We start from the raw sequence: 144,179 nt of genomic DNA on the forward strand, positions 1-144,179 counted from the left end.
ATTTTTTTTTACGTATGTTAAAAGCCAAATTTAGAAGATGCACACAGTGTGTCAACATGTGCTATCTGCCATCATGGGAGATCAATGTACGCATTTTGTGGGTGCAACCCCTTCCTCAATAATAAAGTAGCTGAGAGGAAGGGGTTGCACCCACAAAACACGTCCATCGATCCCCCATGATGGCAGCTAGCACATGTTGACATTAGGCAATTTGTGTGCGTCTTCTAAATTTGGCTTTTACAGGGGTGACATCACCCCATCTGCTGAACGCAATATCAAACACAGTTTGTACATACTCATGTCTGATATTGGCTTCACTTTATAAAAGGTGAACTTTGTAAGTTCCAGAGTTGTGTATTGTTTTATGGGTTTAAACATGCCTGTTTTACCTTTAAAAGGCTATTTCTACTTAATGTGACCTTTAAAAATGTTATACAAAGAACATGTTGGTTTGTTCAAAAACCATTTTAGAAACGCACATGTGATTGTGCTTTGATTGATTGATAATCAACAACGTGTGGCTTCTTCTTTCAATGCTCAAAAGCATTTTTTGTAGTAAAGTTGTTGATTTCAGTGACAATGTGGGTTATTTAGTAAAGGCAAATCCATTTTGCACTACAAGTGCAGTTTCAGTACAGTCTCAAGTGCACTTGTAGTGCAAAGTGGATTTTCCTTTAATAAATAACACCCAACAGTGCTTTCTAATTTTACACAATCACGCCATTTTCATGGCTCCCCAAATTTCTGTCATGGTGTTGAAAATGATTAATATTTTTGTCAGTAATGCATTACATACATTAACAAAAAAAAGCAAGGTGTGTGTGTGTAGCAGACCCACAACATAATAATAATAGTTAGCCAAAGAAGAGATTTACCTCATGTGTCAACGAAATTTCATTTGCACTGTTGAAGAAAAAGACCAAAAAATTTGAACATTAATAAAACATAACTGAGGAGACAGCTAAAAGAAAGCCAAGCAGTAAATCAAAGCAAATATTTGTTCAGTTTCAAAGATATTTTTATTTTAAAAATGTCTCAGACATTGTCTGGCTTATCGATGGCCCCCCTACCCACAAAGTATTCCATGTATCTTTTACGGACCTCGCGGGCACTCTGGGGGGGCAAGCCAGGACGGCCAGTTTCAAGCCCCGTCAGGGTTGGTTCATTAATATGAATTCCGGCCTCAGGCCCAACTGAGGCAGCATAGTTCAAAGAATTTCTCCTTAAAAAGTTGTGGAGAACACAGCAACACAGGATGATGTGATTGAGTTTATATTCCACCATGTGTATCGGTGTAAGAAATAGGCGGAACCGGCTGGCCATTATTCCAAATGTAATCTCTACCACTCTTCTGGCTCTGGCCAGCCGGTAATTAAAAACCCTCTGGTTCATCTGCAACGAAGACGAATGGGAGTCCTTCCGCATTGTCTTCTGGAGGTGGCAAGCCCAAACTGCCATTCTGGAGACACCTGTAGAACTTGGTCTGGGCGATGACTCCACCATCTGACATCCGGCCATTCTTCCCCACGTCCACATACAGGAACTCGTAAGTAGCCGACACCACCGCCAACATTACAATACTATTGAACCCCTTGTAATTATAATAGTATGACCCCGAGTTGTGGGGTGGGATTATGTGGATGTGTTTCCCATCAATTGCCCCTCCGCAGTTAGGAAAGTCCCATCGCTGGGCAAAGTGGGAGGCCACAGTCTACCATTCCTGTGGGTTGGAAGGAAATTGTGGAGTCAAACAAGAATAAAAAAATTAGTCATTTTGCACATAAACATTGAAAGCAGGTTAGACACAAACATTCTTGCCCAACATCAGTACAACATTTATTTTAGGGAGTATGTAAAGACAAATGTATACGGTCCACCAATCAGATTCCTCACCCCCTCTGATGGCCCATTGTTAAAATTTTAGGGGGGGGAGATGTTTTGGACAGGTAACCCTCTCCACTTCATTGAGAGATGAATGCCTAAATAATGTGTATTACTTTGGCCAGCCCCTCCTTTCTTACACTATTGGCAGCCCACTGGACAGGTAAGAAGTGTCATAATACAAAAATATGAATACACACTGTCCAAATTGGAGCACAATTTTAACATTCTGCAATTACCTATCAAGATAATAATAGGATAGAAAAACTTTAAACAGTACCATTTGAAAGTATTCAGGCAGGCCGTTGCACTACATATTTTGGGGAATTCATACATAAATCTGACCAGAACAGAGGTAGGTATAGTGTGTATGGGTTTGGCAAAGTCAGCAGACTTCAAAGTCAGAGGATTGTTATGGGTTGACTTAGCGGTTGGGGGGAGGGAGGGTTCCAAATGAGTTTGGTACCCAAAAAAAAGCCTCTGGCACTATGCCAGAATTTAAGGACACAAATAACATTTGTACAAATTTTAGGGGGTGTTTAGGGTAAAGCACTACTATGGAGCTGACAAAATACATTGTTAAGTGACTAGGCGAGGTAGATGTATGATAGATATATGTCCAGGAGAGCATGCTGGGGAGGTAAGTTAAGGCAAATATGTATGAAGGACAAAAAAAAAGTTAAAACATTCCAGCATGCATGAGGACAAAGGGGACCTTTACAGCATATTACAATCATGGCAATTAGGGAATGAGGAAAGAAATACAATATATTATCAAACATTAAATACAATAAAATGTGATGTTAAAGGATAAAAATCTTACATTAATATAGTCCTTCTGCAGGACCTGGTTGATGGCAGAACAGGTCTCCGGGATAATGATCCCCAGAGCCTGGGGGAGATGCCTGTCGAGAACTTGAGGTCCTGCAGGCTTCTCCCCGTCGCCAAGTACAGCAACGTGGCGACTGGCCTCTGCTCCGGAGTGATGGCTTGCCCCATGCAGGTATGCTGCCTTCTGATATAAGGGGTCAGCAAAGCCAACAAATGGGGAAAACGGGGTCCATCATCCTGAGAAAGTTCCTGAAATCGTCAGGATTATTCTCACAGATCTCACGGAGCAAAGGCATGTGACAGAATTGGTCACGCTGGAGCAACCAATTCTTGGTCCATGAACTCCTCCCCACCCTGTTCACGGACTGGACTTGTGTCAAAGTAAGAACCCCAACACCAAGCCCCTGCGCAGCATAAACTCTACGATGAGTACGTACACGCCACATGGCTTTAAAACGGTCGGCTGGTCAGAACGAAGTAACAGAACGCACTGAAGAACAGCAAGGCCTGTGAAGAGCGAGCTGAAAATTAGCAACGAGCGGACAAGAACACAATGATAAATCAATGCGAACTCACTACATGCACTGAAGACCAGATACAAACCCACAAGCACAAACTGAACAGCAGAAAAACAAACTGAATATCAGGAGTCTAAAAAAGCGCGAATCGTCTCTCACCAAACTTTTACTAACACAAGATTAGCAAAAGGAGCCCAAAGGGTGGCGCACTTGGTATTGAACTGTCCTTTTATAACCACGTCGTATGTGTTGTACGTCACCGCATTCTTGATGTTAGGAAATTCCAGCAACTTTGTGCAACCGTGTGTATGCAAGACAAGTTTGAGCCAACATCCGTCGGAAAAAATACGATGGATTTTGTTGTCGGAATGTCCAATCAATGTCCGATCATGTGTACAGGGCATAAGACTCCACGACACAATCCAGTTGGTCTCCTACAACCCATACCCAATGGAAAGAGGCCCTGGACCCACCTGTCTATGGATTTCATTGTGGAGTTGCCCAACTCCCAAGGCAACACAGTTATCCTTATGGTGGTTGACCGGTTCTCAAAGATGTGTCATTGTATTCCACTTAAGAATTTGCCCACTTCTAAGGAACTGGCTTCCATTTTTGCTTGGGAGATCTTTCGCTTACATAGGCTACCCCAGGTGATTGTCTTGGACAGGGGTAGTCAATTTTGTGTCCCGGTTCTGGCGAGCCTTTTGTGCACAGCTGGGAATTCAGCTTGTCTTCTCCTCTGCATATCACCAGCAGTCTAATGGGGCCGTGGAATGAGCCAATCAGTCCTTGGAGCAATTCCTACGTTGCTATATTTCTGACCATCACAACAACTGGTCAGACCTATTACCATGGGCAGAGTTTGCTCACAACAGTGGCTTGAATTCTGCTTCCCGATTGTCTCCGTTTATGGCGAATTATGGTTTCCAACCTTCCATGTTGCCTGACTCGTTTGTTCTGCAGAGTATTCCTGCACTAGAGGAGCATCTCTGTGGTCTTTGCTCCACTTGAGCACAAGTCCAGGAGGCTTTGCGTCATGCTAATGATAGGTACAGACTCCATGCTGACCGTAGACGCCTGCCTGCACCTTCCTACCAGTTTGTGGACATGGTCTGGCTGTCATTTCCCAACCTCCGACTTCGTGTTCCCTTACTGAATTTCGCACCCTGTTTTTTTGGGCCTTTCCGTATCCTTCACAGTATTAACCTAGTGGCTTACGTGTTGGACCTTCCTCCTAGTATGCGCATCTCAAAGGTGTTTCATGTCTCCTTATTGAAACCGTTGGTCTGCAACCGCTTTACCACTCCGGTGCCACGTCCTCACCCTATACAGGTTAAGAACCATGAGGAGTATGAGGTACAATCCATTGTTGACTCCTGTAGGTTCCATGGGTGCATACAGTATCTGGTGCATTGGAAGGGGTACGGTCCAGAGGAACGCTCCTGGGTCTCATCCTCGGACGTACATGCTCCTGCCCTCCTCTGTGATTTCCATAGATGTATTCCCCTCAAGCCTGGTGGTCCTCCGAGGGGGAGGGGTCATTGAGGAGGGGGATACTGTCAGGGCTGGCTCAGTCCTTCCTTCTCTGAGCTGGCCAATCAGCTGTCGGCTAATTGCCAGCTCTCATCTCTCTCCACAGTTAACCAGCTGTTGTGGATCTGCTTGTCAGTCCCGCCTACTTAAAGATCTCCAGCTCACTTCATTCCTGCCTTCTCCTTGGTCACATCACAAGAAACCATCTTCTGCATTCCTGTTTAAAGACTGGCTTTGCTGACATCCCTTCTGGCTCCTTATCCTGCTTGCTGTTCCTGTACTTGGATCCCTGACCTCTGGCCTGGCTTATTACCCGATCTGATTCCTGAACTCTGGCCTGGCTGATTACCCGATCTGGTTACTGAACTCTGGCTTGGCTGATTACCCAATCCGGTTACTGGACTCTGGCTATGCTTTGACTATGCTTACTTATTTTTAATAATAAACAAGTGTGATTTTACTGTACTTCTGTCTCGGTCTGGTTCATGGTTTCTGACACAGGTCAAATGGCTGTAAGAAAGCCATTGCTAAGATGGCAAAATGAGAAAAAGAGGCTTGCCTAGGTTATGAAGCATTGCAAGTGAAATACTGAAGATTGGAAGAAGATCTCCTGGAATGATGAGTCAAAAATATGATATCTTCAGTTCATCATACAGTGTTTATGTAAGCTGTTTACTTGGTGTGTGACACCATCTGTCAAATATGGAGGAGAAACTGCCGGTCTGGCACTCTTTTGCTGGTCAAGTATTCATTCTACAGCAAGATAATGACCAAAAACATACCTCCAGACTGCATCAGAACTACCTTAGAAGGAAAGAACAAGATGGTAGGCTTCAAATTATGGAATGACAAGCATAGTCTGCAGACTTAAAACCCATCAAGCCAGTTTGAGATAAACTGGACAGAAGGGTGAAAGCAAAGCAGCATAAAAGTGCAACACATTTGTAGAAACTTCCGCAACAGTGTTGGGAAGAACTTTCCAAACAATATTTGATTTCCATTTTTTTTTTTACTTTCCATTGATATTAATAAAGCATAATTATTTACTTTGACGTTATTCAGAAATTGGTTTTAATCCATGTTTACCAACAAGTGTCAGAAGGTAAACCTTCACCACTTTGATTCTCCCTAAATCAGGAACGAATTAAGTTGTTTGAGATTTAGTATGATCTGCACTGGGGGTAAACCCAGGTGACATGTGGTGCGCCACAGAAGAGGTGTAAAGCGACCATCCCCACTTTTCCTTTATACGGTGCTTTGAATACAGTGCTTTGATCAGACTTGCGACTTTTTAAATGTAATACATCTTAAAATGTTCATAGAAATCCTAAAACGTTAATAAAAAGTTCATAAAAATCTAACAGCCCCTCCCCAGGATGTCCAATAGTTTCTGGCCAGGGGTGTCTCACTGAAAATGCCAGTAAATTAGTAGATGAATATCTGCACCTTCATGACAAATCATTGTTTTCGCACATAAAGGATGCTATTGATCTGTTGAAAACCATAGATAGAATGCAGATTCCCTAAAATGCTTGGTTGGTTGCCAATGATGTTACGACTAATTATAATTCTTTCCTTAATGATATGGGGATACAAGTAGTAACAGACCACCTATCAGAGAGTGACCAATCTGCTTGGAGTTACAATGCATTTGTAATACAGCTTCTTCGTTTTATACTAACAAGGAATATCTTGGTGTTCAAATGCTTCCACTACCTAGAGATGCAGGGGGAGGCAATGGGGACACATTGTGCCCCCTCTTATGCCAACTTATACTGAGGGATTAGGAGAGTGACCTCTTTTCTCATGATGATTTGAGTGACAGTTTTCCTGAAGAAACCGTGTAAGGCAAAACATGATGAAGGAAACATCTACTGGAAGCTGAAAAACATGTGGAAATAATCTGACTACAACAGATATTGTCTTTGACTTACTAAGGTTTTAATGATGTTTTCATCATATGCTCAATGCATTGTTACAGTTTAACATTGATTGTATTACACGGTACTATCAAATTCTCAAATTGTTTAGCTATTTGTAAAGGGCAGTGGCCAGTGTTCTATACCATTTTTTGATAATCCTTTGCATAAAAACCTTGAAAATTAGCTAAATTGATTTTAACCCTTTCACTGCCAGCGGAGGGTTTCACACACAATCCGGTGGCTGCAGCTACTGGGATTGTGTGTAAAACTGACAGGCAGACTCCTGCTTCCACAAACCCCTGGTACCGGCACCCCCCATGCCCCTGCCATATATTCCAGGCTCCACTTGCTCATCTGCAGGCCCGGGACCAACGTGGCAGGTGCCAGTGTTTGGAAGGGAGGGAGAAGAGCGGAAACATGGAAACTGGAGAAAACTCTGACAGGAGGAGGTCAAGCAAGTAGGAGCAGCAAGCAAGTCTCAGTTTCAACTGTAAAGAAAAGACTTCGAGCTCCAGGTTTGACAGGATGTCAGGGCTGGCTCAGCCCTTCCTTCTCTGAGCTGGCCGTTCAGCTATCGGCTAATTGCCAGCTCTCATCTCTCTCCACAGTTAACCAGCTGTTGTGGATCTGCTCATCAGTCCCGCCTACTTAAAGATCTCCAGCTCATGTCATTTCTGCCTTCGCCTTGGTCACATCACAAGAAACCATCTCCTGCATTCCTGTTTAAGGACTGGCTTTGCTGACATCCTTTCTGGCTCCTTACCCTGGTTGCTGTTCCTCTACTTGGATCCCTGACTTCTGGCCTGGCTGATTACCCAATCTGGTTACTGAACCCTGGCTTGGCTGATTACCCGATCTGGTTACTGACTTCTGGCTTGGCTGATTACCCGATCCGGTTACTGGACTCTGGCTATGCTTTGACTATGCTTACTCTATTTACCTTTTTATTTTTATTAATAAACAAGTGTGATTTTACTGTACTTCTGTCTCGGTCTGGTTCATGGTTTCTGACAAAGGTCAAATGGCCGTAAGAAAGCCATTGCTAAGATGGCAAAATGAGAAAAAAAGGCTTGCCTAGGCTATGAAGCATTGCAAGTGAAATACTGAAGTTTGGAAAAAGATCTCCTGGAACGATGAATCAAAAATATGAAATCTTCAGTTCATCATGCAGAGTTTATGTAAGCCGTTTATCAAATATGGAGGAGAAACTGGTGGTCTGGCGCTCTTTTGCTGGTCAGGGATTCATTTTACAGCAAGATCACCAAAAACATACCTCCAGGCTGCATCAGAACTACCTCAGAAGAAAAGAACAAGATGGTAGGCTTCAAATTATGGAATGACAAGCATAGTCTGCAGACTTAAAACCCATCAAGCCAGTTTGAGATGAACTGGACAGAAGGGTAAAAGCAAAGCAGCATACAAGTGCAACACATTTGTGGGAACTTCCGCAACAGTGTTGGGAAGAACTTTCCGAACAATATTTGATTTCCATTATAGAAAGAAAGACACAAGTCTGTCAGGCTGCTATATCTGCAAAAGGTGGCTACTTTGATAAGTCAATAATTTACAGGAGCTTACAATTTGTTAAAGAAAATAATTCCATGATTTCTTTTTTATGTAAAATTGTTTATTTGTTCTAGGCTTTATTTTCACAGTACATTGAAACATTAAACTGCAGAAATTTCAATGAAAACTGGAAAAATTGGGTTGTTCTAAACCTTTTGACCAGTAGTGTATATAAAAAATGTGCCAAACAAATATAAATAAAATATATGAATAAAAAAATATACAAAATATTACAAAAAATAAAAAGAGTCATCAGTTTAAAGTTTTCACTCAAAATAGTTTCCCCAAAATTTGGTATATTTCTTTATAGGGTCAGGAAGGATTATTTTTGACTCAATGAGACAACACTAGCTCTAGATTCCCAAGGGAATTCGTTTTACCTTGCTCTGGAAAAAAAATATAGTTTAAGAAAGGATTAACTTGATGGGTATGCACTAACCTAAATCACTAATGGAACAAGTTTGTTCAAGTTTATTTATGTTTTGAATTATGAAAACACTAATTTGGAATCTTGGACACTCCCTTATGAAAAAAAATCCAAAGCTGTCCTATAAAATGCGAGCAGTCAATATGGCTTCATTCTTTAGAGCACAGAGAGTATGATCTAAAAATACACTGCAAACATGTTTTTACCTCCCATAATCACACTTTCTTCTCTCTTTGGATTTGCACTTTCCTGTCGTTCCCACAAATACGTGGTGGCTCAAAAACCTGGAGACATTATGCTTGGAGGGATCTTTCCCATCCATGATGGAGTTAATAATTTATTAGAACGTCTTTATGTAGATGAATTCACCTGTACAGGGTAAGTGCTGAAGAAATTTTAAATGAAATGCAAGGAATTCAATTTCTCTTTTCTTTTTAACACAAAAAAATGTTTACTTACCCTTTTTTTACTTGCCATTGATATTAATAAAGCATAAAGTTAAAGTTAAGTTAATAAAGCATAAAGTTATTCAGAAATAGGTTTTAATCCATGTTTACCAACAGCTGTAGGGATTGTGACTTGCATACATCTTTGGGTGAGAATTGCTTGCAAATGATGTTAAATTTGAAAAAAAATTGACAGATTCAGATAGCTAAATGCCAATCCAAATTTTTCTTATATTTGGCATTTCAGGTTCAGGAAGGGAAGAGAAGGGTTGTTACTGCCTTATATTTGCTTCTGTTGTTGTTTAAGCACCCTTAAGCTGGCCATAGATAGGTCATTTGTTTTTTTTTGTTCGGCCAGAGGGCTGAATACAAAAAATTAACAGATTCCTCCAGCCACATGAATGAGGTGTGGGTGGAGAAACCCCCCCTACCAGGACATTGTATTCTAACACCTTAAAATATAAATATGCAGTGCTAATCCAATGTAACTAGATACAGTTCATATAAGAGATGATAAAAGAAAACAGATTAAAACCCCGCACCAGCTTCAATGTGAAGATAGAAACACACCACAGTGTTTCCAGCAAGTCTCCTTACCAGAGGAGTTTGACCCTCATATTATAGAGAGGTCAAAAAAGCATGTAACACAGAACTATATTCCTCCACAACTTCAAGTAGCAGGTGAATTGGCTCCCATCAGAATCTTTAGGGCTGTATATAAGGTTCCCAATATAATCAACTGGTATCACGATCATGTGCACACTCAGTGTAGCCCCCGATCACATGGCATGCAGCTATGTAATAAACATGCGGCTCTTAATGTTTCATCTGTTTTCTTTTATCATCTATTATAGGGACTGTATTTAATTACATTGGTTAGGGCTGCATATTGATATTTTCAAGTGTTATATTTGCAAACAGCGAATTAATGCTGGCTGCTGTTTGTTTGTTCTATTATCAAAAAATAGCGTAGATATTCTAATGCTGGCCATACACTGTTCGAATTTTGAAAGAATTTTCTTTCGAAAATCATATCAAAGAATTTTCGCACGAATTTCGCACCATTAGTGGGCTGCAGCAACGGCTGATTTTCGTGCGGCAATCAAATTTGAGGAATCGGACATGTTGGAAATTTTTAGAAAAACAAACGATTTTCTAATCAATGATGGGAGAATCGTGCAAGAAATGTAATAAGAAAAGAAAATTTACGGAGAGAAAAGAAGATTCCCAGCCACGAAAATTCTTCTCTGTTGCTTCTCTGTAGCAACATGAGGTGAAATTGAAGGCTTGGTCGGCCGAATTTCGAAAATCAATGGTGGCATCATCGGATCACAAAAAAAACGAACTTTCTGATTTTGAAAAGAAAATTAGTTTGAAATTCGACCATGTATGGCCTGCTTAAAGCGGAGTTCCACACAAAAATGGAACTTCCGCTTTTCGGAACCCTCCCCCCCTCCGGTGTCACGTTTGGCACCTTTCAGGGGGGAGGGGGGTGCAGATACCTGTCTAAGACAGGTATTTGCACCCACTTCCGGCATAGACTCCCATGGGAGTCTACGCCTCTTCCCGTCCCCACCGCGCTGTCTCCTGGGAACACACAGCTCCCAGGAGAGAGCGGGGACCACTTGGGACGCGCAGCGCGACTCGCGCATGCGCAGTAGGGAACCGGGAAGTGAAGCCGCAACGCTTCACTTCCTGATTCCCTCACCTAGGATGGCGGCGGCAGCTGCCGAGAACCGAGCGGGTTCTCAGTGTCCCCTGCCAACATCGCTGGGCCCTGGGACAGGTAAGTGGCCATGTATTAAAAGTCAGCAGCTGCAGTATTTGTAGCTGCTGGCTTTTAATATTTTTTTTTTTGGCGGTGTGGGTGAACCCCCGCTTTAAGTTCTTTTTTTTTTTTTTTATCAAATAACTCTTTTTATTGATTTTTACATACTCAAAAAAAGTACATTACAAACTCTAAATACAATCCAGATACAGATGCCAACAAATAAAAACATGGACTGTGCTTATATAGTATGTCTAAGCTGGAAAAAAAACTATTCTTTGGGATTTCATATTCTTCCATTATTTGAATAAAAGTTTTTACAGTATTCCCCTAAAATAATTGACTGTTTTTGCCACACGTCAAATCCTTCCAGTATTCCCAATTCCTCATAGTCTAAGTTTCCTCATATTGGGGTATGGGTTGTTATACCCCTTTATATTAGTGATATTTTTCATTTCTTGCCATACTCTATCAAATAATTTGCCCGTCATAAACCCTTTTACCCTTTGAAGATCCCCTGTCTCTAATAAGGAGACAAGTGAGTAATCCCTACATAACGGCAACAGCAAGCCCTGTATAGGGTCAGACTCCGATATTTCTGTCCAACCAGAAAATTGCTGTAATTGCGAGGCTAGAAACTAACTTTTTATATGCGGAATAGCGAGCTCTCCTGCATCTTTTGCTAGCATTAGAGAGGAAAATTTTATACAAGATAGTTTTTTCTACCAAATAAGTTCTTGAAAAAGAGATTCCATCCTCCAGAACCAATGTGATGTAATCCAAACAGGGGAATTATGACGGATATAGAGTGTGGAACTGTGGGGTCCAGATCATCTTAATAAGATTTGCTCTGAGAGCAAGGCTTGGACTTATTCTCTTAATAAAGACAATAAGACCCCTTTCACACTGGGGCGCTTTGCAGTCACTACAGCGCAAAAAATAGAGCCTGCAAAGCGCCCTGAAAGAGCCGCTCCTCACACTCCAGTGTGAAGGCCTAAGGGCTTTCACACTGGAGCAGTGCGCTGGCAGGACGGCAAAAAAAAGTCCTGCTTAGCAGCATCTGTGGAGTGGTGAAGGAGCGGTGTGTATACTGCTCCTTCACCACTCCTGCCCATTGAAATGAATGGGGCAGCGCGGCTATACCGCCGGCAAAGCGGTGGTTTTAACCCTTTCTCGACTGCTAGCAGGGGGTAAAACCATCCCGCTATCTGCCGAATACCACTGCTAAAACGACGGTAAAGCGGCACTAAAAATAGCACAGTTTTACCGCCGGCTCCAGCGCCCGCACCGCCCCAGTGTGAAAGGGGCCTAAAGCATCCCTTCAAGAATGGATGGAAAGGTGTAAAATTAATCTTGTACAGGTTAATGGTCAGAGGGAATATGGTGGCCCTCCTGCAGACTGATATTGATATCCCTCAAGAAATCTAGGAAGATAAATTAATTCCACTGGATCAGATTGCTGGAACATTGTTTGTCTTCTGATGACTTGTCTAGTTGACAGATTGTGTCTCTGCCATTGTGTGTCACCTAGGTGTGAATTTCCATTGTTAATTGAGTCACCTTTTGTTTCTATCTGTTGGCTAATTTGGCTAAATCTTGGAGATTCCTATGATGGGATTAGCCTTGTGTCAACTCTACCTTGTTATCTAACCATTGTGGGATGGTTATGTGTTTATGCTTATGATAATGTGTAATGTACTTTGTGTATCCAGGGCGGTAGACTGGTGCCAGACAGTCTGAGCTGTGTTGGGATTCCTGATTAATCAAAGCACTGAGTCACCTAGGCCTATGTAGGTGCCTAGTAGTTAATTAGATTGATGTTTATGTTGGCTGTTCTTAAGCTACGTTAATTATATTACCATTTACAGTTTGTATTGTTAGGGTAATGTGATCAGGCCCTATCTGAAATTGTGTGTTATATATTCCGAGTGAGTTTTCAATAAACAGTTCCAGTTTGCATCTAAGCTAGTGCCACCTAGTCTTGGGTGCAATATTCAGCTATAATACCTGGTTCCTGGGTCCAGACTGAAGGAAGCTATATCTTGAACGTCACAGCCACAAAATATGGAGCATCAACAATTCGGCTTGATTGCAATGTTAACATTGGTCTGACACATAGAAATATTCGATGAAGGAGTGACAGTGTCTTATACCAGCAAGAATATATTTTGTAATTGTGTTCTTGTTTTGTTACTTTCAAAGAGCCTTTATGTATAGTAGTGCATGTAGTTTCCCAAGCTTGTTCTAGCAAAGAAATTCCTAAGTTGGTTTTCTACTTGTCTACATAGTATAAGAGATTTTTCAGCTTTCAACTTTCCCCTTTTTTTAATTTCCTCCTCTATTCTTTTCTTTCTCCACCGCTTCTTGTGTGTTCATTCTCTTGGTCCATTCTCCTCTCTCTCTACTTCATCCTTTTCTTTTTACTCATTTTCCATTCCATAATTATTTTCTTGTTTTAATGGCAAACCTTTTCTTGTGGGGTGGGCACTTCTTCCCTTTGGCCAATTTATCAGATTCATTATATTTCAGGTAATTTGGTTAGTCAAGCAACAGCGATGGTTTGAGTGCTTTGTATTTATTGTTTGTAGAGCTATGTTGGAGAGTTGAATCTCTCAAGCTTAAGTACCCATATGATGTTTAGGCATCTGTTTTGATATATGTACACATTCCTCTCAGAAGGAAAAGGTACCGTATTCACACAAGTTGATTCCACTTTCTTGTGCAACCAATGGTCTTTGCCAAATAATTCTGCACCACAGTGTTAGGAGTGCATACAGGGTGCAATGAGTGTGCTTTGGCACACCCTAATCACTCTGTATGTGATTGCAAGATCTCCCTCTGACCTGCTCTGCCATAAAATAAGTACTTCCGCACTTCTCTTTCATTGTGCCGGTGGGCAGATGGGAAAAATATCCTTCCCATAAGAATTGTGGAAGCACTTCCCTTTGAGTGAGTGAGGAGAAGATGGCCCCCACCCGTCTCCATACCATTGCAGGGCAGGAGCAGCGTCAAAACGTTGCTCTCTTACGCCCATAGCTCTCAAAGCAACATTTTTTTTATTGCATTTTAGTGTAAATATGAGATCTGAGGTCTTTTTGACCACAGATTTCATATTTAAGAGGTCCTGTTATGCTTTTTTCTATTACAAGGGATGTTTACATTCCTTGTAAAAGGAATAAACGTGACACCTTTTTTTTTTTTTTTTTAAAGAACAGTGTAAAAATAAAAAAGTAAAAGGTAAAATAAATAAGAAAAAAAAATGTAAACGCGTCCCGCCCCGCCAAGCTCACGTGCAGAAGCGAACACATGCATGAGCAGCGCCCACATATGAAAACAGTGTTCAAACCACACATTTGAGGTATCGCCGTGATCGGTAGAGTGAGAGCAATAATTAGCCTTAGTGCAAAAAAAAAACAACTTTTTTTTTTTTTGCACAAAGTTGTCACTAAATGATATATTTCTCAAACATGCCATGGGCATATGTGAAATTACACCCCAAAATAAATTCTGCTTCTCCTGACGGGGATACCACATGTGTGAGACTTTTTGGGAGCCTAGCCGCGTACAGGACCCCGAAGACCAAGCATCGGCTTCAGGCTTTCTAAGGGCGTAAATTTTTGATTTCACTCCTCACTGCCTATCACAGTTTCAGAGGCCATGAAATGCCCAGATAGCAAAAAAAAACCCCAAATGACCCCATTTTGGAAAGTAGACACCCCAAGAGAGGCATGTTGTGTATTTTGCAGATCTCGCTTTGTGTCACAAAGTTTTAAAAATTGAAAAAAAAAAATTCCTTTCTTTCTTCATTTTCAGAAACAAATGAGAGCTGCAAAATACTCACAATGCCTCTTAGCAAATACCTTGGGGTGTCTACTTTCCAAAATGGGCTCATTTGTGGGGTTTTTGTGCTATCTTGACATTTCCGGGCCTCCGTAACTGAGATAGGTAGTGAGGAAGTAAAATCACCATTTTACGCCCTTAGAAAGCCTGAAGGCAGTGATTGGTTTTCGGGGTCCTGTACACGGCTAGGCTCCCAAAAAGTCTCACACATGTGGTATCCCCGTACTTAGGAGAAGCAGCAGACTATAGTTTGGGGTGTAATTCCACAAATGACTATGGCATGTTTGAGCAATATATCATGTAGTGACAACAACAAAAAAAAGTTTGTAATTTTCCCGAAACTTGCGGCAAAATATAAAATATTCCATGGACTCAACATGCCTATCAGCAAATAGCTTGGGGTGTCTACTTTCCAAAAAGGGGTAATTTGGGAGGTTTTAACTGTCCTGGCATTTTATGCACAACATTAGAAGCTTATGTCACACATCATCCACTCTTCTAATCACTTGAAGATAAAGCCCTTTCTGACACTTTTTGTTTACATGAAAAAATATTTTTTTTGCTAGAAAATTACTTTGAACCCCCAAAAATTTTATATTTTTTTAAAGCAAAGGCCCTACAGATTAAAATGGTGGTTATTGCAATTTTTTTTCGCACAGTATTTGCGCAGTGATTTTTCAAACGCTTTTTTTTGGAAAAAAACACTTTTTTTAATTTTAATGCACTAAAACACACCATATTGCCCAAATGTTTGATGAAATAAAAAAGATGATCTTATGCCGAGTACATGGATACCAAACACGACATGCTTTAAAATTGTGCACAAATGTGCAGCGGCGACAAACTACATACATTTTTTAAAAGCTTTTAAAATCCTTTACAGGTTACCACTTTAGATTTACAGAGGAGGTCTACTGCTAAAATTACTGCCCTTGATCTGACCTTTGTGGTGATACCTCACATGCATGGTGCAATTGCTGTTTACATATGACACCAGACCGACACTTGCATTCGCCTTTGCACTGGAGCACAGGGTGACGGGTGCTTTTTTTATTATTAATATTATTATTATTTGTTTTTGCTTTTTTCTTTTATGTTAATAGGTAGTGACAGGTACTCTTTTTAAAAAAATTGCGGTCTATTAGACCCTATATCTCTCCTCTGCCCTCAAAGCATCTGACCACACCAAGATTTCCCAATGGCGCTGTTTATATCCGGCAAAACCTAAGTCATGAAATGCTCGCAGCTTCCGGTTTCTTAGGCCATAGAGATGATTGGAGCTATTCTGGTCTCCGATCAGCTCTATGGTCAGCTTGCAGAACCACCTGATGCATTCTCGGGTTCCCTGTTGGTACAGGTGAGCCTGAGAAAACCATGGAAGATGGTGGAGGGGACGTTCTCTCCCACTGCTTGTAAAAGTCTAGAGGCTAATTAGCTTCTAGGATTGCTTTTACCGCTGGCTGAAAATAATGATACCAAGATGATACCTAAACCTGCAAGCATCATTCTGGTATAACCACTCAAAGTCCAGCAACATACTAGTACGTTGCTGGTCCTTGTTGGGCATATATTGTAATGTTCTTTTTTTCATGCAGCCTGTGGGCTGAACAAAAAAAAGACTGATCGGTGGGTATGCCCACCATTAGAATTCTGCCCCTCATCCACCTACTTCTAGTGATGGGCATACATGCACTTTTTTTTTTAACTGTGGTGGTGAAATCACCTCCTACAGCACTGGAGTCGCTGATTTATGTATAGTGAGAGCAAAGGCTGTTGTTGTCAAGATAAATAAAAACAAACATTTTTTAACACAATCTGTGCCTAAAAATATATATGCCAAAGCATGAGGGCAATCCACCCCTGCCCCCATGCTTCGGCATATATGCTCTTTTTTTAACTGTGGTGGTGAAATCACCTCCTACAGTACTGAAGTCATCTGCTAAGCAAATGATGGTTAACAATAAAGTAACATTACAGTATAACAGTAAGACATACCTGCAAAGCAAATACAATAAAACATAGTAAAAATAAAACATTCCAGTTCTAAAATACAGGAACAATAGAGAGAGAACAATAGATATAGAACAATAGAGATCGAACAATAGAGCAGACTATAGAGAGGGAACATAAGAGAGATAAAAATAGAGAGAGAAGAAAAATAAAACCACAACTATTTTTTACTTTTTTTAATTATTTATTTATTTATTTTTTGCACTTTTATATAAACTGTAAACTTCCAGATTAGGAATAGGGATGGGTGAACAGTTCGGCCCGAGCATAAGTTCGGGCCTAACTTTCGTTGTTCGGACGTTCGTTTACCAGCGAACAAACGGGTCATTCGACCGTTTGTTTGCCCCCCTGAACCGACTACAAGGCATTGCGGCACTGAACAGTGCATTGCAAGCTGTGATTGGCTGAAGCAGTGAAAGCTTCAGCCAATCAGGGCACAGAGCACTGTCAGAGTCATGATTGGACACTGTCATCATGACTTTAATGGCAGCCATTTTCAGTGTGATTTTGGCATGGAGAGAGATAGAACAGGGCTCTGTTCAGTGCTATTAGTTAGTGTGCAATACTGTGCTATTTTGCTTCAATTGTTAGTGGAGAATATTAGTTTAGTGTCAGTCTAGGGATAGTGTGAGTGTAGTGAGGAGGACCATCATTCAGCTTTTCATAGTGTGCAGCTAGAGTAGGGACAGCTCAGATAGTTTCAGTGTAGTGTAGTGAGACCGTGTCAGTAATCTTGACATTAGTATATAGCTAGAGTAGGGACAGTTCAGATAGCTTCAGTCTAGTGACGGTTGAACACCGTCTATTTGATTGCGTTACTGCTAGTTTAACGCCATATCGTATTGCGTGCGTTACTGCCAGTTTAACCCCATATAGTTTTGTGTGCGTTACTGCCAGTTTAATGCCATATAGTTTTGCGTGCGTTACTGCCAGTTTAATGCCATATAGTTTTGCATGTGTTACTGCCAGTTTAACGCCATATTGTATTGCGTGCGTTACTGCCAGTTTAACGCCATATAGTTTTGCGTGCGTTACTGCCAGTTTAACGCCATATAGTTCTGTGTACGTTACTGCCAGTTTAACGCCATATAGTTTTGCGTGCGTTACTGCCAGTTTAACGCCATATAGTTCTGTGTACGTTACTGCCAGTTTAACGCCATATAGTTTTGCGTGCGTTACTGCCAGTTTAACGCCATATCGTTTTGCTGCGTTACTGCCAGTTTAACGCTATATCGTTTTGCGTGAGTTACTGCCAGTTTAACGCCATATCGTTTTGCATGCGTTACTGCCAGTTTAATGCCATATAGTTCTGTGTGCGTTACTACAAGTTTAACGCCATATGGTTTTGTGCGTTACTGCCAGTTTAACGCCATTTACTTCTGTGTGCGTTAATGCCAGTTTAACGCCATATAGTTCTGTGCGTCACTGTACGTTTGGCGCATTATATTGCAGTATATTATATTGTATCAGTGGAGTGTGTCTGTGTAGTGTGAGCACTCAAGTTAAAGGGCACCAAACACCTCTTTACATTGATTAAAGTGCATCTACGGACAGATTTCAACTTCTCCTTTACATTTGCTTATAAGCACCGCCCCCTCCCTCCTAATAATGTCTGGGAGAACAACAAGGAGAGGCAGACGTTCCCTTGGCACTGTAAGGGGGCCAGCAACAAATGTGTCCACAGGAAAAGGTGGACGTGGTTGTCAGTCCTCAGGCAGGGCATCATTTCCTCTGTTTAGTGAGTTTGCCCATGCTATCCAGCCATAGCATGCAGTGGAGGTGGTGGACTGGCTTACTAAACCTTCCTCATCCTCCTCATCCTCTGTCACACAAGCCGAGACAAGTGTGTAGTCCCCTGCAGTTGCCAGACTGGATAAATCTGTCCTTCCTCCTCCTCCTCCTTACCCACTTCAGTCTGCCCCTGCGATACTGAGTCATTACCTTTCAGCAGCCTTCACTGACAGGGATGATGGTATAGCACAGGGTGTCCAAGGTCCTATCAGCTCATCTACCAGCAGCACATCACCAGCTGTAGACTGTAGCCAGCAAATTTCTCTGCCCCATCTTCTGCAGCGGAAAAAAAATACAGTCCCTGCCACAGCCAACCAAGCACAGCCAGTGCTCGGTTGGCTGAAATTCAGTGGGAATTCCACCTGCCCGTAAACCGCCTGATTTGTGACATGCCCACCAGGTGGAACTCAACTCTGGGAATGCTGCAGCAGCTATACATGCAGCAGAGGGCGGTCAACAAGTACTTGTGTCAGTACGGCACGATGAAAGGCTCAGGCCGCCTCGGCTTTTTTTCCCCACGCCAATGGCTGATAATTAAGGATGCATGCACTGTATTGTCACCATTTGAGGAGACCACAAGAATGGTGAGCAGTGACAGTGCATGCATCAGTGACACAATCCCTGTTGTGTTCCTGCTGGAGCAGACTCTGTGTGGCATTATGGACAGAGCACTGGAGGCAGAGCAGCAGGAGAAAGGGAAGGACTTCCTTTCCTCTCAAGGCCCACTTTATGCAGACACCATCTTTCCTATGTCACAGCACACACAGGAGGAGAGAGGGGGGAGGATGCAGAGGAGGATTCTGGCACTTTCATAGGCTTTGAAGAAGAGGAAGACATGCGTCAATCTGTAAGCGATGACTTTCCAACCCCAGGACCCTTGGGAGTAGTACGTGGCTGGGAGGAGGAAGTTCCAGATGCTGTCATCCTGAGTGACCCCGAGGAGTCTGCTTCTCAAGCCTCTGCACATTTGAGGCGTATGAGCAACCTCATGCTTCAAAGCCTGCGAAAGGACCCAAGAATACAGGGCATAAAGGAAAAGGATGATTACTGGTTGGCAACCCTCCTTGACCACCAACATAAGGGGAAGGTATCTGAACTAATCCCTTTCCCCACAGAGAGTGCAGAAGATAAAATCTCTTGAGGACACATTAAAGAGGATTTTATTGAACGTTTTTCCTGACTCTAGTAGGTTACAATGTGGTGGAAAATGTAGTTTTGAGTCTTCCGTTGGTCAAGAAAGGAGCGTTGGAGTAGGCATCCAACTAAATGAGGCTTTTTGGAATTTTTTTAGTCCTCGTCGCCCAGGGCTGTCAGCTTCCACATCCCATCGGCAGCGTCTGCATCACATGGTGGACGATTACCTCGGGGCCAAAACAGAGACGGAGATCTTTCCAGCTGACGAACCACTGGCTTACTGGGTCATGAGAATAGACCACTGGCCAGAACTTGCCCAGTATGCTATTGAGTTGTTAGGCTGCCCTGCATCCAGTGTGCTTTCAGAATGGGCATTCAGTGCTGCAGGAGGTTTCGTTACTGATCATAGAATGCATCTGTCCACATACTCTGTGGACTGTTTGACTTTTATAAAAATGAACCAGTCCTGGATTACCAGCTATGAAGCCCCTGATGCCGATGTCACTGATTATGTCTTTTTGAGATGTGGAATCTCTGCAGGACTTTGAGGCTGCCTAGCTTTGAGGGTGTTCAATCATTTCATCTGGAAGAATGTTTTTGGTATAGGTTTCATGGGCACAATTAACACCCAAAGACCAAATTTTCTGCACCTGTCTGACAGGTGCATATCATTGCAATTTTTTACAGCAAGGCAAATTCTTGCTTGCATCAAGAGTACCTCTATAGGGTTACGGTGGGAAGGCACCACTGACACCCAAAGACCAATTTTTCTGCACATATTTGACAGGTGCATATCATTGCAATTTTTTACAGCAAGGCAAATTCTTTCTTGCATCAAGAGTACCTCTATAGGGTTACGGTGGGAGGGCACCACTGACACCCAAAGACCAATTTTTCTGCACCTGTTTGACAGGTGCATATCATTGCAATTTTTTACAGCAAGGCAAATTCTTGCTTTCATCAAGAGTACCTCTATAGAGTTATGGTGGGAAGGCGCCACCGACACCCAAAGACCAATTTTTCTGCACCTGTCTGACAGGTGCATATCATTGCAATTTTTTACAGCAAGGCAAATTCTTGCTTTCATCAAGATTATTTCTATATGGTTACAGTTGGAAGGCTCCACTGACACCCAAAGACCAATTTTTCAGCACCTGTTTGACAGGTGCATACCATTGCAATTTTTTACAGCAAGGCAAATTCTTGCTTTCATCAAGATTATCTCTATAGGGTTACGGTGGAAAGGCGCCACCGACACCCAAAGACCAATTTTAACGCACCCGTTACTTCTATCCAAAGTCAAAGCGACACCAGAATGTATCCAAAAAATTTCTAATCTTGTTCCCAGTGCACTACATTGTGGCCTCATCATACACACTGGCTCTCCAGCAAATGTCATTTTTTTGGCTTTATAAATTCAATTATTTCTGCAGCAGATTTTAGACATGGTACAGATCTGCCACTTTACAGTTAGACTAAGGAGACCCCCCTGGCACTATATTGGAAGGAATTTTTCATTTTTAGGCTTTCACTTTAAAAATCAAAAAATCACTGCTCATTTAAAAATAACATTTTTCACAGACTTTTTTATTATTGATCCATGTCCCCCAGGGCAGGACCCAGATCCCTATAATCATTGTATACCTAATTACTTGTATTTAAGCCTTCAAAATGGGCACTTTTGATATTTGATGTTCGGGTCCTATTGACTTTAATGGGGTTTGTTATTCGGGTCCGAACGTTCACGGTGTGCGGACGTTCTGGTCCAAACCGAACAGGGGTCCATTCGGCCCATCCCTACTCACAAAATGTGATGGCCATCTCATCTTTCAAGACCCTGTGTTAGTGTGCCCTAGGACTGTGTAGTGCTGTACCCTATGCTAATACTCCACTAGTGTGTGGTAGCTTTCGAAACAGTCACCAATGCAGCCAGGTTGGTCAGGACAAAAAAAGCAGGTGTCATGCCTATATCCGCGCTTTCTACAGACACGACATCTTCTTTGGGGATTTCTTTGGGTAGGAGTGCCAGGGAGGACATGCGAAAAATGCCTCCCATGCAGCTGGCTCACTGCATTTGGATTGGAAAGTCAGGCCACAGCACCGTCTGGAAACAGAAAGGCTGTGATGATCTCTTTCTGGAATTTAAGGAAAGATCCAGTTCGTCCTGAAGCTTTGTATGGGACATAAGCATTCAGCAGAGCCAATTGGAATAAGTATACAGACACTTTTTTATACCAGCATCTGGCCTTATGGGCAATTAGGTATGGCGCCAACAACTGGTCATTGAGGTACACCCCTCCCATATTAAGGTTATATTCGTGGACACAGAGGGGTTTCTCCACAACACCAGTCACCGTAGGAATTTGGACCGTCATGTCTGCGTGAAGGGAGGACAGAATGAAAACATTCTTATTATCCCTCCACTTCACAGCGAGCAAATTACTACACTTCAAGTAGGCTCTCTCCCCAGCCTAAGACGGGAATCTACAAGCCTCTGGATTAAGCCCTGGCGATTAGATCGCATGGTGCCACATGCGCAAATTCCATGATCAAACAAGTGACTAAAAAGTGGCACGCTTGAGTAATAATTGTCCACATACAAGTGATACCCCTTTCCAAATAAGGGTAACACCAAGTCCCCCACAATCTTACCAGCGCTCCCTACGTAGTCTGGGCAGTTCTCCGGCTCTACGTAACTATCTCTTCCCTCGTAAACCATAAAACTATATGTATAGTCTGTTGCCCTGTCACAGAGCTTATACACCTTGACCCCATACCTGGCAAACTTGCTAGGAAGATACTGTTTGAATGACAAGCGGCCAGAAAACATAATCAGGGACACATCAACGCAGACAACTTGATTGGGAGTAAAGGCTGCAAACTGCTGGTTGAAGTGGTTTATGAGGGGCCAAATTTTGTAGAGCCGATCGTGTCCAGGGTCATCCCAAGGATGACAGAGTTCATTGTCATTGAAATGCATAAACCGCAAGATCTGCCCGTATCGTGTCCTGGTCATGGAGGCAGAGAACACGGCATATGGTGAATTGGGTCAGTGGACCAATATGACCGCAACTCGCTTTTTTTTAGTTATGCCCATGAGGAAGGATAGACCCAGGAAGGTCTTACATTCGGAGATCATAATAGATTTCCAATCTCTGGCAAGGGTCAAATAGGGAATAGCGGTGATAAATTGACCAGCATAAAAATTGCTTTGGTCCACAATAGATCTATAGAGATTTTCTGTGAAAAACAGCGAATAAAAACCAAGTGATGTAAAAATCAACTGTTTCCACCTGAATTCCAGGTTGGCCAGTGAATAGGGGACGTACGGGTGCTGCAGAAGTGGTGGGCTGCCAATTTGGATTGGCAAATGCAGCAGGAAGGGCACCGTGGGCTCGACGGGCCTGTATTTGTCTTCTTGGTGGCTTCGGGACACTAATTGTGCTAGCAGCCTCACCAGCTTGAACTGCACTTATGGCACTCATCACGTCACCACGTGATACTGCAGTGCTAGTTTGAATACGACCAGGATGTACTAGGCTGCTGGTGCTTGCTAGTTCACCAGAAGGATGAGCGGCACTAGCACTGGCTCTCTGCTCCATAGGAGAGTCCTGCAGTTCTTCCACCTCAACAACAGCAGAAGAACGGGGTTGGGTATGTCTGTCCTTGGCAGGGACCACTGCTCCATCATCAGAGCTATCTGTCAGGGTGCCGCTGCTGTCTACGGGTTTGTATTCTGAGCCTGAATCTGACAGATGGGTGAGTTCCTCTTCACTCTCATCTGTCATGCTCAGAAATGTGTAGGACTCTAAACTAGTGTACCTTCGATTTGACATTTTGGCCACTAAATTTACTGGTACACTAGTGAGACTCAAAGGAAAAAAAAGCACCTGACTGTCAGCGAACTTCTTCCAGCGCTACCAAAAAAACTGTAATGCCCTGTACACACGATAGGATTTTCCGATGGAAAATGTGTGATAGGTAGGGATGAGCCGAACACCCCCCGGTTCGGTTCGCACCAGAACCCGCGAACGGACCGAAAGTTCGCACGAACGTTAGAACCCCATTGACGTCTATGGGACTCGAAATCAAAAGTGCTCATTTTAAAGGCTAATTTGCATGGTATTGTCCTAAAAAGGGTTTGGGGACCCGGGTCCTACCCCAGGGGACATGTATCAATGCAAAAAAAACTTTTAAAAACGGCCGTTTTTTCGGGAGCAGTGATTTTAATGATGCTTAAAGTAAAAAAAAAAAAGTGAAATATTCCTTTAAATATCGTACCTGGGGGGTGTCTATAGTATGCCTGTAAAGTGACGCGTGTTTCCCATGTTTAGAACAGTCCCTGCACCAAATGTCATTTTTAAAGGAAAAAATCTCATTTAAAACTGCTTGCGGGTTTAATGTCATGTCGGGTCATGGCAATATGGATGAAAATCAGTGAGACAAACGGCATGGGTACCCCCCAGTCCATTACCAGTCCCTTTGGGTCTTGTATGGATATTAAGGGGAACCCCGCACCCAAATTAAAATAAGGAAAGGTGTGGGGCCACCAGGCCCTATATACTCTGAACAGCAGTATACAGGCGGTGCAAACAAGACAGGGACTGTAGGTTTGTTGTTAAGTAGAATCTGTTTGTAATTTTGAACATTTTTAACGTGTTTAGCTCCAGCCAAAAAATCTTTTCTAAGCTTTTTGGAAAACATAGGGAAGGGTTATCACCCCTGTGACATTTGTTTTGCTGTCTTTCCTCCTCTTCAGAAGATTTCACCTCACTTTTTTGTCCCAATGAAAAATGTTTTTTGAAAATTTGGGTTTTTTTGTGGAACAAGGATTGGAAAGCATCAGTGGAAAGGAGAACTTGTTTTCCCATATTAACTCTTACAGGAGAGAATTTCCCTTCCTAGGGGTAGATTTCATCTCACTTCCTGTTGTCTCCTTCCGTTTGCAAGTAGGAGTCGTTTGTAAGTTAGATGTTTGAAAGTAGGGTCCTGCCCTATATACTCAGCAGAAATTTGGGCCTTAGGTGTTGCTGTGGCCACAACACTGTAAGCCCTCACAGGGCCCTGCTGTGAAATATTAGATCAAGAATTGTAATTACATGCCCCTGTTGAACAGGAGCTGAAAAATTAGGCCTTAGGCACTGGTGCTGGTGCCACAACACTGCAACCCCTCACAGACACTCTAGTTGGAACGCAGGAACGAGCCCTGCTGCAAATTATTGCTTCAAAAATTGTAATTACACGCCCCTGTTAGACAGGGGCAGAAAAATTGGGCCTTAGGCACTGGTGCTGGTGCCACAACACTGCAACCCCTCACAGACACTCTAGTTGGAACGCAGGAACGAGCCCTGCTGCAAAGTATTGCATCAAAAATTGTAATTACACGCCCCTGTTAGACAGGGGCAGAAAAATTGGGCCTTAGGCACTGGTGCTGGTGCCACAACACTGCAACCCCTCACAGACACTCTAGTTGGAACGCAGGAACGAGCCCTGCTGCAAAGTATTGCATCAAAAATTGTAATTACACGCCCCTGTTAGACAGGGGCAGAAAAATTGGGCCCTAGGCACTGGTGCTGGTGCCACAACACTGCAACCCCTCACAGACACTCTAGTTGGAATGCAGGAACGAGCCCTGCTGCAAAGTATTACATCAAAAATTGTAATTACACGCCCCTGTTAAACAGGGGCTGAAAAATTGTGCCTTAGGCACTGGTGGTGGCGCCCAGAACCAAAAATTTTCTTACAAGCTATCAGCGTGATGATTGAGGAGGAAGAGGATAATTACTCAGGGATAGTCACTCAGCATCAGCATAGGCAGTCTTTGAAGGGATCTGAGATTTCAAAAAAAATTATTCGGTTACATCAGCATCAGGTGCTTGGTAGCTGGTGGTGATCCAAGACTCATTCATTTTTATGAAGGTCAGCCGATCGACCGAGTCGGTGGACAGACGCACCCTGTGATCGGTTACCACGCCTCCAGCAGCACTGAATGTGCGTTCCGAAAGAACGCTGGATGCAGGACAGGCCAGTAGCTCAATTGCATACTGTGCAAGCTCTGGCCAGTGATCCATCCTCAAGACCCAGTAACCCAGAGGATTTTCGGTGGGAAAGGTGTCCAAGTCTGATCTTGCCCCTAGGTATTCCTGCACCATGTAAAACAGACGCTGGCGATGGTTGCTGGAACCGATCATACCTTGGGGCTGCGGACCAAAAAATTGTCTGAACGCATCGGTCAGACGGCCACCTTCTCCACCGCTCCTTCTTTGACTGACCGAAGCCTCAGCAACACGTTGTCCAGAAACAGGAGTTTGTAACCTCCCAGTCTCTGGGAACGCGTTGCACAGACCTTTCTGCAAGGCCTCCCGAAGATGTTTCATCCTCTGCTCCCTCTGCGATGGCAAGATAAGGTCCGCAACCTTACCCTTGTAACGTGGATCAAGGAGGGTTGCCAGCCAGTATTGGTCCTTCTCCTTGATACCACGAATACGAGGATCCTTACGCAGGCTTTGCAGGATCAGGGAGGCCATGCAGCGTAGGTTTGCTGAGGCATTCGGTCCGGAGTCCTCTGGGTCACTAAGGACAACAATGTCCGCAGCCACCTCCTCCCAGCCACGTACAAGTCCATGTGTTCCTTGGGACTGATCCCTTAAAGACTGCTGCTGATGCTGAGTGCCAGGCTCCACCTCCATACTGACACAATCTTCCTCCTCCTCCTCCTCCTCCTCGTCCTCTTCCTGTGTGATCGGCGGGCACGCAGGAACACTGTCTGGATAAAGGGGGCCTTGAGAGCTAAGGAAGTCCTCCTCTTCCTGCCTCTGTTCTGCCTCAAGTGCCCTGTCCATTATTCCACGCAGCGTGTGCTCCAACAGGTGGACAAGGGGGACAGTGTCACTGATGCATGCACTGTCAGTGCTCACCATCCTCGTGGCCTCCTCGAATGGTGACAGGACAGTGCATGCATCCCTGATCATGGCCCACTGGCGTGGGGAAAAAAAAACAAGCTCCCCTGACCCTGCCCTGGTGCCATAGTCGCACAGGTACTCATTGATGGCCCTCTGCTGCGTGTGCAGCCGCTGCAGCATGGCCAACGTTGAGTTCCACCTGGTGGGCATGTCACAGATTAGGCGGTTCTTGGGCAGGTTAAACTCCTTTTGGAGGTCCGTCAGCCGAGCACTGGCATTATATGACCGGCGGAAATGCACACAGACTTTCCTGGCCTGCCTCAGGACATCCTGTAAGCCCGGGTACCTGCCCAAGAACCGCTGCACCACCAAGTTAAGGACGTGAGCCAAACAGGGCACATGGGTCATTTGTCCCTGTCGGAGGGCAGAGAGGAGGTTGGTGCCATTGTCGCAAACCACCATTCCTGCCTTAAGTTGGCGTGGCGTCAACCACCTCTGAACCTGCCCCTGCAGAGCTGACAGAACCTCTGCCCCAGTGTGGCTCCTGTCCCCCAAGCACACCAGCTCAAGCACCGCATGGCATCTTTTGGCCTGCGTACTTGCGTAGCCCCTTGAACGCCTACGGAGCACCGCTGGTTCCGAGGAAGAGGCCATGGAGGAAGAAGAAGAGGAGGGGGTGGAGGAGAGAAGTGTGTCACAATCAGCATTTTGGAGGCGTGGTGGCGGAACAACCTCCAACACTACTGCACCTTGTCCTGCATCCTTCCCAGCTGCCAGCAGAGTCACCCAATGCGCCGTGAAACTTAGGTAACGTCCCTGTCCATGCCTGCTGGACCATGAGTCAGCGGTAATATGCACCTTACCGCTGACCGCCCTGTCCAGCGAGGCATGGACATTGCCTTCCACATGCCGGTAGAGAGCCGGAATCGCCTTCCGTGAGAAAAAGTGGCGTTTGGGTACCTGCCACTGAGGAACCGCACATTCCACAAACTCACGGAAGGGGGCAGAGTCTACCAACTGAAAAGGCAGCAGTTGAAGTGCTAGCAATTTTGCCAAGCTAGCATTCAACCGCTGGGCATGTGGATGGCTGGGAGCAAACTTCTTTCGGCGGTGCAGCAGCTGGGGCAGGGAAATTTGCCTGGTACAATCTGACGTCGGTGTACCAAAAGCAGATTGCCCACAAGTACTTGGCTGTGACACACCTAATTCTACACCTTCATTCCTCTCACTGCAGGTCTCAGAGAGGACTGAAGGTCTAGTGGGGTTGGAAATCTCAGCTGATGAGGAGCAAGGAGAGATCCTCTTTGTTCTTTGGTGTGGGTCTTTTAGATACGCTTGCCAACGAACTGCATGGCAGGTCAACATATGTCTGGTCAAGCATGTGGTACCCAAGCGGGAGATATTTTGGCCACGCGAGATACGCTTGAGACATATGTTGCAAATAGCAGCGGTGCGATCTGATGCACTCGTCTCAAAAAAGGCCCACACCAAAGAACTTTTTGAATAACGCGCAGAGACTGCAGCGCCCTGCACATGTGGAGCTTTGGGGTGTGATGCAGTCAATGTGCTGCCCTTAGGCTGGCCCCTGGAGGGCATCCTGCCTCGTTGGTGATGTGCTGCCGCCTCCTCCTCCTCCTCCTCCTCCTCCTCCTCCTCCTCTCTCCTATCAGGCACCCACGTTGAGTCAGTGACCTCATCATCCCCTCCCTCCTCATCACTGGAGCAAACCTGGCAGTATGCTGCAGCAGGGGGAGCATGACTGCCAGATTGCTGTCCTTCTTGGGCACCCCCTCTGTCCGCGCTCATGTTACTGCCTTCATCGAGCTCAGTATCGTCATCAGAGCCTTCCAAACGCTGGGCATCCTCCTGGAGCATGTACCCAACACTGTGGTCAAACAGTTCGAGGGAATCCTCATGAGGACATGGTGGAGCTAGGGAAGGAGTCACTGATGACATTGAGCTGAGGGAAGAGGCCGCTGCTTTGCCAGACAAAGCACCCTGGGCATGGGTGAGAGAGGATGAGGAGGATGAGGACGGCTTGGTCATCCACTCGACCAAGTCTTCCGCATGTTGCGGCTCAACATGGCCAGCTGCCGAAAAAAAGGCCAAGCGTGTCCCATGGCCACGTGCTGATGAGGATGCACCGTCTCCACGACCAGCACTAGACACAGAGCCTGCTTGCCCTCTCTTATTGGCTTGTGACTGTCTGCCTCTCCTTCTTGGCCTTCCAGACATACTAATGGCCTGTAGCTGCACTAAGCTGGGATAGAACACCTGTAATTTTCTTCAAGTAGCTTTATATACTGTAACCAGACAAGCCTGCCTGTCAGTAGGAAGATAACAGGAACGGATCTAGCTGAACACTGTGAGCAGGACGCACTGTACTAAATGTAAATAGTCTAGCTGCCTGACCGTGGTACTAATAGGATCAAATAGAACACCTGTAATTTTCTTCAGGTAGCTTTATATACTGTAACCAGACAAGCCTGCCTGTCAGTAGGAAGATAACAGGAACGGATCTAGCTGTACACTGTGAGCAGGACGCACTGTACTAAATGTAAATAGTCTAGCTGCCTGACCGTGGTACTAATAGGATCAAATAGAACACCTGTAATTTTCTTCAGGTAGCTTTATATACTGTAACCAGACAAGCCTGCCTGTCAGTAGGAAGATAACAGGAACGGATCTAGCTGTACACTGTGAGCAGGACACACTGTACTAAATGTAAATAGTCTAGCTGCCTGACCGTGGTACTAATAGGATCAAATAGAACACCTGTAATTTTCTTCAGGTAGCTTTATATACTGTAACCAGACAAGCCTGCCTGTCAGTAGGAAGATAACAGGAACGGATCTAGCTGAACACTGTGAGCAGGACGCACTGTACTAAATGTAAATAGTCTAGCTGCCTGACCGTGGTACTAATAGGATCAAATAGAACACCTGTAATTTTCTTCAGGTAGCTTTATATACTGTAACCAGACAAGCCTGCCGGTCAGTAGGAATTTAACAGGAACGGATCTAGCTGAACACTGTGAGCAGGACGCACTGCACTAAATGTAAATAGCAGGAACGGATCTAGCTGAACACTGTGAGCAGGACGCACTGCACTAAATGTAAATAGTCTAGAAGATAACAGGAACGGATCTAGCTGAACACTGTGAGCAGGACGCACTGCACTAAATGTAAATAGTCTAGAAGATAACAGGAACGGATCTAGCTGAACACTGTGAGCAGGACGCACTGCACTAAATGTAAATAGCAGGAACGGCTCTAGCTGAACACTGTGCGCAGGACGCACTGCACTAAATGTAAATAGCAGGAACGGATCTAGCTGAACACTGTGAGCAGGACGCACTGCACTAAATGTAAATAGCAGGAACGGATCTAGCTGAACACTGTGAGCAGGACGCACTGCACTAAATGTAAATAGCAGGAACGGATCTAGCTGAACACTGTGAGCAGGACGCACTGCACTAAATGTAAATAGCAGGAACGGATCTAGCTGAACACTGTGAGCAGGACGCACTGCACTAAATGTAAATTGCAGGAACGGATCTAGCTGAACACTGTGAGCAGGACGCACTGCACTAAATGTAAATAGTCTAGAAGATAACAGGAACGGATCTAGCTGAACACTGTGAGCAGGACGCACTGCACTAAATGTAAATAGCAGGAACGGATCTAGCTGAACACTGTGAGCAGGACGCACTGCACTAAATGTAAATAGCAGGAACGGATCTAGCTGAACACTGTGAGCAGGACGCACTGCACTAAATGTAAATAGCAGGAACGGATCTAGCTGAACACTGTGAGCAGGACGCACTGCACTAAATGTAAATTGCAGGAACGGATCTAGCTGAACACTGTGAGCAGGACGCACTGCACTAAATGTAAATAGTCTAGAAGATAACAGGAACGGATCTAGCTGAACACTGTGAGCAGGACGCACTGCACTAAATGTAAATAGCAGGAACGGATCTAGCTGAACACTGTGAGCAGGACGCACTGCATTAAATGTAAATAGTCTAGATAGAAGATAACAGGAACGGATCTAGCTAAACTGAATACAGTGTATATATATATATGCAACACCTGGGATGCATATATATACACAATACACTGTAAGTGCAGCTAACTGACTGACTGTTCTGCCTAATCTATCTAACTCAAATCAAATGACACTGTCTCTCTCTCTCTCTATCTCTCAGCACACCGGAACACACACTACACAGGGCCGCCGTGCAGGCGGCCTTATATAGTGTGGGGTGTGTACTAAATCCCCTGAGCCATAATTGGCCAAAGCCACCCTGGCTTTGGCCAATTACAGCTCTCTCTACTGACAGCGCTGTGATTGGCCAAGCATGCGGGTCATAGTGCATGCTTGGCCAATCATCAGCCAGCAATGCACTGCGATGCCGCAGTGAATTATGGGCCGTGACGCGCCACACGAATTTAGCGCGAACGGCCCATAACGTTCGCAATTCGGCGAACGATCGAACAGCCGATGTTCGAGTCGAACATGGGTTCGACTCGAACACGAAGCTCATCCCTAGTGATAGGACCTTGTTGTTGGAAATTCTGACCGTCTGTAGGCTCCATCACACATTTTCCATCGAAATTTCCGACACACAAAGTTTGAGAGCTTGCTATAAAATTTTCCAACAACAAAATCCATTGTTGGAAATTCCGATCGTGTGTACACAAATCCGACACACACAGTGCCACGCATGCTCAGAATAAATTAAGAAACGAAAGCTATTGTCTACTGCCCCGTTTATAGTCCCGACATACTCAAACAAAGAGGAAAGGATAGCTGCTACTCCTGACCAGCCCAGGTGAATAAACGATAATGAACGGCCTCAGCTTACATGTCTCCACCAAACCGCACTTCCTGATGCATTTCTCCCCGCCCCCCGGGGGGGCTTAGTCATAGGGTCCAAACCTTTCCTCTTTACATTTATTACCCTCTGAATTGATAGGACAAGCCTACACGGCATGCTCTAGTCTAGGACACAGAGATATGCTTTCACCTCTACTTTCAATGGCACCAAAAGCAATATACAATTGTGCTCAAAAGTTTGCATACCCTTGCAGAAATTGTGAAATTTTGGCATTTATATTGAAAATATGACTGATCATGCCAAAAAACTTTTATTCAAGGATAGTGATCACATGAAGCCATTTATTATCACATAGTTTTTTTGACTCCTTTTAAAATCATGGTAACAGAAATCACCCAAATGGCCCTGATGAAAAGTTTACATACCCTGGAATGTGTGGCCTTGGTACAGACACAGAAGGTGGCACACACAGGTTAAAATTGCAATTAAAGGTTAATTTCCCACATTTGTGGCTTTTTAAATCACAATTAGTGTCTGTGTATAAATAGTTAATGAGTTTGTTTGCTCTCACATGGATGCACTAAGCAGGATAGATACTAAGCCATGAGTAGCAGAAAAGAACAGTCAAAAGACCTGCGTAACAAGGTATTGAAACTTTACAAAGATGGAAAAGGATATAAAAAGATATCCAAAGCTTTGAATATGCCAGTCAGTACTGTTCAATCACTTAATAAGAAGTGGAAAATTTAGGGATCTCTTGATACCAAGCCAAGGTCAGGTAGATCAAAGATTTCAGCCACAACTGCCACAGGAATTGTTCGGGATACAAAAAAAAAACCCACCAGTAACCTCAGGAGAAATACAGGCTGCTCTGGAAAGGATGGTGTGGTTGTTTTTAAGGAGCACAATACGATGATACTTGAACAAAAAAAGAGTTGCGTGGTCAAGTTGCAAGAAAGAAGCTTTTACTGTACAAGGTCCACAAAAAAGCCTGGTTACAATATGCCCAACAACACCTTGACATGCCTCATTGGGCTTTTTTGTGGCATTGGCGCAGTAAAGGCTTCCTTCTGGCAGCTCAACCATGCAGCTCTTTTTTGTTCAAGTATCGTAGAATTGTGCTCCTTAAAAACAACCACAGTTCCATTATTATATATATTATATTTTGATCACAACTGTACGTAACAGGTCCATCCCCCCCCCAGACAGTGAGGTTAACCCAGATACTGTACGGTCCCCGACAAAAGTCTTGTCGCTTGTGTACAAATTGACCTGAAGTGCCGCTAAAATATATTTCTAATCAAGATTTTGTTACAAGAAATGGGTCATTTTAATCCCAACAGCTTTTGTAATAATGTTTCAGTGCAAAACGAAACTGACAAAAAGTATTCTAATATTCACAGCTTGGTAAAGCCCATTGAGTCAATTTTTGCCAAGACATAAGTGTTGTCGCCTTGTTATATGAGCTTCACCTGTGAATAATAATGGATCAATTAGGTCTCAGGTGTGTATAAAAAGAACACCAGTACACTAGACCTTCTCAACTGCAACTAGACCTCTGCAAACATGCCTAAGATTCACCCGGAGACTAAAGTGTTGATTATCAAGAGGCTGAAGACCAGATCCACTGCTGATGTGGCAGACACCTTCAATGTGTCTCAGCGTCAAGTTCAGAGGATAAAAAAATATTTGAAGAGACTGGAGACGTTTTGGACAAGGCCAGGTCAGGCCGACCCGCAAGACAACTGCTCGGGAGGACCGTTTGTTGGCTCGGAAATCCAAGGCAGCCCATTTTTCACTGCAGCAGAGCTCCCTGAGACCTGGTCACCTGAAGTCCCTGTGTCAACCAGAACAGTTTGTCGGATTCTGTCTCGAAATGGCCTCCATGGTCGAATCAGTGCCCATAAGCCAGCACTAAACAAAAGACAATTGAAAAACCATGTGGCATTTGCCAAGGGCCACAGCCTGCTAAAAGGATGGACTCTGGAAAAGCGGCAGAAGGTGGATTTTTCAGATGAATCTTCTGTTGAATTACACCACAGTTGCCGCAAATATTGCAGGAGACGTACTGGAACCCGCATGGAGCTGAGATTTACCCAGAAAACAGTGAAGTTTGGTGGAGGCAAAATCATGGTCTGGGGTTACATCCAGTATGGGGGTGTGTGAGGGATCTGCAGGGTGGAAGGCAACATCAATAGTCTAAAATACCAAGAAATCTTAGCTACCTCTTATATTCCCAACCATAAAAAAGGCCAAATTTTGCAGCAGGATGGTGCTCCATCGCATACTTCCATCTCCACATCAAAGTTCCTTAAGGGAAAGAAGATCAAGATGCTCTAGGATTGGCCAGCCCAGTCACCAGACATGAACATAATTGAGCATATGTGGTGTAGGATGAAAGATGAAGCATGGAAGACGAAACCAAAGAATATTGATGAACTCTGGGAGGCATGCAAGACTGTTTTCTTTGCTATTCCTGATGACTTCATCAATAAATTGTATGAATCCTTGCCAAACCGCATGGATGCTGTCCTTCAAGCTCATGGAAGTCATACAATATATTAAATTTGGATCTCACAGCACCACTACTTAGTTTCCTGACATATTTTTGGATTTTCAGTAAAGTTGTTCAATTTCTCTATAGGCGATAATAACTTTTGTCTTGCCAAAATTTGACCTGTCTGTCTTGATTAAATGATAAATCTTTTTTCAGTGAAACTAATTTATTTCAGTGCATTAAACATCATTTGGGAGGGCTTTAGCTTTTCATATGAGCTATTTCTAACACCAATTGATTAATTAAAAGTCAGTTTAATAGCAGGAGTTCCTACAAAATAGAGAAGCGACAAGACTTTTGTCAGGGACTGTACATTACAGAGAGCCACACCAGAGAATTATACTATGATTTTTTTCTATTATTATTAAAACACTGAGCAGAGCCTTATCCAGAAGCTCTACATGGCAAGTGGTACCTCTACAAGCCTTTCGGTAGAATTGTTGCCTAATGAATTGCCGTGTGAGAAAATATAGGACTCCTACATTAGATGCCAAACATCTAAATGCATGGGATCATACCCTTGCCTGACATGCATACAGATCCCCATGATAACAATATATTTGCTATCCCTCTATTGTGATTTATGTAACAATGTGCCCCTGCAGGCTAGTTTACATAGAGGAAACTTTTAGAAAAAAAAGATTAGATTGCACAGCAGCACTATTCATTTGGTAAAAGGCAAGTACCGTATTTATCGGCATATAACACGCACTTTTTTCCCCTGAAAATCAGGAGAAAATCGTGGGTGCGTGTTATAGGCCGATCCCCCCCCCCCCCAATTGTGTGTGATCGGAGCGATCGCGGCAATTGCCGCGATCGCCGCCGACATACACAGCCGTGTGTAAATTCAAATATGGCGCCGAGACTGCAGGGACTCTATACTCGATACTATATGTATCTTGGCTCTGCCGAGTCCCTGCAGTCTCGGCGCCATATTTGAATTTACACACGGCTGTGTATGTCAGCAGGGATCGCGGCGATCCCACAAAGCTGCACTGGGGCAAGGCTGCACTGGAGCAAAGCTGCACTGGGACAAAGCTGCACTAGGGCAAGGCTGCACTGGGGCAAAGCTGCACTGGGGCAAGGCTGCACTGGGGCAAGGCTGCACTGGGGCAAATCTGCACTGGGGCAAAGCTGCACTGGGGCAAAGCTGCACTGACAAGGCTGCACTGACATGGCTGTACTGGGGCAAAGCTGCACTGACAAGGCTGCAATGGACACTGGGGCAAGGCTGCACTGACAATTCTGCACTGGGGCAAAGCTGCACTGACAAGGCTGCAATAGACACTGGAGCAAGGCTGCACTGACACTGAAAAGGCTGCAGATGGACACCGATAACGCTGCATTGATGGGCATTTTAATGTAAGTTTTTCTTCCTTAAACTTTACTCCTAAAAGTTTTTTTCCTTAAAATTCCCTCCTAAACTTGGGGTGCGTGTTATACGCCGATAAATACGGTATATTTTACCAATTTCCTGGCCTTTTACAGATAGAGCACAGTTCATGGAGCACATTCATTCTGGCAACCCAAACTTAATCCCAGCATCTAACAAATAATGTTATTTTACACCGAGATGCTATTTTAATTGCTTTGCATTGTATTTTTTAGGTCACTTTGTAGTAAAGCAAGGAAGCAAAACCCTCTGTAGTAAATTAATGTGCTTTACTAAACAATAATGCTGCATATACAAACTACAGTTTGTATCTGCAGTAAAGCAAGGAGGCAATAGTATATTAATGTGCTTTACTAAACAATAATGCTGCATATACAAACTACTTACAATTGTAGGAAAATAATACAAGACTTATAACGTATTACAGAGATATATAAAACACATGCACACGCTTCCTAACTTTCCTTTCGAATGAGCATGAACATTAGTGTGTGTACCATAGGGATTGTAGATTTTGTAGAAGCAATGATGAATGGTCAGATGAACCTTGTGAAGAACTTGTTTATTCCAGCCAGCAGAGAGCTGCATGTAAAACCTTTTTCCTCTAGTTTGACTTCATAATTTCCTACTTCCTGTTCCCAACCCCAGGTCGTCACACACCTATGTAAATACAAGACATACATATTCTACAAGGATACACTAAAATTCACTTAGCTTGGTTTAAAGCAGCTTCAAAATCTCTGCAGGCAACCAAGGCACCAGTCTCTACTCTAGAAGTAATTGCAGGATACTGGGTGATAGTGTCATCCCCAGGTGAAGTTCCCTCTTGAACATGTAAAGTGCCCTCTAGCACAGACATTCCTTCTTAGTTCTTGTGGTTATGGAGGCCTCTGACACAGACCTTCCTTGTAGTTAAAGTGATATCAAGTGTTGTATTTTTTAAACTAAAATAATAAACATTATACTTACCTGCTCTCTGCAATCCTCCCCTTCTGGGGTCCCCCATCGGTGCTCTTGCCTCCTCCTCTTCTCCAAATGCCTCCAAAGCAAGCTGCTTGCTCTGGGGGCACTCATGCCGTCTCGATCCTAAGCCCTGCTCTGTATGTCCATTAGACACACAGAGCAGGGCTCGGCCCGCCCCCTCCGCACTGGCTGTGATTGACAGCAATGTCCAAAGAGGAGCAAGAAAGCTGAGAGAACTTTGGCTCTCATGCCCATCACTAGATGGAGATTGGACTTGGGTTTTTACCTTACTGTATAAAATGCCTGACAGGTAAAAAACCTTCAGCTTTTACAGCCACTTTAAGTGAGCTGTGAGCTTCTCCTACTCAAAACCTCTTCCAAAGTCCTCTTTACCTCTTGGGGTCCTCAAAACCTAGTGCCTCCCTTGTGTTCAGTACATGGCTGTGTTCAAATCCTTTTTTCCCTCCCCTCATTTTCTAGCAACATCATTTCCTGTTTTACCAGTTTCCATAAACCAGATAAAATGTATTATTGCATATCTTTATGCTATTAAAAAAATCACTAAAATAGCCATAGTAATACAGATGCACATGTCAGTGTACAACTTATAAAAAACTGACGGCAGATGGGAAAGATTTTATGGTAGAAGTGATATATATAGGGGTCCATTTATAAAACATTCTCTTTGCAAATGTCTCATCATATGTGCACATGTTACAAATAAAACCCATAGGGGTTGATTTACTAAAGTCAAATTCACTTTGCACTACAAGTGCACTTGGAAGTGCAGTCGGTGTAGATCTGAGGGGAAGATCTGAAATTAGGGGAAGCTCTGCTGATTTCTATCATCCAATCATGCGCAAGCAAAAATGCTGTTATTTATTTTCCTTGCATGATTCCCTCAGATCTACAGCGACTGCTCTTCCAACTGCACTTGTAGTGCAAAGTGGATTTGCCTTTAGTAAATCAACCCCATAGTGTTTATATATGTGTAATAGTTTCTTTGTTGCCTTTTGCTGGATGAATGTAAAATTCCCTAACATTTGAACCTAAGAGAAAAATCCCAAGGGATCTGGTCAGAATCCGTACAATAGACAAATACTTGGGGGGCACATCCTAAAAAATGCATCAAAAATGGTGCAGCCATAAGACCATACAAACAGAACAAAATAGTACACCGCACACATATAAAAATGACATTTAACTCCTGCAAGGCTTGGCCCCGATCCCTCCTAACTAGCCATGATTGACAGCAGTGGGAGCCAATAGCTCCTGCTGCTGTGTCTGAGCCAATGAGGAGAGAGAGAGAGTCAAGACAGCTGCTACTCTCTTGGACATTGATGGATTGAGATGAGGCTCAGGTAAGTAGAAGAGGGGGCTTGGGGGGAATTGCATGCAGAAGTTTTTTACAGAGAATTCGTTAAGTCAAATAATGTACTTCCTTTACAACCACTTTAACATTCACCAATAGAGAAAATAACCTAATGCTATAGGCTGAGAACATTTGAGAACATTGAAAAGTGTATTTTTTTTTTAAAAAGTGCGCTTTTAAGGCCGCTGCGCAAATACGATGTGACAGAAAGTATTGCAACAACCGCCATTTCATTCGCTATGATGTTAGAAAAAAAATGTATAATGTTTGGGGGTTCTAAGTAATTTTCTAGCAAAAAAAAATGTTTTTAACTTGTGAACACCACATCTAAAAAAGAGGCCCGGTCTTAAAGTCGTTAAGCAACTTGGTTACAATCAGGTTCATTCTGAATGATGTTAATATGTCTTTAACATGTTAGTAACTGTAGCCCTACAACAGCTGGAGTTTAGGTGTCACTGTTGTAGTCTCGCTACTAACATCCAGGACTAACTAACGCTTTCGTTCCCCTCACATGTCTCTCTGCATCTGTTTCAGGTTACAGTTGCGAACAATGGTTAGTGCCTTGTCTATGATCTATTCAATTGAGAAGATTAACAATTCCACTCTTTTGCAAGGAATCAAGCTGGGCTATGAGATTTTTGACTCGTGTTCTGATCCTCTCAAAGCTGTTCAGGCAACACTGAAGTTACTGCCAGAAATCTTTGCAATAAATAACTCAACACAGTGTAACAGCACAGAGGTCATACCTGCCATTAAAGCTGTTATAGGAGAAGTGAATTCTGAAATCTCCATCGCCATAGGAAGGATACTGAGCAGTTACTTTATACCCCAGGTAATGCTGTAGTTCCATCTTTTAGGTGTACACAATAGGTACCCAGATGACATAATGGCATTAATGATGATGAAGTTAATGGTTTTGATGATGAATTTGGTGGAAATAATGACCATGAAAAAGATATTGATGATAAAGGTGGTGATATTGATGTGATAAAGCTGATGGTCATAAAGGTGTTTGATAGAGAAGAGTGGATTGGTTTGTTCAGTCTGGTGTTTAGACCATATCAGGTAGATAGTGTTCACAGCGAAAAAGTATTCCTACCCCTTGAAATTTTCCACAATTCGTCATGTTACATCCAAAAACATAACGTATTTTGCGCTCCATAAGACGCACTTTTTTCCCCAAAAATATGGTGGAAAATTTCTCTACCTCTTATGCAGCAAATATTGACCAGGCACCGTTTCCCCCCTCATGTTAGTACCGAAAGAGAGGCAGGAGAGTGGAGGACAGACATCCCAACCCCCCCCGTGAGTGCCGGGTGATCTCCCAGCTGGGCCTGACACTCAGACAGAAAACAGAGCAGCCTGAGCGACTGAATGGCGCATGGCATGGTGGCCGCTCAGGCTGCTCCATCTTCCATCAGGCGGATGTGATGACGTCAGGTAAGGCTGCATTTATGGCACTGATAAGGCTGTATTTATGGCACTGGTAAGGCTGCATTTCTTTTGCACAGGTCAGGCTTCATTTCATTGGCACAGGTTAGGCTGCATTTCATGGGCACTGGCTATTTTAGTACACCATTTGGTTCAGAATTTTTTTTCTTGTTTTCCTTGTTTAAAACCTAAGTGTGTCTTATGGTTAGGTGCGTCTTATGGAGTGAAAAATACAGTAAATGTATTTGATTGGGATTTTATGTGATAGACCAACACAAAGTGCCACATAATTGTGAAGTGGAATGAAAATGATAAATAGTTTTAATTTTTTTTTACAAGTAAATATCTGAAAATTGTGGCGTGCATTTGTATTCAGCCCCCTTTACTCTGATACCCCTAACTAAAATTTAGTGGGAACAATTGCCTTCAGAAGTCACCTAATTAGTAAATAGAATCCACCTGTGTGTAATTTATTCTTAGTATAAATACAAATGTTCTGTGAAGAGGCAGGTCAGGAATAAAGTCGTGGAGAAGTCTAAAGCAGGGGTAGGTTATAAAAAAAGATGAGACCAAAATTGAACTTTTTGGACTAAAAGCAAAAAAAAAGCTATGTGTGGCAGAAAACAAACACTGCACATCACCCTGAATACACCATCCCCAGGGACAGGGAAACTGGTCAGAGTTTATGGGAAGATGGATGGAGCCAAATACAGGGCAATCTTAGAAGAAAACCTGTTATGCCACGTACACACGATCGTACGTTCCGACAACAAAATCCATGGGATTTTTTCCAAAGGATGTTGGCTCAAACTTGTCTTGCATACACACGGTCACACAATTTTGTCAAAAGTCTGAACGTCAAGAACGCTGTGACGTAGGACGAGCCGAGAAAATTGAAGTTCAATAGCCAGTGTGGCTCTTCTGCTTGATTCCGAGCATGCGTGGAAACATGTGCAATGGAATTGTGTACACACAATCGGAATTTCCGACAACGGATCCAGGTCTCAAATTGTGTGTTTCGGAAATTCCGATGGAAAATGTCCGATGAAGCCTACACATGTTCGGAGCTTTTTCCGACAAAAAGCTCCCATCGAACATTTTCCATCGGAAAATCCGACCGCGTGTACGCGGCATTAGAGTCTGCAAAAGACTTGAGACTGGGGCGGAGGTTCACCTTCCAGCAGGACAACGACCCTAAACATACATCCAGAGCTACAATGGAATGGTTTAGATCAAAGCTATTCATGTTTTAGTATGGTCCAATCAAAGTCCAAACCTAAATCAAATTGAGAATCTGTAACAAGACTTGAAATTTGCTGTTCACAGCCTCTCTCCATCCAATCTGATAGAGCTTGAGCTATTTTGCAAAGAAGAATGGGCAAACATTTCACTCTGTAGATGTACAAACCTGGTGGAGATATACCCAAAAATTGAAAACCATTTATCATTTACCTTACACTTCACAATTCTGTGCCACTTTGTGTTGGTCTATCACATAACATTTATGTTTTTGGTTGTAACATGACACAATGTGGAACATTTCAAGGGGTGTGAATACTTTTTCAAGGCACTGTAAATACCCAAGAGACCCATTAACAGACCCTTTCTTGCACCACATGTATGATTTCCTTGCTTTCCTACCACATTATAAATAGAACCTGTTTTAGGAGATTGAGATGATAAAGATGAGAGCATATTTGTAAGAGTGATTAGTATAAAAGCCATGTAGCTGATGCACAAGCATTAGGAGTGGCACCCGGTGTGGTCTTCTGGAGCTGGAGCCCATCTGCTTCAAGGTTCGATGTGTTGTGCATTCAGAGGTGGTATTCCGCATACCTTGGTTGTAACGTGGTTATTTGAGTTACTGTTGCCTTTCTATCATCTCTAATCAGTCTGCCCATTCTCCTCTGACCTCTGACATCAACAAGGCATTTTAGTCCACACAACTGCTGGTCACTGGATATTTTCTCTTTTTCCAGCCATTCTCTGTAAACCCTAGAGATGGTTATGTGTGAAAATCCCAGTAGATTAGCAGTTTTTTTAAATACTCAGACCAGGCAGTCTGGCAATAACAACCATACTATGTTCAAAGTCACTTAAATCCCTCTTCTTCCCTATTCTGATGCTTGGCTTGAAATTCACCAAGTCGTCTTCACCACTTCTAGATGCCTAATTGCATTGAGTTGCTACCATGTGATTAGCTGATTAGCAATTTGTGTTACCAAGCAACTGAACAGGTGTACCTAATAAAGTGGCCAAGCAATTGAACAGGTGTACCTAATAAAGTGGCAGGTGAGTGTACTTGTCTTAACACCCCCCCACCACCACCCATGTTGTCCAAGAGAGAATAAGGGTTCCATCCTGAATGTGGCTGTATGCTGGAAGAAAGTAACTTGAACGTTGTGTAATTTAGACAATATTTCCTGGCTCCCATGAGTGCCAAGGCAGCCTGATTGGATGCACAAATGAAATTTTTTTTGAATTAGGGTTAGTTTTGTGGTTAACTGTTCCATCCCATTCCTATACATTTGGATATTACAGTCTTCATTTTATAAAATGAAAAGTGTTGCTTCACTTTAAACTTATAAAATTACATCTTTACCATGCTGTTTCATGTTTCATTTCCCTTTGTCATGACAGATAAGTATAGCATCATCTGCTAATAGTCTAATTGATAAAATGAGATATCCATCTTTTCTTCGTACCATTCCTGGAGACTATTACCAAACCAAAGCAATTATGGATCTGATCAAAGTATTTGAGTGGAACTGGATTGGAATCATTGTCAGTGATGATGAATATGGACTCACTAATCTTGATTTACTGAGCTCCCTCTTTATAAAAAATGGAGTATGTCCAGCCCTTGTGAAGACTGTTCCATCCTATGTGAAACATCCATACCTGCAGGAAAGCTTAAATAATGTCATCAGTGATCTCAAAAATAGTACAGCCAAGGTGGTAATCACCTTCACAAGGGAAGAAATCATGGCTGAGCTATTTAGTGTAGCCATTCATCAGAATCTATCTAGAACTTGGATTGCAAGTGACGGTTGGGTCAACTCCAAGTTAGTAGCCAGTATAGAAGATATTGCAAAGGTGGGCACAATATTTGGATTCACGTTTACAAGTGGTTTAGTTCCTGGAATAGATGATTATCTTAAAAACCCCTTTCTCTCCAATGATGCAGCTACAAATGAAATTCTTGATGAATATAAAATGTTGAGATTTGAATGCTCAGAAGACTATAGAAAATATCTAAAGTGTTTGAACTCAACTTCTGGCAATTGCCCTGTTTCTGCTTCAGCAATGCACAAATCCCCATTAGCCTGCATTGTGGACGATGTCTCTCAGCAAAACGATGATTATTTGGTACAATATAAAGAACAGTCATATTCTACAGCCCTGGCTGTTACAGCCATAGCGCAAGCACTGAAAAATATAGTATGCAAAGATGGAACTTGTGACAAGGATCTCCAAGTCTCACCACGAAAGGTTAGTAAATCAAAAAGTACATGAACTAAACTCAGAAGTTCAAGTCTATTGATCTTTTAAGAAACAGAGCGCATTGCATTGCATTGTGTCTGTGCCACTTATTTATCAACCACTAATTAGTAGGTAGGCTGGCCCCAACTGGGTTCCCATGGAAATGGCAGGATAAACAAGATATTGTAATGCAAAATTCCACACCTCCTGTAACATAACTTTCCTAATAAGGAAGTACCATATTCCTTTATTTGGTCTGACCTAATCAAAGGGGAATTCCAACTGGTCTCTTATTCACTCGTTGACCAAAGGCTGACATTACAAGATCAATAAGTCAATGGATTAATTTGTCATGGTCTGCACCACAGGGGTTAAATGCTGGTTTGTACATATTGATGCACTCTAACTCCCATAATCGTGGGTTTGTCATAAAGTAGGCTACTGTTCATTCAGATTACATTATGCCCTGTACACACGATTGGAATTTCCGTCAGAAAAAACTTGGATGGTTTTTCCGACGGAATTCCGCCCAAGCTTGACTCTCGGTCACACAAAAGTTCTTTGAACTTTCGACCGTCAAGAACGCAGTGACGTACAACACTACGACGAGCCAAGAAAATTAAGTTCAATGCTTCCGAGCATGCATCTAATTGTTTCTGAGCATGCATAGTTTTTTGCACGTCGGAATTGCATACACACGAACGCAATTTCATATAGGAACTTTTTCCAACCGAAAAATTGAGAACCTGCTTTCAATCTTTTGCTGGCTGGAATTCCGCCAGCAAAATTCCGATGGAGCATACACACAGTTGCATTTCCAACCAAAAGCTCTTATCGGTCTTTTGTTGGCCGAATTTCCGATCGTGTGTACGGGGTATTAGATGATACAAATGCAGCAGAACTTGTCTGCTGTTTCTATCTTCCTGTGGGTTTACATAAGCATGACCTTCACAGATATGTATCATTCAACACTGTTTCAAATGATAAAACATCTTTCTTACATTGTTCTGAGATTGTTTGTCTTCAGCTGACTTTCACATTAGCATGCAGGATTCCCAGGAAGGTACTCTAAATTACTTTATTGCAGATATACAGATACAGAAGAATAAAATAACTTCTTGAAATTGTGTGTTTGTAATGTCTACAGGTACTGTAATACTGTAAGATATAACAGATATACCCAATGGTCACTTAACGTCCCTGGTGGTATAATTATGTCAGATTTTTGATGCAGAAAGCGGTACATTGTTTTGCATGGAAATTTGGCGTTTTATATTGTAGGCCTGTAATTCTTAGGAATAACTTACTTAACCACTTGACCACTGGGCACTTAAACCCCCTTAATAGCCAGACCAATTTTCAGCTTTTGGTGCTTTCACATTTTGAATGACAATTACTCAGTCATGCAACACTGTACCTATATGAAATTTTTGTCCTTTTTTTCACACAAATAGAGCTTTCTTTTGGTGGTATTTAATTACCGCTGGGTTCTTTATTTTTTTTAAAGAAAAAAGACAGAAAATTCTGCATTTTTCTTTGTTTCTGTTATAACATTTTGCAAATTAGTAATTTTTCTTCATATATTTTGGCCAAAATTTATACCGCTACATATCTTTGGTAAAAAATAACCCAAATCGTTGTATATTATTTGGTCTTTGTGAAAGTTATAGTGTCCAAAAACTATGGTGCCAATATCTGAAAATTGATTACACCTGAAGTACTGAAGGCCTATCTAATTTCTTGAGACACAGCATATGCATACCACAAATTACACCCCAAAACACATTCTGCTATTACTCCCGAGTATGGCGATACCACATGTGTGAGACTTTTAGACAGTGTGGCCACATACAGAGGCCCAACATGCACGGAGCACCTTCAGCCGTTCTGGAGTGCCCAGGCCAATTCTGACATTTCTCTCCTACATTTAAAAATCATCATTTATTTGCTAGAAAATTACATAGAAACACCAAAACATTATATATATGTTTTTTTAGCAAAGACCCTAGAGAATACAATGCCGGTCGTTGCAACTTTTTATCTCGCACGGTATTTGCGCAGCAATTTTTCTAACGCATTTAAAAAAAAAAAAAAATAGATAAATAGATACCTAACATGTCACACTTCAAAATTGCACACGCTCGTGGAATGGCGCCAAACTTCGCTACTTAAAAATCCCCATAGGCGACGCTTTAAATTTTTTTACTGGTTACATGTTTTGAGTTACAGAAGCGGTCTAGGGCCAAAATTATTGCTTTCGCTCTACCGATCGCAGTGATACCTCACATGTGTGGTTTGAACACCATTTTCATATGTGGGCGGGACTTACGTATGCGTTCGCTTCTGCATGCAAGCACATGGGGACACGGGGGAAAAAAAAAAAAAAAAAATGTTATTGTTCATTTTACTTTATTGATGAGCACTGATAGGCGGCACTGACGGGCACTGTTAGGTGGCACTGATTGGCACTGATAGGCAGCACTGGTGGGCACTGATAGGTGGCACGGATAGGCGGTACTGATGGGCACTGATTGGCATTGATGGGTGGTACTGATGGACGACACTGACGGGCATTGATGGACAGCAGTGATGGGCATTGATGGGCAGCACTGATAGGCAGGACTGATAGCCAGCACTGACTGGCATCACTAATGGGCACTGATTGGTGGTACTTGTGGGCAGCGGTGGGCACTGATTGCTGGCAGTGGTGGGCACTGATTGCTGGCACTGGTGGGCACTGATTGCTGGCACTGGTGGGCACTCATCGCTGGCTCTGATTTGTGGCACTGGTGGCACTATTGTAATCAAGGCACTGATGATCAGTGCCCTGGTTACATGTTTAGATGTCTCCTGTGAGGAGAGGCCACTGATCGGCTCTCCTCACCACACACTCTGTCAGTGTGAGGCGAGGAGCACCGATTACTGGCATCTCTGTGTTTACATGTGACCGGCGCAGCGAGAGCGGCCATTCTGGGATGCCGTCATATGACGGCATCCCAGAACGAGAGCCGCACCGCCCTGCCATCATTTGACGGTGGGCAGGCGGCAACTAGTTAAAGTGATTGTAAACCTTTTATTTTTATTTTTTTAAATAACAAGCATGTCATACTTACCTCCACTATGCAGCTCGTTTTGCACAGAGTGGCCCCGATTGTCCACTTCTGGGGTCCCCCGGTGGCTCTCACGGCTCCTCCCCGCATCAGATAACCCCCTAGGAGAAGCGCTCTCCCCAGGGGTTACCTTGCGGACAGGCTCCCGGGTCCAGCATTTGCGTCCATAGACACGAACGCCGGACTCGGTTCCGCCCCCGGTGCCCGCTTCATTGGATTTGATTGACAGCAGCGGGAGCTAATGGCTGTGCTGCTATCAATCTATCCAATCAAGAGACACACTCTCACTCTCGGTCCCGTAGAGAGAGTGAGAGTGTGTCTCCGTCCGAGGGAAATACGGGGCTCAGGTAAGTAAAATGGGGGGGTCACTGCCAGGTGTTTTATCACCTTAATGCATAGGTCCAGTGTGGATAAAAGTGAACTGTTGTAGACAGAGATGGCCAGGCCAGGGGAAGACAGGGGTGAGATTTTGCCATAGAGGTGGTCAGTTGCAGGATAGAAAAGAGAAGGATTAAAGTGGGGAAGGTTTCAGTAGGAAATGATGAGGTTGTGGTCAGAGAGGAAGCGAGGTGTTGGTGAAGTTGTAGAAGGTGCAAAGATGGGTGAAAACAAGGTCAAGGGTATTACTATCAGAGTGGAGTGAGTGTCCATTGTGTTAGGCCAAAGGATGAGGTTAAGTTGAAAAGTTGGGATGTAGCTGTTAACGTTAGTGGGGATGTTAAAATCACCAGGAATGACAGTGGGTATTTCAGAAGAGAGGCAGTAGGGTAGCCAGGCAGGGAAGTCATCCAAGAAGCATGACACCGGTCCAGGAGGCCAATAGATCACCGCAAAAGCAAACCAACTCTATCTCCTTTCTGTCCACTGGGTTTGGGTGAGTCCAGTGGAGGCCTCTGTGGGAGAGGGCAGCAGGAGAGGCTTGAAGCGAGGTTTCCGTGACTACAAGTAGGTTAAGGGAGTGGGAGACAAAAAAGTTATGGACAGAAGTGAGCTTGTTGCAGACAGAGTGGGCATTCCAGAGGGCACATGGGGGGATTTTGGGAGCAGGGGGAACGAGATTAAATGAGTAGATTGCGGCTAATGCTGGAGGATAGAGGGTGCTGGGTGTGGGGGGATAAACTGGAGGACCAGGATTAGGGGAGATATCTCCAGAGGTTAGGAGATGAAAGAGGGTGAGGAAAGTAAGATGGGAGTGGAATGTATATGAGTGCACATACTTCCCTGTCCTGGTGTTTGGGTCAGCAGGTGGATTAAGTATTTGCAGGACGTGATAAGAACAGAAGTAGGGAGAGGGTAGAGAAATGAGAGTGATATGAACAAGTTTGGGGGTGAAGAAGAGGGGAAAAAATTAGAATTTGAAAGCAGAGAATACTAGTATGAGAAGAGGAGGGGGCATATTAAAGGGTAGAGGGAATATGAATCGGACTTCTAAGATGCTTTCCAAAGTGGTGGTTTGCAGTCAGTCCAGAGTGGAGCGGAGCACTTTGTGGTATCTTCTTGCTGCTTTCGTTATCGTTTTTCATTATTGCTTTAGTTAAACTGCTGTATTCAACTACTGATCACTCCTGCAGAAAAATCACTCACACTGGAAAAATTGCCCTGACTGTGACTGAGCCCCTTGTCAGATAACACCAGTACATCTTCATTGGACTCTCCCATACCTGAGCTGTTGGAATAAGTCCTCTTGCAGCCCTGTGTTTCCACGACCAATGCTGCTCTGGTTAAAGAATAACCGCAAGACAACCTACCCCAAACCGGTGACTACCTTTAAAGAGGAATATGTGCGGGTGTCTTAGGGGGACTTGGTATTTGTAAGTAGGGAGGAATATGTTCCGTCCTCCCCAAGTTGTTGCCGGTACTACCTCCCACTCTGGAAGGATGCCCAGAAAAATCAGCTCCTCAATCGCTGAGTGAACGGATCAGGGACCTGTCTCGCTGCTCTGCAGATGCCTACCTCCTACAAGGGTCGGTCCTTCCCTAAGGAAAGCTTACCAGATTGTCACACCAGCAAGCTTTACATGCATTTTTTTGACAGTACTTTGCTTATTATCTCTAAAAATAACCCAAATTTAAAGTATAACTAAAGGCAAAAAGTTTTTTTTTTCAGGTTTGGGTAGAGTAGAAAAGGATTAGAACATATTACGTTTATATTGCTGTCTGAGCCCCCCACTAGGGAGAGTCACTCACTCTATTTGAACTGTTTACATTTATCACTGAGCCTGAAAGTCAAAGCAAATCCCAAATGTTGGGTTGCCACCAGAACAGAAACATAAGGGAAATCTTCAAATAGGGAGTCTATTCTTGTGACCCTATTAACAACCAGGAATTCCTTCACTGTCAGGGAATTTCCTCTCACTTCCTGTTGTGGCTATGGGGCAGAGAAATCTCCCCAATAGACCATAAATAGCAAAAAAAAACCTGACATGAGGCATAACCCTCCCTTACTCTATCCAAAATGAAAAAAATACGTTTACCTATTAGTTTTACTTTAAGAACAGGATTTACTTTAATGACAGGATTCTCCCCCCCCCCCATAGACTTCAATGGGATTTGCCAAGTTTAGGTTCATTAAACAGGGTTTACTGAACTTTTTGCAAATCAAACCCGGGCTGATACTCCCATTCCTATTTGTGGTAAAAATCAGGTGTACCTAATACAGTAAGTAAATTGTCAATGTTATTGAAAAAAAGGCTTGTCATTGTCATCAAGATTTTAGCATAGGGAATAAACACTTCAGTCTCAGGGAGTGTATGAAGACACATAGCCACTCAATAAAATTGGAAGAGAAGTGGTTTAACCACTTTGATACAGGACATTTATACACCCTTCCTGCCCAGACCAATTTTTAGTTTTCAGCGCTCTCACACTTTGAATGCCAATTACTCAGTCATGCAACACTGTACCCAAACAATTTTTTTATCATTTTCTTCATACAAATAGTGTTTTCCTTTGGTGGTATTTAATCGCCACTGGGTTTTTTATTTTTTGCGGCATAACTGAAAAAATGAGCGAAAATTTTGAAAAAAAAAACACTTTTTTTAGTTTCTTTGATAAGATTTTGCAAATAATTCATATTTGTTCATAAATTTTGGCCAAAATGTATACTGCTACATCGCTTTGGTAAAAATATCCCAAATTAGTGGATATTATTTGGTCTCTGTGAAAGTTATAGAGGCTACAAGCTATGGTGCAAATCATTGAAAATTGATCACACCCGATCACACCTGATGCACTGACGTCCTATCTCATTTCCTGAGGCCCTGAAATGTCAGGAAAGTACAAATACCCCCCAAATGACCCCTTTTTGAAAAGTAGACAGTCAAATGTGTTTAGTAAGAGGCATGGTGAGTTTTTTAAGTTGTCATTTTTTCCCACAATTCTTGGGAAAATTAAGATTTTTTTTCACAAAATTGTCGTAATAACAAGTTATTTCTCACACACAGCATATGCAGACTTCCAATTACACCCCAAAATACATTCTGCTACTCCTCCCGAGTATGGCGATACCACATGTGTGTGACATTTACACAGACTGTCCACACAGAGAGGTCCAACATGCAGGGAGCACCATCAGGAGTTCTATGAGTATAAATTACACATCTAATTTCCTAACGACCTATTACATTTGTGAAGGCCCTGGAGCACCAGGACAATGGAATTACCCACAAAATTACCCCATTTTGGAAATTAAACACCCCAGCGTCTATTATATGAGGCATAATGAGTCTTTTGAACGTTTCATTTTTTTCCACAAGTCTTCGGAAAAGGTGGAACGAAAATTAAAACGTATTTTTTTTACACAAAGTGGTCATTTTATAAGATAGTTCTAACTCAAAGCATGTATATAGCAAAAAGTACACCCCAAAACACATTCTGCTACTCCTCCTGAGTATGGCGATACCACATGTGTGAGACTTTTACACAGCCTGGCCACATACAGAGACCCAACATGCAGGGAGCACCGTCAGGTGTTCTTGGAGCACAAATTACACCTCTAAATTCCTAACGACCTATTACAATTTTGAAGGCCCTGGAGCACCAGGGCAGTGGAATTAACCACAAAATGACCCCATTTTGGAAAACAAACACCCCAACGTATATTCTATGAGACATTATGAGTCTTTTGAATGGTTAGTTTTTTTTACACCAGTCTTCAGAAAACGTGGAAAGAAAATGAAAATAATTTTTTTTTACATAAAGTTGTCAATTTATAAGATATTTCAAACACATAGCATGTATATAGAAAAACTTACACCCAAAAACACATTCTGCTGCTCCTCCTGAGTATGGCGATATTACATGTGTGAGACGTTTATACAGCCTGGCCACATACAGAGGTCCAACATTGAAGTAATACCTTCTAGGAGGTTCTAGGAGCATAAATTACACATCTCATTTCATTCCTACCTATCACACTGTTGAAGGTCCTGGAGCACCAAGACAATGAAATTACCCACAAAATGACCCCATTTTAGAAAGCAAACACCCCAATGTATATTCTATGAGGCATGGGCTGCAGATTGGTACTTGGGTACTCTGATGGGCTGGTGACAGGTACTCAGGTACTCTGATGGCCTGGTGACAGGTACTCAGGTACTCTGATGGGCTGGTGACAGGTACTCTGCTACTCTGATGGGCTGGTGACAGGTCTCAGTTACTCTGATGGGCTGGTGACAGGTACTCGAGTACTCTGATGGGCTGGAGATAGGTACTCAGGTACTCTGATGGCCTGGTGACAGTTACTCAGGTACTCTGATGGCCTGGTGACAGTTACTTAGGTACTCTGATGGCCTGGTGACAGGTACTCGGGTACTCTAATGGCCTGGTGACAGGTACTCGGGTACTCTAATGGGCTACAGATAGGTACTTGAGTACTCTGATGGGCTGGTGAAAGGTACTCGGGTACTCTGATGGGCTGGTGACTGGTACTTAGATGGGCAGTGACAGGTACTCAGATGGGCTGGGCAGGTACTCAGGTACTCAGATGGGCTGTGACAGGTACTCAGGTACTCAGATGAATTGTGACAGATACTCAGATGGGCTGTGACAGGTGCTCAGGTACTTGTGTACTCAGATGAACTGTGACAGGTACTTGGGTACTCAGATGAACTATGACAGATACTCAGATGGACTGTGACAGGTACTCAGATGAACTGTGACAGGTACTCGGGTATTCAGATGGATTGTGACAGGTACTTAGGCACTCAGATGGACTGTGACAGGTACTCGGGTACTCGGGTACAGGTACTCAGATACTCGGCTACTCAGATGAACTGTGACAGGTACTCAGATACTCAGATACACTGTGACAGGTACTCTGGTACTCAGAGGGGCTGTGACAGGTACTCAGGTACTCGGGTACTCAGATGGACTGTCACAGGTACTCAGGTACTCAGGTACTCAGGTAGGCTGTGACAGATACTCAGGTACTTGGATACTCAGATGGGCTGTGACAGGTACTTTGATGGGTGGACTGTGACAGGTACTCAGGTACTCAAATGGGCTGTGACAGGTACTTAGGTACTCGGGTACTCAGATGGGCTGTGACAGGTACTCGGGTACTCAGATGGACTGTGACAGGTATTCAGGTACTCGGATGGGCTGTGACAGGTACTCGGGTACTCAGATGGGCTGTGACAGGTACTCAGGTACTCAGATGGGCTGTGACAGGTACTCGGGTACTCAGATGGACTGTGACAGGTACTCGGGTACTCAGATGGGCTGTGACAGGTACTCAGGTATTTGGGTACTCAGATGGGCTGTGACAGGTACTCGGGTACTCAGATGGACTGTGACAGGTACTCATGCACTCAGATGGGCTGTGACAGGTACTCAGATTGGCTGTGACAGGTACTCAGGTACTCAGATGGACTGTGACAGGTACTTGTGCACTTAGATGGGCTGTGACAGGTACTCGGGTTCTCGGGTACTCAAATGGGCTGTGACAGGTACTCAGATGGGCTGTGGCAGGTACTCAGGTACTCCGGTACTCAGATAAGCTGTGACAGGTACTCAGGTACTCAGATGGACTGTGACAGGTACTCAGGTACTCGGGTGGGCTGTGACAGGTACTCAGGTACTTGGATACTCAGATGGGTGGTGACAGGTACTTTGATGGGTGATGACAGGTACTTTGATTGCTGGTGACAGGTCCTCTTTATTAGGGGGGAAATCAGTGTGTGTTGGTGTACACTGTGAGCGGTATCAAGATGTTACCGTAATCTCCTTCTCACACACGATTGGTTTGTGAGGAGGAGAACCCGGTAACATCTCGTTACCACGGTTTGTTGACATTCTGTGACCGGCTGTGATTGGACACAGCCGGTCACGTGGTAAAGAGCCAATTTCATTGGCTCTTTACTGCGATGGGGGTTGGGCTTTGTCAGGGTGACAAGCCCCATCCCCGATCGCCGCTCTGTGCGCGACTTAGGGACGTGCAGGTGCGCCGTGCATGTCGGCAGTACATGTGACCGGCTGTGATTGGACACAGCCGGTCACATGGTAAAGAGCCATTTTTTATTGGATCTTTACACAGATCTGGGATGGGCTGTGTCCGAGGGACAGAAGCAGCGAGAAGCCGAGGATGTCATATGATGCCAGCCCATGATGGGAGATCCCATCTGTGGACGTCATATGACTATAGCCCAGTATTGAAGTGGTTAACCTTTAACTGCGTAGGGGTTTTTTTACTGTCAGGGCAGTAAGGATATGGAACTGACTTCTACAATTGGTGGTGTCAGCGGGAAGTATTGATAGTTTCAAAAAACTCTTGGATGGGCATCTCAGTATACAGGCATATGGGAAATGATTTTTGCCATGAACACACACAACTACACAGGTTGAATTGGATGGACTAGTGTCTTTTATCAACCTCACCAATGATGTAACTATGTAACTATTGTCATTTTTTTTTTTTAACAGCTCCTCACAGAATTAAAGAAAAACAACTTTACGTACAATGGTAAATCATTCCACATTGATACAAATGGGGATGTGTTACGCAGCTATAATTTGTTTAATTGGCAAATAAAGAACAAATCTGTTAACATGATGATCGTCGGGCAGTACAATACAATCAATGAAAATCTAAGCATAAACCAAAGTCTTCTTGTCTGGAACAATGTCAACGGCTCGGTATGTAACACAGGCTAAAAATGGTTATGATATCAGATAGGAGATAAAAGCTTCACGGTATAGCTCAGCTTTGGACAAATTAAAAAAAATCTTCCCCCGGTAGGTGAAAACAAAAAACAGCAAAAGCATCTCTGGCTGCAAAACTCACGTCTGCTTCAGTGTGGCCCTGTAGAATAATTCCTTTCAAACATGAAACGTCCTTCATCTTCTAGTTTGAATGAAATCCAGCAACTTAACTCTGAAGATACAATTAGTAAATGCTAGATAGATGGCATTACGTTGCTCTTAACTGGGCTTCAACTTTATCCTAAAGCTAAACTCCAGTCAAAAAATTGAATTTTCATTTTTGAAAGAATGGGTAAAAGTCAGAAAGACACACCCTCAAGGCATTTCTTAGGGGGATATTAATACAACAGGTAGCAAGAGTAAAAAGACAGACTAGAGAGTGGGAAAAATTTAATGGGAATAAAGTTATAGAACATGAACGGCAGTATGTAAAAAGTCCAACCCCTGGGGCGTTTCAAGATTGGGTTAAAATACAACAATATAGTGATTTACTTCTTACAAAAGCATAGAATAAGTTGATGTTTCAGAGACAGCGTTATTATGTGGAGGGAGAGAGTGCAGGACATCTACTGTCTAGATTGGCAAAGGCAAATACAACTACTACTGTTATATCTACCGTTAGAACACATGAGGGAAGAATAACATCATACAGTCCCGAGATCGTAGATATTTATTAAAAATATTATGAGAAATTGTATAGTGTCCTAGATGGGGAGGTAGAGGGGGAGATGCAGGGCTTTTTAAGGATCTGAAGATACCTTGCCTCACTGAGGAAGATAGAGAGGCACTAGATGCCCCTATAGGCTTGGAAGAAGTGAGACAGGGGGTAATAGCATTGGCAAATCAGAAATCTCCTGGACCAGATGGCCTGCCAGCAGAGATATACATAAGCTATGAAGAGATATTGCTGCCAGAGCAGCAATATCTCTTCAACGGAGCATTTGCGGATGGTGTATTACCCTTATCTTTGAGGGAATCCACCATCATTGTCCTTCCAAAAGAGTGAAAGGATCCACTTAATTCGGCTTCATATAGGCCAATAGCATTGTTGGGTACAGATGTAAACATCTTAGCCAAAATATTGTCCGTCAGGTTAAAAAAAAAATTCAGAATCTGGTCCATATGGACCAGACAGGGTTTATACCAAACAGGTCAACCAGTATTAATATAAGGAGGGTGTGGTTAAATCTGTAAGTTCTGATGAATAACGAGGGGTCAATGGCAAAAATTGTCTCTGGACGCAGCCAAGGCCTTCAATAGCCTTTAATGGGATTATTTGTGGCAGAGCTTGGCTGCCTTCCAGTTTGGTCCGAAGTAAGTTGGTTGGGTAAGTCTTTTATATGAACGGCCCAAAGCGAAAGTGTGGATAAACAATATATGTTCTGAGATGTTTTCTTTGACCCGTGGGACAAGGCAGGGGTGTCCTTTGTCACCCCTGCTATTTGCCTTGGCAATGGAGCCACTAGTTATAGCCATTAGCTCATCTGTCAAAATCCAGGGATATCAGAGGGCATCAGGAGAGGAGAAAATAGCATTATATGCTGATGATGTGTTGCTATTTCTGGAGGATATGCAGGGGTCCCTGGTGGCAGCAATGGAAGTAATTGCAGATTTAAATATAAATTGGGAAAAATCAATGTTGCTCCCGGTTGACCCATTGAAGATGGACCTGCCACTAGAGATATCATGATTGGAAATAGTTAATGCGTTTAATTATCTAGGAATATACATAACATCGCGCAAACTTTAGAACCCTGTTAAAGTCTATGGGACTTGAACGTTCAAAATCAAAAGTGCTAATTTTAAAGGCTAATATGCAAGTTATTGTCCTAAAAATGGTTTGGGGACCCGGGTCCTGCCCCAGGGGACATGTATCAATGCAAAAAAAAGTTTTAAAAACGGCAGTTTTTTCGGGAGCGGTGATTTTAATGATGCTTAAAGTGAAAAAAAGTGAAATATTCCTTTAAATATCGTACCTGGGGGTGTCTATAGTATGCCTGTAGTGCAGCGCGTGTTTCCCATGCTTAGAACAGTCCCTGCACAAAATTACATTTGTAAGGGAATGAAAGTCATTTAAAACTGCTTGCGGCTTTAATGTAATGTCGGGTCCCGGCAATATGGATGAAAATCAGTGAGACAAACGACATGGGTACCCCCCCCAGTCCATTACCAGGCCCTTTGGGTCTTGTTTGGATATTAAGGGGAACTCCGCACCCAAATTAAATAAAGGAAAGGTGTGGGGCCCCTAGACCCTATATACTCTGAACAGCAGTATACAGGCGGTGCAAACAAGATAGAGACTGTAGGTTTGTTGTTAAGTAGAATCTGTTTGTAATTTTTAACTGGTACATTTTTAAAGTGTAGCTCCAGCCAAAAAATCTATTTTTAAGCTTTTTGGAAATAGGAAAAGGGAAGGGTTATCACCCCTGTAACGTTTGTTTTGAAATCTGTGCACCTCTTCAGAAGATTTTACCTCACTTTCTGTCTCAATGACAAATGTTTTTTGAAATTTTGGGGTTCTGAGTGAAACAAGGATTGGTGATAAAGCATCAGTGGAGAGGAGACACGTTTTTCTCAAATTAACTCTTATGCCCTGTACACAGGATCGGACATTGATCGGACATTCCGACAACAAAATCCATGGATTTTTTCTGACGGATGTTGGCTCAAACTTGTCTTGCATATACACGGTCGCACAAAGTTGTCGGAAAATCCAATCGTTCTGAACGCTGTGACGTAAAACACGTACTTCGGGACTATAAATAAGGCAGTAGCCAATAGCTTTCGTCTCTTAATTTATTCTGAGCATGCATGGCACTTTGTGCGTCGGATTTGTGTACACACGATCGGAATTTAACAGATCGGATTTTGTCGTCGGAAAATTTTATAGTCTGCTCTCAAACTTTGTGTGTCGGAAATTCTGACGAAAAAAGTCCGATGGAGCCCACACATGATCGGAATTTCCGACAACACAATCCGATCACACTTTTTTCCGTCGGAAAATCCGACTGTGTGTACAGGGCATAACAGGAGAGAATTTCCCTTCCTAGAGGTAGATTTCATCTCACTTCCTGTTGTCTCCTTCCGTTTGCAAGTAGGAGTCATTTGTAAGTTGGATGTTTGAAAGTAGGGGCCTGCCGTATATACTCTGCAGAAATTGGGGCCTTAGGTGTTGGTGTTGCCACAACACTGTAAGCCCTCACAGTTACTCTTGGTGGGCACAGCAACAGGCCCTGCTGTGAAATATTAGATCAAGAATTGTAATTACATGCACCTGTTGAACAGGGGCAGAAAAATTGGGCCTTTGGTGGTGGTGGTGGTCTTGCCACAACACTGTAAGCCCTCACAGTTACTCTTGGTGGGCGCAGGAATGTTCCCTGCTGTGAAATATTAGATCAAGAAAAATTGGGTTTTAGGCACTGGTGCCACAACACTGCAACCCCTCACAGATGCTATAGTTGGAGTGCAGGAATGAGCCCTGCTGCAAAGTATTGCATCAAAAATTGTAATTATATGCCCCTGTTAAACAGGGGCTGAAAAATTGGGCCTTGGGCACTGGTGCTGGTGCCGCAACACTGTAACCCCTCACAGATACTCTAGTTGGAGCACAGGAATGAGCCCTGCTGCAAAGTATTGCATCAAAAATTGTAATTACACTCCTCTGTTAAACAGGGGCTGAAAAATTGGGCCTTGGGCACTAGTGCTGGTGCCACAACAATGCAACCCCTCACAGATACTCTAGTTGGAGTGCAGGAATGAGCCCTGCTGCAAAGTATTGAATCAAAAATTGTAATTATACGCCCCTGTTAAACAGGGGCTGAAAAATTTGGCCTTGGGCTCTGGTGCTGGTGCAACAACACTGCAACCCCTCACAGATACTATAGTTGGAGTGCAGGAAAGAGCCCTGCTGCAAAGTATTGCATCAAAAATTTTAATTATATGCCCCTGTTAAACAGGGGCAGAAAAATTGGGCCTTGGGAACTGGTGCTAGTGCCACAACACTGTAAGCCCTCACAGTTACTCTTGGTGGGCACAGGAATGTGCCCTGCTGTGAAATATTAGATCAAGAATTATAATTACATGTCGATGTTGAACAGGGGCAGAAAAATTGGGCCTTAGGCACTGGTGCCACAACACTGCAACCCCTCACAGATGCTATAGTTGGAGCGCAGGAATGAGCCCTGCTGCAAAGTATTGCATCAAAAATTGTAATTACACGCCCCTGTTAAACAGGGGCACAAAAATTGCCACAACACTGCAACCCCTCACAGATGCTATAGTTGGAGCACAGGAATGAGCCCTGCTGCAAAGTATTGCATCAAAAATTGTAATTATATGCCCCTGTTAAACAGGGGCTGAAAAATTGGGCCTTGGGCACTGGTGCTGGTGCCACAACACTGCAACCCCTCACAGATACTATAGTTGGAGTGCAGGAATGAGCCCTGCTGCAAAGTATTGCATCAAAAATTTTAATTATACGCCCCTGTTAAATGGGGCAGAAAAATTGGGCCTTGGCCATTGGTGGCGGCGCCCAGAACCAAAAATGTTCTTACAAGCTATCAGCATGAAAATTGAGGAGGAAGAGGATTGTCACTCAGCATAACAGGATAGTCACTCAGCATCAGCATAGGCAGTCTTGAAGGGATCTCACATTAAAAAAAAATCAATCGGTTACATCAGCATCAGGTGCTTGGTAGCTGGTGATCCAAGACTGATTCACTTTTATGAAGGTCAGCCGATCGACCAATACGGTGGACAGGCGCACCCTGTGATCGGTTACAAAGCCTCCAGCAGCACTAAATGTGCGTTCTGAAAGAACGTTGGATGCAGGAGAGGCCAGTAGCTCAATTGCATACTGTGCAAGCTCTGGCCAGTGATCCATCCTCAAGATCGAGTAACCCAGAGGATTTTCAGTGGGAAAGGTGTCCAAATCTGATCTTGACCCTAGGTAATCCTGCACCATGTGAATCAGACGCTGGCAATGGTTGCTGGAACCGATCAGACCTTGGGGCTGCTTACTAAAAAATTGTCTGGACGCATCGGTCAGATATCCACCTTCTCCACCGCTCCTTCTGTGACTGACTGAAGCCTCAGCAACACGTTGTCCAGGAGGACCATGAAATTGTAACCTCCCAGACTCTGGAAACGCATTGCACAAACCTTTCTGCTTGGCCTCCCGAAGATGTTTCATCCTCTGCTCCCTCTGTGATGGCAAGATAAGGTCTGCAACCTTACCCTTGTAACGTGGATCAAGGAGGATTGCCAGCCAGTAATCATCCCTCCCCTTGATACCACGAGTACGAGGATCCTTCTGCAGGCTTTGCAGGATCAGGGAGGTCATGCAGCGTAGGTTTGCTGAGGCATTCGGTCCAGAGTCCTCTGGGTCACTAAGGACAACATGATCCGCAGCCACCTCCTCCCAGCCACGTACAAGTCCATGGGTTTCTTTGGACTGTAAATGATCCCTTGAAGACTGCTGCTGATGCTGAGTGCCAGGTTCCACCTCCATGCTGACACAATCCTCCTCTTCCTTGTCCTCTTCCTGTGTGATCGGCAGGCACGCAGGAACACTGTCTGGATAAAGGGAGCCTTGAGAGGTAAGGAAGTCCTCCTCTTCCTCCCTCTGTTCTGCCTCAAGTGCCCTGTCCATTATTCCACACAACATGTGCTCCAACAGGTGGACAAGAGGGAAAGTGTCACTGATGCATGCACTGTCACTGCTCACCATCCTCGTTGCCTCATCAAATGGTGACAGAACAGTGCATGCATCCCTGATCATAGCCCACTGGCGTGGGGAAAAAAACCCAAGCTCCCCTGACCCTGTCCTGGTGCCATAATCGCACAGATACTCATTGATGGCCCTCTGCTGCATGTGCAGCCGCTGCAGCATGGCCAACATTGAGTTCCACCTGGTGGGCATGTCACAGATTAGGCAGTTCTTGGGCAGGTTAAATTTCTTTTGGAGGTCAGCCAGCCGAGCACTGGCATTATATGACCTGCGGAAATGCACACAGACTTTCCTGGCCTACCTCAGGACATCCTGTAAGCCCGGGTACCTGCCCAAGAACCACTGCACCACCAAGTTAAGGACGTGAGCCAAACAGGGCACATGGGTCAGTTGTCCCCTGACGGAGGGCTGAGAGGAGGTTGGTGCCATTGTCGCAAACCACCATACCTGCCTTAAGCTGGCGTGGCGTCAACCACCTCTGAACCTGCCCCTGCAGAGCTGACAGAATCTCTGCCCCAGTGTGGCTCCTGTCCCCCAAGCACACCAGCTCAAGCACCGCATGGCATCTTTTGGCCTGCGTGCTTGCGTAGCCCCTTGAACGCCTACGGAGCACCGCTGGTTCCGAAGTCAAATCGCAGGAAGAGGCCATGGAGGAAGAAGAAGAGGAGGGGGTGGAGGAGAGAGGTGTGGCAGAATCACCACTAGTAGTATTTTGGAGGCGTGGTGGCAGAACAACCTCCAACACTACTGCACCTTGTCCTGCATCCTTCCCAGCTGCCAGAAGAGTCACCCAGTGCGCGGTGAAAGATAGGTAACATCCCTGTTTATGCCTGCTGGACCATGAGTCAGGGGTAATATGCACCTTACCACTGACCGCCCTGTCCAGCAAGGCCAAGACATTGCCTTCCTCATGCCGGTAGAGAGCCGTAATCGCCTTCCGTGAGAAAAAGTGGCGTTTGGGAACCTGGCACTGAGGAACCGCACATTCCACAAACTCAAGGAAGGGGGCAGAGTCTACCAACTGAAAAGGCAGCAGTTGAAGTGCTAGCAATTTAGCCAAGCTAGCATTCAACCACTGGGCATGTTGATGGCTGGGAGCGAACTTCTTTCAGCGGTGCAGCAGCTGGGGCAAGGAAATTTGAATGGTACAATCTGACGTTGGTGTACCGATAGCAGATTGCCCCCAAGTACTTGGCTGTGACACACCTAATTCTACACCTTCATTCCTCTCAGTGCAGGTCTCGGAGAGGACTGAAGGTATAGTGGGGTTGGAGATCCCAGCTGATGAGGAGCAAGGAGAGGTCCTCTTTGTTCTTTGGTGTGGGTCTTTTAGGTACGCTTGCCAACAAATTGCATGGCAGGTCAACATATATCTGGTCAAGCATGTGGTGCCCAAGCGGGAGATGTTTTGGCCACGAGAGATACGCTTGAAATATGTTGCAAATAGCAGTGGTGGGATCTGATGCACTTGTCTCAAAAAAGGCCCACACCAAAGAACTTTTGGAATAACGCACAGAGACAGCAGCGCCCTGCACATGCAGAGCTCTGCGGTGTAACCATGTGGAGTCAGTGATCTCATCACCCCCTCCCTCCTCATCACTGGAGCAAAGCTGGCAGTATGCTGCCTCTGGGGGAACATGACTGCCAGATTGCTGTCCTTCTTGGGCACCCCCTCTCTCTGGGCTCACGTTACCGCCTTCCTCTAGCTGGGTACCATCATCGGAGCCTTCAAAACGCTGGGCATCCTCCTGGAGCATGTACCCAACACTGTGGTCAAACAGTTCGGGGGACTCTTCAGGAGGACATGGTGGGGCTAGGGAAGGAGTGACTGATGCCATTGAGCCGAGGGAAGAGGCCGCGTTGGCAGCTATTTTGCCAGACAAAGTACCCCGAGCCTGGGTGAGAGAGGATGAGGAGGATGAGGATGGCTTGGTCATCCACTCTAACAAGTCTTCTGCATGTCTGCAAGTCTTCTGCATGTTGCGGCTCAACACGGCCAGCTGCCGAACAAAAGGACAAGCGTGTCCCACGGCCACGTGCTGATGAGGATGCACCGTCTCCACGACCAGCACTGTTGCCTCTAGACACAGAGCCTGCTTGCCCTCTTTTATTGGCTTGTGACTGTCTGCCTCTACTTGTTGGCCTTCCAGACATACTAATGGCCTGCAGTGAGATATAGCTGCACAAAGCTGGGATGTATATATATACTGATACTGCAGCTAGCAGAATCAACTGCCTGCCTGTAGTATTATTATTATGAGAACAACAGCAATTGTCTCCAGGTAGCTTTAGGTGCACACTGTGCAGAGGACGCACTACACTAACTGTAAATAGTAGCTGACTGCCTGTGGTACTGTACTAATAGGATCAGAAGAACACCATTCATTTTCTCCAGATATCGTTAAGTGCACACTGTGCAGGGGACGCACTACACTAAATTGTAAATACTGCAGCTGCCTGCGGTACTGTACTAATAGGATCAGAAGAACACCATTCATTTTCTTCAGGTAGCTTTAGATGCACACTGTGCAGAGGACGTAATACACAAACTTTTAAATACTGCAGCTGCCTGCGGTACTGTACTAATAGGATCAGAAGAACACCACTAATTTTCTTCAGGTAGCTTTGTAGCTTTAGGTGCACACTGTGCAGAGGACACAGTACACTAACTGTAAATGCTGTAGCTGTCTGCCTGTAGTATTAATAGGAGCAGAACAACAGCAATTGTCTCCAGGTAGCTTTAGGTGCACACTGTGCAGAGGACGTACTACACTAACTGTAACTGCTGTAGCTGTCTGCCTGTAGTATTAATAGGATAAGAAGAGCACCACTAATTTTCTTCAGGTAGCTTTAGGTGCACACTGTGCAGAGGACACAGTACACTAACTGTAAATACTGTAGCTGCCTGCCTGTGGTATTAATAGGAGCAGAACAACAGCAATTGTCTCCAGGTAGCTTTAGGTGCACACTGTGCAGAGAACGCACTACACTAACTGTAAATGCTGTAGCTGCCTGCCTGTGGTATTAATAGGATCAGAAGAACACCACTAATTTTCTTCAGGTAGCTTTAGGTGCACACTGTGCAGAGGACACAGTGCACTAACTGTGAATTATGGCTCTCTGTACAGACGGCGCTGTGATTGGTCAAGCATGCGGGTCATAGTGCATGCTTGGCCAATCATCAGCCAGCAATGCACTGCGATGCCGCAGTGAATTATGGGCCGTGATGCACCACTCGAATTTGGCGCGAACAGCCCATATTGTTCGGAATTCTGCGAATGACCGAACAGGCAATGTTCGAGTCGAACATGCGTTCAATTCCAATACGAAGCTCATCCCTACTCAATAACATAAAACTCTTATATTAAGCACCTTCCCACTGCAGCCTCAATGCACACACCAGACCCTAACACATTACATTCACATAAACAGGGTTATGCAGTACAATATTGAATTCTATACTCTAGGGCTCCCTCTAGAGTGCAATTCAATGTTCAGATGGCATGGTGACTAGACATGTGCACACTGCAATATTTTGTTTCGGAATTTCATTTTCGTCCGAAAAATACATTTATTTAATTACTCCCGAAATTCGTTTTTATTTATTTTGTTTTGTTTAAAAATGCATTCGTCCGAAAATCCGAAATAATTGAGGTCAAATCTGTCATTGAAGGCTTATGGTGTCTGTCGAATGTTCTAAGAAGATTCGACGGAGCAGCTAAACTGTACAACGCCGCAATCCTACATTTCCGGTCGAATGTTCCGCCTACAAGCTATAGTAGAATTCTAATGTTGCACTCCTTCATGGCCTCCTTCATGACTGACCTCTCTTCCCTGTTTTCCCTGTTTTCACAAAATCACAAAATCACCTCTGACATCCACTCACTAGAGGACAGGGTGACTAATGCTGAGAGACGCCTGAATGCTTGTACCTCCACAGTAAATGAAGTCATTGATACTTATGAAAAGAATCTTTTTTCGTCCTCGCTCCGGACGCCTTTTAAAGTTTATTTTTATTTATTTTTCTCTTCTCTTCTTCATCCATCCTGTCGGGTTCAGCCTCTCCCGATTTAGAAGACCCCCCCATATAGGCTGTAAATCTCCTGAGGAGGTTTAGCCGGAGATGACTGCCAATGAATCCGTTTTGGGGCAAATAGCTACATACAAAGGACTCATCCCTGGAGATTCCTTTCCTGGATATGGTGACAGAGATTGTGATGCACGGATGATCGGTCTGGATGTCCTGGGACAGTGAAAACAGGAGCCATTGCTGAAGGGTCCATAGGGAACCACCTGGAGACCTCCTACGATATTCCATATTGCCTGTGACCCCTGTAGGGGTATAAGGAGCTGGTGAGTGGGGAGCCATAGGGGGAGCACAGAAGTCACTGGTTTATTTCTTGGCACAAGAGTCACCAGACTGTTTTGGAACTGTTTGCAACATATTTGTTTGTGCTATACTAACTTTTTGAAGTATAGCAGATTTTTTCACCTCTTAGCTGCTTACATGATTTTTATATATATATTTTTCTGCACGGACTGCACAAGAGATTAGCACTGCAGCTCACATGAGTATATAAGCTGATGTCATGTAACATCTATTGATGGTTTATCATTTTTATCGCCTTATTGCATTTTGATTGTGGTTTAGTGTTTTCCACCGTATGATTATTTTGCACTAGAGATTATTTTTATTATTTTTATAGGGGGTCATTTATATTTTATATTTTATATCTTATATTTATAATTTATATCTTACTCCTATATTATGTGGTATTCACTATAGGAGTATTGGTGTTGCACATTTAGTCCACATACCCCCTTAAAAGGGAGCGCCATTCACCCCATCTTTTATTCATAATACCAGAACTACCCAAATCAGCTCCACATGACAGAGGATCAACTACATCCCGCAGACATCTGGACCGCAATTTCAACTGAATGACACAGCTTTAAGTGCTGAACTTGGCCGACAACCGTCATTAAAGCTCCCCTGAGCTCTGGCAACCTGCTACTCCTGACCTCACCTTCCCACGTTAATAACTTTTTGTACCCCCATCTAGGGGACACCACAATGCTTAGCACCCCCTCTAAGTTCCTTTTTGTTGAACCACTATCATTTGCACCGAACCCTTCACTAACGGATCACTTTACAAGTTTCTTTTTTTTATTATTTCTTTTTTTTTCAATATTCTTTCTTTGGCTCTCACTGTTTTGATACCTAACGTATTGCTCTATTCGCAGTTTCCCAGTCCACCCTACTTTTAGACCTTCGGACTGCCACAAGCCTACTACTGAGTCTCGCTCCCAGGAACCTTCAGAACCAAACTAAAACGTCTAACTGTAAGTGTTGTTGCATAACACCTACCATCCTCAAACCCACAAGATGCCGTTCACTATTCTTTCACTAACACCAATGGGCCTAACCACCCCGCCAAACACCACTAACTCTGGAGAACCGCCACGGCCATCCACAGTGACATTCTTTGCGCCCAGGAAACCCACCTATTATCCTCAAACTCCTCACTCTGTAACAACAGACAGTTCCCTCATATTTTCCATGCATCCCATTCTACTAAAGCCAGAGGGGTCATGATTGCTATTAAAGATACAGTGGACTTCCACTTACTACATGTCCTGCCAGACCCTGAAGGTCGCTTCATAATCCTTATCTGCACCATCAACCGAGTATCCTACACTATCGTCAATATTTATTCCCCCGAACACCCACCAAATGAAATTTCCACGCAGAGTGCTACGCACCACCAGATCCATTCAAAAAGGCCACCTAATTCTCTGTGGCGATTTCAACCTGGTTCCAGACTTATCCATGGACTCCGCATCAGCAGCAAAGAGGCGTGCCTCACCTCTGAAGAAATTCATCTCCTCCCAAGATCTATACGACGTATGGCGTTGTCACCATGGCGCTGAACGAGACTTTACCTTTCTTTCCTCTAGACATTGCTCGTATTCAAGAATAGACTTGTTTTTAACCGATAAATTGATATTACAGAAAATCTCTGTGTCTGCGATCCACACCACGACATGGTCGGACCATGCTCCAACCTCAATTACAATACAAGACTCCAACCTACAGAGCAGCACCTTTCTCTGGCGAGCAAACAACTACATTATCCAACACGCCAAATACAAGCCAGAAATATCTGACCACATTACTGATTTTTTCTCATTAAACAAGGGCTCTGTCTCTGACCTTGCCGTGGTGTGGAGCATGCACAAAGTGTACATGAGAGGAATGTTAATTAAATTAAGATGAACTGACAGCTCAAATAGCAGCCCTAGAAAGAGACATAAAACTGACCCTTGTGACCCGCAGACAAACCAACTACTATCCCTAAGACAAGAACTGAAAACCCTGCTTCTCCACTCCTACGAATTCCTCCACAGGAAAATGAAAGTGACTACATACTCCACCTCTAACAAAGCGGGCAAAAAACTTGCACAATGCCTTAAAGGCACACGTGCCAAAACAAAAATAACCCAACTAATCCACCCTCACACGACAACCCCCAATAGCCAACGCATTCAGCGCCTACTATGAAGACCTTTATAAACTGAAACGAGACCCCCTTGCCCCACAACCCACGCAGGATGACATTGACAATTTTCTCAGCAACCTTGACCTACCCAAACTGACTAAAGAACAACTAACCGCCCTTAACGTCCCGTTCACGGAACTCGAAATCAAGACATCTATTGACTCACTACCTAGTGGCAAAGCACCAGGCAGACAGGGGAATACTACAAACAATTCTCCACATACCTTACCCTGTACCTTACAGTACTCTTCAACCACGCTGCCTCCTCTTCCACCTTTTCAAAAGAATACTTAAAAGCATTGGTTATAACGATACTAAAGCCAGAGAAGGAGTCGAACATCCCCCAAAATTTTCACCCAGTCTCATTACTCAATCTTGACCTCAAACTATATGCTAAAACGATAGCAACAAGACTAAATGACATTATACCCACTCTTATCCACCAAGACCAGACGGGGATTACAAAGGGTAGGCAAACCTCAGACGCCACTAGAAGGATGATTAATCTCATTCACCATGCAGAATCCACCGGAACGCCTTCTCTGCTCCTGTCTCTAGACGCAGAGAAGGCGTTCGACAGGGTCCACTGGTCATACCTCAGAACAGTCCTCCAAAAATTTGGGTTCCAAGGCAATATCCTGAATGCCATTATGGCACTATATTCCAACCCGAGGCCCAGGTATACACAGGGCATGTTTTCCTGCCCATTCCCCATCACAAACGGCACTTGTCAGGGCTGCCCCCTATCCCCCCTCATCTTCAACATGCTCATGGAACCCCTAGCAGAACACATCTGCTCCCACCCCAACATTTCAGGCCTTCAAATTGGCACCTCGCACCATAAAATCAGCCTATTTGCTGATGATGTCATTCTCATTCTTACCAACCCAACTTCCTCCCTGGCTGAGGTACAAAAAGTGCTCCACTGGTTTAGCTCGGTTTCTTACCACAAAGTTAATACGACCAAATCCTTCATACTAGACATCAATATAGATGCCACCATGAAGAACCTCCTACAGCTACAATACCCATTTACATGGGCAAGTAATGATATATCCTACCTAGGCATCCGACTACCGAGAAAAACCAAAAATCTCTTCTCCTGTAATTTCCTTCCTCTCCTTCAGACCATCCAATTAACCTCACAACACATAGCGAAACATGAACTCTCCTGGACAGGAAGACTTGCAGCCTTCAAAATGATATGCCTCCCCAAATATTGTACTTCTTCAGAACTCTGCCCATTCCACTACCCACCACATTTTTCAGGTCCCTGCAAACAATATTTAACAAATATCTATGGAATGGTAAAAGACCTAGATGCGCCCATCTAAAACTGGCCAAACATAAACTAGCGGGAGGCATAGGATCCATAGACTTCGTAGATTACTATTTGGCAGCCACCCTAGCTCAACTTCCCTGCTGGTTCCAACCCTTCCCGACCACATTATGGGGACAAATAGAAAATTTCTCACTTACCCGGCTCAACCTGAAAAACTGGCTACTAAGCACCCCTCTTGGCGCTCCAGTCCCAACATCTATTTCTCCAACCATGAAGGCCTCAGCCCATGCATGGAAGAAATTGATCACCCTCCAAGAATACACCCCCATCAATCCACAATTTAATATTCCTTTGGACACCCTCCTGCATCTGACACCTGACCTCCTACTAACACCATGGACCCTCAAAGGGATTCACTCCCTACAAAACTTGCTTCAAGGTAACCACATTAAACCCTTCTCCTAACTTCAAGCCGAATACACCCTTCCTGCATCAGAATACTTTACCTTTTTACGCATACACCATTGCATGCGTAATTTACCCCTTCCCCTATACAGCATACACCCCAAGATCTGGGAATATCTCACCAATCCTGCTACAAAAACCAAGGGTATCTCCTACTTCTATAATAGTTTTCACCACCTTCTCCAAGCTAAACTCACACCACAGGTGGGACATTGATCTTGCGTGCACCCAAACAGACGCACAATGGCAAACAGCGCTCCAGACCATTTACAAAGTCACCAAATGCGTGGCCCTCTGGGAACTCACACAGAAAATATCCTTACGCTGGTACATCACTCCAGCCAAAATGGCATTCTTTGATCCCCAAAACTCATAAAGTGCTCATAGAGGTAAAACCATTCAACCTCAGGCTCCTACAGCTATTGTGGACTTCAATCTGAACCTCGGACTAACTTAAGCATTTTATATGGAAGGAAATTGTTGCTTATGGTTTAATAATAATTTACTGGACATCATTGTGGATTGTATGGAGTGGCACCTTGTGGTGACACGCATTACCATTTTGAGGATGGGTGTCATTGCTGTTTGTAGTGGATTTTTGAATAATCCACTAGATGTCACTCTTGGGAGTCACAGATAGGTGACAACTAGGAATGAAGTTCATCACTTCCTGGTATGGAATTGTTGTTTTCATTTATTTTGGTGAGATATTGTATGGGAAATATATTAAGAATCCCCCCCCTTGTTACCCCTCCCCTTCTGCATGCAATGCCAAGCTGCTGCAAGCAAAGCAAACAGAATACTGGTATGCATTAAAAAGGGATTAACTCCAGAAATAAAGCGATAATTCTCCCACTCTACAAGACTCTGGTCCGGCCGCACCTGGAGTATGCCGTTCAGTTCTGGGCACCAGTCCTCAGGAAGGATGTACTGGAAATAGAGAGAGTCCAGAGAAGGGCAACAAAGCTAATAAAGGAACTGGATGATATTAGTTATGAAGAAAGGTTGCGATCACTGAATTTATTCTCTCTGGAGAAGAGATGCTTGAGAGGGGATATGATTTCAATGTACAAATACAGTACTGGTGACCCCACAATAGGGATAAAACTTTTCTGCCATAGGGAATTTAAAAAGCCATTCACTAAAATTAGAAGAGAAGCGGTTTAACCTTAAACTGGGTAGAGGGTTCTTTACTGTAAGAGCGGCAAGAATGTGGTTTCAGTGGGGAGCATCGATAATTTAAAAAAACTATTAGATAGACACCGGAACAACCACAACCTACAGGGATATACAATGTATTACTAACATAAAAGCACACACACAGGTTGGACTTGATGGACTTTGATGTGTCTTTTTTCAACCCCCCTACTATGTAACTATGTAAGATCCCCCCCCCCCCTTGTTACCCCTCCCCTTCTCTCCTTTTTATGTTAAATGTGAGAGGTTGGGGTTTGATCCAATTTGTTCCAACTAGCATTAGTGGTCCTTAAATTTTTTATACAACTCATATTTGTTATGGAACACCTTTTTGAATAATTTATTTTTAATAAGGAATAGTTGGGTTGGGAGCTTATAACATAATATCATAACCATTGTGGACTGTTTATTATTATTATTTTTAATCGGAAGTTATCACATCTGTTTGATTAGTGCGATCCTATATATTTTTTTTAATATTTTGAGGTACTAATTATTCTTTCCGTATATGATGTATTTTATGTGCATAAGGCACACAAAATAATAGCTTGCTTGCTCTAAAGGAAGCATATGTTTTGGGAGTTTAACTTATTAACATAATTTATAACGCCCAAACTCTGTGATAAATTGTGTTACATTCAGTTTTTCTGGTCACCCCAATCTGTGTTGTACATTACATACTACTGAACACCCTGAGCTGTATGATTTGCTGTATGTTATATAACCCTGAGTCCTGACCACCCCACAGTGTATACTGTTCTGTACTCTGTACATTGTGCTGCATGTTACATATTCATGAATCACTCTCTTTATATGCCGAATTGAACATTATATATTTCTCACTGCCCCAATGTGTACACTGTGCTGTAGATTAAATACTCCTGAAATCCCCACTTTGTACATTGTACTGTACATAGTATATTCTTTATTCTGTACACCAATATAGACACTACAAACATTGTACCACCCCAGGCTGTACAATGTGCTGTAACTTGCATGCCACTAATCTGTACATTATGAATGCTTTGGTGTTCATTACATCCCACTTAACTCTTCTGGGATCAAGTAAGGGGGCCAGGGGGCTGGGTAACATTGTGCAGATGCTGCCACTTCCAGCATGGGCACTGCGGCCGCTCAGGAAACTTGGCTTGGCATTCAAGCAATGCTTTGCTATGCTTTAGCTGCAAAAAAGCACCAAAATGCATGGGCATATACTATTTTTTGTTACACAGCACACCACAACAAATGGTAGTATGTTACTATGTGTTGTGTTGTGCTGCCATGCAGGTTGGGATGTCATTAAGAATGAATAGCAGCACAAGCATGCATATGTGAAAATCTAGCCTTAAATTGGCTTAAGTTTTGTGTTGTTACTTAAAATTAATTAGTTTTGTCATCCTTAAATTATGATTTTCCAATGCTTGTGAAGAGGAAAAATATGGAGAGGGGGGCCCCACCCATGAAAGGTTCACCCTGGGCCAACAAATGTTTTAAGATGGCCTTGTCACCAAGGCGGCAAGTCAAGGAAAGTCACATATGTGACATTAAAAGCTTGAAAGAAGATGTAAGCCCTCCCTACTCTGTACAATTGTAAAAATTTTGTTTTGGGCGAAGTTAGGTTTTAAAAGGTCAGTCTGACCAAGATAGGATTTTGAGTGTTTGGTGAATTTTGGAGAGTTAAATCACCTAAATTTGTTTTCTATTTCTCTAGGACGCTACTGGCGAGATCTTGATGCTGATTTCTCAGGTTTTTATCTGTTGAGTCTGCATCCAAAAATGATAATAACTTTATTTTCCTGACCCAAAGTGTACACAGTGCCTTGTAAAAGTATTCATACCCCTTGATATTTTCCACATTTTGTCATGTTACAACCAAAATGTAAATGTATTTTATTGGTATTTTATGTGATAGACTTACACCAAGCGGCACATAATTGTGAAGTGGAAGGAAATTGATAAATGTTTTTTACATTTTTTTACAAATAAATATCTGAAAAGTGTGGCGTGCATTTGTATTCAGCCCCCTTTACTCTGATACCCCTAACTAAAATCTAGTTGAACCAATTGCCTTCAGATGTCACCTAATCAGTAAATAGAGTCCGCCTGTGTGTAATTTAGTCTCAATATAAATACAGCTGTTCTGTGAAGCCCTCAGAAGTTTGTTAGAGAACCTTAGCGAACAAACAGTATCATGAAGGCCAAGAAACACACCAGACAGGTCAGGGATAGAGTTGTGGAGAAGTTTAAAGCAGGGTTAGGTTCTAAAATAAATATTCCAAGCTTTGAACATCTCACAGAGCATTGTTAAATCCATCATCTGGAAATGGAAAGAGTATGGTACAACTGCAATCCTACCAAGACATGGTGGTCCACCTAAACTGACAGGCAGAGATTTACAGCTAAGGTGGATGGATCTGTCCCACAGGACAACTATTGGTAATGCACTCCACAAAGCTGGCTTTTATTGAAGATTGTCAAGAAGAAAGCCATTGTTGAAAGAAAGCCATAAGAAGTCCCATTTGCAGTTTGCAAGAAGCCATGTGGGGACACTGCAAACACGTGGAAGAAGGTGCTCTGGTCAGATGAGATCAAAATTGAACTTTTTGTCCTAAAAGCAAAACACTATGGGGTTGATTTACTAAACCTGGAGAGTGCAAAATTTGGTGCAGCTCTGCATAGTAACCAATCAGCTTCCAGGGTTTTTGCAAAAGCTTAATTGAACAAGCTGAAGTTAGAAGCTGATTGGCTACCTTGCACAGTTGCACCAGATTTTGCACTCTCCAGTTGTAGTAAATCAACCCCTATGTGTGGTGAAAAACTAACACTGCACATCACCCTGAAAACACCATTCCCACAGTAAAACATGGTGGTGGCAGCATCATGTTGTGGGGATGCTGTTCTTCAGCAGGGACAGTGAAGTTGGTCAGAGTTGATGGGAAGATGGATAGAGCCAAATACAGGGCAATGTTAAAAGAAAACCTGTTGGAGGCTGCAAAAGACTTGAGACTGGGGTCAAAGTTCACCTTCCAGTAGGACAACGACCCTAAACATACAGCCCGAGTTACAATGGAATGGCTTCAATCAAAGCATATTCATGTGTTAGAATGTCCCAGTCAAAGTCCAGACCTAAATCCAATTGGGAATCTGTGGCAAGACTTGAAAGTTGCTGTTCACAGACGCTCTCCATCCCATCTGACAAAGCTTAAGCTATTTTGCAAAGAAGAATGGGCAAAAATATCAATCTCTAAATTCACTTCTATATTTTCTGGCTCTGGCCATCACAGTCCATCACCATGTATCACTCTGCCAAGTTTTCACACTAATGTCACAGTAAGCCAAACTGGTATTGCATCATTTTTCCAAAAAGTTCTACAATTTCACTGCATGTTTTATAATTGTTTGGTTTTAATGATGAGAATTTTATCTGGCAGGTCCCTTTTTCTAACTGTACGGCAACCTGCAAGCCTGGGTATTTCAAGAAGCATTCATTTACCAGCTGCTGCTATGAATGTATTGCATGTGCAGAAAACAACTACTCCCCCATGCCTGGTAGGTATATTGGGATCTCACTGGCACGCTGAACTTTCATGTTTCCCTTCCTCTGGGCAGATAGTTGATACATTTCTCCAGCTATGAAGTGCTGTTGCTACCATCTACCATCATGCTCGAATGAGTTCTAGAAATGTATTATGTTCAGCAGGAAAAACAGTTTAAAAAATGCTTTTCTATTCTTTTTTACTTTTTGTGATCAGAGGTCAGTGAAGCCTTAAAGCACAGGCCCAGTTTTGCAACATCAGCTATACTAGATATAAGTGTATGACTAGTTTGCATCTTGTAACTATTGTTAAAAGCAATTGGGGCTTTTATTTTGTATTAATAAAAGCATGCACTGTTTATTTATTTTGAAGTAGTGAGTGCAAAAAAAGTTTAACCGGTTTCTGACTGGCCGCCACAGTTATACTGCGGCAGATAGGCTCCCCTGGGCGAGCCATCATACCTGTACGTTGGCCCTTTAAGACGCTGTAGGAGGCGCGCGCTTGTGCCCAAAGCTGATGCGAGTGCCCGATGGGCGCGATGACCGCCGGGGACACCCACGATCGCTCGTGACAGAGTGAGAACCGGGATCTGTGTGTGTAAACACAAATCCCGGTTCTCTCAGGGGAAAGGAGAGAGATTGTGTGTTCCTACTAAGTATGAACACCGATCTCTCTCCTCCCCTAGTCAGTCCCATCCCCCACAGTTATAACACAGCTAGGGAACACAGTTAACCTCTTGATTGCCCCTAGTGTTAACCCCTTGCCTGCCAGTGACATTTATACAGTAATCAGTGCATTTTATAGCACTGATTGCTGTATGATTTTCAATTGTCCCAAAAATGTGTGAAAAGTGTTCAATTTGTCCGCCACAATATCGCAGTCCCGATAAAAATTGCTGATATTCGCTATATTAAATATTGAGATTTGTAGATTACCCACTTAAGGTAGTTTTGCGTTTGATTCAATTTGACTTAACCTCCCTGCGTAATTACTGCCCAGATAAGATATTGGCCACACAGAAAGTGTATTTTTTTCAGTAGAGCTGGGTTCACACCTATGCAAATTGGTTTCCATGCATCAAATTTGCATAGCAGGAGATTGTGACCTGCTCTCTATGTAGTTGGTTCACATACCTCCACAGCGACTCTGGTGCAAATTGCACTGGAGTCCTGTGTGTCTTTTGGTCAGTTTCAGGTCCAAATTCAGCCCAAAATTCGGGCACCTCATAAACTCATAAACCTCATACAAATCATACTGAAGAACATAGCTCTTAAAACAATTATATATTTTGATTTTACGTAATTCTTCTAATTGTATAAAAAAAATGGATAGAATGTATATCCCCTGAAAGCGTAGAGGACCAGCTGTCAAAGTGACTATTGAGGTCTGCTGATTACTGGGACAGCTGCTGTCCCAGTATAATCAACAGTAATTAACTGTCAGGATAGCAGCCTACTTGGCTCTGCATGGGGAGCTCTAATGCCACGTACACACGATCAGAATTCTCGTCGAAAAAGCCTTGGATGGTTTTTCCGACGGGATTCCGCTCAAGCTTGTCTTGCATACACACGGTCACACCAAATTCCAACCTCCAAGAACGCGGTGACGTATAACATGTACGATGGGTCTAGAAAAGGGAAGTTCAATACCAAGTGCGCCACCCTTTGGGCTCCTTCTGCTAATCTCCTGTTAATCTTGAAGTTTGGTGAGAGACGATTCGCGCTTTGAGGACTCCCGCTTTTCAGATCGTTGCTGCTCTTCAGTTTGTGCTTCTGGATTTGTATCTGTTCTTCAGTGAGTGTAGTCAGTTCGCATTTGTTTGTCAGTGCGTGCTATTTATAGTACCGTATTTGATTTCCAGTGCGTTCTTGTCCGCTCGTTTCTGATTTTCAGCTCATTCTTTCAGGCCTTGCTGTTTTTCAGTGCTTTCTGTTTAGTTCATTCTGACCAGCCGACCAGTTTGAAGCCATGTTGTGGGTATGTCCTCGTCGTAGAGTTCGTGCTGTGCGGGGGTTTGGTGTTGGGGTTTTTACTGTGACCCAAGCCCAGTCCATGAACAGGGTGGGGAGGAGTTGGTTGCTCCAGCGTGACCAATTCTCTCACGTGCCTTTGTTGTGGGAGATCCAGGAGAATAACCCTGATGATTTCAGGAATTATCTCCGGATGACGGACCCCATTTTTCACTGTTTGTTGGCTTTGCTGTTCCCTTATATTAGCAGGCAGGACACCTGCGTGCGGCAAGCCATCACTCCTGAACAAAGGCTAGTCGCCACGTTGCGGTACTTGACAACAGGGAGAAGTCTGCAGGACCTCAAGTTCTCAACAGGCATCTCTCCCCAGGCTCTGGGGATTATTATTCCAGAGACCTATTCTGCCATCATTCAGGTCCTGCAGAAGAACTACATTAGTGTAAGTTTTCTCCTTTAACATCACATTCTGTGTATTTAATGTTTGCTAATGTATTGTATTTCTTTCATCATTCCCTAATTACCATGATTGTAATATGCTAGGAATGTCCCCTTTGTGACCATGCATGCTGGCAGTTTTTAATCTTCCTTTTTTATGCTTCATGCATATTTGCCTTCAATAACCTCCCCAGCATGCTATCCTGGGCTCATATCTACCTAGCCTAGTCACTTAACAATGTATTTTGTCATCTCCATAGTAGTGCTTTACCCTAAACACCCCCTAAAATGTGTACAAATGTTATTTGTGTCCTTAAATTCAGGCAGAGTGCCAGAGGCTTTTTTTGGGGTCCCAAAATCATTTTGAACCCTCCCTCCCCCAACTGCTAAATCAACCCATACCAATCCTCTATCTGCTGACTTTGCCAAACCCATGCACACTATACCTACCTCTTTTGTGTTCATATTTATGGATGAATTCACCAAAGCATGTAGTGCAAGGGCCTGCCTGAATACTTTCAAATGGTACTGTTTAAAGTTTGGTTCTCCTATTATCTTGCTAGTTAATTACAGAATGTAAAAAATGTGCTTCAATTTGTACAGTGTGTATTCATATTTCTGTATTATGACACTTTTTACCTGTCCAGTGGGCTGCCAATAGTGTAAGTAAGGCATGGCTGGCCAAAGTAACACACATTATTTATGCATTCAGCTCTGAATGAAGTGGAGAGGGTTACCTGTCCAAAACATCTCCCCCCCTAAAATTTTTACAATGGGCCATCAGAGGGGGTATGAATCTGCTAAGTGGACCTTATATTTGTGCCTTTAAATACTCCTTCAAAAAATTTTTTTACTGGTGTTGGTCAAGAATGTTTGTGTCTAATCTGCTTACAATGTTTATGTGCAAAATGGCTAATTTTTATGTTTTTGTTTGACTCCACAGTTTCCTTCAACGCCACAGGAATGGCAGACTGTGGCATCCCACTTTGCTGACCGTTGGGACTTTCCCAACTGTGGAGGGGCAATTGATGGGAAACACGTCCACATCATACCACCACCCCATTCGGGGTCATACTATTCTAACTATAAGGGGTTTCATAGTATTGTGTTGATGGCGGTGGTGTCAGCGACATGAGTTTCTGTATGTGGGGAGGAATGGCCGGACCGAGTTCTTTCGACGTCTCCAGAGTGGTGGCTTGGGATTGCCACCTGCGGAAGATAACATTGAGGGACTGCCATTTGTGTTCGTCCCAGATGAGGCATTCGGTCTGGTTGATCACGTGATGAGGCCATTCCCCCAGAGAACCCTCACCCCGGAGAGGAGGGTTTTTAATTACAGGTTGGCCAGAGCCAGAAGAGTCGTGGAGAATGTGTTTGGGATAATGGCCAACCGGTTCCGCCTATTTTTAGCTGCCATAAATATGGCAGAGTACAAACTAAACCACATTGTGTTTTCTTGCTGCCTACTGCACAGCTTTTTAAAACGAAATAATCCGAGATATGTTGCCTCAGTTGGGCCTGAGGCCAGACTTAATGAAACCCTAAGGGCCTTGGAAGCGGGCTGTCCTGGTTTGCCCCCCCAAAGCGCCCGTGAAGTGTGGGAAAAATATGTTGAATATTTTACGGGTAGGGGGCCATTTCGGAATAAATTTTCTATTTTATCAGATAAAATCTTGATTTTCATTTACTGCTTGTGTTTCTTTTTGCTGTCTCCTAGGTTCTCCTAGTGCACTTGTAGTGCCAAGTGGTTTTTCCATTATTAAATAACACCCATTGTCACTGTAAACACAAACTTAATACAAAAACTGGTGTTGATCATTGAAAGAAGCCACACATTGATGAGTATAAAACCTTTAACTCGTGCACATGCACATGTGTGTTGTAAAAAAAAAAAATGGGTTTCTTAAAGTTTTACCTTAAAATTTTTTGAGGGTACATAAACAGGCATGTTTCAAAACATAACATACTGTACACAACTCATGAACTTACACAGTTCAACATTGAAAACCTGGAGGCAATATCAGACATCATAGTGTCCAAAATGTGTTGATATTGCCTTCATCAGATGGGATGATGTCACCCCTGTAAAAGCCAAATTTTGAAGATGCACACAAATTGGGAGTCAATCTGGGGATTTTCCTCCTGATCTCATACCTAATTTCAACATGTGCTATCTTCCATCATGGGGAATCAATGGACGTGTTTTGGGGTTGCAACCACTTCCTCACACCTACTTGAGTTGCGAGGAAGGGGTTGCAGCCACAAAACGCGTACACTGATATCCCTCGATGGCAGATAGCACATGTTGACACACTGTCTGTATCTTAAAAATTTGGCTTTTAAAATGCATAAAAAATTGTTAAAAACAAAAAAAAATGGTGGCATTTTTTGGGTATTTATATTCTTCCTAGTACATCAATCATGTTCTTCGGTTTTAGTTCAATCTCATGTGTTTTTTGCTTTATAAAGTCTAAATCCTGACTACAATACATGATGTCCTGGATAAGCCTTTGGGCACTGTCACTGGTGAAATGAGAAGCTTGTTCTTCAACAACAGGCACATCACTTAAAAGAAAAAATACACACCATGTATTATAAATATGCAGGCATACATCTATTACCTGAATCTGTGGTGTCAGACACTCACCTGTTGTGATGACAATTTCCACCACCTCTCCTTCCTCCACATCCTCAGCTTGTGGTGTTTCCTGGTCCTCTTCTTCAGGAGACGGGGGGGCCTGGAGTCCTCAGATGCCCCGAGTCTTTTCTTCCCTATAAGAATGAAACAAAAGGTATACTTAGCACACAGATATTTGAGGCCAGAAATAGTAATACGAAACATTGCTTGGAAGTGGGGTACAATTGTCTGTTTGGGCAGAGTTCAAAGCTGAAGACATGATTCATTCCCTTAACCAAGCTGGAACACTTCCCTTTTTTGGACACGTTTCACATGTGGAGGCACCTTAAGTATCCACTGGAGCACCTGTGTGGGACACCCTAAAAAGTTTGTTTTTGTATCCCACACTAATGCTTCTGAGTCCAGATGTGTAAACAGCTGCTGAGTGTCCTCTCCTTACATTACACTGAATCAAGTTTGCAATTCCTTCTAGTTGCAAACACATCTAGACTACAGTGTCCTAAACTTCTTTTAATACAAATTATCATGACCAATTGTAGTTAACCCTGTATCTGGCAATAACATCGTATTTAGTTGGCAAACGAACAATGTTTACTACGTCCGATTACTGTGCTCATAAACATGAAAGTCGCCATTTTAAACTGTCCAATAGTAAAGAAAAGCACATAGAGCAGCATGCAAGTAATAATAATAATCGTAACACATTACAACTACTTACTTTTTAGAAGCACTTTCTTGATCCTTCTATACTGATCCTGCTCCCTCAGTTTCAGGTCTGACCAGCGTTTCCTCAGTTGCTCCTTGGATCGTCATACCCCAAATTTCCTGTGCAGACTCTTCACAACTTTAGTCATGATCTTTGCCTTTCTCTGATTAGGGTTGTTGTACTGTCCATACTTCCCATCATAGTCGGCCCTCTTCAATATGTCGACCATCTCCACCATCTCTACAAAGGCCATATTTGAGGCCTTAAATCTTCTCCTCCTGGATCGGAACGTTTCTTGCTCCGGGCTTTCCTCTTCGTTACTGCTATTATCAGGCACCTGCTGTGTCTCCGCCATGTCGTCTCTCACTGCGCGCCAAAAGAGAATGGGTAGGGAATATTCTAGAAAGAACGTCAGGGGCGGGCAACGCGTGTGGAGTTTAAGGCATGTGCAGTATATATAAAGCTAACACGCGTGTGTCATACCTACGTTCTTTGTGCGGAAGAAGGAGGAACGGAAGCGACGAACGTAATAACGAAGGTAACATTTTAGCTTGGGACATAAGTGGCCTATACTGATTCTAGATTGAGGCCTATATTGGGACAAGATTAGGAGAGTTTAACCTGATATTAGTGTTTTTGTCTTTTGTTTGGTCTTGCAGCAAAAATGAAACAATTTAAAGACCCTGAATTCATGGGCCAGTTCATTGATAAATACAGGGATATGTGCAATTTGTGGGAGGTGAAAAACCCCTTACATAAAAATAAACCAGCTAGGAAGGCATCGCAGGAGAAACTGATGAAATTTATGAAGACGCAGGTCCCCAACGCAGACATGGACTTCCTGGAGAGGAAAATTGGTAGCTTAAGATGCACGTATAGGAAGGATCTTCAGAAGGTCCATAAGTCCATGAGGTCAGGAGCAGCAGCAGAGGATGTGTATGTACCCAGTCTGTGGTACTACAACAAGATGCGGTTTCTGGAAGACCAGATGGAAGCCAGGGAATCACTTTCGACTCTTCCAGCTCCCCTTCCATCCAGCCTTCCTTCAACCCTTCCCTTAACCCCAACTGAGACTTCTGAGGACCAACCTGGGCCTTCCATCCTGGAAAAAATTGAGGAGCCCAGCTGGAGCCAGGTATAGTATTTTTAAACATATTTTTGGTGGGAAAATTATTGTTGTTAACTAGATGTTATTATTGCTAAGAAATGAATGATTTAACAAAAAGTGTTTGACATATCAATAGACAGTAGGGGCCAAAAATGATTGGGACAAGAATAAAAAATTCTGTGCTCAGAATGATAGTCTTTTCTATTTATTAACTTTCAATTTGCAACACTCATGAGTTGAAAATTGTGTGTGATTGATGAACCAAAAACTAAAACTATGTCCCTTTATCATACACAGGAAAACCTCAGCCAGGAGGAGGCTCTGGAATGTGGCATACAGGAGGAGGCGGGGGAAGTGTCAGCCAGGAGGTGGGGGTTAGTGTCAGCCAGGAGGTGGCTGGGCCCAGCCTCACCCAATCCTAGGTCCCTCCCCTCCGCCTTCCACCCAAAAGGCCCAGGAAGGAGAGGAAAGTGGAGGAGGCAGTCATCATTAAGGAGGCTAATGAGGCCCTGAAAGCCCCCCTTGACGCTGGAGAGGCCCATGGCTACTATATAGCCTCAAATATGCACAAAATGTAGGAGGGCCAACGCCTCAACTGTGAAAATTTTTTTGAGGCCATTCACAAGGGGTTGAGGGGGCAAATGACCGATGATGTCCACTTATGTGCACTCGCCCATCCTCCTCCTCCTCCTGCCACAAAGGGAAAGCTGCAGGGAAGGCTGCAGGGCAGCGTGGGGGGAAGGCTGTAAGGAAGACAAGAAAGTTATGACCTGGCTTCAGTCTGGTCTGACAGAAGAAGCAGGCTGTTGACATATATGTCATCTGCTGCTGTTTGTGATCTCTGGGAGTCCTAGACCAGATTGTGCTCCCTATTATATGGACTTCTCAGGCTACTAATTTTAATTTACAAAGAGTTGATGTATGCCCTGGGGTGCAAAGGCTTCAAAAATTCCAGCAGTTTCTCCAGCGTTGCCTTCCTCTGTATTTTGTTATGAAAATGCTTGCCTATGTGTTTTTCTTCAAATAGGAAAGTTTTTTGTGAGTAGGCAGGTACATTTCAAAAATACAATGTCAAATTAACAAGGGACTCCAAGCAACCTTCTTGAGGTTTACAAATACAAGATAATAATGTTGTTGTGGAAACGTGACATACAAAATAAAAAAACACGGAGATCACTATAAAATAATTTAAAATTAAAAAAAAAAAACAACAGGAGATCTTGATTAAAAAAAAATCAAATAAAAATGGCTATAAAAAGAGTTATAAACATTATTATGGAGATCTGGCTTTAAAAACAAAAAAGATTATTCAGGAATAATAACAATAATAAAGAAATCAGTTTGTGAGAATTCTGTGTGAATATGAGCAGCAAAACAACTGCATTCTTCTAGCATTCTAAAGAAGAAGAGAATGCACTGCATTAAACTATTTAAAACATTTCAGCGTGACGAATGTGCCATCTCCATTACGAACGGTAGTTTTACCATACCGAGCGCTTTCGTCTCGTACTTGATTCTGAGCATGCGTGATTTTTTTTGCGTTGAATTGCATACAGACGATCGCATTTTCGGATAGGAACTTTTCCCAACCGAAAAATAGAGAACATGCTCTCAATCTTTTGCTGGCTAGAATTCCGTCAGCAAAAGACTGATGGAGCATACATACGGTCGCATTTTCCAACAAAAAGCTCTCATCTGAGTCTTGTTGGCTGCATTTCCGAACGTGTGTACGCGGCATAACAGTGCTCCTGATACACAGAGTGCAGTAAACCAGCTGTCAAATTGATTGATTAATTACCCTGCCCACCTCTGTACTGGCAAACAATCCATGTCACACAGCTAGAGTCTTCCTCGTTTTTCACCTCACTGTCTTCTTGCATTGATAACTCATTTGGCAGGGTGTGCAGGAGCTGAGCGATTACAGACTATGTAGAGCAGAGGTGTAGTTTTAAACAGGAGATGTGTTTCCCTGGAAGTCTGTAACGCTCATCAAACACTATACAATCTGATTATACAATCTCCTTCAGATCTACCATCAACTATGTAGTGCAAGGGTCCATCTGATTGCATACAGAGTGATTGGATAGGAGGTGTGTCCTTCTATTATGTAGTTTTGGTAAATCTAAAGGAGATTGTACAGATATTCAGATAATCAGATTTTATAGTGTATGGCCACATTTATACGCCTAAAATGAACTAGTTGAGCTTTTGGTGCCAGGAATTGTTCAAGGCACCCCAAGTGCAGAAGCAAACACACTTTTAGCCACGTGAAAAAATGTGCTGACCCGTGCGTGTTGTGGGAAAAGTTTGCACTGCCACTGCACTAGGTGTGAATGGGGCCTGAAAGTGAAATTGGTGTGTTTACACAAAAACAATGAGGCTCCATTCACATCTCTGCATTTCCAAACTGCACAGAAAACACACACTTTGCCACGCATTTTGGAAATGCACTGAAAAACGTGCATCGCACTTGCAGCACAATTAAATGTTTATGGTACATCAGGCGCTGGGAGCAGGCAAACATCTACCATGTGACAAATAGGGATGAGCTTGATGTTCAGGTTGAACATAACATCGGGTGTTCGCCCTGTTCGCCAAACAGCGAACATTATGGGGCGTTCGTGGAAAATTTGAGCGCTGCAAAATGCCCCATAATGCACTGCGAGATCGCAGTGCATTGCTGTATGATGATTGGCCAAAGCATGCACCTGACCTGCATGCTTTGGCCAATCAAAGCGCGCTCCGCTGAGAGAGCCATAATTGGCCAAAGACATGGTGTCTTTGGCCAATCATGGCTCAGGGGGACTAAGTCCACGCCCCACACTATATAAGGCTGCTTACACGGCGGCCATGTGTAGTGTTGTTGGCGTGGACAGAGAGATAGCTTGAGTTAGATTAGGCAGGCAGGTTATTCAGTTATATATATATATATATATATATATATATATATATATATATATATATATATATATATATAACAGGCATCCAGTGTAGCTTATATCTACAGTGCATTCTGTGGTGTACTGTTTCTAATACACTTCAGGTGGTATATTAATATATATATATATATATATATATATATATATATATAGTCTCATATATATTTATATATATATATATATATATATTCTGCATTCAGTGTAGCCTATATCTACAGTGCATTCCATGGTGTACTATTTCTAATACACTTCAGGCAGTGTACACAGTATCTAATATAGTGTGTACAGTTTCTACTACACCTCTGGTGGTGTACACAGTATACAATATAGTGCAGCCGTTGTACACTTTCTATTACACTTCAGGCGGTGTACACAGTATCTAATACATAGCTCCCAACTGTCCCTGATTTTGAGGGACTGTCCCTGATTTGGAGCAATGTCCCTCTGTCCCTCTCTCCTCCTCATTTGTCCCTCATTTTGGTCTGATCTATATAGTTGTATATAAAATGCACTTTTTATCTTTCAAAAAGTGTTTCCCAGTTCTAAACCTTTCATCCAAATTCTAAATTGCTGTAATTTTCAATTTTAAAAGCCAATATAAAGGAATAGTAGTGGTAAAAAAAAGCACTTGTGGATTTAATTAACCCTTTTTTTGTATTTTTCCCCTTTAAGGAGGTGTGGCAGGGGGCGTGTCCTATGCCTACATACATTTGCTAGTAGGTGTCCCTCATTCCCATCTCAAAATGTTGGGAGGTATGCTAATACAGTGTAGTGTGGTGTTGCAAAACAAAAAATACATCATGTCCGGAAGGCCACCAAGGAGAGGCAGATGCTCACAGGCCACTAAAAGAGGGCAAGCAGCCTCTGTGTCTACAGTCAACAGTGGTACTTGTGGACATGGTGCATCCTCTGTAGGTGGCCATGGGGCACGCTTGTCCTTTTTTGCTGCTACTGGCAGTGTTATTGAGCCACAACATGCAGAAGAGTTGGTGGAGTGGATAACAAAGCTGTCCTTATCCTCTGTCACCCAGTCTCAGAGTAGTTTGCCTTCCAAAGCAGCTGCCAAAGTGGCCTATTCCACCGGCTCCTTGTCCACAGTCACTCCCACTATCATGCACGGAGGAGTCCCCAGAATTATTCGACCACAGTGTCAGTTATATGCTGCTGGAGGATGGGCAGCGATTTGAAGGCTCCGATGTTGGTTCCCAGGTTGAGGAAGGGAGTAACATGAGCCTAGAGAGAGGGGGTGCCACAGAAGGACAAGAAACTGGCAGTCATGTTTCACAGCAGGGCCTGTTCCTGCACCCAAAAAGAGTATCTGTGAGGGGTTACAGTGTTGTGGCACCACCACCACCAACGAAAGACAAAAACAGAACATTCCATAGTTTAACTCACCAACCAGTCTGCCAACTGACCAAATTAACCTGTCCAACAGTCTGCATTAAAAACAGGGGTTTAGTTAGCACACATTTGCAAATGCATGCATAAGCTGCAAGGCCTCTTCACGGCACCCTGTGTATGCTTGCAGTCCTAACGCTACTGAATTTATAAGCATCTTCACAATGGAAGCACATGCATTGAATGGATAGATGAGGGGCAGGTGGACCTGGAGGCAGCCCAATCCCCCTTAAAGGAACAGGAACACACTGGTCACCCAGCAAGAGCACAGTGGCAGTAAAGTTGTACAGTGTGTCCCCGGACCATATTTTACACTAGTAACAAACAAATGGCCCCTGCCCCCACCTATAACTGGCCTTCACAGAAGGAGCACATGGAAGGGGAAACACATTAAAGACAAAAACAGAACATTCCATTCACCAACCAGTCTGCCAACTGACCAAATTGACCTGTCCAACAGTCTGCGATAAAAACGATAAGGGGTTTAGTTAGCACACATTTGCAAACGCATACTTTTGGTATTTTTATCTATATTGCCGGGATCCACCAATACATTACAGCCGCGAGCAGTTTTAAGTGATATTTTTTCCTTTAGAAATGTAATTTTGCTGTGGCACTGTTATAAACATGGGAAAGATGCGCTACTTTACAGGTATACTAAGGACACCCCCCAGGCACGATATTTAAAGGAATATTTCATTTATATTGTTTCTCTTTAAGCATTATTAAAATCACTGCTCCCCAAAAAACTGACATTTTTAAAACTTTTTTTTGCATTCATACATGTTTCCTGGGGCAGGGCCCGGGTCCCAAACACTTTTTATGGCAATAACTTGCATATAAGCCTTTAAAATGAGCACTTTTAATTTTTCACATTCGTGTCCCATAGACTTTAACGGTGTTCACGTGTTCGAACAAAATTTTTTCCTGTTTGCATGTTCTGCTGCGAACCGAACGGGGGTGTTCGGGGGTGTTCCGCTCATCCCTAGTTACAAACATGCTGCAAGTGCATCAGAAAGTGTGGTAAAAAACACACCATGCTCTGCTCTAAAAAAATGTTGTGAAGCTTTGCATGGGCTACCCTATGCATGATGAGCGGAAACGCTTCAAAATGCCCCAAAAAAAAATTGTGCAGGGGAACATGTGTTCCCGCTATGCGAAGATGTGAACGGGGCCTGACAGCTGATTGTCTCCATCCAATCTCACCTATGTACTTGTATAAATATACATACACTGTATCTTTATGCAATCCAATTATACAGTCTATGTACAATTTCCTTTAGATTTACCAGGACTATGAAATAGTAGGACCCACCTCAAAAAATCTATTTCGATTTGTATCAAATCAGACAGGCTCTTGTATAATATAGTTGATTATAGACCCAAAGGAGATTGTACAATCAGATTGTACAGGAAGTGGGTAAAAATAAGACAAGAGGTGGTGTAGCAATGAGGGAGGATATGACCTATAGGAAATTATGGAATCCGAAAGCAATTTAAAAAAATCAAAAAAAGAGATGAAAATTCAAAGCTGCTGTAGAGGAGGTAAGTGAGAGATTAGCACATTGGGATGGCCGGGGCAGAAAAGAAATTGGAAAAGGGCTTTTATTTATTATGAAAAGTGAAATTCTGCCCAAAAAGGTGAATGTAGCCTTTAAACTATTATTTATCTTATAGAGTAACTATTTTTTTGGAAAACAAAAACCCTCTGGGTGATCAATGTACATTGCAGAGATTTTAACTTTATAGCAGATTCCTACCTTTTGTTTCTGTGAAGAAATAGCTCTTTGCTCCACCAGACTGATCACATACTCATTTTGAATGGAAGTGATTCTAATGAGGAAAGCTGCAGTGTCCACAGTGCTTCTAGTTCTGGGAGGGCATCTATGTACATCCCCCCAGAACCCTGCCTCCTGGGGGGGATGCCCATGGATCACAGATCATGGTAAAGGGCCAATCACAGCAGCCCTTTCCAATGTGATCAGCTGCTCACATGTAAACAGACTTGCCAGTTATGAGCAGCCTTTCCTCCCATGCTGTGTCTGTGTGAGGAATGGAGAGCCATTAACTGGCAAGACTGTCAGTACATTGTCTACAAAGATATTTAGTGTCCATCAGTGCAGCCCATCAGTGCCGCCTATCAGTGCTCATCAATGGCAGATATTAGTGCTGCCTATCAGTGCCATCTATCAGTGCCCATCAGTGCAGCCGCCTATCAGTGCTCATTAATGCTGCCTATTAGTGCTCATTAATGCCACCTTACAGTGCTGCCTATCAGTGCCGCCTATCAGTGCTCATTAATGGCACCTCTCAGTGACCAGCAGTGTCGCCTCTCAGTGCTGCCAATTAGTGCCATCTATCAGTTCTCATCAATGCCACCTATCAGTGCCTCCTCAGCAGGACTCTGAGCTGAGAGCATCTCTCTCATACAGCCCAGAGCCTGTACTGAAAATTCCCCCTCCCTCCTCCTTCGCACGTATGGGAGAGGAGAGAGACAATCTGCTCCTTCTCCTCCCACCCCTATCCTCCTGTGTGCACTGCAGGAAGTGTAAAACTCAGCATTTGAATGATCAAATCTTAACATTTCCCACACTTGCACACAGGTGGAGAGGGCTGGGAGGAGAAGGAGCAGACTGGCTCTCTCCTCTCCCACCCATGCGAGGGAGGAAGGAGGAGGAGGAACTGTCAGTACAAGCTCTGGGCTGTATGAGAGAGACGCTCTCAGCTCAGAGCCCTGCGGCATTGGGGTCCCCCGAGAATGCTGGGATGCCAGGGCCCAGTCGCAACCTTTGAGACCCTCATAGTTCTGCCACTGGCAGTATCTCATCAAGTTTTACATTTCTGATGCAGGGAATGCCTAAAATCTGACTTATATCTTAGTTCAGAAAATCAGTGATCCAATCATGCAAGCAAGTTTGTGTACAAAATGCCTCCCAATTACCATATTGAATTGAATTTTACAACATGGCTTGTGTAGCAATCACACATACTATATTTTTTTCTATTTACTGTATATATTTCTTTTTTTCAAAAGTGGAGTTACCCTTTAAGTTAGTCCCCACCTGCAAATCTGTTTTTCAGTTTTCCATAGATCGTAAGTTAGTAAACCTATAAGGCTGATGGGAATAAAACAGCTGTAATTTTTGCTAACCACATTGGCCTGGCCATTGTACATTCCAACATATCAGCACCAACCATCTAAGCTCCAACAGGAAGACGGAGACACAGTTTAGTTTGTTTAGTCATCTTTGATTTAGGTGCTAATGGTTTCACTCTGCAATGAAAGTCCATTTTCAAAATGCATGCAAAAATTTGAAGAAAAATGATTTTTTATTATTATACATATATTTTACACATTTATTTTTTAATTTACAATTTATTTTTCTAGACATGGCTGAGTGCTTTGTGTGTCCCTCCCATCAGTGGTCATCAAATGGAAGCTCATGGTGTAACAATAAGACGGTTCAATATTTGGAGTGGAAGGACCCATTTGCTGTAACTTTAGTGACTTTTGGTTCATTTGGAATTGCAGTCCTACTACTGATAGTAATCCTTTTTGTGAAAAATGCTAACAATTCCTCTGTTAAAGCAGCAGGCGGTCATTACGCCTACCTTCTGATAGTGTCCTTAATATTTAGCTTAGCAAGCATTTGCTTTTTCATTGGAGAGCCAAATCCTCTAGTCTGCCAGATTAGACAGCCACTGTATGGCATTAGCTTCACCATTGCTGTCAACTGCATCCTAATTAAATCTATATTGATCCTCATAGCATTTGAGTCAGCCAAAAAGGGAAAGCGAATCGGTAACTTCACTCTCCAGCGCTCAATCATTGTCGTGGCTGTATTATCCGGTGGCCAGGTTGTTATTTGTTTAGTGTGGCTCATTTTGAAAAGCCCCTCTCCTATGACCGATAACAACACACCTCAGCTTATCATCAAGTATTGTGATGAAGGATCTTACGTGGCCTTTGGTATCATGTTAGGGTACATTGGGATGCTTGCCTTAACTTGCTTCCTTCTTGCTTATAAGGGAAGGAAACTACCGGACAAATACAACGAGGCCCGAAGTATCACCTTCAGCATGCTTGTCTATATGTTTGTGTGGATTCTTTTTATCCCAGTCTATAAGAACTTTAGGGGCATGTACCTCTCCGCGGTACAAATAGTTGCCATTCTTTCTTCTGTCTTTGGCTTCATAGGATGTCACCTTTTACCAGTGTGTTACATTGTATTATTCAAACAAACTGAGAATGTCAGTGAGAACAGCAGTACAATTGAATTCTTTAGGGCTAAAGCCAGAAAGTTTTTCATGTGCACAGATGATGTGTCTGAGCCAAATCCACCAGCTAATGAAATCCAAAGAACTACATGAGTACAATTTTAAGATCTTTTCTTTTTGAGCGGCCTTTAAAGGTAGCCAGAATTTAATACTGTATTCAATGTATCATTGAATTATTAATTGTATACACTTTTCTATAGAAGCCTTTTGGGCTACAGTAATTAATAAGCATGTTAGTTTATTCATTGATTTAATTTGAATTGTATAATTGCCTTTGCTTTCCTAAAAACTTAAAAAATAAAAGTATAAAACAAAAAGTGCAGCGCTATATTTAAATGAAAACACATCTGAAAATGTGAAGGTGATTTGGAGAGGTCTATACATAGATCACCTCTACATAAAGGTATGATTATAACCAATAAGAGTTATCTAAAAGTGATATCAAAAAAGATCTCTGTGGAGGCTCCTGTGAGCTCTTAATCAGTATAATCAAAAAAAGGTTTTATCACACACAAACCATATTACTATACCATGACAGTCCCAAAAAGGACATAGACTTAAATCTTACTCAAAAGGTAACAAGAAAAGAAAAAAGCTTCCACATGGTGTAAATCCAAGTAAAAAAGGGGAAGTTTTATTGTTAAAAATTCCAATAAAAAGTTCAAAAGTTGAAGTCTTGGTAGACGCTACCACAGCCACCATATTTTACTGCGCTAGATTCTTGTTCATATGAACCGAACCTTTAATTTTGAACTTTTTATTGCAATTTTTATCAATAAAACTTCCCCTTTTTTACTTGGATTTACACCATGTGGAAGCTTTTTTCTTTTCCTCTTCCTTGATTATACACAGGGGGATGCCAAGTGAGTGACATCCGGTAGAAGATTCCAGCTGACAACTGAATACGTTCCCTAATCTAGGAGGAGCAGGTCCTACCTAGGAGCGTTTAAAGTCGTGAAGCTCTTCCTGGCTCTCTTTCCAGGATTGGAGGCATCTTTATCCCTACCGTCCAGACGGTAAAAGCCTGTATGACTCACCGCCAATGGCCAGTGAGTCCACTGCTTCTGGTAAGGGCATTTTATTTACATCCCCTCCAGTTGAAAGCAAGAGTTTTTATGAAGATTCATCCTTAATTTAGCATGTACTTAGCAGTGTGAGATTTGAATACAAGTTTTGGGATCACTCCCACACTCGAAAGAACTGTTAACCCCCAGAGACTTTTTGAGTCCATATATTCACATTGGTCACTTTCTCATCACCAAGCTTTTTATGTTACCTTTTGAGTAAGATTTAAGTCTATGTCCTTTTTGGGACTGTCATGATATAGTAATATGGTTTGTGTGTGATAACACCTTTTTATTGATTATACTGATTAAGAGCTCACAGGAGCCTCCACAGAGATCTTTTTTGATATCACTTTTAGATAACTCTTATTGGTTATAATCATACCTTTATGTAGAGGTGATCTATGTATAGACCCCTCCAAATCACCTTCACATTTTCAGATGTGTTTTCATTTAAATATAGCGCTGCACTTTTTGTTTTATATTTCTACACACAATTTGTCTAATTGTTAGTGCTGGCCGCTTTGTATAATAGAGTTGGTGCAGCAGTTTTTTTCTTTTATTTAAAAAATAAAAGTGTTGCAAATATCTATTGTCTCTTTTTTTACTAGATAGATTAGATAGATAGATTTATACAGACAAGAACCAGAAAATATTGAAATCACTATGATAAGCATGCATATAGGTGGTAACCAGTTTAATCAATAAAAAGGCAATGCAAAACAGTTGTATCCTAATTGCAAAATATTAATGGATAAGTTCATGTTTAGGCACATGAAATGGTGAAATATGTAGCATGTTCTTGCTTCTGCAGCTCTCTCCCCGATCCTCCCCTCCCTATGACAGCAGGTTGGGGATCTTCTCCCTGCACCCGCCATCACAACTTGAAAAGTGCGTGGCCGTGCAGGGCTGTGCCCACATGGCCGTATCATTTATTGACAGAGTTCCATGAATGAATAGACTACAAGTACTTTGCAGCTGTTGGCTTTTAGTGCTTTATGAGCTCCAAGGGCACTGGTGAGTGTCCTCATGATTCATTGATTCTTCTGAGCATTTGAATGGCTGGGCTGCTATGATATCACGCTTGCACATGTGGACGGGAGTCACAATAATAGTACAGAGTTCCGAATTGACAGCACATTTACTGTGCCATTACCGCAGCATGCGTGTGCTGTTGACATCACCAGCTGCTGAAATTGTGAATATATCCTAAATGATGCACTTTTAGAAGATAGTCATTGTATTTACAAGTAAAACTTATTGTAAGCTTACCTGAAGGTATACGTTTATATTGGGAGTTTATTATTGCTTTCCTATGCAGCAAGTCTACAATATTGAAAGCTGGTGTATTTATATCATACCCTAATTGTTTTTTCTTCGAAAAGAAAAACTCACCACTTAGATCCTTGCCTTGGGCCCCAATAAAACTGTTTACTTGCTCTCCAGCTACTGTGTGAAAAGTTTTGCTTCTGTCTCTGAAACTTGGCATTGTGATTTCTTTTCCCACTTCAGCATAAGAACTGCCACAGTTCTGCAATGTGGATTTGTGGATTGTGGTTGGCACATAATACAGTGTGTTACTGAATCAAAGATCACAACAAGATATGCTCTGTGACTTATTTTGCCCCTGTTTGCCAATTTATATGATGTTGATGCTTTCGTTTTTTGTTTTATGTTTAGTTTTGGTTTAGTTTTTGGCTGTATTGCCTCTTCTGCTTTCAATGCTCAATTATTACATCTACACAATATATCCTTTTTGGCAAAAAATACCTATTACAAGTTTCTTTTGGGATCAAAATCAATCATATTGGGTTATTGCTGCTGTATGTAAGCCAAGCAATTATGTAAAAGTAACATTTTACACAGCTCTGAGGAAGGGGGGTGCACCCCCGAAGCACGTTAACTTATACCCTGTGATGGTATACGGCACATGGTTTTACACTGTGTTTTTATGGCTTATTTGAGTTGCTGTTTGTGAGTACCCGCCTTTTATGAATTGTATTATTTATTAAATGTCATTGGTAATGTACTAGGTGTGCGCACCTTCCATTTTTTGTCTTTTTTGTAGTATCTATCAGATCACCCCATCTGAGGAAGGCAGCATCTACCCAGGCCTGAGATATTGGTGTCCCTGTTGCCCTTCACTTTAGAATACCCCTTAGAGCTGAAAATGATTGTCTTTTTTCTGTGTGTGCCCATCAGTGACACCAATCAGTGCTATCTTTCAGTGCTCATAAGTGCCTGCTTATCAGTGCTGCCCATCAATGCTACCTATCCATGCCACCTATCAGTTCCCATCAGTGCCACCTATCAGTGATCATCAGTGCCACATATCAGTGACACCTATGAGTGCCCATCAGTGCTGCATATTGGTACCTCCTCATCAGTGCCACCTAATCAGTGCCCTTCAGTGCCACCTCATCAGTGCTCATCAGCGCAGCCTATCAGTACCCATCAGTGCTGCCTCATCAGCGCACATCAGTGAAGGAGAAAAATTACTTATTTACAAAATTTATTGACAGAAACTAAGAAAACGTATTTTTTTCAAAATTTCCGGTATTTTTTCTTTTTTTAGTAAAAAATAAAAAACCCAGCAGTGAGTAAAAAAACAAACAAAAGAAAGCTCTATCTGTGTGAAAAAATGATAAAAATTTAATATGGGTACAGTATTGCATGACCATGCAATTGTCACTCAAAGTGTGAGAGTGCTGAAAGATGAAAATTGGGTTTGGGCAGTGTTTCTGCACCACACAACAGCTGTAGAGGTAGCCCAAGATGGCAATGCTGACAGGTGTCATGAATGGGGAATCCTTTCCCACTAGGGTCAGACTGGCTGACCAGGACTTGGTACTAACAGCTGGTGGCAAGATGGTGGTATAGGTCACAGAAGAGACACAGGGAGCCTAATGAAGTCAGAAGAAGCAAAGGGCACTGCATAGATGGCTGATGGAGCTGAAGGGAATGGAGTCATTCTACTTGCTCATTCAGCCAAGGTGAGAGCTCAAATAAGGCACAGTGTCTAAGTAACTTCACCAGAACACCCCACAGAGGATGATGGGTTTTTCTGCTGACAAATCTCTGGTTGCAGTCCTTGGGCTCACCTCAGTGGGCTGCTATTGGAGACTGAGAAAGATAGACAGGCATTAGTCTCCTCTAGCACTGGAGTGCTGGCCTAACTATTAGCAATAGTAACAAATCACTTGTAGCAGAGGAATACTGGGGTCAGTAAGGGAAAGTCTGGAGAGTACAGGAGACACAGAAATGTAAGCAAACTAGATGCAGCCTGGTGTACTCAGAGAATCAAACAGATGAAGGTACCAAGTTACTGGCAGGAGCACACAGGAAATCACACAGATGCTGTGATGCACGTTGCTTTTTGGAGTACATGAGTCACAGAAGTGAAGGAGGACTAGATTCTGACTGGGGGGGGAACAAGAAAGTCATAGTTACTGGTACACTGGTTACAGGCTGGAGTGTACAGAGAATCATACAGCTGCTAGTTGCTGGTTCGCTGGAGTCAGCAACATGGGAGAAACTTGGAACATGGATGAGCCACAGAGGATAGCTAAAGACATGCTCAGAAAGTCATTAGGAAACATGGGTGGCTGGACATAGGCCTGCAGTGATGGCAGGGGATGCTTACACTGTATAGTGTAATAATATTATTGGGACAACATTCAAATCAAATTTTAATCATTTGCATCAACAGAAAGGACTTGGTGCTCATTGCTCATCCAGGACTGGTTCATTTTTATGAAGGTGAGCTGGCGCCTTAATGTACTCATCAGAGCAGTGACATACATGTTAATAAAATGGATGTCACTGTCTCGGACATCCCATGTAAGACAGAATAATGGAGCAACTTCAGCCTATGCTTCTCCACAAACCAGGCCCCTGGTGCATTTCCCCCTGGCCACTGGGGCTCATTCATAGAGGTCCATGACTGAGGACCTCTATGAATAAGCCCCAGTGGATAGGGAAAAACACTCCAGTAGCGTGCTTTGTGGAGAAGAGTAGGCTTAGGACACTCCTTATTTCTATCCTACACGGGCTAGCCGGGTCAAGGATATCATCCATTCTGGGGGTGTCAACATTCACTCTTGAACTAATATAGTTCAATATCAATGGATCAGATTTTCCATATAACTGCTGCCAATAGACAGCCATGGGTACTCAGACTAAAGAAGAGCGTGAAAGCTCTGCCTAGGCAACAGCAGGGATCATGTTGCTGATCCCTGCCTCATCATCACTCACCATTCTGGTTGCCTTTTCAAATGGTGACAAAATGGTATATTCAACTTTTATGAGAAGACACTGATCTATTGAAAAAAAAATAGATCCCATGAGCCTGTTCTTCTGCCATACTTTTACAAATACTAGACTATTAACTGATCTTTTTAATCAGTCTCTTCTAATGGAGGAAGCTCCACATGACTGGTGCACACCTCCTTTATTTTTTTGCAGCCCGTAATGTGTGCTCAAAAAAACTTTCAGCGCTGTCGCAATTTGAATGACAATTGCGCGGTCATCCATCACTGTACCCAAACAAATTTTTTATCATTTTGTTCCCACAAATAGAGCTTTCTTTTGGTGGTATTTGATCACCTCTGCGGTTTTTATTTTTTGCGCAACAAATAAAAAAAGATCGAAAATTTTTGAAAAAAAACAAGTCTTTCTTTGTTTCTGTTAACATTTTTTGTAAATAAGTACGTTTTCTCCTTCAATGATGGGCACTGATATGGCTGCACTGACGGGCACTGATGCGGCGGCACTGATGGGCACCAATAAGGTGGCACCAATGAGGTGGCACTAATGAGGTGGCACTGATGGGCACTGATAGGCGGCACTGATAGGCACTGATAGGTGGCATTGATGGGCACTGATATGTGGCACTGGTATGCGGCACTGATGGGCACTCATAGGTGGCACCGATGGGCACTTATAGGCGGCACTGATGGGCACTCGTAGGCGGCACTGATGGGCATTCATAGGTGGCATTGATTGGTACATATGGGTGGCACTGATGGGTACTTATGGGTGGCACTGATGTGTGGCACTAATGGGCACTGATAGGTGGGCACTGATGGGCACAGATGGGCACTGATGGGCACTGACAGGCGGCACCGATGGGCAATGACAGGTGGCACCGATGGGCAATGACAGGTGGCACTGATAAAACATTGGGGGCATTGCTGGGCAGATCTTGGACATAATGGTGGCAATCAGTGCCCATTTGTGGGCACTGATTGGCACAGATTGGGTACATGTGGATGGCCATGGGGTACATACCTAGCCATCCACATGTTGCCCCTTCCCTGGTGGTCCTAGTGGCAATCCCTGGTGGTCCAGTGTAGTGATCTGAGGGGGGGCTGCGCTGATAAACAATCAGCGCAGACCCCCCCTGCCAGGAGAGCCGCCGATCGGCTCTCCTCTACTCGCGTCTGTCCGTGTGATTGGACGCGGCTGATGACGTGGTAAAGAGCCTCCGCCGGAGGCTCTTTACCAAGATCGGTGGAGCTGTGTGTCAGGCTGACACACCGCTCCACCGATCGCTGCGATGCGCGCCCCCGGGGGCGCGCGGCGGCATGTTATCCTGCTGGACGTCATATGACGCCCATTCAGGATAACAGAACCACTTCCCGGATGTCAATCCGCTATAGGGCGGGCGGGAAGTGGTTAAAGGAATGAAAGTCATTTATAACTGCTTGCGGCTTTAATGTAATGTCGGGTCCCGGCAATATGGATGAAAATCAGTGAGACAAACTGCATGGGTATCCCCCCAGTCCATTACCAGGCCCTTTGGGTCTTGTATGGATATTAAGGGTAACCCCGCACCCAAATTAAAAAAAGGAAAGGCGTGGGGCCCCCAGGCCCTATATACTCTGAACAGCAGTATACAGGCGGGGCAAACAAGACAGGGACTGTAGGTTTGTTGTTAAGTAGAATCTCTTTGTAATTTTGAACTGGTACATTTTTAAAGTGTAGCTCCAGCCAAAAAATCTATTTTTAAGCTTTTTGGAAAACATAGGGAAGGGTTGTCACCCCTGTAACATTTGTTTTGCTGTCTGTGCACCTCTTCAGAAGATTTCACCTCACTTTCTGTCCCAATGACAAATGTTTTTTGAAAATTTGGGGTTTTTAGTGAAACAAGGATTGGTGATAAAGCATCAGTGAAGAGGAGACACATTTTTCCCATATTAACTCTTACAGGAGAGAATTTCCCGTCCATGGGGTAGATTTCATCTCACTTCCTGTTGTCTCCTTCCGTTTGCAAGTAGGAGTCGTTTGTAAGTTGGATGTTTGAAAGTAGGGGCCTGCCCTATATACTCTGCAGAAATTGGGGCCTTAGGTGTTGGTGTTGCCACAACACTGTAAGCCCTCACAGTTACTCTTGGTAGGCGCAGGAATGGGCCATGCTGTGAAATATTAGATCAGGGATTGTAATTACATGCCATTGTTGAACAGTGGTAGAAAAATTGGGCCTTTGGTGATGGTGGTGGTGCTGGTGCCACAACACTGTAGCCCTCACAGTTACTCTTGGTGGGTGCAGGAATGGGCCCTGCTATGAAATATTAGATCAAGAATTGTAATTACATGTCCCTGTTGAACAGGGGCAGAAAAATTGGGCCTTAGGCACTGTTGCCACAACACTGCAACCCCTCACAGATGCTATAGTTGGAGCGCAGGAATGAGCCCTGCTGCAAAGTATTGCATCAAAAATTGTAATTATACGCCCCTGTTAAAAAGGGGCTGAAAATTTGGGCCTTGGGCACTGGTGCTGGTGCCACAACACTGCAACCCCTCACAGATACTATAGTTGGAGCGCAGGAATGACCTCTGCTGAAAAGTATTGAATCAAAATTTGTAATTATACGCCCCTGTTGGCTGAAAAATTGGGCCTTGGGCACTGGTGGCGGTGCCCAGAACCAAAAGCTATCAGCATGAAAATTGAGGAGGAAGAGGATTGTGACTCCTCATAACAGGATAGTCACTCAGCATCAGCATAGGCAGTCTTGAAGGGAACTCACATAAAAAAAAAATCAATCGGTTACATCAGCATCATGTGCTTGGTAGCTGGTGATCCAAGACTGATTCATTTTTATGAAGGTCAGCCGATCGACCGATTCGGTGGACAGGCACACTCTGTGATCGGTTACAAAGCCTCCAGCAGCACTGAATGTGCGTTCCGAAAGAACACTGGATGCAGGACAGGCCAGTAGCTCAATTGCATACTGTGCAAGCTCTGGCCAGTGATCCATCCTCAAGACCCAGTAACCCAGAGGATTTTCGGTGGGAAAGGTGTCCAAGTCTGATCTTGCGCCTAGGTAATCCTGCACCATGTGAATCAGATGCTGGCAATGGTTGCTGGAACCAATCAGACCTTGAGGCTGCGAACTAAAAAATTATCTGAATGCCTCGGTCAGATGGCCACCTTCTCCACCGCTCCTTCTATGACTGACCGAAGCCTCAGCAACACATTGTCCAGGAGGACCAGGAAATTGTAACCTCCTAGGCTCTGGAAATGCGTTGCGCAAACCTTTCTGCAAGGCCTCCCGAAGATGTTTCATCGTCTGCTCCCTCTGCGATGGCAAGATAAGGTCTGCAACCTTACCCTTGTAACGTGGATCAAGGAGGGTTGCCAGCCAATAATCATCCCTCCCGTTGATACCACGAATACGAGGATCCTTCCGTAGGCTTTGCAGGATCAGGGAAGCCATGCAGCGTAGGTTTGCTGAGGCATACTGTCCAGAGTCCTCTGGGTCACTAAGGACGACATGATCCACAGCCACCTCCTCCCAGCCACGTACAAGTCCATGGGTTTCTTCAGACTGTAAATGATCCCTTGAAGACTGCTGCTGATGCTGAGTGCCAGGCTCCACCTCCATGCTGGCACAATCCTCCTCCTCTTCCTGTGTGATCGGCGGGCACGCAGGAACACTGTCTGGATAAAGGGGGCCTTGAGAGGTAAGGAAGTCCTCCTCTTCCTCCCTCTGTTCTGCCTCAAGTGCCCTGTCCATTATTCCACACAACATGTGCTCCAACAGGTGGACAAGAGGGACAGTGTCACTGATGCATGAACTGTCACTGCTCACCATCCTCGTGGCCTCCTCAAATGGTGACAGGACAGTGCATGCATCCCCGATCATAGCCCACTGGCGTGGGGAAAAAAATCCAAGCTCCCCTGACTCTGTCCTGGTGCCATAGTCACATAGGTACTCATTGATGGCCCTCTGCTGCATGTGCAACCGCTGCAGCATGGCCAATGTTGAGTTCCACCTGGTGGGCATGTCACAGATTAGGCAGTTCTTGGGCAGGTTAAATTCCTTTTGGAGGTCAGCCAGCCTAGCACTTGCATTATATGACCTGCAGAAATGCACACAGACTTTCCTTGCCTGCCTCAGGACATCCTGTAAGCCCGGGTACCTGCCCAAGAACCGCTGCACCACCAGGGTAGCCACTTGAACGCCCACAGAGCACTGCTGGTTCCGAGGACAAATCAGCACAGGAAGAGGCCACGGAGAAAGAAGAGGAGGGGGTGGAGGAGAGAGGTGTGGCAGAATCACCACTAGTAGAATTTTGGAGGCGTGGTGGCGGAACAACCTCCAACACTACCGCACCTTGTCCTGCATCTTTCCCAGCTGCCAGAAGAGTCACCCAGTGCACGGTGAAAGATAGGTAACATCCCAGTCCATGCCTGCTGGACCATGAATCAGCGGTAATATGCACCTTACCACTGACAGCCCTGTCTAGCGAGGCCAAGACATTGCCTTCCACAGAAAAAGTGGTGTTTGGGAACCTGCCACTGAGGAACCGCACATTCCACAAACTCACGGAAAGGGGCAGAGTCTACCAACTGAAAAGGCAGCAGTTGAAGTGCTAGCAGTTTAGCCAAGCTAGCATTCAACCCCTGGGCATGTGGATGGCTGGGGGCAAACTTCTTTCGGTGGTGCAGCAGTTGGGGCAGGGAAATTTGCATGGTACAATCTGACATCGGTGTACTGATAGCAGATTGCCCCCCAAGTACTTGGCTGTGACATACCAAATTCTACACCTTCATTCCTCTCAGTGCAGGTTTCAGAGAGGACTGAAGGTATAGTGGGGTTGGAGATCCCAGCTGATGAGGAGCAAGGAGAGGTCTGCTTTGTTCTTTGGTGTGGGTCTTTTAGGTACGCTTGCCAACAAACTGCATGGCAGGTCGACATATGTCTGGTCAAGCATGTGGTGCCCAAGCGGGTGATGTTTTTACCATGCGAGATACGCTTGAGACATATGTTGCAAATAGCAGCGGTGGGATCTGATGCACTCGTCTCAAAAAAGGCCCACACCAAAGAACTTTTGGAATAACGCGCAGAGACAGCAGCGTCCTGCACATGCGGAGCTCTGCGGTGTGATGCAGTCATTGTGCTGCCCTTAAGCTGGCCCCTGGAGGGCATCCTGCCTTGTTGGAGATGTGCCTCCTCCTCCTCTCTCCTATCAGGCACCCACGTGGAGCCAGTGACCTCAACATCCCCTCCCTCCTCATCACTGGAGCAAAGCTGGCAGTATGCTGCAGCTGGGGGAACATGACTGCCAGATTGCTGTCCTTCTAGGTCACTCCCTCTCTCTGGGCTCACGTTACTGCCTTCCTCTAGCTGGGTACCATCATTGGAGCCTTCAAAACGCTGGGCATCCTCCTGGAGCATGTACCCAACACTTTGGTCAAACAGTTTAGGGGACTCCTCAGGAGGACATGGTGGGGCTAGGGAAGGAGTGACTGATGCCATTGAGCCGAGGGAAGAGGCCGCGTTGGCAGCTGCTTTGCCAGACAAAGTACCCTGAGCCTGGGTGAGAGAGGATGAGGAGGAGGAGGACGGCTTGGTCATCCACTCTACCAAGTCTTACGCATGTTGCGGCTCAACACGGCCAGCTGCTGAAAAAAAGGACAAGCGTGTCCTACGGCCAAGTGCTGATGAGGATGCACCATCTCCACGACCAGCACTGTTGCCTCTAGACACAGAGCCTGCTTGCCCTCTTTTATTGGCTTGTGACTGTCTGCCTCTCCTTGTTGGCCTTCCAGACATACTAATGGCCTGCAGTGAGATGTAGCTGCACAAAGCTGGGATGTATATATATATACTGATACCGCAGCTAGCAGAATCAACTGCCTGTCTGTAGTATTATTAGTATGAGAACACCAGCAATTGTCTTCAGGTAGCTTTAGGTGCACACTGTAGAGGACACAGTACACTAACTCTAAATACTGCAGCTGCCTGCCTGTGGTATTAATAGGATCAGAACAACAGCAATTGACTTCAGGTAGCTTTAGGTGCACACTGTACAGAAGATGCAGTACACTAACTGTAAATACTGCAGCTTCCTGTCTGTGGTACTAATAGGATCAGAAGAACACCACCAATTTTCTTCAGGTAGCTTTAGGTGCACACTGTGCAGAGGACACAGTACACTAACAGTAAATACTGTAGCTGCCTGCCTGTGGTATTAATAGGATCAAAACAACAGCAATTTTCTTCAGGTAGTTTTAGGTGCACACTATGCAGAGGACACAGTACACTAACTGTAAATACTGTAGCTGCCCGCCTGTGGTACTAATAGGATCAGAAGAACACCACCAATTTTCTTCAGGTAGCTTTAGGTGCACACTGTGCAGAGGACACAGTACATTAACTGTAAATGCTGTAGCTGCCTGCCTGTGGGATTAATAGGATCAGAACAACAGCAATTGTCTTCAGGTAGCTTTAGGTGCACACTGTGCAGAGGACGCACTACACTAACTGTAAATACTGCAGCTGCCTGCAGTACTAATAGGATCAGAAGAACACCACCAATTTTCTGCAGGTAGCTTTAGGTGCACACTGTGCAGAGGACGCACTACACTAACTGTAAATAATGCAGCTTCCTGCGGTACTAATAGGATCAGAAGAAGACCACCAATTTTCTTCAGGTAGCTTTAGGTGCACACTGTGCAGAGGAAGCATTACACTAACTTGTAAATACTGCAGCTGCCTGCGGTACTAATAGGATCAGAAGAACACCACCAATTTTCTTCAGGGAGCTTTAGGTGCACACTGTGCAGAGGACGCACTACACTAACTTGTAAATACTGCAGCTGCCTGCGGTACTAATAGGATCAGAAGAACACCACCAATTTTCTTCAGGGAGCTTTAGGTGCACACTGTGCAGAGGACGCACTACACTAACTTGTGAATACTGCAGCTGCCTGCGGTACTAATAGGATCAGGAGAATACCACCAATTTTCTTCAGGTAGCTTTAGGTGCACACTGTGCAGAGGATGCACTACACTAACTGTAAATACTGTAGCTAATAGGATTAATAGGATCACAAAAACACCAGCAATTTTCTTCAGGTAGCTGTAAATACTGTAAAAACACCTGCCTGCCTGTCAGTAGGAAGAGAATATCAGGAACAGATCTAGCTAAACTGAATACAGTGTGTATATATATATATATATATATATATATATATATATATATAAAACACCTGGGATGCATATATATACACACAGTACACTGTTAGTGCAGCTAACTGCCTGCCTACTCTATTTAACTTAAATCAAATGACACTGTCTCTCTCTCTCTCTCTCTCTCTCTCTCAACGTCGGAACACACTACACAGGGCCGACATGCAGGTGGTCTTATATAGTGTGGGGCATGTACTAAACCCCCTGAGCCATAATTGGCCAAAGCCACCCTGGCTTTGGCCAATTACGGCTCAACTATGGCTCTCTGTACAGACGGCGCTGTGATTGGCCAAACATGCGGGTCATAGTGCATGCTTGGCCAATCATCAGCCAGCAATGCACTGCGATGCCGCAGTGAATTATGGGCCATGATGCACCACTCGAATTTGGTGGGAACGGCCCATATCATTCGCAATTCAACGAACGGTCGAACATGCAATGTTCGAGTCGAACATGTCAATGATGTGTATATGTATGTCACAGATGCTGCAGGTACATTTGCAATTGCCGGCGGGTCGCCGGTGGTGGTTGTCCCACTCCAAAATCAAACATGCCCTAGTTTTCAAATTCCTCAAATAACATTCTCCTGATATATGCATTTTCCAAGAAACACACCTGGTAGGTGGCAGGGTCCTTAGCCTTAGGAAACCTTGGGATGGCCACTGCTATCATGCCACCCATCCAACTCATGCTAGGGGGGGGTTAGTATTTTAATCCGTAAATCCCTCCCATTTATACTCCTTGACCTGCATCTGGATCCTGAGGGTAAATACGTGGTTCTCAACGCAAGTGTTGACGGCCTGCCCCTATTCTCCTCCAGCCCCCATTGAACTCCATAAGATAGCACAGATACTGGCGTCCCATTCAGTCGCCGCTGCGATTATAGCTGGGGACTTTAATATGGTACCGTGCCCCAATATGGACAGATTGTCTCCTGACCCAGCCATGGACTCTCCACTCTCCCGTTGGGCGGCGACATTAGGGCTCACGGACGTTTGGAGATGGAACTACCCAGGGATATGAGGTTACACCTGTAGCTCTGCCACATACATGGCTATGTCACGTATCGACCTCAGCTACGTCAGCAACCCAGTCCTGGCTAGGGTACAAGAAATCTCTGCTCTCCGTAGAGGAATCTCTGACCACACTCATATCCTCTTGAAGTTACACATGAGAGTAGCCCCGGGCAGCCACCTGTGGTGCCTACCCAGATATTGGATTTCGGATGAACGTGTCGAGCCTGTGGTGGAAGCGGCCATTACGGAGTACGGAGAGACTCTGACCAGATGGGAAGAATTTAAATTATATATCAGACAGCAATACAGATCGGCCGTAGGGACGGCACGCTCATCCTCCCGGGCTTCGCTTGCCCTTGCTGAGGCCATTGCCCAGAGGCTGGAGCATGAATATATTGGAGGTGGAGGGGAAAATCGGAGAAATGACCTGCTTGTGGCCCTGAGAGAGGTGCAGCTCCTCAGACTCTCTGCAGCAAACAAGCAATTACTTTACCAATCGCAAAGGGTATTTGAGCAGGGTAAGAGATCGGGCCGTATGCTGGCCTTGCTCTCTAGAGAGCCTACAGACACCACCCATATTACTAACATTAGGGATGGGTCGGGGAGGTTGCTATCAGACCCGAGTGACATAAATGCATGCTTTGCGGACTACTACAGGGATTTGTACTCCTCCAGAGCTGACTACACATCAGCGGAACTCCAATCCTTTCTAGGTAACCTACATTTACCCACTCTTTCAGAGGATGCATGTACGCAACTAGAGGCCCCAATTACTCTAAAGGAGGTTCAGACAGCGATATCCTCTAGGGGCAGGCTGGTAAGACTTCGGGGGACGACGGCCTCCTGGCTGAGTTCTTTAAGACACACTCTGTTTCTTTGGCTGCAAGACTTAGGGGAGTCCTCTTAGCGTCCTTTAGAGCAAATGCCCTGCCACCCTCTATGATGAGAGCCGTGATTGTGGTCATTCCCAAACCAGGGAAAGACCCAGAGCTTTGCCCGTTCTATAGACCAATTTCACTGTTAAATGTCGACGCAAAATGTTGATGCAAAAATTTTGACTAAAGTACTTGCCAGTTGTCTTAATGCAGTGATACTTTCTTTGATACATGGGGACCAGACTGGCTTCATGCCAGGAAAAGGCAAAGATATAATTATCTAAGGAGGCTATTTACAATGATTGATTGGGTGACGGGGGGGGGGGGGGCTGGGGGGGCAGAGGAGGTGATAGCATCATTAGATGCTGAAAAGGCCTTTGACTCGGTGGAGTGGGACTACTTGTGTAATGTACTTCAGAGATTTGGCCTGGGTCCAACTCTTATATCCTGGCTTCGGATGCTATACTCGGATCTGACAGCTAGGGTTCGGAGAAATGGCCTACTTTCTGCTCCGTTCCCGCTCCACCGAGGTACTAGGCAAGGGTGCCCCCTTTCCCCGGCCCTGTTCACACTCGCCATTGAGCCCCTGGCCATCCTCCTCTGGTCATCAAGGGAGATTGCTGGCATATCGGTGCACCCCATTGTCGAGAAAGTGTCTATGTATGCTGACGATACTCTCCTCTATCTTAAAGATCCCCACCACTCTCTGTCGGTGGCCCCTCAAATTAATTGATTTATTTGGCAAATATTCAGGTATTAGAATCAACTGGAATAAGTCGGTCCTCTTCTCCGTGCACCAAGGTGCCCCCCCCCCTCCCGATGCTCCCCGCCCCTCTCCAGTGGGTAGATACTTTCAAATATCTATTCATAGAAACTTGTCCAAGTACCTAGAATCCAATGTATATCTGGTCCTTCAGAAGCTCATACAGTGGACCTCTGTCTGGAAGAATTTACCACTCACCCCTATAGGCTGAGTTAATTTATTTAAAATGTCCTTTCTCCTTAAATTTCTTTACGTCTTTAGAAATACCCCCATTACCATACCCAAATCCTTCTTTACAAAATTAGAGCAAACGGTCACGCATTTATGTGGCGGGGATTGGTACCGAGAGTAGCAGGATCCACGCTTCAGCTTGGACTGTCTGAAGGTGTCCTCGCCCTCCCCAACTTTAAGAAATACTGCTGTGCTGCGGTTCTTGTATATGTGTGCGGTGGTGGTTCACACAAAACCAATCCAATCCTTCGGTTAACCTTGAGGCTGCTATACTGGGTTCCTACTCTGAGTTAAGTAACATAGTCTACAGAGGGCCTAGATACAACACGCAAATCACTACCCCCATGAGGACTACGGTAAAGGGTGTGGAAACAAGTCACAAAGCATATAGAGGAACCACAGACGTTCTCTGATTACATCGCGCGTCATAGACAGAACACTATCTTCTATCTATCTTAGACTTACTTGCATTACACTCCCCAACAGCTGGCATTAATGTATCATACATCTGATAAGTGTCCCAAATGCAATGGAGATATTGGCAACTACATACATGGTGTGGCTTTGCCCACGAATACAAGAGTTCTGGCAAAATGTGGCTGATGATATCACTTCGATAAGTGGAATATCTGTCGGGCTCGATCCCTTGATCCTACTGCTGGGTATCACAGACAATCTGCCCACAAACACCCATAAAAAATTGTCTATCTTCTATATGGCTTTTTATGCCAGGAAAACAATTTTGCTCCAATGGAAAGCAGCAGAACCACCTTGGGCCTCCACCTGGGGAGACTTGGTGAACGCTGCCTCCCCTTTATAAACTGACATACATGGGCCGTAACTGTCCCAAGAAATCTCATAAAATATGGTCGGCATGGATAGACGCCAGACGTCTCACGGTGTAGGAATGGATGGAGATCCTTCCTCACCACTCCCATCCTTACCCCTATGGGAGGTCCCCCCTGGCTCCCCCTGCCCAGTAAACTTGGAGGGCACCACGAACGTCCCCCCTCCCTCCCCTCCCTCCTCCTTCTCCTATACCCCCCTCCCTATCCTTTCTCCCCCACCAACTATATCAACTGTTCTCGCTATTCTGAGTTATTTAGCCTTGACAGGTATATCATACCTAATATCTAACATACCAAACAGGATAAGGTTTCCTCGGGCTTGACTTTGGAGTTTAACATAATTTCAGACCACTCCGAGATATAACCCTGAGGTAACATACTTAATGGACGCATCTTGCTCTCTCTCTGCAGTCCTATCGCATGACCCTTTTGGGAAGATATACTGTCTATTGTTCATCATTGTAACCTGTAACACTCGATATACATAACATGTAACTGATTGAATATTTCAATAAAAAATCCTTCTGTTAACTGCAAGTGCTTTTGTATTGTTAATGTACTCATAGGTGTAGGCACGGGGTGTGGGCACACCCTAATCACCCCCATGTCCATCGCTCTGCCTGGCCCTGGTAATTCTGTATGGGTTCCCGGCAGCAGAGAGAGGAGCCAAACTCACAAACTCTAGGCACCTCTGCTCTGCAGCTATTTAAAAAGAAAAAACAGCCCCATTGTTAATCTGCCTGGCAGGGCCAAAAGGGGACTATTTAACCACTTTCGGGTGCAGGCTGAGTGATCTACTGCACTGTGGTTCCCGACAATTAAATTAAATTCCCAGCTTCCCCCTTCCTCTATAACAATCTGCCGAGGCTTTAATCTAATTGCAAGCAAAGACTGTGGAAGATTACTCCACCTGCTCCTGACCGTGGATAAACAGTCCTCCTTTGGCCCCGGACTCCGGTGCCCAGCACAGCGCAGTGCAGTGGATGGAGTGGTGGGTCTGGGATGGTGAATCCCAGTGATCGATGCTGTGCCTGGCTCTTGGTGACTGACATGAAGCAGCGGGCGCAAGTGCAGAGGAAGGATGGCTGGCTATATGGATCCCTCCAGTGTGTCCCGCTTCCCTCCCTCACGATGCCGACTCATCCCCCCCACCCTCAAGTGGATGTGCTGCAGGAAGAGATTGGCTACACTGCTGGCTGCCCAAATCGTGAGTACCAGCTAACCCTCTAACCCTGCCAGGTTATCTGGGCTCCCCTCTGACACTGTTCTCTGCTCCTCTCCTGACCCTGTGCCTTCCATCTGCCCTGCACCCCTCACCCTATATATAAAGAAACGTAATTTTGCGCTAACCATACAAAAAATAAAAAAATTGTGCTGCTGCTCGTGTTAGTCCAAACATAGAAAAGACCCAAAAAATAAATAATAAATAGTGTAACCAGCGCGCATCATATCTTAGTGTGTATTAAATATAAACAGGCTTCCACTGGGAACGGAGACATCCTGTTTAGGGGAAACGCGTCGGGTGGAGCTAGAGGCTGTGACGCCATCACGTTTGTCTGGTCTTTCTCCATGCAGTCAGCCGGTTTGCTCCCGCTCTGCATGTATGCTGATTTTTAGCTAATTTTTATCTGGTTCCCATTTTTTATCTGAGTTCCGTTTGGTGTATACTTGGGAGTTTTTTTGATTTGTAGTTCCTGATGTGCAGTGGAGTGTTGCTGTGAATATTTGCAGTGGAAAGAATTGTTTTAAAGTGACTGTGAAAGAGATTTTGAATAAATCTATAAAACACATTTGCACTATGGAGCCCTTTTCGTTTTATTCCCACTGAGGTGTATCTTCTGTATGGATGAACTAATATTTTGAAACCGGAAACATTGTATCAGTGAGGATAAATCTGCCTGTGTATTGGAGCGCAGTGGCTGTGGAAATCTCCCAGGAAAACGCCCAGATCTGCCTGTGAATTGGAGCACAGTGGCTGAGGAAATCTCTCAGGAAAACGCCCAGGTGATAATCTAAGGCCGGCAGGCTAATGCAACATGCTCATCTGATCTCACTAACCTGAGATCCATCTGATCCGGTAAGCGGCCTTTTTTACCATATTTGTGAAAAGGAGGAATATCGGTGTGTCTCTTTCTATAAAGAAGATTGGTGCTAATATCAACCTAGCATATTTCCATCAAGGACTGATCATTGTTTCTACATCTAAGATGTTCAAGGGGAATAAGTGTCCCACTGATAAACATTTTTAGCACTAATTTGGATATGTATGGTGTTCACCACATGTTGCGAATTGATAGTCACAAGTAACATTGTTACTAGCAACATATGTTTCAGGGTGCTCACTACATTGTTGCGGATTGATTTTCATAAGTAACATTGTAATTAATAACACATGTTTTGTTTCACTGTTGAACACCTGGTGTGAGTATAGGATTTAAATGCTCCTAATATAGAAAAAATAAGTCAATTTCACGATTTTTTAAATACATGTCTATAGTAATAACGTTTTTTATGAGTTTTTGGCCGGATTGAAATGGCTTTAAGTGTGGTATACCAATAGTAGTCATAACTATCGGGATCACTTATATTTAATACACACCCCTCACCCTATACTGACCTACTCTACAGCACCCTGCACCCTTCACTATGCACCCTGCCCCCGCCCCACAGAACCATGCACTCCTCACTATGCACCCAGCCCCCACTCCACAGAACCATGCACCCCTCACTGTGCACCCTGCCCCCACCCCACAGAACCCTGCACCCCTCACTGTGCACCCTGCCCCCACCCCACAGAACCCTGCACCCCTCACTGTGCACCCTGCCCTCACCCCACAGAATCCTGCACCCCTCACTATGCACCCTGCCCCCACCCCACAGAACCATGCACCCTGCCCCCACCCCACAGAACCCTGTACCCCACACTATGCACCCTGCCCCCACCCTACAGAACCATGCACTCCTCACTATGCACCCTGCCCCCACCCCACAGAACCCTGCACACCTCACTGTGCACCCTGCCCCCACCCCACAGAACCCTGCACCCCTCACTGTGCACCCTGCCCCCACCCCAGAGAACCCTGCACCCCTCAATGTGCACCTTGCACCCACCCCACTCAACCCTGCACCTATCACTTTGCACCCTGCCCCCACCCCACAGAACCCTGCACCCCTCACTATGCACCCTGCCCCCACCCCACAGAACCCTGCACCCCTCACTGTGCACCCTGCCCCCACCCCACAGAACCCTGTACCCCTCACTAGGCACCCTGCACCCACCCCACACAACCCTGCACCCCTAACGATGCACCCTGCCCCCACCCCTCAAAACCCTGCATCCCTCACTGTGAACCCTGCCCCCACCCCACAGAACCCTGCACCCCTTACTGTACACCCTGCACCCACCCTGCCCCTACCCCACAGAACCCTACACCCCTCACTGTGCACCCTGCCCCCACCACACTGAACCCTGCACCTATCATTTTGCACCCTGCCCCCACCCCACAGAACCCTGCACCCCTCACTATGCACCCTGCACCCACCCCACACAAACCTGCACCCACCCAGCCCCCACCCCACAGAACCCTGTACCCCTCACTTTGCACCCTGCCCCCACCCCACAGAACCCTGCACCCCTCACTGTGCACCCTGCCCCCACCCCACAGAACCCTGCACCCCCTCACTAGGCACCCTGCACCCACCCTGCCCCTACCCCACAGAACCCTGCACCCCTCACTGTGCACCTTGCCCCCACCCCACATAACCCTGCACCTATCATTTTGCACCCTGCCCCCACCCACAGAACCCTGCACCCCTCACTATGCACCCTGCACCCACCCCACAGAACCCTGCACCCACCTTGCCCCCACCCCACAGAACCCTGCACCCCTCACTGTGCACCCTGCCCCCATGCCACAGAACCCTGCACCTCTCACTGTGCACCCTGCTCCCACCCCACAGAACCCTGCACTCCTCACTGTACACCCTGCCCCCACCCCACAGAACCCTGCACCCCTCACTAGGCACCCTGCACCCACCCCACAGAACCCTGCACCCCTCACAATACACCCTGCACCCACCTCATAGAACACTACGCCCCTGTCAGGCTTTGGCCCTAGCCCTGTCAGGTGGAGGGAGCTTTGTCAGGTAGACTGTATCAGGTCCATGATTTCTGACAGTGGCCCTGTTGCTCTGTGTGTTGGCGGGGTGATAGGAAAGCTCTCCCTCTCTTCTCTTTCACTATGCGGGTGGGGAGATGAGATAGAGATATATTATATACTCACACCCACATGCATGTTTGAGCTTTGGGGTGCACACCCTAATGTAATAGGCTGTGCACGCCTATGAATGTATTGTATTGTTATTGTCATTGTACACCAATGACAGGTATCAATGTGATCGTTGGCGTGCAATACACATTATACTAATTAGCACCTGTGACTTGACCGTCTGGATGCTAGTACAGTGTGAATTGTTGAAATAAATTTAAAAGCTGACTAGACAAATTAAGTTTGTAAAAAGGAAAAAAATACAAAAGGCACAGTATACATTGGTTGAAATGTGCATTGTGTTGGCTGGCTTTAACCACATGTTGACCGCTCACAATAAATATACTGCGAGCAGGCAGCAGGTACTGGCAGGGTTATGTACATGTAAATTGTCAGCCTTCTTTTGTGTTTGTGGACCCATGATTGGACACAGCAAAGGTTTGGCAGAATATTTCAGCCAATGATTTCAGCTGAAACTTGCTTATCAAGATTAGGTATTAGCCCTATGAAATGGCTGCTACCTTACCCCAAATGTCCCACGAAGTGGAGTTGACAAAAGTGAATAGAAAGAGGTATGAGCGGTTCTGCCTAGTGTTACTATACAATATCCATGAAAATAAAAATATAAAAAAAAAAAAAAAAATTTAAGTGGTAAGTGGGGTACCCCAAAGCTCTGTCCCGGGACCAATTCTGTTTAATTTATTTATAACTATTATAGAGGATGGGATACGTAGCTCAATCTCAGTGTTTGCAGACAACACAAAAATGAGTAGGGCAATAACATAGCAGGATGTAGAAACCTTACAAGAGAACCTCAATAAATTAATGGAATGGGCAACTAGATGGCAAATGAGGTTTAAAAATGTAAAGTAATGCACTTGGGGGTTAAAAATATAAATGCAGGTTACATACTAGGGGGAGAAGCTCTGGGGGATTCCAGGATGGAAAAGGATCTAGGGGTCATAGTAGATGACAGACTTAGCAATAGCATGCATTGTCAAGCTGAGGCAAGCAAAGCCAGCAGAATATTAGCATGCATTAAAAAAGGGATTTACTCCAGAGATAAAACAATAATTCTACCATTTTATAAAAGTCTGGTTCAGCCACATCTGCAGTATTCCGTACAGTTCTGGTTACCAGAAAGGATGTGCTGGAACTAGAGAGAGTTCAGAGAAGGGCAACAAAATTAATAAGGGGGTGGAGGACCTCAAATACGAGAAACAACTAAAAGTGCTAAATTTATTCTCCCTGGAGAAGAGACACTTGAGAGGAGATATGATAGCGATATACAAATATCTCAATGGTAATCCCAGTGTAGGTAGAAAACTATTTGTGTCAGGGAGTGTAAGAGGACACAGGACCACACAATGAGCTTGGAAGAGAAGCAATTTAACCTTAAACTGGGGGGGGGGGGTCACTGTGGTGTCAATAGGAAGAATACACACTGTCTTTTTAAAAAGTGCTCCGTGCAAGATATAAAAGTTAATTGTTTTACATTACATTGTTTTACATTTTACACTATTACATATACATATATCTTGAATTCATCCGTTTATTTTACCATAAAGTGCTAACGTGCTCAGTGTACAAAATTCATATGTGCAAACAGGATTTCATATGCAACAAAACAAACAATAAATATGTATAAAAAATGTCATAAGTAAATATAAGTAGTCCCAATTCAAAAGTGACTTGTGCTTAACTATTCATGCAGATATAGCCAGTCGGGGAATGGGTGGAAATCACTCGTGCTCCCACCTCAGACCTGCACTCAACAAATGGCTGAACTCCTGCAGGGGTCAAAGGCATCACACATAAAATGCTTCCAATCCTTTTAGTTGATGTCCAGTATCTCCTCCTCCTCCTTACTGTATATGGTCAATGGATAAACTCATATGGGGATGGGTGGACAAGAAAACATCTCATAATGTGATTGATAAAATTTATTATAACAAAAAACAAAAACTCACTTACAAACATATAGATGAATAAAAGCATGTAGTAAACAATGTGTCCGGGGCGCCTCTTGAACCAAAAATCGGTAGTGACAAGATGACACTCAAAGACCAGCCCTATGCCCTTTGTCAATCCCTCTGTGGGAGGGATCAGAAGAATCCCTAGAAAATGTATTTGAGGAGATTAACCACCACAAATATGGCATCCCTTTGGGGTTACCAACAGATTGAATATTTAGACCTCCAGATATATACCAAAACCTTTTTCAAACAAACGGACAGGAATGGGTATATACCCACTTCCAGTAGCCATCATCCGAAATGGAAGGGAAATGCACCAAAATGACAATTATTAAGATTGTGGAGAAACTGCCACACTTTGGAAGATTATGAAGAACAGCCTGAAACTATGAGTAAAAGGTTTGAAAAAAGAGTTACCACAGGAAGCATTTGTAAAAACTGAAGAATGAGGTAAGGAATATGAACAGGGATACATTACTGGTGAAGAAAGAGAAGAATGAAGATCTCGACTTGGATGTGTCCTTTATCATTGCTTTTAATAGGCAATGCAAGTCATTGGAGCATGTTGTGAGGAAATATTGTCCCATCCTAAAATCAAACAGGACTTTATCTAAAATACTTCCAAAGAAGCCTAGGTTCATATACAAGAAGGCCCCTACCTTCAGGAACTGTTTAGTCCACAATGACATAGATCCACCTAAAATTTTTAGCCTTTTTTCAGAACTTGAAAGTTTTTACAGATGTCAAAAATGCTTACCGTGCAGGGTAAGTAAGAAACAACCTATGAGGAGGGAGGCCTTTCAATCAAAAGTCACAAATAATTTTTATACAAATAAAGAATACACGATAAAAGAATTGATTACCTGCAACAGTATGCATGTTACATACATCATTGAAGGCTTGTTTCGGCTCACGTACAACCTATACCTGGTACTACAGGGTAATTCTATATGTCACGGCTTGTTTATATTCTACTTTTTCACCTTTTTTTCACTCTACACTTGTATCGTTGTCTCATGAACATCACCTAATAGGTTTCTTCTCTGTAAGCACGCTCCCAGTGTTTGCTTACTTATTCTTTCAGAATTCTCACTGGTCCCTTTTACATCCCACCTTTATCTCTGCTTTGCACACTATCCAGCAGGTATATCACTACCTACACCCCATCCTGCACTTTTGTCACCCTATTTTTACCTTTTTTCCTCCATGTATCCCTATTTTCTCTATGCTTGACAGTGCTGCCGGGTGTATCATATACAATATTTTTAATTATCTTACAGATTTACTGGCCACTATTGGCACAATACCCAATATACTACATTTGTTTCCTGGTTGGGGACGTTTTCAGTGTGGGCCTGTTACTTATGGGCGGACTTCTATACCTCAGCTCCCGGGGAGGCTTGATATGGTGACCCCTGCACACCGGGATTATTCGGAGTTCAGTGTTCCAATGGGATGTAAGTTTGTGGATTTGACCATCTCTATGCTCTATATATATCTTTTTACATATAATACTTTCCATATCATGGGCCCCATTTTTTGATTTAGAACATCTTCATTATTTACAGATATTCAATATCCGCTCCTGATGAGTCGGCTAACCGACGAAACGCGTCGAGCTGTTGAGGATGTAACCCCTCACATTTCCACCAAGATTTTTATGAATTTTACTGTATATTACAAGTTATACTCATGAAATATGTATTATTGTCCCCTTGTTATGGCAATTATGTTTTACACTCTGTTTATATGTATGCAATTTACTTCCCAAGATGTCTGCATATGCACTGAGCAATTTTTTGTTATATATAACATTACGCAACTTGATACTCATGTACATTAAAAGTATTTATTTTTACTCTCAAATTTGTGTTTGAACCTGCCTCATTTAAAGTCCCATACTCTTTTATTATTTTTTGAATTTATAATTAGGGATGGAGGCGCACTACCCCCCTTTCCTTGTGCGCTTCATTTAAAGTCCCAGTATATGGAGATATACATTCCCCCCTCTGTTGTATGTTGAAACCGGGATGGAGGCAGAGTTCCTACACAATGGGTAGCATGTAGCTACCCCTTTTATACTCATATATCTACCCGAAGGTTTGATGGGACCTTATAATCCCCAACCTCTGGATGTTATGTACTATTTTTTATGCACTTGCGATACGTGGGGTTTTAGATATTTCCCCCCCTTTTTTGTACCGACTTATGCTCCACAGTTTTTTCATCCCTAGTGGATATTGTTCATCGTGCCTGCTTTGCTTTGGTTGCCTTTGTCTTCCATTTCCCGGGAGCTGCGATTCGCATCAGGCGCCGCCCCTTGCCGCCCTTGCTATTCACGGGTGTCATGGGGACGGCTAGCCTCGTGCGTATCGACGCCACGCATTCCGCACCAGTGACGTCCTTAGTTGGCGCCGTCTGGTTTTGCGGTTTCTCCATCTGGCTGATACATTGGCGGGATTAGGTCTGGCGCCATTGGCGGGCAGACGCTTCCCGCCCGTCATCACGCTTGCGTGACGTTGGTATTGTCTGCCCTATTTGACCGGCTCACCTGGGAGTCCCCATTTACAACTGACCAGATGACCGGCTTGCACTGCTTGATTTACTGCACACGTACAACCTATACCTGGTACTACAGGGTAATTCTATATGTCACGGCTTGTTTATATTCTACTTTTTCACCTTTTTTTCACTCTACACTTGTATCGTTGTCTCATGAACATCACCTAATAGGTTTCTTCTCTGTAAGCACGCTCCCAGTGTTTGCTTACTTATTCTTTCAGAATTCTCACTGGTCCCTTTTACATCCCACCTTTATCTCTGCTTTGCACACTATCCAGCAGGTATATCACTACCTACACCCCATCCTGCACTTTTGTCACCCTATTTTTACCTTTTTTCCTCCATGTATCCCTATTTTCTCTATGCTTGACAGTGCTGCCGGGTGTATCATATACAATATTTTTAATTATCTTACAGATTTACTGGCCACTATTGGCACAATACCCAATATACTACATTTGTTTCCTGGTTGGGGACGTTTTCAGTGTGGGCCTGTTACTTATGGGCGGACTTCTATACCTCAGCTCCCGGGGAGGCTTGATATGGTGACCCCTGCACACCGGGATTATTCGGAGTTCAGTGTTCCAATGGGATGTAAGTTTGTGGATTTGACCATCTCTATGCTCTATATATATCTTTTTACATATAATACTTTCCATATCATGGGCCCCATTTTTTGATTTAGAACATCTTCATTATTTACAGATATTCAATATCCGCTCCTGATGAGTCGGCTAACCGACGAAACGCGTCGAGCTGTTGAGGATGTAACCCCTCACATTTCCACCAAGATTTTTATGAATTTTACTGTATATTACAAGTTATACTCATGAAATATGTATTATTGTCCCCTTGTTATGGCAATTATGTTTTACACTCTGTTTATATGTATGCAATTTACTTCCCAAGATGTCTGCATATGCACTGAGCAATTTTTTGTTATATATAACATTACGCAACTTGATACTCATGTACATTAAAAGTATTTATTTTTACTCTCAAATTTGTGTTTGAACCTGCCTCATTTAAAGTCCCATACTCTTTTATTATTTTTTGAATTTATAATTAGGGATGGAGGCGCACTACCCCCCTTTCCTTGTGCGCTTCATTTAAAGTCCCAGTATATGGAGATATACATTCCCCCCTCTGTTGTGTGTCATGTATGTGGCGGCAAATATATACATCCCTCCGCCATTTAATCTGGATGTACTGCTTAAATTGTACGAATTTCTGCTAGATAAAAAAGAGAGCCCGATTGTAGTCGTAGGGGACTTTAATGAGGTCCTAGACAAAAGGCTGGATAGATTCCCGCTACGAAAATCCTCAGAGGATTCAGGGAAGAGCCGGTTAAGTCTATTTTTGGAGGAAAGTGGGGCTAGTAGATTTATGGAGGGTGCGGAACAAAGGCGTGCTGCAATACACCTGCTGCTCTGCGTCATACTGCATGCTCTCAAGGATAGATCTAGTCCTGGGAAATGACAAGGCACTCCAGATGCTAGAAAAAATAACGTATTGGCCAAGAGGCATTTCAGATCATTCCCCCATGGTGGCTACACTAAATCTAGGAGAGCCTAGACCCCGGAAGAGTTGGAGTATAAGCCCGTACTGGTTCGAAGTAATTAAAAAATCGGATGGGATTCTCCCCATCCTAAGGGAGTTTGTTGAGCTCAATCAGGGAACGGTGTCCCCCCCTGTGCTACGGGACGCCCTCAAGGCGTTTCTTAGAGGGGCCCTAATACAGCAGATGGCTAAATTCAATAAAGAGGCTGGGAGTGAGGAAGAGAGCTCTCTGAGGGACGCTCTTGAGGCCGAAAATAATTTTATTAGAAATCCAACCCCGGAGTCGGAAAGCACTTGGCAAGAGAAACAACAAAAGTATAAATTAGTGGTCATGCAGAAAGCCGAGACTAGGCGCCTACTTCAGAGACAGGAATCTATGGTGGAGGGTGAGAGAATGGGAAGGACAGTGGCTATGCTAGTAAAATCAAATGCAGCTCCATAATGACCCTCGATGTATCCAAGGCATTTGATAGCGTGGAGTGGGGCTATATATGGCGTGTGCTGGAGAAATTTGGATTTGGCCCGTCCTTTATAGGGTGGATCAGAATGCTACCTGCTCTAAGGCAAGATTAAAAATTAATAACGAATTTTCGGACTGGTTTGAGTTGGAAAGGGGGATGAGGCAGGGGTGTCCACTCTCCCCTCTGCTGTTTGCGTTGGCGATGGAACCCCTGGCCATCTCCATAAGGGAAAGCCGTGCGATAACTGGCTTCCAGAGAAAATCGGGCGAGGAAAAAATCGTGCTGTATGCGGATGACATTTTGTTATTCCTGGGGGGATTTGAGAAATTCACTACTGGGTGCGATCAGGATAGTGGAGGACTTCGGTAGTTTCTCTGGCCTAGAGATAAACTGGGAGAAATCCGAGTTTTTGCCAATAGACCCCATTAATGAGTTAATAGCATGTGATATGCCCCAGATGGTAATGGTGGATGCCCTGAAATACCTCGGAATTGTTCTGACGAAGGACCCCACCTTATATATCAGCAAAAACCTTGCTCCTCTATTAACAAAATTTAAACAAAAAATAGGAATTTGGAGACGTCTGCCTCTGTCAGCCGCAGGAAGATGTAGTTTAATAAAAATGGTATGGATGCCACAATTGCTATATGTTCTGCACAACTCTCCAGTCTGGATTGGCAAGAGGTGGTTTAAAAGAATTGATAGCCTCTTTAGGGAATTGATATGGAAGGGGAAGCAAGCCAGGATTCGTCTTCGAGTGCTCCAGCTTCCCACTCGGGAGGGGGGCTTTGCCCTCCCACATCCTGAGCGCTATTTTTTTTCAACTCAGTTGCAGCAGTTATTGGGATGTGGGATACCGAAAGGAGGCACCCCCAATGGCAAGTTGCTATTGCTAAGTGCCCCACATAACACAATAATTGAAGCTCTAGAGGCGGACATGTTCCATGACGAATTTCCAACTATTAAACTGTTAACTAAACTCTGGAAAACAGTCAAGAAAATGATGAGGTATGAAGATCCAACAGTCTACTCTCCTATTTGGAACAATCGCAATTGACAGGAAGTCCTTAAAATAGGTATATTCAGAGAGTGGGAGAATCTTGGCATCAGAAGGCTAAGTCAACTTTATAACGGCACCAAGTTAAAGAAATTTCCTGAACTAGCCAGGGAATTTAAGTTACCAAGGAGTTCTCTCTTTCTGTACTTCCAGCTAGAACATGCCCTTAAAGCTCAATTTAAAGCCCAGACTCTGAGATGGGAAGAGATGCCTCTATTTCAGAGCATAATGCAGGTAACCCCTACTAGAGGGATAATATCAAGAATTTATGATCAATTAAGTAAATCAGACAACAGCGGGGGGATACTCCACGGGCTAAAGGCTAAATGGGAAGAGGATATAGGAGGAATGACCCAGGAACAATGGGTGAGAACCTTGGAGTTGGGAGTTCAGGTCTCTGTGTCCCCTTCACAGCGGCTCTCACATCTGTTGTTGTTAAATAGAGACTATTATACACCTAAAAGACTTTTTAAGTTTGGGAGAAGGCCTAATGACAATTGTCCCAGATGTCCGGGGACGGGAGATCTCATCCATATGTTGTGGAGGTGTCCCAAGTTGTTTAGATACTGGGAGGAGGTGACCGGGAATTTGGGAAATATTTTTGGCACTACAGTGGTAAAGGAGGCCATAGTCTGTATTCTGGGGCATAGAAGAGTGATGGGAGAGAGACTGAGCATCACGCTTGCCATTACGTGGGCTTTGTTTCAGGCCAGGAAGATGATAACACTAAGATGGCAATCAAAGGACCCCCCCACTGTGAAAGATTGGATCTCTACAATTAACGAAACCCTGGGCAGGGAAAGATTGGAGTACATAAAGAGGGGCAACCTTCAGGAATTTGAAAGTATGTGGAAGCCATGGATAGAGAAAGCGGGGTGCCCCTAATAGTGGGCAAGGCACGGAGTAGACCAAGAGATGGGCTTAACATAGATATATGGGTAATTGGAACCCTTGATGGCAATGAGTGCTACAGTGAAGTGGTTTTGATATGTATATTTTTAGCCAAACAAATAATCTAGATGGGCACATGTTAAACATTGGGGGAGGGTGGGGGGGTGGACTTGGGAACAGGTAATTTTCTTGTATAACACCAGTTAAGTCAGTAGACGACGGGCATGGGGAGCCCATAAGTTTGCTCCTTCTTGTTTCTCTTTTTCCTTTTACTCGTTCCTTTTTTCTCCAAACTGGCTCAGAAAAAGATAAGCTTCACTTGATATCGGGCCTTAGCATAGCTACAGCTGGGCTTAGGAAATTGGAGAGATAAGGGATTTGCTGGTAAAGTTATGTAATAAAGTTTTTATTGTGTTGGCATAAAAGGAAATGTGGAAATGCATAATCCACTATGATGTGAACCTGAGAAGGCGACAGTTAATGAACATCGAGCTGATTTAGCCCTCTATTTATTGGTTGCTGAAGTGGAAAGAAAAAGAAAAAAAAAAAAAAAATCTTACAGATACAACCGGCCCTTTTGAGGACAATCATAATGCCCATGATGAAATTGAGTTTGACACCCCTGCTCTACATGCTGGGCCCCACTGTGACTTTTTCCTTTTTTTGCAGATTCCTCTAAATGCTTGGCCTCCTCATGCCTTTGTTACTTTTCTTTAGGTTCCTGTACATGCTGGGCATCCTTGTGCCCTTTTTAATTTTTCTTCTATAAAAAAAATATATACAAAAAGTAAAATATACTTTTGATAATCAAATGCCCAGCAACAGAAAGGCTACATAAGGGTACAGAAAGCTATGCAGACACATACTTAGGGTTAGTAACCATTTCTTGTCAGTAGGGGCCTATTCAAATTGAATGTAGTGGAATGCATGGAATAATGCATTCTGAGAGTATATGTACAATATGAGAAAATTACAGATATTAAGCATTGAGCATACGTTGTAATGAAGTGACAAAAAGTACAGCAGTGATATATCCTGGACAATGCACATGTGTATAAACCTACATGTACATGTATGTAAAAATGTATGAATTCAAATTCAGTGTTATCAATTATAAAAAAAAATACCCTAAATGAATAGAATGCGCATGTGGAACATCATTAAAAATGCTTGTTTTTTGGGGGTTTTTTGCTGTGAATGGGCCCTTAGGAAGCAAAAAGTACCGTATTTATCGGCGTATAACACGCACCGGCGTATAACACGCACCCCAATTTAGGAGAAAATTTTAAGGAAAAAAAAACTTTTAGGAGGGAAGTTGAAGGGAAAAAAAACTTACATTTAAACGCCCATCATTGCAGCCTTCTCAGTGCAGCCATGTCAGTGCAGCCTTGTCAGTGCAGCCATGTCAGTGCAGCCTTCCCCAGTGCAGCCTTCCCCAGTGCAGCCTTGTCAGTGCAGACTTCCCCAGTGCAGCCTTGTCAGTGCAGCCTTGTCAGTGCAGCCATGTCAGTGCAGCCTTCCCCAGTGCAGCCTTCCCCAGTGCAGCCTTGTCAGTGCAGACTTCCCCAGTGCAGCCTTGTCAGTGCAGACTTCCCCAGTGCAGCCTTGTCAGTGCAGACTTCCCCAGTGCAGCCTTGTCAGTGCAGACTTCCCCAGTGCAGCCTTGTCAGTGCAGACTTCCCCAGTGCAGACTTCCCCAGTGCAGACTTCCCCAGTGCAGCCTTGTCAGTGCAGACTTCCCCAGTGCAGACTTCCCCAGTGCAGCTTTCCCCAGTGCAGCTTTCCCCAGTGCAGCCTTCCCCAGTGCAGCCTTCCCCAGTGATCCCAGCCATTCTGGGCTTCAAAATCGCCGATCGCGATTTGAAAATGGCGCCACCGGCGCCGAAATACACAGAGCCGGTCCTCGGCTCTTTCCGGCGGCTGTCGTTCACTTTCGGCTCCACTCGTAGTCCCGAGCGGAGCTATCCGAACCTAGCCGAGTAGGTTCGGATAGCTCCGCTCGGGACTACGAGTGGAGCCGAAAATGAACGACAGCCGCCGGAAAGAGCCGAGGACCGGCTCTGTGTATTTCGGCGCTGGCGGCGCCATTTTCAAATCGCGGTCGGCGATTTTGAAAATGTGACAGGTCGGGATCGCAGGGGATCGGCGTATAACACGCACCTGCGATTTTCCCCTGGTTTTAAGGGGAAAAAAGTGCGTGTTATACGCCGATAAATACGGTAATTAAAACTCAATGCATTTTGCACCAAGAACAGGACAGAAATAGCAAAAAATAAGCTGGACATGAACATTAGTTCATTAGGCACTGGAGCACATGGCATGCAGAAAGTACAGCAGCAAACAAAGCAATTATTACCTTTTTTAAAGAACCCCATTGATCTCAACTGTTTCCTCACTAATTTTTGAATTATGTTGTGTCCCCGTTCATTGTTCCTCAAAAAATCCCATATGTGGATTATTGCTGATATTCTGGAAGGTATATGCTTTTGTTAGTTGCACTCTTTGGAAGATATATATAGATATCTATCTATAGATAGATATCTATATATCTATAGATATCTATCTATAGATATATAGATATCTATATATATAGATATATATATGTTATGGAATTATTTCTGATTGGGACTCTAAAACAAAAGTTAATACTGCAACTGCAGGATGCAATCACTGTGTTTAAAATGTCCGTTCAGTGCCAAAATATATTATTACATGTTATTTTATACATAGATAAGAAAGGGGTGGTGTGAGATGTTATTAAAAACTAACAAATAGAAATATGTTATTAAAAACTAGTGAATAGAACAATTGCAAGAGTAAAACCTTGCAGGGGGTGTCAGTAGAGATAGAGAGAGAGCTTCTAGCAGAAGATGTGTCTGTGTGTTAGGTGAAGGTTACAGAACACATTTCAACAGTACGAACAAAATGGAGTCGCTTGTGCATTTCCCTCCTTTTGTTTATTTGACACCATTCTTCTCCTTGTTACATTCAGCCGATTGCTGGTAATTCCTGTTACATTGGCGCAGAGAGACGATGTCCTGTTCAGCTCTCTCCTAGTTTTCTCACAATAATGGGTTCATCAGGGCTGGTGGACCATTTGTTGGTACAGCAGGTAGTCACACAGAGGCATAGCCTGATGAGGAAGTAAATAACAAATATGAGAAATAGGAACATCACAATGTAAGCGTCTAGTTTCTGTAACCATGTTGCTATGCCATATAAAAAGTCACCAAAACCTCCTAAACATTTAAAGGGGTTCCATCCATCTTTAGCAATATCTCTGGCCTTATTCTGTAGTTCTCTTATCTTAGCAGGATGCCCTTTAATAATGTCCTCATTATCAGAAATCTATATACAACAGTGTGAAATACCTTACACATCCCACCTTGAGCTGCAGTGAGAAAATTTAGCATTAATCTGTGCTCTAACACTACTTTTTTAAACTGAGCCTTTTCTTCACTTAATAAACCTATATCAGTGGAAATAAGGTTAATAATCTCATCTACAATTCTAGTGTAATTATTTATTTTCATTGCTTCAATTCCCCATCCTGTCCAGGAAGGGAACCATGACCATGCCATGTCACCTTCAGTGAACAGCTCTCTTTTGAACACTAATGGGGCGTACACACGGTCGGACTTTTCGTCTACAAAAGTCCAACGGACGCCGACGGACTAAAGCTGGCTGGTAATCCGATCGTGTGTGGGCTTCTCCGGACTTTCAGCAGACTTTTTCAGCCTCAAATCCGACGGACTTTAGATTTGAAACATGCTTCAAATCTTTACGTCGTAACTACGACGGACCCCGAAATCCGCTCGCCTGTGTGCTAGTCCGACGGACAAAAACCCACGCTAGGGCAGCTATTGGCTACAGGCTATGAACTTCCTTATTTTAGTCCGGTGTACGTCATCACGTACGAATCCGTCGGACTTTTGTGTGGTCATGTGTAGGCAAGTCCGTTCATTAGAAAGTCTGCTGCAAGTCCGCCGAAAGTCCGCCGGAAGTCTGTCGGACAGGCTGTCGGACTTTTGTAGACGAAAAGTCCGACCGTGTGTACGCGGCATAAAGGGTATTCTGGATTTTGATCTGGTTGCACTGTATCTTTGCGAAAAGCCAAAACAGGTGCTAACTTCCCAATATAACATGTACCTGTAACATTAATAGGAAGCCAGGCGTAAGCTTTATTTCCCCATATATAATATAACCCCCTACGTATGGATGGTATACCTGCTCCTAAAAAACTGGAAGCAATAACATGGAATCTAAGGTAACCAGTATTTTCACATACTGGGAACTGTGAACAATTTGTACTATAAAGGGTTCTATTTAGTTCTGGATCTGGGATATAATAATATTGACCATAGTTTCCTCCATAAACTGTAATCTTTCCTCCGGTGCAATCTGAATTGCCCAACCGTGTGCATTTAGTGTTAAACGGGCATGTAATGTTTAAACAAATCTGTGGAGTGTCTATCTGTTTTGAAACCATCAAAGTTACTCATCTGTGCTCATTATTTGTGGAGACTATGTATGAGCCATTTATTCTGGTCCTGTTTAGATCAGTGAAGTTGAGAGGAATTGCTATCATGGGTATTGTTCCTGTTTGGGGATGTAAGTGAGAACACACCTAGCAGTTACTAGCGTTGTTTTGTGTTGCATACAATTTTAACATTTGGATGAAAGGGTTATTTTTCCATGTCTCAGTTCTCACAAACAACAAAAAGAAAAGAAACATCATCATAATTTTTTTAAAGGATATCATCACTTCAGGATTTTCTTGCAGTGGCTGGCGTGAATCCAGGTGGGCTTGCCTTCCAACTTGACAGCAGAACCAGTTGTCAAAAACACCAAATGTGATACATCAAATTTTGGTTCTAGCGGCTTTCTGACCACCACCCAGTCACCTGGTTGGATTTTGTGAATACCCGAAACAGAATCTGGGCAGGGGATATATTTATAAACACCTTCATGTATTTTATTCAATGTTCTTTGCAAAATCTGAACATATTCTAACAGACTAGAGTGAGAAGCCTGTAACTGTTGGGGAAAATATAGCCCTGTTTTCGGGTGGCCCTCCAAATAAAATCTCATAGGGGTTCAGCCCATGTGGTTGTTTAGGGGTAGTTCGTACAAAATATAGGGCTAATGGCAAAGCTTCCACCCATCCTTTTCCTTTATATGCTTTAATTTTTGCACATCTGTTTTTTAAAATGCCATTAAGTCTCTCAACTTTACCACTACTTTGTGGATGATAAGGTGTATGGAAAGCTTGCTGTATGTGAAGGGCTTCCATTATCTCTTTCATTACTTCCCCAGTAAATTGGGTTCCTCTGTCACTCTCAATAGTTTCAGGAACTCCATATCTACAAACTATTTCATTCAAAATTTTCTTTGCTGTTGTTTTTGCATTTGCTTTAGCTACCAGCCAGCACTCAGGCCAACCTGAAAACATGTCAACACACACTAGAGCGTACTCATAGGTGTCTATTCTGGGCATCTGAATGTAGTCTTTTTGAATTCTTTGGAAAGAGAAATGTGGCTTAGGAGAATGGGGAACATGGACAGGCCACCCTGCATTGTACAGAGTACAAGTGAGACATGAAGCACAAAACCTGGCTGCAAATGCACTAAATCCAGGTGCTATCCAATAGTCAGCAAGTGCCACCATCGCCCCCTTAGCAAGATAACTGATGCCATGTTCCAGTTGTGCTAAAACTGGGTACAAACTCCTGGGTAGACACCACCTATTGTCAGCGTTCCACAGGCCCTGCTGATTTTAGGTAACATTACATTTGATCCACGTATCCTTCTTTTCATCAGGGGCCCGGCTCTGCAACTGCATTAAAGTTTCTACATCCCACTGCTCTTGATGAGGGGAATCTGTCCCTGCTACCTGGGTGACCCCTACAGTGGGTGTGACTCCAAATACCATAAGGGCAGGATCCTTTGCGGCTTGGACCGCTAAAGCATTTCCTCTGGCTGTCATGTCATTTCTTCTTGCATGTCCTTTTACCTTCAAGATGGCAACTTCTGCTGGTTTCTGAAAGGCCTCAAATAGCCACTCTATTGCCCTGTACACACGATAGGATTTTCCGATGGAAAATGTGTCATAGGACCTTGTTGTCAGAAATTCTGACCATGTGTAGGCTCCATCACACATTTTCCATAGGAATTTCCGACACACAAAGTTTGAGAGCTTGCTATAAAATTTTCCGATCATGAGAAAAACTCTCAGGTTCTACATCAGTACCATTTGTTGCATCTTCCTCATCAATTATAGGAAGAAGAGTAGTCGGATTTAAAGTAAGACAACGTTTGTTTGTTAAATTCGATAGAGCATAAAGAGCAGATTGGTACTTGTCAAATCTACTGGCAGACACATTTACTTGGTTCATGATTTCCTGTACTGCATGTGGCACATACAGGATCAGAGCAGAATCTAGTACAAGCTCAGTTACTTTGTCTAGCAGCAAAATGCAGGCTGCTATGGTTCGCATACAACTGGGGGAGCCTTTGATGACAGGGTCTAATGAGGCTGATACATACATCACAGGCCTCTGTTTGTCCCCATGTAGCTGGGTGAGTAAACCTGCAGCAAATCCATTGACTTCATGACAGAACAAAGAGAAAGTCTTAGTATAGTCTGGAAGTCCAATGGCGGGAGCTTCAGACAAAATTTTAATAGGCTCTTTCATCTATAATGCATTGTCCCATGTGAGTTTGAAAGGGTTTCTAGTGGTAGCCTCATATAGAGGAGTGTCATAAACCAGATGTGACCAGAACTGTGTGACTGCGACAGAGTGAACCAGACATAAATAGGTGAAAGTAAGTTTATTAAGGAAAATGCATATGTGAACACACCACCAATACAGAGTGAACAACCAAACAATCAGTGATATGAAACCAACCAGCATATGTAGCAAGAGGGAGTACCAGAATCGTAGTCAAGCCAGGCCGGGGTCATAAACAGGGAATCAGTAGCTGGGAAGGGAGATAAACAGGACAACAGAGGATGGATGGATCTCAGGAGGGACGGGTCAGGTACAAGGCTCAGAGTCCAGAGTCCAGGGTTCAGGTAACGGACAGGAAACAGGATCAACAGGTTCCAGGTTCCAGGAATCAGGCTTCAGGTTCAGGCTACAGGATCAGGAATCAGGGTAACAGGATGCAGGTCAAGGCTCAAGGACAATACCAGGGCAACATAAGTGTGCAATTGCCGGGTATTTATACTGCAGATCTGCTAATTAACGACAGGTGACACCTGTCTGCAGATACCTGCTCCATACTGCCAGGATCCATCCGCTGGTGGACGCCAGTACTGCGGCCCAAAGATGACATAACATTAAAGTGGTGTTCCGGCCAAAATTATACTTTTTAAATAAAAATACCCCTATAATACACAAGCTTAATGTATTCTAGTAAAGTTAGTCTGTAAACTAAGGTCTGTTTTGTTAGTTTATAGGAGTAGTTTGTTATCTTATAAACTTACAGCAGGCCGTGGCCATCTTAAGTGTGGGCATCTGAAGCCAGACTGTATTTCTTCCTGGATCTCATCCTTGCAGATCTCGCACATGCTCAGTGCAGCGCAAGCAGTGTAATAGGTTTCAGGTCAGGTTTCCATATCAACGGCAGTGTCAGAGGAAGTTGCCGCCCCTTCCCAGAAGGCATTGTAAACAGGAAATGATGCGATGGGCCGCGGCCAGGGAGGAGGAAGTGAAAAATGAATACAGCAGATATACAGTAGGTGCTGAGAATTTTTTTTTTTTTAAATATCCAATTCGTTTACAGTGCACAGTTTAGTGAGGGATGCTGAAGAGTTGTAAAAGTGGGTGGAACTCCACTTTAACAGGGAAAAGCTCTCCTGACAGTTCCAAACTGCCAGGAGACACCTGCTGGTGGACCTCAGTACTGCATGCCAAATAACAGATATTACCAGCGAATGGAACATTTTCTGACAAGGAGCCATAAGTTCTGATGCATTTGGTATCCAGTCCCTACAATATCCCACTAACTACAGGAAGGCACGTAGTTGCCATACATTTCTTGGCTTTTCAAATTTTTGTAGAGTTTTAACTGGATTGGGGGTTAGGTGACGGATTCCATGTGAAATGCAGTGACCCAGGAAGATCACTTTCTCTTGGCAGTATTGTAGTTTATCTTTGCTAAATTTGTTGTTACTGTTATAGAGAAACATGAGAAGGCTTACTGTTTATCTGCTATAAATGTCTTTCGTATCAGAACAAATAAGCAAGTCGTCTATGTACTGAAGAAAAACTGTGTTTGGGTGTGAGGGGGACCATTGGTCCAATACTTGCTTTAATGCAGTAATATATTCAGAGGGGCTACCCACACATCTTGTCCATGCTCACTTTTGGGCATTATGGGTAAATGAAAAAAGGTGCCAGCTATCTGGGTGCAGGGGCACAGAAAAGAAAGCATTTGCAAGATCAATCACTGTAAAGCAAGTGCTGGAGGCAGGTATTCCACTTACTAAAGTGCGGGAGTTGGGCACAATTGGGGTATCTGCCTCAATTATATTGTTAATGACTCTCAAATCATGTACCATGCGGTATGTCACCTGCCCACCCATCTTGTCTGGCTTATTTGCAATTGGGAACAGGGGTATATTGGCTTGGGACTTAATTGGCACAACAACCCTTGCTGCTTTCAGTTGAGTGATTTGATCCTTTATCCCCTCATTTTGAGCAATACTCAGTGGGTACTGTTTAATCTGTGGGAGATGGGCTCCTGGTTTAATTTTTATTATGACTGGGGTGCAATCCAGCAGACCTACATCATATTTGCTGGTGGCTCATAAATCAGCGGGAATCCCTTTCAATTCTGGTGGAAATGGCAGAGTGGAGTCTTGGATAAAAAATACTTCACAGGCAGAATTTAAAACTTCTCCTGACAGACTACTGACCACTTGGACTCCTGTAGGAGTGTAGTCTATGTTTGTTAAAATTTGGTGCAAAATGTCAGCTCCCAAAAGTTTGGTAGGAACTGTGTCTGAAACTAACACTTTAGTGACAATTTCTGTTTGCTGTCCTAGCCTAAATTTAAGTGGCTTGGACTCAACCAAATCAGTAGAGGTCCCGGTTAGGCCAACACCAGAGATAACATTTGTAGATAATAATCCTGGAGGTAAGTCTTCTATATTAAAAACACTTCAGCTTGCACCAGTATCTATTAAACAGGTTAATTCTGTTTCTCCTCCAGGATAGGGGAGTTCTTATAAAATACTTTTACTCTGGCCTAGGGACCATTGTCTCCCCTATTTAGCATGATTGATACTGGCATGCCATTTTCCTATGCCTGATCCACTGCTTTTGGCAGAGAACTGGGATCAGCATGAGGTGCCTCTAATCTCCTTTCCAGTCTACGGTAAGGAAGATGGCAGAATTTGGCTATGTGTCCTTCCCCATTACAATTGTAGCATATAATTGGTCCCCGATTGCCATGATTTCTGAAATTGCCTTTGCCTCTTCCTCTCTGCTTCCCCATGTACATAACCTTGGATTTTCTGTATTTTTGGTTAATCCTGTTTTCTATAGATAACAGGACAGGCAGGAGGTCTCGAATAGACATATTGCCTGCCTCAGGTCTTGCTGTGAACAACTTTTCTTTCAACTGGTGTATTAAACCATCAAGAAACCTTTGTTTCACCAGTTGTGTAGATGGACTTGCAGTTTCTCCCACCTTCTCTTCCTCTATTTTAAGGCCTGCTTCCTCAGCCATATCGCTTAACCGCTTCCAATAAGCCCCTGCTGCTTCCTCTTTCCCTTGCTTAGAATTCATAAATTCAGCATGTCTGGTTTGTTCATATATTTGAGGCAATTTTTCCTTAAATTTCTCACAAACTTGCCGTCCACTAACCATCTTACCTAGATTTTTGACGTCTACACCATATTCTTTAAGTATATAGACAGACATGTTGCTTCCCACTGCTTTAATAAGAAGCTGATAAATGTCAGTGGCAGAAGCCTCATATGCTTCCTGTGCAGCACTAAGTTTGTTTGTAAACCCAATTGGATTCCTTCTAGGCTCTCCCAATCCCTCTAATATGGCTCTCATTTCTTGGGGATTAAAAGGTACAACCCATTTAATTTGAGACTTACTGTCAACAGCATTACCTTCAAAAACGAATTGGGTTCTGACAGGATAAACTGCAACAGATTGCTCTGTGACAGGGGAAGAAGGAGTAGCGTCTCCCTTCCTTCTCTCTTCATCTTGCTGACACAATTTGGAAATGATGGTTTGCTCCAGAATTTCAGACTCTATCTCTCTTTCTCTGGCCAAAGCCTTAAGTTAAGAGAGATCTAGTTTTGCATATTTGCCTTTTGATTTATGCCAATCATCTGTTTCTAGGATACGAGCCAAATCCCTCTTTGTAGGTTGATATGGGGCTGTTAAACCTCTGCTCTCTACTATATTGCCAAGCTCATCTTTTGTGTGCTCCATGTAATCCAATTCTTGTGCTTTTGTGGGTGAACCCCTTAAAGCCAAACTGGCAGCCATATAACGTGGGGCTCCTCCTCTACAGAGTCTTTTGGCCAAACATATTAAATTTGGGCAGTACTTTTATTAAACATCTCCGTCAAGCCAGTTTGATTTGCTACTTTACCTTCTGTCTCCCATGTGAAAGCTATTCTCCATGTTCCTTCACTGCACAGTAGTGGGCCATAATCATGCAGAAAAGTTTGCCATACTTGTAAATCAAAAGTCCCTTCAGATTTTAAAGGATTAGCTGTTCCCTTTGTCTATTCTACCCATTTATCTAAGGGGCTCAGTATAGGCGGAACCATACCTTCGGTTCATATATTCTCTAGCACTCATCTTGGGCTGGGCATTTTCTGAACGCCTCTCACCCTTCATTCCCTTACTTAATTTAATGCCCATAATGACTTGCCAGTCTTCTCTACTTGTGCCTATACCCTCTTGCCTCTAAAACAAATAGTACAGAAAATCTGCAGAGTTTCAAGAATAGTCTCCACTCATCTACGTGGATAGAAGTGGTTTATGACAATAGACACTCCTTGTCTCTTCTCTGTGAGTTTTATCTGACCCTACCATGCGCCTCAGACCCAGGTCGCCCATAAGGAGTCAACGCAGGGAACTGCAGAGGATTCTCCCTATCCACACACAGTCCAACCCGTGAAGCGGTAGATGCTGAGAAAGCATTTGACAGGGTGGAATGATTCAACTTGGGATTGGACCAAAAATGGTTAGTAAAATCATGGCACTATACTCCAATCCTAGGTTTAAAATAAGAACAAATGGAATGCTTTCTGAATATATTGAAGTAACAAACGGCACCCGACAAGGATGTCCCTTCTCCCCATTGTTATATGTGTTAGTGATGGAACATCTCACTACAGCAATACGAGAAAAATAGGGATGTTCAAGGGATAAAGGTTAAAGAAAAGGAATATAAAATGGCAGTATATGCGGATGACCTGTTAATATACGTAACTAATCCAATTGTTGCAATACCAAATCTCATACAGGAATTTAAAAAGTTTGGAAGAGTAAGTAACTTTAAAGTTATTTACGATAAATCAGAAATGTTAAATATATCTTTAACAAATAAAATGCAAGAATTACTACAAAAGAAGTTTCCCTTTCAATGGCAAAAAAAAGCGATAAAATAATTAGGGATATTTATTCCAAGGGATTTGACCCAATTGCAGGAATTAAATCACTCGGTGATAATTAGTAAAACGATAAAAGCATTTCAAAGATATGACAAGATAGTCCATTCCTGGATAGGAAGAATATATGTAGTAAAAATGGATATATTGCCTAAAATATTATATGTGTTTCAAACTATACCTATAATCCTCCCAAAAAAAAACTAATAATACAACTACGTAAAGCTATAGGAATTTTATATGGAAACAAAATACAACAAGAATAAAAAGAGAACCTTTAATCAGAACAAAAAAAGAAGGAGGTTTGGCACTGCCTGACTTTGCAATATATTCACAGGCTGCTTTATTGATAAGGATAATAGACTGGTATAATGCAGAAAACAAACAATGGATAATCTTAGAGGAAGATATAAAAGGAGTGCAATTAAAATCCCTCCTATGAATTCAAACTCAATATCGACCCGAAAAAAAAGATTTAACTATTCTCACATTAGCAACTTGCTGAAAAAGGAGGGACTTTCTACACTGATTGGACCAATGAACCCACTGTTCTCCAACCCAGAATTTCCAACAGCAGTATCAGCATTTAACTTTATCAAATGGAATAGGTCGGAGAATACAAAATCAGCTCAGATACTAAACGAAGGTAAATTACCAAAATGACAAGAAATGGGGGTCAAACACTATAACAAATGATTACAATATCATCAATTAAATACTTTTATTGAAACGTTGTCACAACAGACCAGGATTGATAGACCTTTAACCAATTTGAACAATTATTAATAGAAGAGCGTAAACCGACCCAGAAATTATCAAAAATCTATAAACTTTTACTCCCAGTAGGTCCTCTTAATGAAATAACAAGTATTAGAAAATGGGAATCGAAAAAGAGAACCCAATATCACTAGAAGAATGGGAAAAAGCATTTTTACTAACACAAAAATTATCGGTTGCTGTTAACCGGTTCCCGACCGGCGCATGCCGATGTACATCGACAAAATGGCTCGGCTGGGCAAACCTGTACATCCATTTGAATTCCCCGCTGTGCCATTGCATGTGCGCCGGCCAGGAGCTCCGTGAGACGGGTCATGGGTCCCGCGGACACAATCGCCTCACAGGGAGGCCGAACGGGGAGATGCTGATGTAAACAGCATCTCCCCGTTCTGCCTAGTGACAAGTGTCACTGATCACAGCTCCCTGTCATCGGGAGCTGTGATCAGAGTAATGACACTGCTAGCCCATCCCCCTACAGTTAGTAATCACTCCCCTAGGACACACTTAACCCCTCCCCACCCCTAGTGGTTAACCCCTTCACTGCCAGTATCATTTACACAGTAATCAGTGCATTTTTAATCGCACTGATCGCTGTATAATTGACAATGGTCCCAAAAACGTGTCAAAAATGTCCGACATGTCCGCCATAACGTCGCAGTCACAATAAAAATCACTGATTGCTGCCATTACTAGTAAAAAAAAATTATTCATAAAAATGCCATAAAACTATCCCCTATTTAGTAAACTCTATAACTTTTGCGCAAACCACTCAATAAACGCTTATTGCGATTTTTTTTACCAAAACTGTAGAAGAATACGATCGGCCTAAACTGAGGGAAAAAAAAAATTTTATATATTTTTGGGGGATATTTATTATAGCAATATGTAAAAAATAATGTGTTTTTTCAAAATTGTCACTCTTATTTTGTTAATAGCGCAAAAAATAAAAATCGCAGAGGCGATCAAATACCACCAAAAGAAAGTTCTATTTGTGGGTAAAAAGGACGTCAATTTTGTTTGGGAGCCACGTCGCACGACTGCACAATTGTCAGTTAAAGCGATGCAGTGCCGAATCGCAAAAAACGCTCAGGAAGGGGGTAAAATCTTCCTGGGCGGAAGTGGTTAAACATCAAGTACATAATTATAAAATTTTGATGAGATGGTATTGGAGTCCAATGGATTTGAATAAGATAAAAAAGGATAATACAGAGAAATGTTGGAGATGTTTAATGGATAAAGGAACAATGACACACATCTGGTATGAGTGTCATGTGGTGAAGGATTTCTGGAATAAAATATTTGAAATATATAATTTGGTATCTTGAAATGAGATGCAACCAAGTGTAAAGATTTTGATTCCGGGATGAATGAAAGACATGAAAATGGACATCCTTCACCAGATGATAAATGCAGCGAGGACGATAATAGCCCAAAAAGGAGGAAAATAAATGCTCTTACAATAATGGAATGGATAGGTGAATTGAACGAAACAATATATGGAAGAACTGATAAGGAGAGAAGGGATGAAAAAAGATCAAAAGCCTAGAATGTGGCATCAATGGGACAAGTTTTGGTCCTCGATAAGGATGGAAAAATTTCTATGAATGGCAACGGGGTGCCCCGTGGAGAGTGGGAGAGAGAATAATTGAGGAATTTTTTTTTTAAGTGAAAATTAATAGATAGAATTAAAAAGTGTAATTGTATAGAATGCATATATGATAAGTAAGACATGGGTGAATGGAGTATGGACATGGTAAAGAACAATATGTCAGAGGGTTTAATCTTTGTTTGTAAGTATTTATTTAACTGTTTAAAACTAATAAAGAAGGATTTAGAACACACCCCATGAAGGGGAACACAAACACATTCACACACACACGTTACCCAACCAGAAAGGACTGAGAGTGGTCTGGTTTCCTTGAGAACCGACAGATAGGATACATAGGAAAGGCAGAAATATAGCAAGCTTAAGGACAGCTTACCTAGCCGGGATTTAGAGGTCTGCATTCCCAATGATCCAGATCAAAGCGTGGTTCCTTCTGGAGATTCTGCCAAACTCCTGATTAGGGATGAGCCGAACACCCCCTGTTCGGTTCGCACCAGAACATGCGAACAGGAAAAAAGTTCGTTCGAACATGCGAACACCGTTAAAGTCTATGGGACACGAACATGAATAATCAAAAGTGCTAATTTTCAAGGCTTATATGCAAGTTATTGTCATAAAAAGTGTTTGGGGACCTGGGTCCTGCCCCAGGGGACATGGATCAATGCAAAAAAAAGTTTTAAAAACGGCCGTTTTTTCAGGAGCAGTGATTTTAATAATGCTTAAAGTCAAACAATAAAAGTGTAATATCCCTTTAAATTTCGTACCTGGGGGGTGTCTATAGTGTGCCTGTAAAGGGGCGCATGTTTCCTGTGTTTAGAACAGTCTGACAGCAAAATGACATTTTGAAGGAAAAAACTCATTTAAAACTACCCGCGGCTATTGCATTGCCGACAATACACATAGAAGTTCATTGATAAAAACGGCATGGGAATTCCCCAAAGGGGAACCCCGAACCAAAATTTAAAAAAAAAAATGACGTGGGGGTCCCCCTAAATTCCATACCAGGCCCTTCAGGTCTGGTATGGATATTAAGGGGAACCCCGGCCAAAATTAAAAAAAAAAAATGACGTGGGGTTCCCCCTAAATTCCATACCAGACCCTTCAGGTCTGGTATGGATTTTAAGGGGAACCCCGCGCCAAAAAAAAAAAAAAAAACGGCGTGGGGTCCCCCCAAAAATCCATACCAGACCCTTATCCGAGCACGCAACCTGGCAGGCCGCAGGAAAAGAGGGGGGGACGAGAGTGCGGCCCCCCCTCCCTCCTGAACCGTACCAGGCCACATGCCCTCAACATTGGGAGGGTGCTTTGGGGTAGCCCCCCAAAACACCTTGTCCCCATGTTGATGAGGACAAGGGCCTCATCCCCACAACCCTGGCCGGTGGTTGTGGGGGTCTGCGGGCGGGGGGCTTATCGGAATCTGGAAGCCCCCTTTAACAAGGTGACCCCCAGATCCCGGCCCCCCCCCTGTGTGAAATGGTAAGGGGGTACATAAGTACCCCTACCATTTCACGAAAAAAGTGTCAAAAATGTTAAAAATGACAAGAGACAGTTTTTGACAATTCCTTTATTTAAATGCTTCTTCTTTCTTCTATCTTGCTTCATCTTCTGGTTCTTCTGGCTCTTCTGGTTCTTCTGGTTCTTCCTCCGGCGTTCTCGTCCAGCATCTCCTCCGCGGCGTCTTCTGTCTTCTTCTCCTCGGGCCGCTCCGCACCCATGGCATGGGGGGGAGGCTCCCGCTCTTCTCTTCTTCTCTTCTTCTTTTCTTCTTTTCTTCTTTTCTTCTCTTCTTCTCTTCTTCTTCATTTTCTTCTCCGGGCCGCTCCGCAATCCATGCTGGCATGGAGGGAGGCTCCCGCTGTGTGACGGCGCTCCTCGTCTGACAGTTCTTAAATAACGGGGGGGCGGGGCCACCCGGTGACCCTGCCCCCCTCTGACGCACGGTGACTTGACGGGACTTCCCTGTGACGTCACGGGGAATGCCACAGGGAAGTCCCGTCAAGTCACCGTGCGTCAGAGGGGGGCGGGGTCACCGGGTGGCCCCGCCCCCCCCGTTATTTAAGAACTGTCAGACGAGGAGCGCCGTCACACAGCGGGAGCCTCCCTCCATGCCAGCATGGATTGCGGAGCGGCCCGGAGAAGAAAATGAAGAAGAAGAGAAGAAGAGAAGAAGAGAAGAAAAGAAGAAAAGAAGAAAAGAAGAAGAGAAGAGCGGGAGCCTCCCCCCCATGCCATGGGTGCGGAGCGGCCCGAGGAGAAGAAGACAGAAGACGCCGCGGAGGAGATGCTGGACGAGAACGCCGGAGGAAGAACCAGAAGAACCAGAAGAGCCAGAAGAACCAGAAGATGAAGCAAGATAGAAGAAAGAAGAAGCATTTAAATAAAGGAATTGTCAAAAACTGTCTCTTGTCATTTTTAACATTTTTGACACTTTTTTCGTGAAATGGTAGGGGTACTTATGTACCCCCTTACCATTTCACACAGGGGGGGGGCCGGGATCTGGGGGTCACCTTGTTAAAGGGGGCTTCCAGATTCCGATAAGCCCCCCGCCCGCAGACCCCCACAACCACCGGCCAGGGTTGTGGGGATGAGGCCCTTGTCCTCATCAACATGGGGACAAGGTGTTTTGGGGGGCTACCCCAAAGCACCCTCCCAATGTTGAGGGCATGTGGCCTGGTACGGTTCAGGAGGGAGGGGGGGCCGCACTCTTGTCCCCCCCTCTTTTCCTGCGGCCTGCCAGGTTGCGTGCTCGGATAAGGGTCTGGTATGGATTTTTGGGGGGACCCCACGCCGTTTTTTTTTTTTTTTTTGGCGCGGGGTTCCCCTTAAAATCCATACCAGACCTTCGACTCGAACTCGAAGCTCATCCCTACTCCTGATATGACTCGCCAAAAACTGTTATGGAATTGTTTCTGATTGGGACTCTAAAACAAAAGTTAATACTGCAGCTGCAGGAACAGATTCACAGGACGCAATAACTGTGTTTAAAATGTCCATTCAGTGCTAAATTTATTATTACATGTTTTTTTATATATAGATAAAAAAGGGGTGATGTGAGATGTTATTAAAAATTAACAAATAGAAATATGTTATTAAAAGCTAGCGAATAGAACATTTGCAAGAGTAAAACCTTGAGGGGGGAGTAGAGTAGACATGTGCACACTGAAATATTTCGTTTCGGAATTTTGTTTTCGTCCGAAAAATAAATTTATTTAGTTACTCCCGAAATTCGTTTTTATTTATTTCGTCTTTCGTTAAAAAATGCATTCATCCGAAAATCCAAATTAAGGTCGAATCTGTCATTGAAGGCTTATGGTGTCTGTCGAATGTTCAAAGAAGATTCGACGGAGCAGCTAAACTGTACGGCGCTGTATAGTTTACCTGCTCCGTCGAATCTTCTTAGAACTTTCAACAGACACCATAAGCCAAAGTACGTGTGTACTTAGTTCTAGCTATTTTACTGCTCCTCCTCTTTGGTTACAATCAGCCAATAACATTCATCATCATCATTATTTTTATTTACCTTTTCTCCCCTTCGTCGAATCTTTTCTCCCCTACGTCGAATCTTTCCTCTCTATGTCGAATCTTTTCTCTCTATGTAGAATAATCTTGGACTAATAACGTTAAGGTTAGGCACATTCGACCACAGGTTTGATGGACACAGATTGTTATTGTCATCATCATGTCGAATCTCCTATCTATATCGAACTGTTGTAGCAACGAAAACGAGAATAAAGCATTTGTTTATGTCGGATCTTTCGTTTTTTGGATTCTGCACTTTCGTTATCGTTTGTTAAAACGATAACGAAAATACCTGAAATTCGGACGAAAATACATTCGGACTAAAACAAATGCACATGTCTAGAGTAGAGACAGAGAGAGAGCTTCTAGCAGAAGATGTGTATGTGTGTTATATATAAAGTGGGGATGGAAAGTATTCAGACCCCCTTAAATTTTTCACTCTTTGTTATATTGCAGGCATTTGCTAAAATCATTTAAGTTCATTTTTTTTCCTCATTAATGTACACACAGCACCCCATATTGACAGAAAAACACAGAATTGTTGACATTTTTGCAGATTTATTAAAAAAGGTCCTAAGTATTCAGACCCTTTGCTCAGTATTTAGTAGAAGCACCCTTTTGATATAATACAGCCATGAGTCTTTTTGGGAAAGATGCAAGTTTTTCACACCTGGATTTGGGGATCCTCTGCCATTCCTCCTTGCAGATCCTCTCCAGTTCTGTCAGGTTGGATGGTAAACGTTGGTAGACAGCCATTTTTAGGTTTAAGTCAGGGCTCTGGCTGGGCCATTCAAGAACAGTCACGGAGTTGTTGTGAAGCCACTCCTTCGTTATTGTAGCTGTGTGCTTAGTGTCATTGTCTTGTTGGAAGGAAAACCTTCGGCCCAGTCTGAGGTTCTGAGCACTCTGGAGAAGGTTTTCCTCCAGGATATCCCTGTACTTGGCCGCATTCATCTTTCCCTCGATTGCAACCAGTCGTCCTGTCCCTGCAGCTAAAAAACACCCCCTCAGCATGATGCTGCCACCACCATGCTTCACTGTTGGGACTGTATTGGACAGGTGATGAGCAGTGCCTGGTTTTCTCCACACATACCACTTAGAATTAAGGCCAAAAAATTCTATCTTGGTCTCATCAGACCAGAGAATCCTATTTCTCACCATCATGGAGTCCTTCAGGTGTTTTTTAGCAAACTCCATGCAGGCTTTCATGTGTCTTGCACTGAGGAGAGGCTTCCGTTGGGCCACTCTGCCATAAAACCCCGACTGGTGGAAGGCTGCAGTGATGGTTGACTTTCTACAACTTTCTCCAATCTCCCGACTGCATCTCTGGAGCTCAGCCACAGTGATCTTTGGGTTCTTCTTTACCTCTCTCACCAAGGCTCTTCTCCCCCAATAGCTCAGTTTGGCCGGACAGCCAGCTCTAGGAAGGGTTTTGGTTGTCCCAAACGTCTTCCATTTAAGGATTATGGAGGCCACTGTGCTCTTAGGAACCTTAAGTGCAGCAGAAATTTTTTTGTAACCTTGGCCAGATCTGTGCCTTGCCACAATTCTGTCTCTGAGCTCTTCAGGTAGTTCCTTTGACCTCATGATTCTCATTTGCTCTGACATGCACTGTGAGCTGTAAGGTCTTATATAGACAGTTGTGTGGCTTTCCTAATCAAGTCCAATCAGTATAATCAAACACAGCTGGACTCAAATGAAGGTGTAGAACCATCTCAAGGATGATCAGAAGAAATGGACAGCACCTGAGTTAAATATATGAGTGTCACAGCAAAGGGTCTGAATACTTAGGACCATGTGATATTTCAGTTTTTCTTTTTTAATAACACAACAATTCTGTGTTTTTCTGTCAATATGGGGTGCTGTGTGTACATTAATGAGGAAAAAAAATGAACTTAAATGATTTTAGCAAATGGCTGTAATATAACAAAGAGTGAAAAATTTAAGGGGGTCTGAATACTTTCCGTCCGCACTGTATCTATATATATAGCTATATATATAGCTATATATATAAATATATAATTTATTATTATTTTTATATTCTATTCCTTTTTTTAAAAAAAATGTACTCAAATGTTTTTTCTTTTTTTTTTTTTTTTTTTTTTTTACAATATCTGGAATCTCGGTCTTATTTATATTCCTTCATTTTTACAATACAGGTATTTGAAATCAGAGTTCCACATGCCTACTGGGCACTTTCACCCTCTTTCTGACCAGGACAATTTTCAGCTTTCAGCGCTGTTGCATTTAGAATGACAATTGTGCGGTCATGCAACACTGTACCTATATAAAATATTTATCATTTTTTGAGTCAGATAGAGCTTTCTTTTGGTGGGATTTAATCAACAATGATTTTTTGATTTTTTTACGAAACAAATGAAAATATAGCAAAAATTTTTGGGGAAAAAAACGTTTTCTTTGTTTATTTTATAACATTTTGCAAATAAGTAATTTTTCTTCTTCACTAATGGGCAGTGATGAGGCTGCACTGATGGGCACTGGTAGGGCTGCATTGATAAGGCAACACTGATGGGCACTGATAAGACTGCACTGATAAGATGGCACTGATGGGCATTGATCATTTTATAGGTATTACATTTTTTTTAAGAAGAAGCCTGGGGAAATTGCCCCTTTTGCCCCTTGTAAATCCAGCACTGCACATACCAGTAGCTAAGGATTGCTTGGCTTATAGGAGCAGGGACTGCTATAGGTGATGCTACACTAAGCTATATTTCCTGACCACTCGTAGAGAAGCAACCATTACAGTAGATTTGTTTTCATACAATTGGTTGATTTTTGTTATACACAAGATACAATGTCCGGTGCATAATTAGTCTAAACATTAAAAAAAAGTCTCACACATGTGGTATCACCATACTCAGAAGCAGTAGCAGAATAGTAGTAGTAGCAGAACATGTTTTAGGTTGTAATTCTAAGTATGCCCATTCTGTGTGTGAGAAATATCTTATTAAATTGTTACCTTTTTGTAAAAAAGTCAATTTTCATTATCATTCCACATTTTCCAAAAAACTGTGGTACAAAAATGAAGTCTTCAAAAGACTCAGAATGTCTATTTAAAAAATGTGGTCATTTTTGAGGTGTTTCCACTGTCCTGGTACTCCAGGGCCTCCAAAAATATGAAAGATAGTATGGAAATTAGAGGCATAATTTATGCCCATAGAAAGCCTGAAGGTGCTCCTTGAATTTTGGGCCCCTCTATGTGGCTAGACTTTGAAATATCTTCTTAATTGACAACTTTGTTTAACAAAGATATTTTTCATTTTATTTCCTGCATTCAACAATTTGTGGTAAAAAATTGCATTTTCAAAAGACTAATTATAATTATTGTAATTATAAGTATGCCTGTGCTGTGTGTGGAACTCTGATGTAAGGGGTGCTCTGGGGACTTTGATGTAAGGGATGCTCTGGAGACTGTTAAATAAGGGGAGCTCTGCAGACTCTGATGTAAGGGGTCTCTGGGAACCCTGATTTAAGGGGGAATGCTGGAAACTGTGATGTAAGTGGGGGCTCTGGTGACCACAGTCTGCAGTGTCGCCCTTACATCAGAGTCTAAATCAGGGTTCACAGAGCACCCTTTACATCAGAGTCCCTGGAGTCCTTCTTTACATTAGAATCTACAGAGCTCCCTCCCAGTATGGGCATGCCAGCAAACAAAATACCTACTCTGGATGAACTTCTTTGCACAGGCTAAAACATATTCTCTTTCATGCTCGCAAGAATTGGTTATTGGATAATACAATGCAAATATGCAATGTAAAATTTGGGCGTTAGGTCACCTTGTGTTTTATTGATACACTAGATTTCCAAAAGTATTGGGAAGTCTGCCTTTACACACAGGCTGTACACACAAACAGAGGCATACGAGCTCGCCGCTCGTCGGATTGATACCGCTGTTTTTTATCTTCTATGTGAGTACCTATATTATTTTTAATAAAGAGAATACCATTTTACCAAACGGGATTACACTATTGGCTTTTCTTTTGCCGATTACCCCCTATACATAAAAACCCCCCCGCATCCTACCTGAGGGAACCTCATCCTTGGATCTAGGACAGTGAGGGACGTGTTTGGAGCCTATAGGTGGACGCCCTAACAGCCATCCTGATATATGCTTTTGCCCTATTACCTTAAGGTAAGGGGCCATTACCTATCCGAGTGGTTTTTGCACACGAAGAAAACACTTGATGTGGTTCACTTCAGCACTTTAATTGCAACGTGTGCATGCCAAGACGTTGCTGTCACAACTTTATAAACGGACTTCTTTATGTATTTTTTGTATGCTTTTTTTCTTTGTCATTTTTTATTCTCATAATTTTTATTCTTTGATGTCGTTCTGCACATAAGCATTATATGAATAAGAGTAAGCCATTACTTCCTATGGTTGCACATTGCACTTTTGTGTTTGCACTGTACACTTTGCTGGTCTAATTGTAGATGCACACAGTTTACATTCACTATGCACTTTATTTATGCCTAACTTAATATCAGCTACTGGTGTCTAGGTAGTCCCATTATCACGCTTTTGTGTTCAAAATTATGCCAATTTTTTGTTTGGAGATTTAAAGTGATTATTTATTTACAATGTATTTATGTCACTTTCGCACCAGCTATCTAAGTAATTGATTATTCATTTTGGGTTATACATATATATTTTTTCTTTCAAGAAATTTCACTTTATTAGTGATACACGTATTTATTTATTTATTCAAACACATTGTTTCACCCATTTTCAATTGATTCTATACTAAGGATTAGCGCAGCACCACTCACTTATATCATTTACCTAAAAGGTCAGGTGTTCACCTTATCGGTGCATGCGGCTTTTCCACCCCTAGCCGCTTCCATATCTGATAGCGCGGGAATAACTCCCTAACACACATATATATCCTGCCCAGTGATGGACGTGCTGCCTGAAATTAGGCTAGCGAAGAAATGGGGGCCTTTATGTGCACCTAGCCAACCCCTCCCCCAGCAGGGAAACTCCCCCCAGCGTCAAACAGCGCAGACACCGGGCGAACCGAGGCCTCCTCCAGCGCAGCGGCACTCGCCGACCACAGCGGCTGGGGACGCCGCTGTCCATGTGTCCGCACAGAAGGTAAACATAACGCCGACAACGTGACAAACGTCACGTGCACGGCGTGGAGGAATGACGCCAACGTAGGGAGGGGAACCTGCCCCGATCCCCCGTCACCTGCAAGGATGACGAGGAGAGAAGGGGAAGGGGGAGGGACCCCACCATGCATCGCAGCTCCTGGATACCGAGACAGGAGGGCAACCATAAAGACGTGGACTCCCTGTCGGAGGCACACTGCAAGGCTGCATCAGTGGGGAAAAAAAAAATAAAAAAGATGGAAATTAAACCAATAAATGAAAAGATGCATGTACACAAAAAAGTTAAATGAAAAGGAACATGTGTCATACTAGACAACCCCCAATAGGAGGCCAACGATTCAGGGCAAGTGTCCTGTGGACTGATGTCCATGTTGGTGAAATAACCCAAAGGTCTCAAAGCACACCTCCATCCCTATATGGAGTTTAAAGGAGCGAAGTTGGGACTTTAAATGAGACGTGGGTCTCCATCCCTATGCATACTAGAAACGGGAGAAGTGGGACTTTGAGTGAGGTGTGCAAAAAAGGCCAAGGGATCAGTCATCATGTAACAAACCATTTATTCTGTGCGGACACGTGGACGGCGGCGTCCCCAGCAGCTGTGGGCGGCGAGTGCCGCTGCGCTGGAGGAGGCCTAGGTTCGCCTGGTGTCTGCACTGTTTGACGCTGGGGGGGGAGTTACCCTGCTGGGGGAGGGGTTGGCTAGGTGCACATAAAGGCCCCCATTTCTTCGCTAGCCTAATTTCAGGCAGCACATCCATCACTGGGCAGGATATATATGTGGCCATCACCCACCATCACTTGGCCTGCGACCATGGAACCCATGGAGGTTGCACTTCTCAGCCAAGTGAGTATACATCTGGGAATTGTGGCTCTCAGCCTCTCCTATATGCATACCCTTTCTTTCTCATGCACAATCATTTTTTACTCATTCAGATTCCTTGTTGTCCTATTACATTTTTTCTTTTTGCTTTTAGATGTTGGTGCTTAATTGCCCCTGAAGAGTGTTTGATACACAAAACGCGTCGGGCTTACCACATGCACCATATCACTTTATTGGGTTTTTATATACTAATGTTGTGACCTTGTACATTTTATGGATGTTATAACTTTTTCAATCATTTCTTGCCCTGCATCATCTGGGTTTTGTTATCTATATCTACCATATATATATATATAAGGATGTATATGTACCATACTTGACGGTTTTATTCACTGGAACTAAGGGGCCAAGCCCAACCCCTGAATTACAACCTCACATCATGTTCCCCCTACACCATACCTTACACTTGGCACAATGCAGTCAGGCAAGTACTGTTCTCCTGGCAACCGTCATACCCAGGCATGTCCATTGGATTGCCAGACAGAGAAGTGTGACTCGTCACTCCAGAGAACACGTCTCCACTGCTTTAGAATCCAGTGGCGGTGTGCTTTACACCACTGCATCCGACGCTTTGCATTGCAGTTGGTGATGTAAGGCTTGGATGCGGCTGCTCGGCCATGGAAACCCATTCCATGAAGCTCTCTGCTCACTGTTGTAGTGCTAATCTGAAGGCCACTTGAAGTTTGGAGGTCTGTAGCTTTTGACTCTGCAGACACTTCTGCGCAGTACTTCTGTGCACTGTGCGCTTCAGCACGTACTGACCACACACTATCATTTTATGTGGCTTACCACTTCATGCCTGAGGTGCTGTTGTTCCCGGTTGCTTCCACTTTGTTATAGTACCACTAACAGTTGACCATGGAATATTTAGTAGCAAGGAAATTCCACGGGTGGACTTATTGCACAGGTGGCAACCTATCACAGTAACACGCTTGAATTCATTGAACTCCTGAGAGCGACCAATTCTTTCACAAAGGTTTGTAGATGCAGTCTGCAAGTCTAGGTGCTTGATTTTATACACCCGTGGCCATGGAGGAGATTGGAACAGCTAAATCCAATGATTTGGAGTAGTGTCCCAATACTTTAGGCAATATAGTGTGTGTGTATATATTGTGAGAGTGCGAGCCCCTGTCTTAGTGAAAATGAGTGTAAAATGGACACAGGACTCTCAAAGAGGCAGTTTGAGAAGTTCCAGCAGAAGATTGGTGAGCAGAGAAAACTATGCTTTAAGTCTTCTCTGGATTTTGTAAGTATGGATTGGGGCTGGAAACTTGAAGACTTCAAAGAGCATTGGGCGGGATGGAGTCTTCAGTCTTGTGTTCGGGCTTTCCAGAAGTTCTGCAGGTTGTGTGTGTGTCCAGGTGCGCACACTCATCATAAGGCAGATCTGAGCATATTTCAGGGGAGTTGGTGTAGGAGCAGTTGCTGCAGCTAGGAGGGAGGTGTTCTACTGTTTAAGAACACAGGCAATATCCTTGAGATGGCACTTTGCCATGGGAATTTATAGATAGGCAACTCCTATCCTCATATTGATTAGTGGTTCCAAATTAATAATAACTACTGCAGTAGGGAACAGACACAAAAGATATACTCTGCATCTTTCCAAGTAACTGTTCTGCTTTATTATGACGCAATTGAAGGTTTTTATACACATGATTACATAGGTATCACATCAATATTACAATTGTACTTGTATGGTAACAAGGGGCATAACATAGGCAGACTAATTCTAATCAGGACTCCACAGAATGCAAACGTACTGAAAACATTATTAGTGCCATGTGCACAGTGAGGGCAGTGTGCAATACATATAAAATAGAATACAATTATATACAGAACTTATAAATTTCCTTTACAGTCTCTTCTCTTTTGATCAATATTTTGATCACTAACCATATCTGCTATCACCTTTAACCTGGAACCTCCACACGCTTAGGTGGTGGTAGTCCTTGCCAAAGAGGAAAAAACTCCATTGTGGAGAATATACAGTATCTCACAAAAGTGAGTACACCCCTCACATTTTTGTAAATATTTTATTATATCTTTTCATGTGACAATACTGAAGAAATGACACTTTACTACAATGTAAAGTAGTGTGTGTACAACTTTGATAACAGTGTAAATTTGCTGTCCCCTCAAAATAACTCAACACACAGCCATTAATGTCTAAATCGCTGGCAACAAAAGTGAGTACACCCCTAAGTGAAAAGGTCCAAATTTGGCCCAAAGTGTCAATATTTTGTGTAGCCACCATTATTTTCCAGAACTGCCTTAACCCTCTTGGGCATGGAGTTCACCAGACCTTCACAGGTTGCCACTGGAGTCCTTTTCCACTCCTCCATGACAACATCACAGAGCTGGTGAATGTTAAAGAACTTGCACTCCTCCACCTTCAATTTGAGGATTCTCCACAGATGCTCAATAGGGTTTAGGTCTGGAGACATGCTTGGCCAGTCCATCACTTTTACCCTCAGCTTCTTTAGCAAGGCAGTGGTCGTCTTGGAGGTGTGTTTGGGATCGTTATCATGTTGGAATACTGGCCAGCAGCCCAGTCTCCGAAGGGAGGGGATCATGCTCTGCTTCAGTATGTCACAGTACATGTTGGCATTCATGGTTACCTCAATGAACTGTAGCTCCCCCGTGCCGCCAGCACTCATGCAGCCCCAAACCATGACACTCCCACCACCATGCTTGACTGTAGGCAAGACACACTAGTCTTTGTACTCCTCACCTGGTTGCCGCCAAACACGCTTGACACCATCTGAACCAAATAAGTTTATCTTGGTCTCAACAGACCACAAGACATGGTTCCAGTAATCCATGTCCTTAGTCTGCTTGTCTTCAGCAAACTGTTTGCAGGCTTTCTTGTGCATCATCTTTAGAAGAGGCTTCCTTCATGAACAACAGCCATGCAGACCAATTTGATACAGTGTGCGGCGTATGGTCTGAGCACTGACAGGCTGACCCCCTACCCCTTCAACCTCTGCAGCAATGCTGGCAGCACTCATATGTCTATTTCCCAAAGACAACCTCTGGATATGACGCTGAGCATGTGCACTCAATGTCTTAGGTCTGTTCTGAGTGGAACCTGTCCTGTTAAACCGCTGTATGCTCTTGGCCACCATGCTGCAGCTCAGTTTCAGGGTCTTGGCAATCTTCTTATTGCCTAGGCCATCTTTATGTAGAGCAACAATTCTTTTTTTCAGAACCTCAGAAAGTTCTTTACCATGAGGTGCCATGTTGAACTTCCAGTGACCAGTATGAGAGAGTGAGAGCAATAGTACCAAATTTAACACACCTGCTCCCCATTCACACCTGAGGCCTTGTAAAACAAATGGGTCACATGACACCGGGGAGGGAAAATGGCTAATTGGGCCAAATTTAGACATTTTCACTTAGGGGTGTACTCACTTTTGTTGCCAGCGGTTTAGATATTAATGGCTGTGTGTTGAGTTATTTTGAGGGGACAGCAAATTTACACTTTTTTACAAGCTGTACACTCACTACTTTACATTGTAGCAAAGTGTTATTTCCTCAGTGTTGTCACATGAAAAGATATAATAAAATATTTACAAAAATGTGAGGGATGTACTCACTTTTGTGAGATACTGTAATAGCTGAGCAGCTTTCTCATTACAAAATGACTTTTCATTGTGAAAAACAAATGATTGATAAGACATATTTAAAGAGTACTGGCTGTACACTCCTGTGGCCAGAATGGCCTTCTAGCTTAATTGTTGACATGCTGACTTAACATATGTAAACACAGACAATCCTTCATAAAATGGAAGACGTACAAAAGACAAATATGACTTAAACATGAGTAAACTACTTTTTAAATCACATCGTATATATATATATATATATATATATATATATATATATATATATATATCCCTTACAATAAGTATTTGAATAAATAGTACCCTAGACTGTGATTCAAAGAGGGAAACAAATCAAACACAGAGATTTATTTAATTTAGTCCCCTGGTTCCGTTCGCGGCAGAACATGCAAACAGACCAAAAATTTGTGTGAACACGCGAACCCCATTAAAGTTTATGGGGCTCGAACGTGAAAAATCAAAAGTGCGAATTTTAAAGGCTAATATGCAAGTTATTGTCCTAAAAAGTGTTTGGGGACCCGGGTCCTGCCCCAGGGGACATGCATCAATGCAAAAAAAGTTTTAAAAATGGCCGTTTTTTCGGGAGCAGTGATTTTAATAATGCTTAAAGTGAAAAAATAAATGCCTGTAAAGTGGCGTGTGTTTCCCGTGTTTAGAACAGTCCCTGCACAAAATGACATTTCTAAAGGAAAAAAAAGTCATTTAAAACTGCTTGCGGCTATAATGTAATGTTCCCCCCCCCCAGCCCATTAATGGTCCCTTTGGGTCTGGTATGGA

General features: G+C 43.5%; 1 protein-coding gene across 1 annotated transcript; it reads left to right on the top strand.

The window, feature by feature from the left end:
- The first annotated feature begins 8,816 nt into the window (after positions 1-8,816).
- LOC141139257 (G-protein coupled receptor family C group 6 member A-like) lies at positions 8,817-87,488 on the top strand. The gene is made up of 6 exons (XM_073625215.1): positions 8,817-9,056; positions 38,232-38,529; positions 41,769-42,620; positions 52,643-52,855; positions 71,585-71,702; positions 86,272-87,488. The coding sequence occupies exons 1-6, from the start codon at positions 8,875-8,877 to the stop codon at positions 87,252-87,254; spliced, it is 2,646 nt and encodes an 881-aa protein (XP_073481316.1). The 5' UTR covers positions 8,817-8,874; the 3' UTR covers positions 87,255-87,488.
- Positions 87,489-144,179: the final 56,691 nt, after the last annotated feature.

The sequence above is a fragment of the Aquarana catesbeiana genome, linkage group LG04 (genome assembly GCF_042186555.1).
Source record: "Aquarana catesbeiana isolate 2022-GZ linkage group LG04, ASM4218655v1, whole genome shotgun sequence".
NCBI lineage: Eukaryota > Metazoa > Chordata > Amphibia > Anura > Ranidae > Aquarana > Aquarana catesbeiana.

Excerpts from the sequence above, each read along its gene's own strand:
- LOC141139257 (XM_073625215.1), top strand. The coding sequence starts at position 8,875 with ATGTTTTTACCTCCCATAATCACACTTTCTTCTCTCTTTGGATTTGCA. Across the intron at positions 42,621-52,642 it reads TCCAAGTCTCACCACGAAAG|CTCCTCACAGAATTAAAGAA; the intron begins GTTAGTAAATCA and ends TTTTTTTAACAG. Across the intron at positions 71,703-86,271 it reads CAACTACTCCCCCATGCCTG|ACATGGCTGAGTGCTTTGTG; the intron begins GTAGGTATATTG and ends TTATTTTTCTAG.